This window comes from Vulpes lagopus, chromosome 2 (assembly GCF_018345385.1).
Source record: "Vulpes lagopus strain Blue_001 chromosome 2, ASM1834538v1, whole genome shotgun sequence".
NCBI classification, from domain to species: Eukaryota; Metazoa; Chordata; class Mammalia; order Carnivora; family Canidae; genus Vulpes; species Vulpes lagopus.
The window spans coordinates 118,296,809-118,440,987 of record NC_054825.1 but is presented as its reverse complement, the minus strand read 5'-3'; the positions used below and the strand labels follow the sequence as shown (position 1 = coordinate 118,440,987).

Genomic DNA, 144,179 nt, shown 5'->3' with positions numbered 1-144,179 from the left:
TCGTAGAATGAATTTTGAAGCTTTCTTTCATCTTGCATTTTTTTTAGAATAGTGTGAGAGGAATTGGTATTAAGTCTTCTTTAAATGTTTGTTAGAATTTACCTGTGAAGCTATCTGGTCCTGGACATTTGCTTGTTGGAAGACTTTTTATTACTGACTCAATTTCATTGCTGGTGATACTCTTATTCTAGGGCTATTTTCCAACTTTTTTTGTTTCCAAATTAGGAATTAAACCAAACTACTATTAGGCAGCTAATATGATACATACTGTACCATGACAAATAGTAATGATGAAACAGTAAGAGACACCAATGGTGCTAGTTGAAAGAGTATTTCTGGATCCTTTATTCATCCTTTCTATGTAATGGTAAATAAGTGTTCTGAGAAGAAAGTGTTGTTGGCATCAATAACAATTTTAATTATATATTTCTATCTCTATCTATCTCTTTATCTACCTAAACATCATTTATACTAAAAATATTTTATCAAATCCTTTGTCCTTTTCACAGATGAATATACATTCATGTAACTCCTGCTACATTTATCAGTTGATCTTTGTAAAAAACCTTTTTGAACTTGAAATTGATTTCTCATCAAAGAATCTCAGAAGTCATCCAACCCAGTCCCTTCTCCAGTATAATAATCCTGTTATAGTTTTTAACCTGACCCATTGGTAAAACAGACGCTAACTCAATAATGAAAGAAGGAATAAACAGATATAGAAAAATAAGATAAATAATACAGAACTATTAGAAAGACCAGCTTTAGCAGAAAAAAACATGCGTTTCAAAAGTGATGATGTTTAAGATTCTCAGATCATCTTTGGTTTTTGTGAAATGCCCTAAAAGTAAAATTTGACTTAGATTTAGCTCCACAAATATCTGTAACATATCCCAAAATAGGATAGGTGGTAACACATAACTTCTTGACTATTTATTCTAAACAATGCTTCACAAAGTTGCAACTTTACTAGTAAATTAGATACTGATTATCTTCAGGCCTTAAAATTCCCTTAAATACTAAGTAAGCAAAAATCCATTTTTTTCTCGATAATGAAAGTTAAGATTAAACTGTTCCTTGGATTTCATATCATGATTACAAAAATTCTTAAAGTACCTTTAACATACATGCTTTTAAGTGATTTTATTTTTAACACTAAAGGTCTATTATAGCCTTTGAATCTGATTTGCTTTTTGCTTTTCCCTTCCTCAAATATTGATCTTTTTAATTTTTTATAAACTATAGCATAGCAACTAATGAGTGGGGATATTTTGAAACAACCTTTACCATCCATCTTAATAAAATATAAAGACTGGTGATAAATACATCAATTTATTTCTCCATATTGAAAGAACAACCAAAGAGTGAATGGTAGCAAAAAGAAAGGCGGATTTTTATAAAATATAGAAGATGATCAGATGCGCTTCGTTTTGGTATATACTGACCTACTTTTAAAAATAATCAAAGATATATCACTTATGGCTATGATAAAGTGAATGGTTCCTGACTTGTCCTCCCCTCAAAAATAACTAAAAACTGGACAAAATTTATGAATCAACTATTTTCAGGCACTGAACAACAGAAGTTCAGTACTCTGAAATTGGAGGTAAGGGAAACCTAAAAGTGAGTCCTATGTTCACTTAGGTGTTCTGCCTGGCTTTTTGGGATATGCAGAGAGATGGAGCCAAAGCTAAACAGTGGTATTGTTAACCCAAGGAAGTAGAGAGCGAAGTCCTAAACTATTGAAGTAGTTAAATATTTTTGCTGTGTACTAAACAAGAGAGAACTAAACCAGAGGCCAGAACTATAAATTATCTTAAAAAACAATGGAATTCAGACAACAATTGAATAATATCTTTAGAGTGCTGAAAAGAAAAAAATATATTGTCAACTTAAGTGTCTATATTCGGCAAAAATTACAATAAAAAATTAGGCTGAAATGAAAGCATACACAAATGAAAGCTGAAAGAATCCATCAAAAAACAGACCTGCCCACCTAAAAAATATATAAAAAGCAAAGCAAAACAAACAAACAAACAAACCCAAAAACCAAAACAAACAAAACAAAAAAACTAAATGAAAATTCTCAGCCTGAAGTCAAATAACATGAGAAGGAAATCTGGATATACTGAAACGAAGAATACCAGAAATGGCAAATAAACAGATAAGTATAAGTAATTATCTTTTGTCTTCTCTTAGTTTCTTTATAAGACAAATTAATTATTTTAAGTAAAAAGAACTCTGCATTAAAGAATCTGTTATGCATGTAAATATAAAATATTTGACAGTAGGATGAAGAATGAGAATACTGGTTGGAAAATTCTATGTGAATACATGCAGAATACACTTTAAGGAGACTGTGATAAATAAAAATAAAAAGCATACTATAATTTCTAAACCACCTACTAAGCAATAATACTTGATTAACCCCCCCCAAAAAAGGCAAAAAATAATTTTAAAAACCAGTGGCTACAACTAGAAAAGACAGATTTTTAACGTTGTTAAAAATCTAGAAAATTTTAAAAATCAAGGTAATAAACACCCTACTTAAAATGCAGAAATCAGACCAGATAAAAAGAAAAACTCATCTCCTAGTCATGTATAAGAGTCCCAGTTTAATAAAACAACACACACATATTGAAAGTAAAGAAGTACAAATAGATATACATAAAGTGTTTACAGAAATTAGAGGGGACATTCTTTACCTCATTATTACTATGCCAGCAAAACCTTGATACTAAAGCCTAAATATGCCAAAGAAAATTAAGATCAACATCCATTGTTGATACAGTCACAAAAATAATATAAAATAATAACAGATTGAATTTAGCAATATATAAAAGAACACCACACAGGATAATGTTGGAGTAATCCCAGGTTGCAAAATGTATTTAATGTTCAAAATTTAATCAAAATTAAAATTCACCACATTAACAGATCAGCTCAACAGATGGAGGAAAAGCATTTGACAAAATTCAACCTGCATTCATGATGACTGTGATAAATCTAGGAATATAAAAGGACTCTCAATCTGAAAAAGGGAAATTATTTTCAGATATGTCAATGAAAAACCACAACTATATGATACTTAATGATCATTTACTAGGTTATTTTCACTTAAGTTTAGGAAGAAGACAAGGATTAAACATAATTTCTATTTACCTAAACATAAATTTTTAAAAATGTTTTTAAAGATTTATAATATCTTTGAGAGAGAGAGAGAAAAATAGAGAGAAAGCACAAGCAGGAGGATAGAAGGAGAGCGAGGGAGAATCCCAAGCAGACTCCATGCTAAGCACGGAGCCTGGTGTGCAGCTTGTTGTCACAACCCTGAGATCACAACCTAAGCTTAAACTAAGAATCTGAGCTTAACCAACTGCACCCAAGGTGCCCCCAAAACATGAATTTTATTAATCATGATATTGGAAGTGCTAGCCAGTGCTGTAAGGCAAGATAAAAAAATAATTAAAAGGAAAAAATAAAAGAATGGGAAAGTTAAAAATGATTTTTATTCACAGACAACAGTTATTTTATTTAGAAAATATTAAAAACTCGACAAAACCCCACAAAACTAACAAGTTAATTTAGCAAAGTTGCAAAATACAAGGTCCATACACAAAAATTAATTAATTGTATTTCTATATACTAACAGCAAACAATTGGAAAAATTAAATCTAAAATTTATTTGCAGGGCACCTGGGTGGCTCAGTGGTTGAGTGTCTGCCTTTGGCCCAGGTCATGATCCCGGGGTCCTGAGATGAAGCCCCATATCAGGCTCCCACAGGGAGCCTGCCTCTTCCTCTGCCTATGTCTCTGCCTCTCTCTCTCTCTCTCTCTCTCTCTCTCTCTCTCATGGATAAATGAATAATATCTTTAAAAATTAAAAAATATTTGCAGAACAATATACACAAAATTGTTTATAACATATCCTTAACTTTAAAAAACTAACAAAAATGAGCAAGAACTTTACACTAAAAATATAAAATATACTGAAATAAAATAAAGAACTCCTAAATAAATGAATACATATCATGTCAATGGATTAGAAGACTCACTATTGCTAGTGTCAATTGTTCACAAATTGATCAATAGATTCAACTTATTCTGAATAAAATCATATTGACCCTTTTTTAATAGAAAATAATGATGAGATTCTAAAGTTAATATGAAAATGCAGAAGTGCTGCAGTCGCCAAAACAACCTTGAAGAAGGAAATGAAGTTCAGAAGAGTTATGTTATCTGATTTCAAGCCAAATAATAAAACTATAGTAACCTAGACCACTAGATCAGTAAAACAGAATAAATCAGTGGAACAAAATAGATCAGTAGAACAGAAATAGGCCCACACATACATGGTCAATTGATCTTTGACAAAGGTGCCGGTCATTCAGTGGTGAAAGGGATGTCTTTCAAGAAATGGTGTGGAATAACTGGATAAATATGTTGGAGGGAGAATTCTTGTGTATGAACACTAAAATTGCTATTTGGGATATGCACAATGGTCTGAGATGCATTTGGCTACATGGAACAGTGCTGCTGAATTCATTATTCCCTCCCTACTACCTTCTTGTGTTACTTCTTTGCACTCACAGGAAATTAAAAGTTACCAGAAAAGAGAAAAAAAATCAATGACTGTCAGATATATGCTATAGAATAAATATTATAGTATATGTTTGTAGCAAAAAAAAAATGAGTTTTTTCATGTTTACTTGGAAAAAGATCAATCATATTAAATACCTGGAGAAAGAATACAAACATTAGAACATGGTGGATGAAGGTTGTAAACTTCTAACATATGATGGGTTCATCATTTTTAAAGCAGCTCATAAACTACAATCAAGAGTGTAATTAGCACTTTTTAAGCTCTAAATCCATCCACATGAAGGAAAACAGTTTGAAATGTTTGCCGTCAAAGACTTCATTGCTTTCAATATCAGAATATTGCTATTGTACTTTACTGAAGGAGGGACTTAAATGGACAAAGTAAGATTGAGTTCCCAGCCCCATTGAGAGTGACCTCTTGGGCATAGAGCCCCCATTCAAAATGACTGGGACAGGGCACGGTACAGGGTGAGAGTGGGCAAAGGCCCTGATCCAGGGTTAACCTGAGGCCATAGCTGCGCTGTTCACTTGTAAAGGCCCTGTTTTGGGGTTGTTTGTTCTAATTTATTTTAAGCTAGGTAAGTCTGAGGGGTGTGGGGCCATGGTCCCCTCGGCCTCTATGGGGGAGGGAAGAAGGGAGAGTTCTTTTTTTATGTTGACTTTTTTTTCTACGGTTTTCCCTTTTCCTTCTGCTCCATTTGGGGCCCCTGGGGGTTTCAGTCATCTCCCCATTTAGTGTCCTGGATTGTCTTTCTTTGTCTGTTGATTCTAACTTGTAAATAAAGAAAATATTATTCAAAAACTTAGGGTATTTGCATGAACTTAGGGTAGGTGCATTATTACAACTGATGCCTGGACAAGCTGTAACCATAATACAGACCCCCTTGGAAAACTATGAATTAAAACAAGAATGTTTATAATTAATACCTGAAGGTGTTATCATGAGAAATCTTTCTAATACTTATAAACATTGACAATCAAACTTGAGAGGTAACTGAGTTCCTGCCATAGAGTTTGGCCAAAGCAGGCACTCAATAAATCTGTTCACTAATAAGTGTTTAGGTAAATGAATTTAATAAAATAATACTAAAGGGAAATCACATCATTCCTACAAGATTTTATTTCTTCATATGTAAATTAAGAATGATAATACCTTACCTATCTCACAAGGCTGCTATAAATATCTGAAGAAATATCAGATGAGAAAACAGTCTAAAACTGAGATAGAAATATAAACGAATCCTTGTGAAGCTAATAGGAAAAAGCCATATTTTTGACTACTTACAATGAGTCAATAGCAACGTCATTTAGTAGAAATATCAAGAGGTCCAGAGGAAATTGGTGTTTGTAAAAAGTTCTTACTTTGTAGAACTGAATGAGTTTCTCAACTCTAGGAAACAAACTGAGGATCCCTGGAAGGGTAGGTGGCTGTGGCGATGGGGTAATTGGGTGATGGGCATTAGGAGGGCACGTGATGTGATGAGCATGGAGTGTTACATGAAACTGATGAATTATTGAACTCTACATCTGAAACTAATAATGTACTATATGTTGGTTGATTTTAAATTTAAAAATATTTAAACAACAAAAAAAGAATGTAATGAATACACTTCTGGAGTATGACCTTCACACAGACCTTTGTTCTCAACCTCACAAAATAGTGACAAAAGTTCCTTTTTTCTTAGATTTATTCCACCGACTTAAACAGGGTTGTTTTCTGCATCTGGAGAAGGAAGGGATTCTGCAAGAATTATGTTTTAACCAAATGATAGAATGATCCTTGGTGTTTTTATCCAAACAAACAAAAAACCCAAAGCAATTGTGAAAGGAAACCAAAGAAAATAGCTCCTCTATTATCTTTATTTTCGGGCAAGCTATTTGGAAGCAAGTCCCTGCATTTTGGCTCAAGTCTAGTAATATCGCCCACTGAGTTTACCAGAATGGGAAATGCTAAGGTTTGCATTCTAAATATCCACATTTGCTTTTCTTTTATATGACCAATGATCCCTGACCTAGACCATAATCTGGTAGTAAAAGGGATGGAAATGAGCCTGGTTCACAAATCGACTGATACCAATGAAGTGACTAATACATTATTGATGTCAGCTTCTCAAAATCCTGGAGATTCTTAAATGAAAAAGATTCTAATTTCTGTTACTTATATTATTAAATTTTTTCTGGAACAAACAGAGTAGTAGTGTTTATACCTAAATAAAGAGAACCATTTCCAAGTACAACAGACTCAGATTTTTCCTGAGTTGTATGTATCCCTTCGTTGGTCAGAAGAAATTTAATCCAAGGGCTGCCTCATCAATTCTGTATTAACCAAGATTACTACAAAACTCTCTTTTCTCGGCTGCGCCTGGTGGGCCGCGGAGGCCGGGAGCGGGCCTGGGAGCGGCTGGTGAGCGCGCGGAGGGCGGTGCAGAGCGGGCGCCGGGGGCCTGCGCGCAGCCGCCCTGTCTCTGGTGGCGGAAGCCTTCATCTCGCAGATTGCAGCTGCAGAACCTTGGCCTGAAAATGCTACCTTGTATCAACAACTGAAAGGGGAGCAAATTTTGCTTTCTGACAATGCAGCTTCTCTTGCTGTGCAGGCCTTTTTGCAAATGTGTAATCTGCCTATCAAAGTGGTTTGTAGGGCAAATGCAGAATATATGTCTCCATCTGGTAAAGTACCTTTTATTCATGTAGGAAATCAAGTAGTATCAGAACTTGGTCCAATAGTCCAATTCGTTAAAGCCAAGGGGCCATTCTCTTAGTGATGGGCTTGATGAAGTCCAAAAAGCAGAAATGAAAGCCCACATGGAATTGGTCAACAATATGCTGTTGACTGCAGAGTTGTATCTCCAGTGGTGTGATGAAGCTACAGTAGGGGAGATCACTCATGCTAGATATGGATCTCCTTACCCTTGGCCTTTGAATCATATTTTGGCCTATCAGAAACAGTGGGAAGTCAAGCGTAAGATGAAAGCTATTGGATGGGGTAACAAGACTCTGGACCAGGTCTTAGAAGATGTAGACCAGGGCTGTCAAGCCCTTTCTCAAAGACTGGGAACACAACCATATTTCTTCAATAAGCAGCCTACTGAACTAGATGCACTAGTATTTGGCCATTTGTATACCATTCTTACCACACAATTGACCAATGATGAACTTTCTGAGAAGGTGAAAAACTACAGCAACCTCCTTGCTTTCTGTAGAAGAATTGAACAGCACTATTTTGAAGATCCTGGTAAAGGCAGCTCATCTATCAGATCATCGTAGAGATATGTCTTTATTTAGTTATTATTTTAAAAAACAACTTGAAATATGTTACTTGAACGTTATAGTAAATAATGGTATCAGAATTTTAAAACCAAAAACACTGTTTTTTGAAACCTCAGAATAAATTCTATAATGTATCCTATACTTTATACTGGTACTTCAAATAATTCTGAATGATTTCATTTGATATGCTGTACTCTGTATCTTGAAATTTCTGTTTTCTTGAAACATGTATGCATATAAAAATAAAGTGCAAAAGAACTGAAAAAAAAAGAAACTCTCTTTTCTCTGTGTTCCCCACCAATTCAGCACTGAGCATATTAAAGTATACTATACAAATGCATGTGCATGATAGGGACTCAAAATTATTAATTGAATGAATGCATGAGTGAATGAGTAATTTTAGAAGGAAATTCTAAAACAAATACTATAGTCTTTCCCCAGAATATATTTAATCTCCAGTGAATCTAATTTTGTTACTTTTGTTGATTGCCTTTCTCAGCATTACAAAGCACACATCTTGAATTTTGCACTTGCAAACACACCTTTGTCATTTTGCTTCTGTCTTTGCATTTCTTTCCATTTAGGTTTATCAGTAGTTTTTAAATTATCCCCAAAAGTTAAAAAAAAAAAAAAAACCTTGTGGTTTTTTTTTGTGTTTTTTTTGTGTGTTTTTATTATGTTTATTTCTTTTTTCTAATTTCTTATTCCTTGTATAAAAGGAACTATTAATTTTCATACACTGGTTTTTGATATAATCACAAGACAATATTCTTTTTAAGTTTTGAGAGCCTCTTTATAAAAACTTAGGCTTATCCATACAATTAATCATATGCTAACAGTTTTATTCCTTCTTCTTCAATTTTTATTCTTTGCATTTCAGTATTTGTCTATACTTTCCAGTATAGTGTTGAAGTATCAAAATGTTTTTGTCTTCCTAACGTTAATGAAATGTTACACTACCATATGTATTATTTCCTGCTGAGTTTCTTATAAAAACTCCTAATCAGGTTTAGGAATTTATTTTTTGCTTTATGTTGTTGGCTTGTCTTTTTAAGGACTGAATGCTAAATTTCATTAAATGCTTCTATATCTATTAAGACAATATTCTTTTTCTAATTTAATCAGTGGTGCATTTCATTGTTAGATATTTTTTATTTTGGAAACCATTTTCCTCTGCCCCTCCCTGACTGTGCTCTCTCTAATAAATAAATAAAACCTTTAAAAATAATAAATTAAATTAAATATTAGCATATAGAATTCAGCAATACAACAATAACAAAAGTATTAGATACCATGGCCAAATGGGATTTATTCCAGGCATGTGAGACTGGGTGAATATTTGAAAAGCAATAATTTTTATCCACCATAGTAATAGGCTAAATAGAAAAGTCTTGTAATCATTTCAACTGATCAGTCAACAGCATTTGACAAAATTTAACACCCATTCACATAAAAACTCTCAGAAAAATAGAAATAGATGGGGACTTCCTCAACTTGGTAGAGATCATCTAGAAAAACCTACAGCTAACATACTTATGGGTGAAAAATTGAATGCTTTTACCCAAAGATTGGGAAAATGCAAGGATTTCTGGTCTCACCACCTTTAATCAATGCAGTGTACTGGAAGTTTTACCCAATGCAATAATGCAGGAAGAAATAAAAGGCACAGAGTTTGAAAAGTAAGATAAAAAAACTGTCTCTATTTGGAAATGACATAATTTTCTATAATGAAAATCTCAAAGAATCTACAAAAAAATCTTTGATAATAAGTTCAGGAGGGTCACAGGACACAAGGTAAGCATACAAAAATCAATTATATTTCTATATACTACCAATGAGCATGTGGACATCAGAATTTAAAATACAATATCATTTGTAATGAAATACTTAAGTGCAAATCAATAAAACATGCATAAAACTTGTATGCTGAGAACTACAAAATGCTGATAAAAGAAATCAAAATTCTAAATAAGTGCGGAGAGATACTGTATACATGGATTAGAAGACAGCATAGTAAAGATCCCAATTATCCTTAAATAAATATTTCAGTTTAATATAGTTCCTGTGAAAAACCCAGGAAGATTTGTGGTAGCTAGATCATTTAGAGCAAGCAAGTTTATTCTAAAATTTCTATGGAAGACAAAGGAACTAGGATTATTATTAGGTGAATCTCCAGAGAATTACAAGAGGAAAAAACCCCACTATGCCAAATGGTAACAAACCATATGATTCTATTTATCTAACTTCTTAAAATGACACAATTATGGAAATGTAAAACATATTAGTGGTTCATAGGAGTTAAGATGAGGAGGGGAGCGAGGTCGATGTGGCTATAAAAGAGTAATATGAGACAAGTGATGAGTGGTCTTTATGGTAGTGACAATGGTCTGTATCTTGACTGTAGGAATGCCAATAAACTAGTTGTGATATTGAACTATATTTTGTAAGATGGTACCAGTGGGAAAACTGCATAAGTAGTTCATGGGATCTCTGTATATCATTTACAACTTCATGTGAACCTATAATTACCTCAAAAATTAAAAGTATATATATATATATATATATATATATATATATACTACAAAAGTACAATACAAAAGTCTACTACAAAAGAAGAAAACAGATACAGATTATTCCATTTAAGGGTCCTACTTCATCTTTTTTTTCCAAACATTTTATTTATTTATTCATGAAAGACACAGAGAGAGAGGCAGAGACACAGGCAGAGGGAGAAGCAGGCTCCCTGCAAGGAACCCGATGTGGGACCCGATCTTAGAATCCTGGGATCATGCCCTGAGCCAAAGGCCGACCCTCAACCACTGAGCCACCCAGGCACTCCCTACCTCATCTTATAAGTAGAAATAATCCTTATATTGGTGCTATTTAAATTTTTCTTCTGAATCATAGAGTTAAACGGAGAGTTCCAATTTATTTTTTGAAGCTAGCATAAACTTGCTGCCAAAACCTGAGAGAGATCACAGAGAAAAAAGAAAACCAAAGAACATTATCACTTATAAATAATACCAAGATCTTGAAAAAAATATCAGGAAGTAATTATTTTTAACTACTTCCAAGAATGCTAAGATGATTTAACATTACAGAATTGATTCATTAAATTTCTCCTATTAATAGATCAAAGAAGAAGAAAAATGGTCATCTTCATTAACCAGAAAAAGGAATTCCTTGTAAAAATCCATAGGAAAATGTGAGCAAATATTCTTTATTAGTACATTAAACAATATCTTCCTGAAACCACGGGCCAACATCACATTGTAGAGTAAAATGCCAGAAATACTCCTATTCAGGCAAAATAACCACTTTTGCTATTATTGTAACCATATTATCCTTCATAATTTCAATTAAAAAATCAAAATTCCTCAAATATACTTGAAGAACATGAAAACTAGCACTGTGAAATATAAAAGGTATATATAAATGGAAAAGTATTTTTTGTTGTTTGAATGCAAAGCTCACTGTAGTAAATATGCGTTTCTTTACCAAATGGATCTAAGCAAGTAAAATAATTCCAGTAAGAATCCTGATTTTTAATAAACTTAATCAAATATTTCCAAAAGAATTTTCCTTTGCTTGTTATTAGGACCCAATTATTCATTTACTCACTCACTAAAATATTTATTACACATCTACTATAGGCCATGGATTGTGCTAGGTAAAGGAATTGCCACATTACATAGTGTCTATTTGGATCCCATTTTTATCAAACATACATTCATATACAAGTAGCATTAGATCACCTAATTGTTAGGAGTAGTTATCTGAGGGTGCCAGGAATTGTAGTAGTACTTTCCTCAGTATTGCTTATCTGTAATTTCCTTTTTTAAGCTGAAAAAATTACCTATGGAATTTTTCTTAACAAAGCAAATAAACACTTAAGAAAGTAAAGATACTCACTGTTTTTTATATAACCTAGATAATTTATTATACGAATACTAGGTATAAGAAAGATATGAAATGCAAGATATGAAAATTACTAAAATTCCATTTACAATTTGCATTGTCTACGGCGTTTAATGCAAATATTCTTTTTTTTGTACCTTCTTGCCACAAAGGTATTCTTAAAGAAGGGAGCACAGATACCCATGCAACAAACATAACAGAAATATTTGTCAGTATGTATAAAATGGATCAAACATGAGTTTTCTTCTTTCCTAGACTTGTAACACATGTAAATTGCAAGTCTCAAGGCACTAAATTTTTTTTAACAATACTAATTTGTTTTAAAATGTAATTAATAGTTCTTTATCACAATAATGCTTTTTTTGTTTGTTTGTTTTTTTCTGTCTTAGCTCTTCTTTTGGATGCTTAGTTTCCTTAAAGGCTGTAATTCCCTCTCTAATTAGTATAATTTAGGCCAAGTATTAGTATTGCTCCCTTTTACCAAATAAGAAAATTAAAACTCAGAAAGTTCATTCAATTTTCCCAAGACCACACAACTAGTAAGTTTTAGAGCTGAGATTTGAACTCAAATATTCTGATTCCAGAATTCAGTTGATAACCATCACTTAGTTTTCTTGAGTCTCTGATTATTAAGCATTATGATAGATAATTAGTATGTTAACTACTTACTCATATTACACAAAAGAGAAAGCTATTTCCCATATGGCCTATGGCCATATTCAGGATGACCTGGAGACTCAAAATAAATATTTTAAATAATCCAAGTTAGAAAAAAAAGGGAAGGAAGAAAGACATAAAGTGAGAAGGTCAATCAGATTTATACTGGAAAGATTATTCATTGAAGGGAAAAAACGTAGTTTGGAGAAACAATGACTCATGATGTCCATGATGTAGGTAGGAAATAGACCAGGAAATAAATCACAGTACTGAAATGAGAAACCTTTGAGATTACTATAAAGTTTTCTCAACTTAAGTCCCACATTTTCTATGTAACGTACTTATATTTATTAATTGAAAACTCCTTAGTTTGTGGGTAAAAGACACTTCTGAAAATGAAAAATCATTGGTAATAAAAGTGAATCTAATGATAAAATCTAAACCCTTCAAGGATAATTTCAATTCCTCTTTTCTAATTTGATTCAATTGTGTGCTGTTCTTCTCATTAAGAGTTTATATTGTTCTTGTCATTTTGTTTAATTTAATGAGATCTTTCCCTCTAATTGTATGTGTATACTTTGTATAGTGTGTTTAAGTTAATTTTGGCCCCTTAGCCAAGTATTAAACTCAACTTCCGTTTGAATTTAGTTAAATGTAATCTGTGATATTTTTACCAATCGGTTAGCTCTTCCGATAGTTTAGGTGGATAAACTACAAAGTAATTGTATTATGAAATAAAATTGACTGCATTAAGACTTGATTATCCTACTTTAAAAGAGAGAAGTAATGCATAAAACTGAGTATTTGGGGACAATAGAAATTGAAAACATTTTGTTCAGTGTATTGTCCACCTCCACAAATCCTACAGATATCATTTATTAATCCTAACAGGTTTTTTTTTTTTTTAGTAGGCCAGTGATTGATTGTAAAGAAGGACAGCCTACTCACAAAAAAAAAAATGGAAAATACTTTTAAAAAATGTTTTCTTCTCCATGAGTAGATATTGGAATCTAATAATACTCTAGTTTCCTGATGTAAGCTTAATTGGTTTTTTCCTATGGATCCCTTTAGAAGAAACTACATTATGTTTGCTCATACTTTTGAAAGAGGGAACGAGGCATGGTGTCACTAAGTCCTCAAAATATCTTTTCATTGGATATGAGGGCAGAAGATCATTTGTTAGTCCCTAAAGGATGGTATGAAAACATTTGGTTCACAGTGAGAGTTAAACTGTGTCTGGCTCCTATCAGTAAAGGAAATTGAGTGAGAAATAGGTACATACCTGTGCTAGTCACTAACAGTCCTAAGGTTTGTGTAAGAGTGCCAGTTTGCCCTACATAATACTTCATAATTGTATCACATCATGTATTTCCAGGTGCCAAGCAACTGTTGCTGGTTTTATTATAGATTCACTCTCTGCCAGTTTATTGTGTTTTAAACAATAGGTGTTGCAGACCATGGGAACCTCAGTGAAAATGTATTCCCTAACAGTGTCCGGATGTCATACATATATTTCTGGTGGGAAAACAAGGTAGATAAAGTCATGTCATTGACCACAACAAATAATATTTAAAGTTGCTTAATTAGCATGAGGAAGTTCATGCTAAATTAGGAAGCATGTTTATTTAGAGTAGGAAATGCTCTATATTTTCAACATGGAAAAAAAATTTCTTGTCTGGAAATTTATTAAACAAAATGCTTCTTCAGTTCTCCAGGTGTTTGTCGGAGTTAAACTCATTTTCCCCTTAGTTTCCATCCTTTTATTCTAATAGTACTCATTTACTTTGTCTCATTCTAAAGGATGAGACTATAAAACTTTTTTTTTTTTTGCTTTCTGCTTCCCCCTCCAAAAAAATCTTCATTTTTAAATTTAACTTTCTGACAGTACTTGTGCTTCAAATCTTTCACAGCAATTTTCTGCTCGTCAATGAGGAAAGCACTCTTGACCTTGGCACAGACACATTTAGCACACATGGAACCACCAAGCACCCTGCTGACATGTTTTTTCAGACAACCTCAGGAGACCTTTAGATCTCACAGCATGAACTCCACTAAGTTGGCCTGGGCACAGGCCACATGAGGATTTTGATGCCTTCAGAACCTTCTTGGTATAAAGGTAAACAATTCTATTCCTAGGGATTCAAGACAGCCTGCTTTGTTTTGTTTTGTTTTTCTTACAGAAAGAACAAGAATTTTCTATTTTCCTCCCATAAATCCAAAACTAACAAAAAATCCAACACTTAGACTCTAAACTCTAGTGGAAGATGACCTCTGACTGCAACATTAAGTTCTTGAAATCATCTTTCTCAGCTGTCCACTGCCTTGTGCTCTCTGCCCACACTTGTCCTGAGGCCAGCTGGCCAGAGCATCCCAGCTGATGTCAAATGACAGTGAAAGCACTGCAGTGCCCCAGGGGGCAGCCAGTCTGCTGGGGCCACACAGACAGGGGGATGATCTGCTTGAAAAGGCAACAGCAACCAAAGGCTGTGGTCTTCCTGACCTGGAACTTCATGGGAAGTTTGCTGACAAAGGTTTTGGTTGATATTGGGGAACAAGAAGGCTGGGTTTGGCAAGCTGTTTCCCAGGTGTTCTGGGCACACAGGGGTATATCAGGAACACTGACACCCTGCCCTATAGGTGCCACAATGTACACGCAGATACTCTGGAGAAGCCAGTCCACCCCTGTTCCCATTGGACTCCACAGATGTTGCTAAGGAATCTTATTTGTGAGGACACCTTGTCATGTTCCTCAGAACCATCTTCTACCAACACCTTGGAAAACACAGCAGCCTAGGAACCAAATTCTCCAGAAAGGCCCTTGGCTGAGCATAGATGGCAGTGATGGGAGTGTGGACAGGGACCTGGCACTCAGCCCTAAGGACACCATGACTGGCCCTGGTCCTAACAGCCTGGTTTTGTTAGACTATGTTGTAAGACAGTCTGTGATGGTATGTCAAACACTGGACTATTCTGAATGCCTCTAGACACCATCCATGGAAGAAAAAAATATTTTTTTTAAAGATCTTATGTATTTACTCATGAGTGACATAGAGAGAGAGGCAGAGACACAGGCAATGGGAGAAGCAGGCTTCCTACAGGGAGTTCGAGGTGGGACTTGATCCCAGAACCCTGGGATCATGACCTGAACCAAAGGCAGATGCTCAACCACAAGTCACCCAGGTACACCCCCTCTTTTTTTAAAAAAAAATTGTTTTTAATGAACAGTTTTTTTTAATGTTACAGGAGGTACTGGCTAAACTTACCTATATTTTTACCCCACAATATCTTTCAAAGACACACCGAAGTAAGTTTTAGTCCAAACCTATTAAATCCTGTTAAATACCAAAAGGAGGACTTTCCAAATGGACCGTCAAATTTATCAAGAGTAAATACATCTAATTTTTCAGTTTGATAGTTATTGTTACAGAAAGAATACTGGGCAGGTGTACTTGGCTAACATAATTCAAGGAATTAAAATTCCCATTTAGATTTAAGGAAAAAGGTAAACAATTTCATGTCAGATTAAAATGTCTATATAAAAGGTGACTAAAGTAAGTATTTTCATAATTTATTCATGCAAGGAAAACCTTCATGAGGTAACATTTAGCTTTAAGAGTATTGCGTGCTTCTTAAGATGACCACTCTTTTATATATATATATATATATATATATATATATATATATATATATATATATATATATCTCGCTTGTTGCCTCAATTCCTCATGACAGATAAAACTATATCCACTTTACATCGGTCACTTTACACCAGTATACTCTGCATATTCAAAATAAATGCATGCCAACTGGGCTGAGTCACATGGTCACTTTGCTGAATGTTGAGAAAGCAGCTTCTTAATCCACATTGAGCAAACCAAATGAAAGATCACTCAGTCTCCAGTAGGTCATATGACCTTTTGTTTCTTTTTTTTTTTTTTTTTATGTTTTCCATTAGGTTAGACAGGCTTGATTATATGATAGAGGCAGAGGTCCCTAAAGATGAGGCAGGGTGGCATCTCTGCCCATTCTATTTGGTTTTGCAGGTATAGACCCTGCTTAAGATTCTCTCTCTCTCTCCCACTCCCTTGCACTCTCTCTCTCTCTTAAAAAAAAAAAAAAAGCCAGAACACTATTCTCAATGTTGGTCTCCATTATAAGCTACATGACTCTATGCATAAAGTTAATTTCTGAGAGCCTCAGTTTCCTCACTTATAATATTGAAATAATGATACCTGCCCTGCCTTCCTAACTGGGTTTTGCAAATCTCAGAGCAGATGATGTGGTGGGTGGTGTTTTGTAAACTGTAAAGCACTAGACAGATGTCAGGAATGACTGATAATGGCAATGTGACATGTGTTGCACTGACCACGAGTTAAGGAAGCTTATAAATAGTCCTTCAAAATGTGCGCTCAATCTGTTTCTTATTTAGACAATGCTCTATCATTTATATGCTAATAAGGTAGAGGAATAGATCAAAACATTTATATTATTAGAAGTTAATAAAAAAATAAAGCTCCCATCTGTCTGGGGCTGTGCTATACAAATGAAACAGTTTTGAATGATGATAAGTAAAAAAAAAAAATCGTAAGAATAACTGCCAATTTTTCTATCCTTCTGCAACAATTCAAGGATGAAACATCATGGCAGATTTTATGATCTTCTAAGCAAGGTAGGAAGGACATCAGCAATTTGATTCAAGAAAAGCAGGGAATGCAACTTAAGCCTGGGAGGAGCAGTCACATCTATAGTTTCAGAGATCTCACTCAGTAGATGGGAATTTGAGTTTTAGCTAAGAAGAAGTAGTCTATCACACATGATATATCACTAGTGGCTATTGTGTATTGAGCATTTTCACTGTATCACTTCTTTACATATACTGTCTTGTTTTTGCTTAACATCAGCATGGAGTATAAGAAAACCAACTTAAAAAAAAAAAAAACAACTTACAAAGATGATATATTCTAACCAATGCCACATGACTATTCAGCAGCAGGCTCAGTCCTCAAACCCCTAGTTATTGCACGGGAGAGTGAGAAAACATCTGAGGTTCTGGTCACATTGCTTATTTGGAACCTTCTTATATATTTATTTTTTTAACTAATTTACCCTGATGTTACAAAGACCTATATTTCACATAGGTCAGTGAGAAGAAAGCCTTACTCCGCTTAGAGAAGCTAATTACTTGTGAGCAGAATAAAAAATGTAAAGTGTTGGGACGCTTGGGTGGCTCAGTGGTTGAGTGTCTGCCTTCAGCTTCAGATCCCCAGTATCACAGAATCGAGTCCCATATCAGGCTCCTGGCTCCATGGGAGCCTGCTTCTCCCTCTGCCTATGTCTCCGCCTCTCTCTCTGTGTTTCTCGTGAATAAATAAATAAAATCTTTAAACAAAAGTAAAGTGTTGAGGGCTGTTTCATAACCTTGTTCAGTTTGCACAGAATTGGCAATACATTCAAAGATGTGCTTAAGCCCCTGGCAGTTCCTTCACTAGGTACTACGGAGAATAGAAAAATGAATGTTACGAATTACCAGTTCCGGAGGAACTTATAGCTTCTTGGCAAGAAGATGCACAATAATAACAATGCAAAAATTAATAAATATTTTTAAAATAACAATTTTAAATAGAAAATAACTTTAAAATAGTAGCAATAACAAAATATTTGATTTAATAAAAGTCAAGGAAAAGGGGCACCTGGGAAGCTCAGTCAGTTAAGCATCCAACTCTTGATTTCGGCTCAGGTCAGGATGTCAGGGTCATGAGATCTAGCTCCCAGGGCTCCATGCTCAGTAAGGAGTCTGATTCTCTCCTCTTCGCTCTTCCTCTGCCCCTTTCCCTGCTTGTAGTCTCTCTCTCTCTTTCAAATAAATAAATCTTTTTAAAAAAAAAAAAAGTCAAGAAAAAGAAAAGACACATCCTGGGAGATAGGTAGTGAAGAGATTCTGAAGGTTGGGATGCTTTAGCAACTTTATAATGAATAATGAATAATGGGAGATTATTCCAGGTGTAAGGATTTGTATGGACTGGGGAGGCACTGAATGGTGAAGTATCGTCAATCCTCAGATTGAGGAATAGCAATCCTCAGGTTGAGGCACTGAATGGTGAAGTATCCTCACTCCTCAGGTTGAGGAATAGCAAGCAGTAAAGCTGAAAAGGTAGTAAAGGTGATTAAAAGTTGTGCTAGAAAATTGTGATTGTATTCATTTACAATGGTAGAGTTTGAATGAAGGTCTGAAAAGTACAGAGCTATGCTTTAACAAGATTGACCTATCCATGTCCATGAAAAATGAGAGACTAGACATAAGGGGCCTAGGGAAGAAATTCTTGCAAGAAATCGGTCAAGTGGTAATTAAGATTTGTTGCAGGGATCCCTGGGTGGCGCAGCGGTTTGGCGCCTGCCTTTGGCCCAGGGCCCGATCCTGGAGACCCGGGATCGAATCCCACATCAGGCTCCCGGTGCATGGAGCCTGCTTCTCCCTCCGCCTGTGTCTCTGCCTCTCTCTCTCTCTCTGTGACTATCATAAATAAATAAAAAAATTAAAAAAAAAAAAAAAGATTTGTTGCAGAATTGTAGGAAAGGAATAGAAAGAAAAGCCTGAATGTGTAGTAGAGAGAATTTGCTGATTGAATGGATGTTGGCTTCAAAAGAATAAGCAGTCTAACTAAATACTAACTCCAAGTTGTCCGGTCTAAGAAGGAAGTTCTTATTTAGGGTGAAAGAAAATGGGATCTGTTAAAGTTGAACTAATGAGGAGGCTTTTAAATGGACATGTTAAGCAGGTGTTAAATGTTTGGATTTGGCTCTCTGCATAGTAATTGGAGCTGACGAACATGGATTTTGAAGTTAAGTTACACTTGAAGTTGACTTTTGAGATCTTGGAAGCAGATAATGAGCAAAAAAGAAAAGGAAATAAAGATTAAGGACAGAACAATGTGAAATGCCTGCATTTGGGGTCTGAGGAAAAAAAAGCAAAGCCAAGGATTCTGCATTCTAATTGTTAGAGCAAAAGATTGCATTGAGAAATAAAGGCACTGTTGGAAAGCCCAGTAGAAATGGTATAAAAAATAAAATTAGAGACTGAATTCCACGTTTAGAATTGGTAATCCTGGATATAAAGTGTAGTATCAGAACAAAATTCATATTTTTAGATATTCAAGAGTGAATAAAGAGATAAAAGATAAACTCTACCTAGAAGAGCCATTCCAGATAATTTGGCCCACTAATTCAACATTTTGGAAAGTTTGAACTATTAGGCCAGATTTTCACTTTGATAAAATCAAATGAACTCTTCCCAAGACTTTTTTTCCCTTTAAACCATCTGTATACAGCCTAAGACTTCAAGCCTGGCACAAGACAATCAGATTTGAAATAACAAAAGTGCTTATTCTGTGAAAAACTAGATGCAAACTCTCAGTCTTTCAAAATAAAAACAGAATGAAAAATAACTCAAAGTGTTCCTAAAATTGACCTGTTAAAATGGTGTACCACAGGGAAAGAACAAAACAAAGAGCCAGCCTTCTAAAGGAGAAATAAATGTGGAAGAGGACTTGCCTGGTAGGGGAGGATGTCATAGGAAATCCAACATAGGTATGGTAGGATTTATTGCAGGAGATGATAGATTATAACTTAGAGTTTTTATGTAATATAAGTATAGCATTCATCTAAAATAATTTTTGAAGAAATTCCTCATTGCTCATTTGAAGTGCAAAGGCCAGAGGAAATTATAGAAAATTGAGGAAATTGCAGGCAGCTGCCATCTGTAGTCTTTAGCAGACATTGTTGACCCTCTATTAAGGAGTACCCAAATGTGAACAAAGAAAAGCAATATGCCAATATTTCTTTTTAAAAGGTTAAAAACATCCAGGGAGTTTTTGAGCACCATGCCTTAAGCCTCTAAAATAGGCTTTTCACGGTATCCAAGAAATTCACAGCATAAAGCATTTAAGTGTGACATCCGAAAAAAAGAAAAAAGAAAAGAAAAGAAAGCATTGACCTCCAAAATGGCATTTCCCCTCTGGTCTAAAGTTGAGATTGGAACGAAGTGTTACAAGGTTCACACCCCAGCCCAGCGTGACTCTGTTTGTGCTTCCCAATCACACAGAATCACCCCACTGACTGAAAACACATACACTAAATTTTGTGATAAATTTCTCTGATGGTCCGATATGTATATAAATAAAGAAAATTATTCTCTTTAGTAAATGAGCATTCACTTCTTTATCAGTTGAGTAACATTTCTTTGGCTGTGTTATTACCAAGTGACAGAAACTCTAAAGTAAATAGAACTTAAATGTAAATTAAATCTACTCATTGATAATTAAAAGGTCCATATAAACATTTAATTTCCGATGAGTTTTTCCCCTCCCCCGGGGCTCAAATGGCATGACCAAAGGCCTACTCTTCTCCATCTCTCTGCTCTGCCTTCCATGGTAGTAACTTTGTCCTGAGGTTTCAAAATTGGTTCTTTTGGCAGTTTTAGGTTCTCCCCTTACAGTAGATAGATAGCACGGCTTCTACAGATCTTGACTTCACTTCCTCACATCATGCCCCTCAGGGTGAAAAAAAAAAGCCATCTTCCTCCCACCAGCCTCAGCAAATGTTCTCTCCCTCCCATAAAGGATGACTGGATTATTCTTCAATCATTGTGGCTGAACATCAGGAAAAGCCAATGACTTAACCAAGTCCTACTCCTAAAATATACAATTGAGTGAAGAAGTATAGAGTCAATCTCTCCACCGTCACTTATGGAGATAATAGAAAGAATGATTCCCTAGAACGATGTTGTAGTGCTATCTTGCTCCTCTCTCTTCCAGATAAAAAGAAAAAAAGGGGGGATGAGAAATAATGCTGAGTGACAAAAAACCAGGTGTTCATTAAAATCTCTCCTAGACTCATTAGTTGAGAGAAGGTCTAAAGAGGACAGATTATCCCTGAGCAGAAACTATTAATAGCTCCATCATATTGTACAAAGTAGAGATCAGAGCCAACTGCAGATTCATTTAATCTACCAATCAAATATAAATACTAAATAAGAAGAAAAAGAGACAATTTGGAAAACAGAGAACTATTTATTTTGTTGGTATTCACCTAAAAAGAAATTCCTACCAGCCATGATAAGGCTGTACTATGCTTATCTCTAGGCAGACATATTTTCTCTAATTCTATTTACTTCCCAGAACATCTGCATCAGTATATTTAGTACCTCGGTACATTTTTCAAGTTCTGTTGAATCTTCATTTTTCCAAGATAGATATTCCTAATAGAAAGAAAGAATTTTTTTTTTCAGCATGGGTTGTTCCCTGGAATAAGTCAGTCTCTGGAAAGGCTGACTGGCATAGGTTTTCACAGACCAAATCATCCTTAATCAATAAGTAAACAGAAGGTATTACTAAATACTTGCTATGGCTTTAGCTGCCAATCAGATTTTGAGATGTGTACGGCTGAGAGGCCAAACTCTTACGGAACTCAGATGAAAAAGAAAACATGAGGCCTTTTCTGACTTTTAATCTGTATGCAGCACTCCCACAAGAGGTTTTCCACCTCTACAACAAGAAATATGACAGGAATTTCAGGAAACAGAAGAGCTTAAATTTCTAAGCCAAATTTTTTTACCCACTTGTGAATTCGACAAATACTCATGAAGAGAAGGAAAGGATATTTGATGAGAAAAATAACATCATTCCAAAGTAAAAGAAATCTTTAAATATTGATTTTAATTTTAAATATTGCTGGAGGAAGACTGGGGAGGGGAAACATCTTTCTACTATTATGATAACCTGAGCAGAACATTTTACTTTGAAAACCTGTTAATGTAAATGTTGGGTCTCATTAAATCTTGGTTCTAGAGTCCATGGAGAATTACAGAGATGTTTTATGCTTTCATTGGTTGAAAAAATTATTTATAATTCTAATACCGGTTACCTTCCTTTGATGATGCTATAGTAATAAAAAAAAGTACTGATAGATGTATAAAATTTAACCACTATAACCACTTTTAAATTGAGGGTTTTTTAATTATTATTATATAAGTTCTTTGTATTTTCTGGTTACCAGTGCCTTATTAGATATACGATTTATAGGGGCACCCAGGTGGCTCAGTTGGTTAAGCATTTGCATATATATATATGCATATATATATATATATATATATATATATATAGAGAGAGAGAGAGAGAGAGAGAGGGGGAGGGGAGAGAATAATAATGATTAATGATATTCCAAGGTAATTTTTTAAGATTTCAAAGAAATATTAATAATTTTAGGGTCTATTGTTTCCAACTTAGGTAGTATTTAATATAGTACCAGTGAAAGATGAGAGTGTTGGCTGTATTTTGATAAAGTCTTTGTAGAAAAGACCTTGACAAAAAAAAAAAACTTTTTCTATCATGACAAAAAAAAGGGTCATATATAATTGCCCAAATTCCCATGTTTTAGTAACAGTGATTTTTTGTTTTGTTTATAAAACTTGTTTATTAACCGTAATTCCCATTATTTTTTTATTTTATTTAAATTCAATGAATTAACATGTAATGTATTACTGGTTTCAGAGGTAGAAATCAGTGTTTTATCAGTCTTATGTAACACCCAATGCCTATTACATCACATGCCCTCCTTAATGTTCATCACTCAATTATTTTTAACTGCCTACTCCATATATTTCCAGGATATGCTTCATTTTAAATTAATTTTAACATCCTTCCCAAATCATGGTCTTATTTCTCCCATACTTTATGAATAATGACATCATATAGAATCTCACCCACATTTTATTTTTTCCCTTGATCTGTATAAACACACAAAAATCAACATTGTTTTAATTTTTAAAAATCTACTTAAAAGTAAATTTTCCCATAATCATGTTTTTCTTTTAGAATAAAACTTCATTGCAGCAAAGGATAGAATGTCCTCTTTGGTCTAAAGATGGAATAAAAAGTAAAGAATAGGGATGCCTGGGTGGCTCAGTGGTTGAGCGTCTGCCTTCCATTCAGGGCGTGATTCCAGGATCCTGGGAACGAGTCCTGCATTCTGCTCCCTGTGAAGAGCCTGCTTCTTCCTTTGCCTGTGTCTCTGCCTCTCTCTTTGTGTCTCTCATGAATAAATAAATAAAATCTTGAAGCAATAAAAAATAAACTATAGAATAAAATTCAAATAATGGGAATTTTATATATCTTTTATCTACCTACCATCTTTCTATCATCAATCTATTTATGTATCCAGAGAGATAGAGATTGAGAGAATTTATATTCCTTATCATAAGACTTGGACATTTTCAATATAACTAAATGCAAACACAAAATGAGCAATAAGGGATCCCTGGGTGGCGCAGCGGTTTAGCGCCTGCCTTTGGCCCGGGGCGCGATCCTGGAGACCCGGGATCAAATCCCACGTGGGGCTCCTAGTGCATGGAGCCTGCTTCTCCCTCTGCCTATGTCTCTGCTTCTCTCTCTCTCACTGTGTGCCTATCATAAATAAATAAAATTAAAAAAAACAAAAAAACAAAGAAAACAAAATGAGCAATAAGTTTAAAGTATGGGCACACATAAGGAATCCTGTTAGACTTTTGAAATGTTGAATATTGTTTCACCAGATCTCTCTAGATTTCTCTTATTTGTATCTCCTAGTGAAAATATTTGCATTTCCCTAATGAGTAATGTTAAATGTCTTTTCATCTGTGCATGTTTTATGGGGCAAATGTCTATTCAAATCCTTTGCCAATTTTTTAAATTGAGCTTTTTAAAATTATTATTATATAATAATTTTACGGTTTGAGTTCTTACATTTTGGTCTATGATTGATTTTTAGTTAATTTTTTTGTGTTCTGTAAGGAAGGAGGTCCAACTTCATTCTTTTGGTGTGGATATTCAGTTGTCCCAGCACCATTTGTTATAAAGACTGATCTTCCCCCAGTCAAACCAGTCAAATGTCTTGATAACTTTGTTGAAAATAAATTAACCATAAATTTAAGAGTTTATGGCTGGACTCTCAATTATATTCTATTTATTTATAAGTCTATCCCTAATGCTAGTATTACCTCATCTTGATTACTGCAGCTATGTATTAAGTTTAGAAATTGGCAAATGTGAGTCTTCCAACTTTGTTCTTTTTCAAAATTGTTTTGGCTATTCTGGGTCCCTTGTATTTCAATATGAATTTTAGGATCATCTTGTCAGTTTCTGCAAAGAAGCTGGTATTGAGCTAGAGAATGTGTTGCATCTGTCCATCCATTTTGGCAGTACTGCCGTGTTAATAATATTATGTCCTCTAACCCATAAATGTGGGATGCCTTTCCATTTATTTAGGTTTTGTTTTTCTTTTAACAATATTGTATAGTTTTCGATCGTGTAAGTATTGTACTTCATTGTTTATTATTATTAGAATTTTATACTTTTTGATGCTAATGTGAGTGAAATTACATTCAAATTAGCTAAATTCATTTATTGATTCCAATGGTTTTTAGTAGATTCAATTTTTCATAGACAAGATCAAATCTATACAGATAGTTTTACTATACAGAGAGTTTTAACTTTCCTTTCCAATCTGGGTGTGTTTTACTTATTTATCTATTTATTTATTTGTTTGTTTGTTTTTCACTGCCTAACTCACCTGGTTAGTACAATGTTAAATAGAAACCATGAGAGAATACATCATACCTTGTTCCTTAACTTTGGAGAAAAGCATTCAATCTTTTATCACTAAATAGCTTAGCTGTGCATTCTTTGCACAAGATATCCTTTACCAGGGATCCCTGGGTGGCTCAGTGGTTTAGCACTGCCTCAGTCCAGGGCATGATCCTGGAGACCTGGGATCAAGTCCCACATCAGGTTCCCTGCATGGAGCCAGCTTCTCCTTCTGCCTGTGTCTCTGCCTCTCTCTCTCTCTCTCTCTCTCTCTCTCTCTGTCTCTGTCTCTCCTGAATAAATAAATAAAATCTTTAATAAAAAAAAGATATCCTTTATCAGATCGAGGAAGTTTCCTTCTATTCCTAGTTTATTGAGTGTGTATTATCACAAAAGAGTGTTAGATTTTGTCAAATGTCTTTTCTATATCTACGGAGATGATCGTGTGCTTTTTGCCCTTTATTCTAATTTCAATATGGTGTAGTACAGTTATTGATTTCCATAATGCTAAACTAAGTCTGTATTTACTCCTCTGCCTAGTTCTATTATACAAAGTGTGAAATGGAAGTGTGCAACTGTTATTTTTGAATTATCTGTTTCTTCCTTCAATTTTATCACTTTGTTTTATGTATTTGGGGCTTCTGTTTTTATTTGTGTATGTATTTATAATTGTTGCATATTCCATCTTCCTGTATATTTAATCTTTTATTGCTAATAAATACCACTCTTTCTCTAATAACATTTTTTTGTTTTAAGGTTTATTTTGTCTGGGATGCCTGAGTGGCTGAGCGGTTGAATGTCTGCCTGTGGCTCAGGGTGTGATCCCAGGGTCCAGGATCAAGTCCCACATGGGTCTCGCTGAGAGGAGCCTGCTTCTCCTTCTGCCTATGTCTCTGCCTCTTTCTGTGTGTCTGTCATAAATAAATAAATAAATAAATAAATAAATAAATAAATAAATAAATAAAATCTTTTTTAAAAAAATAAAGTTTATTTGGCTGATATAGCCACTCCAGCTCCTTTATGTTTGCTCTTTACATGGTATATCTTTTTCTATTTTGTTATTTTCACCAATCTATATCTTTGAAGTAAAGTATGTTCCCTGGTGACAGCATATATTTGGATCTTGTTTTTTCATCCAATCTCTCATCCCTTTCTTTTCATTGGGTTGTTTAAATAACTTACATTTTTTCTCTGTTGGTGGTTTTTTGCTTAGCATTTCTAATATGCCATCCTCTGAGCTCATTCCTATGTTGTTTCTGATGAGACGCCATCTATTAACCTTACTGGGGTTTTCTTTCACTTGGCAAGATTTTTTCTTTTGCTGCTTTCAAGGAAGGTTCTCTTTGTCTTTAAATATTTTGTGTATGATTAGTACTAGTATGGATATCTTTGCCTTTATTCCATTTGAAATTGTTAGATGTATAGATTAATGCTTTCCATCAAATTTAAGAAGTTCTCAACCTTCTTTTATTTCATTATTTCATTTATTATTTCTGCCCTTTTCTCTTTTCTCCTTCTGATAATCTCATTATGCATATGGTGTCCTTAAGGGTAGTTAACATTTCTCTGAATTGTTCACTTTTCTTCATCTTTTTTTTCTCTTTGCATTCGAATTCCACGATGTCTAATGATTTGTCTTCAAATTTGCTATTTTTTTTTTCCTTGTCATCTCACATCTATTGTTGAGCCCCTCTAGTGAATTTTTATTTTGGTCATTTTAATTTTCAACTATAGAATTTCCATTTGGCTTTTTAAAAATAATGTCTATCTCTTTATTGCTATTTTCTATATGATCAGACATTGTTCTCACACCTTCCTTTAATTATTTATGCATGATTTCCTCTTGCCCTTTGCATGTCCTTACACAGAGTGCTTTGAGGTCTTTGCTAAGTTCCACATCTGGGCTCTTTCAAAAACAGTTCAGTGTTGCCTGCTTTTGTTTGTTTGTTTTCCTTGTGTATGGGTCACCCTTTCCTTTTTTTTTTTTTTTTTTGCATGTCTCATAATTTTTGACTAAAAATTAAAAAGTTAAATAATATAGCAACTTCTGGAGACTAATGCCCTCCCTCATGGGTTGATGTTGCAGCTGTTTGCTTAGCCATTTATTTATTTGTTTAGTGCATTGACTGATCTGATTCTGTGAAGTCTACTTCCCCTTGAAGTGCAGCCTCTGGGGTTCCTGTCAGGTATTCTTTCTTGTTTTTGTCTTTTAGCCTGTCTACCTCCACATTGCCTCTGGGACTGCATAGACCACTTATTGTTCAAAGGTTATACTTAAGTCTTGTTTAGTCACTTAGATTTTTACACTTTATCATTGCATGTATGAGTAGCTTAAAGGCTATTATCACAGTTTAAGAAATTTATGTTTTTACCCAATGCTCAACCAGGGACTAGTAGCTTCTATTTTGCCTCTCAGATAACTTCTGAAAAGGCACAGTCTTGAGCATGCATAGTCTGTCACACATCATATTCCAAGAATGCATATGATTTTATTTTTAAGACTCACTTCTTAGGAATTGCACTTGGTAAGAGTAGTTTATTATTCAGTCAATGATTGGTGAGAACCTGTGCTTGTGGTCCTGATGCTAGTGAACCTTCTGGTCTTTGTTGATTGATCTGCATGCGGCTTAGGGAATATCAAATTTATTCCACTCCCTGCTCTGATTACTCCTGAGTGATGCCTAGAGCTTATACTCAGTACTTCTTACCTGCAGGGCTAAATGTGATACCAGAAAATTCTTTTTGGCTATCTCTTTTTTGATTCTATTAAACTTCTGATACCAGTGTCATTTTGCTTATTTTGGCTTGTATCATAGAGTTATGAGAGCCCTTTTAATTACTTTACACCAAAATCTTCCTTCTTTTTAACAATGCCATTAGGCATAAAATTCTCCACATACTGTTCCACACAGAGTTGTTTCCTCAGGGAAAGCTATGGGGCCCTTTAAGACTTGTTTCTCCCCCAGGGTAGAGCTTTTGTGACATCACACTAGAGCTGGAGGTAGAGATAGTGACCTAGTTCTCATGGAGTAGCACTGTTTGAGGAGGGCTCACTGGGAACATCATATGGTGGTCCCTAGTTTTCCTGGTTTGCCTTCCTCAAAGTAAAATCTCTGCCTTATGAATGAGCTGAACAGGATCAACTGGGACCCTGCTTTGGATCAGCATGACATGCCTGGGGGGAGTTTCTAATTTATGAATGAGGCTCCTTGGGGAAGAGAGACCTGATCTCTCTGCTGCTCTTGCCTGGAATAAAGCTCCTACAACAAGGGACTGAGAGATGAGAAAAACCTGACAGCATGCTCTTCACAAGTTGGAAATGTAGCCCTACACTGATGCTATGAGGAAAGGGAGCCTCCATCTTCATCACTGTACTTACCAGAATGAGAGCTCCTGGAACATTTTCATAAGAAGTGATGTGGGGGAAGAAAAAGGACAGGAGTGAGTTGTGGCTCAAATGCCTCAGATTTTCACTGCTGTTACTGAGATTTAGTAGATTTTCTTGAATGAATGTTTCTCCATTTTCTGTATGCCCTTAGGGCAGTTTCCAGATTCTTTAAATGATTGTTTTAATACCTTTTTCCAGGAAAATGGTTGTTTCTTTTGGGAAAAGAATCTTCCATGCTACTCAGTCCTCGATTCTGAACAGGGCTCACAAAGCACTCAACTTTTTAAAGTCAAGAACATTAATATCCTAGTAAAAATATTTAAAAAATACATTGCTGAGACCCATTGGAATAATAATTTATCATAAGTCATAAACCAGAGTTAATTCTAGATGTCTGAGCAGAGTTGTGTCCTGTTTTTGAGTAGCATATGAAATGCTTCTAAAGGGTGCTTTTGGTCACTGAGAGTCAAGAGGAAGAGGGAATCAGGTAAATTTCATTTTTCCTGACATTACTGCTCTGTTCAGCACAGTGATTTTAGAGGCCTAAAGCAGTCTTACATCCCATTTCATCTGTAAGGAAGGATGCCATCTAGACTTGGTGAGGCTAGACATAGACTGCCATGTGACAAGGGTCTACTGAGTGTAAAAACACTCAAGCACTCTGAAAAAGCCCTGCTCACTCTCTGTGTACTTGCCGTTTCAAAAACAGGTAACCAGATGTCATCCAATCTGGAAATTTGGCCTCTATTTCAATGATATCAGGAATTAAACTATTCAGGTGATTGGCTGGAGGACTGGTTTGAAAGATCAATATCATATACAGTTAGTGGTTCAGAGATAGGTGGGAGTTCTGTGGGACACTAAGACCATGGCATGAGTTCTGATTTGCTCACCTCCCTGGGTCTTGTCTCATTTCTTTGCAACAGGTCTGGCTTAAGATGAGATTATCAATTCTATACATTACTCAATGCTCATCATGACAAGTGTACTACTTAATCCTTATCACCTATTTCACCCATCTCCCAATCTTCCTCCTCCTTAGTAATCATCAGTTTGTTCTCTATAGTTAAGAGTCTATTTCTTGGTTTCTCTCTCTCTCCCTTTCTTTTTTTCCTTTGCTCATTTGTTCCGTTTCTTAAATCCCACATATGAGTGAAATAATATGGTATTTGTGTTTCTCTGACTTATTTCACTAAGCATTATACTCTCTAGCTCCATCCATGTTGTTACAAATGGCAAGATTTCATTCTTTTGTATTGTATATATAAAATTAATATAATACTGTATGTTAACTACCCTGGAATTAAAATTTAAAAATGTTTTTAAAAATGAGATTGTCCCCCAAATCTCCACCAAGTCCAAAGAACATTAAAACTGAAAATGACTGTAAAGGAGATGGTAGACAAAATAATGGCCCTCAAAAGATGTGCATGTTTTAATCCCCAAACTTTATATATGTTATGTTACTGGCAAAGAAAAATGGGTTGTAGATTAATTAATATGATACTCATCTAATCTTAAAATAAGGCACTTATAAGGATTATCCAAGGGGGCTCCTGAGTGGCTCAGTTGGTTAAGCGTTGTACTCTTGGTTTCAGCTCAGGTCATGATCTCATGGGTTATGGGATGGAGCCCTGCATTGGGCTCTGTACTCAGTAGGGGGTCTGCTTGAAGATTCTTTCCCTTTGCCCCTCCCAGACTCATGCACACATGCACGCACTCTCATGCACTTTCTCTGAAATAGATAGATAAATCTTTAAAAAATAAGGATTATCCAGGTATGTCCACTGTAATCATAATGGTTCTTAAATGGGGAAGAGAAGGCAGTAAAGTGAGTGTCAGACTGGTGTGACGTAAAAAGACTTGATTCCTCATTGCTGGCCTTGAAGATGGAAGGTAACCAAGAGCCAAGCAATGTGGGTGGCCTCTAAAAGCTGGAAAAAAAAACAAGAAAAGTGATTCTTCCCCAGAACTTCCAGAAGAAACCAGCTCTGCTGACACCTTGACTTAACCCAATGAGTTCTATTTTAGACTTCTGCCCCCTAGAACCCAAAGATAATCAATTTATGTTGTTTTAAACCACTGTTTGTTTTTTGTTGTTGTTGCTATAGCAGCAATAGAAAACAAAAACAAAGGCACTGGGCTTTACACTCTGATTTTATAAATGAGATATTAAGGCTCAGAGATGTGAGGTGATTAGCTGCAAATCGCACAGGTAGTAGAAGTAGAGCTTGCTGATTCTAATTCAGTAGACAACTCAGACACCAACCCACACATTCATCTCTCATTGATAAAATGGGAATGATAACTCATAGCTTCCAGGGTAAACTGTGGGTTAAAAGATCTAGTCCCATGACTAGCAAAGACCTCATCATCATCAAATGCTAGCCTGAGCATCCACTGCCCTCATCTCTCCTTTTCTACCAGTACTGTTCTAATAAAACACTTCCTTACATCAAACCATGTCACCCATAGCTTGTACCCATTATTCTTAACTCTACCCTTCACGTCATAAAGGACATCTCTATACCTGAAAATATTTGATACTAACAATAAGCCTCCAGAATCCCCTTCTTCAGGCTAAGTATCCTGGATTTTATTCTTCATCTTGCATGGATCAGAACTCTTGCCTCCTTGTTCCTGTTCCACATGTAATGAGCACTACTTCACTCAGAGGTAGTGAAAGTGGCATCTAGATTTATATGAAACATCTATTTACTGCCCTACTGACAGGGGCAGAGCTGAATAGGGCAATTTTCTACATAGTTCTATTAATGGTTTCTAGATCTCACACTGAGCTGCATCTCCCATGAAATAACTATATATTTGGCTTGGGGCCCTCAATTCCTCAAAACATCATGTAGCACTCGCTTATATTTAAAAGGCATAAAGTGTGACCCATCTTTCCAAATTATTAAGTCTTTTGCAGATGCTCATTTTGTCATGCTATGGATCTCCGTCTACCTACCATCTTAGATGTAACACAGTCGCATCCAAACACATGAAAATGAGAGAAAAATGAGCATTAGGAATTTTAAAGAGCCCCAATACAGTGGCTCCCAGAATTTTATATTTCTTGGATCAAGCAAAATTTAAAATAAAATTTGGGGGACAGATTAGAAGTAATGGTCTTTTATCTTAACAAAAGAGATCTTCAAGAAAATAGAAAAACATTAACATATGCTATTACTATATCATAATTTTAATATTCAAAAAGTAGAAAAAACAGAAATCTCAAAATGAAAATTAGTATCTTTTTTTAAAAAAGGACAAAAGAGAAAAAAAAAGGACAAAAGACATCTATGTGCACATACACACACACACAAATAAATATATATACTCCATACACTATAATTGTCCGTATTTCATTTACCCATAGATCAGTGGTCTTCAAGGCTGGCACATGTCCTTGGAACCACCTAGTAATCACTCTCTAATTTGTCTAATTATATCTAGGATTCCAAATATATTTATTTCATTCATTCACCTATTCAAATATTTATTAAGTAATGTGATGAGTTTTTAATGTTTTCTCCATATTCTGGGATGTGATATGGACAAGTAGGAGAACTGGAAATTTTGTAGGGCCAATATTTCTGTATAGTTTCATCTATATTGCACTTCAATTTTCTCTTTCTAATATCTATTGTATCCTATTTAATGCAAAAGTTTTTTAATTGATTGAGAAAGTGTAGGCAAAATACTACCAAGTGGACACCTCTCTTATATATCACCTGCATGTCTATAAACTATACAGGCCTTTAATTCAGTAAAATAATATATGAGAGAGGAAGAACATATTGATCTACTATATAAGAGCACTACTTGAAATTGAAAAATAAAGCATTCGGTTTTTACCCTTGAATATCTTACAGATTGTGCCCATAAAAACACTTAAAAATTAAGTAATTTCACATTATACAGTTCCTTTTTAGAATGTGGAAGATCTATTATCACCAGGACTCACTCAACAACAATCAAGTAGAGCTAAGTGACTGCCACACCCTCAGATGGGGCAAACTTTCTTCATTTTGTTCCAGTCCCTGCCATTCCTGATGGTTAACTGTACAAGGAGGTTAAGTGCTTGTTGCATCACTCATGCAGTACACCCATGTCTTTAACAGAAGTGGGGGAAAATAATACTAACTGTTGTTAAAGTGAAGTGGCCTCACTTCACTCACTTATATTATTAGTCTAGAGGGTAAACAGACAAGCCAAAAGGAGATTACAGTATTAGGACAATATGTGCAGTAATCAAAGTAAGCATCACACCATATACATGATAAACACCAAACAAAAGCAACCACATCTTATAAGCTAGTTAGTGTAGCTACAGTGAAGAGTTCAAACAATGCTGTGAATTGTAAAGTCCTGGTAAACTGTTTCTTGGTCATGGCTACAGTGCCAGCTAAACTGTGGCCCTTTCCTGGCACAAACTCCATGAAACAGGGTTTATTTTGTCCCACTCAGGAACTGAAGATTTTCATGGTCATGGATTTGCTTCTCACAGGTGCTAGTTTCAAGCCCAGTGGTGTGTGTCATATTCTGGCAGGAGGCTCTGCGTGAAAATTTTCAAGGCTGAAAATAAAGCCTAGAAAAACATGCAAACAATGTGCTGTTGTGGATTTGGATTCCTTCTTCTTCTGGAAAGAATCCTAACATTTCTACCATGTTCCCAGCAGGAAAGACTTTTTTTTTGTCGTTCTTTCTACTTACTAACGTGGAATGTCAAGCATGTAGGGGAACTAATTGTATCAGTCTGCCAACCTCAGAACCATAGTAATTTGTAGTTTCCCTGGTTAGTAAAACAAGATTGACTAGTATTGGCAAAAGAGAAAATAATTCTCTTAGGAGTTTTCATTTTTTCAATGTGCTTTAAGAAAGCACAGGTGCAGAGCTTTTGCAGTCAAGAAAAACAACAAAATTTATACATACTTGAAGCTAATACCAACTTCTAATGAAGTAAGATAATCTTATCTGCAGTAAAAATGAATTTGTATGCTGTTAGAACAAATCTGAGATCCTTGTAACTTTTGTGATTCATAGCTGTCAAATGTTGTCTCTCAGTCCCAACCTTTCCCTAAGTTCTGTGCTGATAACTGAAATATTCAATACCTAGGAAATGTCTCTAAATATATGCCCAGCAAGTAAGCAGAAGAGAGGGTCTCTCTCCTCTTTGCAGCTCTCTGTTTGGAAAGTTTAGATCTTTCATTCAAATGAAACTGACAATTTTTTTTTTTTTTTTTTTTATTTATGATAGTCACAGAGAGAGAGAGAGAGAGGCAGAGACACAGGCAGAGGGAGAAGCAGGCTCCATGCACCGGGAGCCCGACGTGGGATTCGATCCCGGGTCTCCAGGATCGCGCCCTGGGCCAAAGGCAGGCGCCAAACCACTGCGCCACCCAGGGATCCCTGAAACTGACAATTTAATAAGATAACCAGGCATGTGGAAAGACTGAGTTTGACCAATCTTGGATTTTTCTACTAATCTCCACTTTAGCACAATGTACTCTCTGTTTCTTTCCAGGTTCTAGTTTTGAATGGTCACACACCAACTCTGATCTGCTCATCTAGATTAAGAATGATCAAGTAAGTGTGTCCCAGACTACAGTTAAGAGGTTATTGTTTTATTCTCTTCTGGCCATCCTTACTGGATAGAGATGTAGGTTTCCAAAATCATCTCATTTTCATCAAAATGTCAGTTGCACTCGTTTTCTTAGGACATCTGGACCTATTCTTCCAGCATGGTCTTTAATCTCTATACCTCATACCCAACCTCTAACTGTGCTACCTCAAATTGGAAAGCAACACACACTGCAGAGTTTTCAATTTCTCTCTCTTTCTTCCTCAAAACAAGCTGCAAATCTGTAAAATCTTCTAAGTTTTAATATTTAGTAATTTCTCATCCAATTCCAATCGACCTACGTATGTTGAATAGCAAGTGTAGCAAAACCAAGAACTCATTTGCTGAAGATTTACTAGCTTCACATTGGATAGAACCTTGCATAAGGAGAATTTCATAAAATTACACTAGTTTTAACCACTTTTTACTAAGTTTCTGAACACTGATGTTACTTTCTGATTTACTTTTAAATCCAGTTGTCTTTTAATAATTGTACAGCAGACAAGACATATGTATGACTACTGAATCAAGTACCTGGAGAGAGAAAATAAATCATTAAAAGGAGAGGTGGCATCAGCAAGACAGCGAAACAGAAAGCTTTAAGCCTTCCTTTCCTCACAGACACACATTTCCACAGTTCATGGACCAAATGCATCTGTGAGAAATCCAGAAGCCAGTTGAGAAGCACCCACATCCCAGGTGCATGCAAAACCAGCCACACTGAAGCCAGTAGGAAAATCTGAGATACCCTTTCACCATAATCCCTTCCCTGGTATCGCACCATATGATTGGGAGGAAACCTCCAGCTCCCACCTTCTCTGTGGGGACAGAAAGAAAGAACTGGATCATACAATCAACATTCTGATTTTCCTGGGGGCCACCTAAGGGACTGGTTTCCATCTTGCCTAAATTTGAGTGCTAACACAAAAGGATTCAAGATTGAGAGCCAATGAGAACAAAAATGGCAGTTTAGCATACAAACCTTTGCCATAGTCCTTCCCCTAGCTTAGAGCAGAATGAGCATGTAAAGATCTTCAAATTCCAAGCCTCACCTGGAGAAGGAAAGATTTGGACCATGTCTCCAGTGTCTCAACTTTTCTGGGAGCTCCCAAAGGATTAACTTCTGTCTCTCATGTCTCAGAGGGTTGATGGACCCAGGAATACTCTAGATCTACTAGATGTCTGAAGAAGGTTTAGACTAGCACATCTTACCCATCAGAGTTCATCTCCCAACTCTGTGCAACACAATGGGCAAGATTCCAGTACCTGGCTTATCTCTGGAAAAGGAAAGAGAAGACTGAAACATATGACTTTAGAGGAACATATGTTCCTCTAAGATCAGCAACAGGGCAGGGATACGCACTCTCTACTTCCATTCAATATAGTATTGGAAGCCCTAGCCAGAGAAATTAGACAATAAGAAGAAATAAAAGGCATCCAAATTAGAAATGAAGAAGCAAAATGATCTCTGGAGATAACTTGATCTTAATATGTAGGGAACCCTAAAGACTCCATACACACAAACACAAAAAAAGCCTGTTAGTACAAATAAATTCAGTAGAAGTGTGGGATACAAACTCAACATCAGTTATATTTCTATACACTAATAATAAATTATCTGAAAGAAAATGAAGAAAACAATCCCATTTAAAATTGCATCAAAAAGAATAAAATATTTAGGAATAAACAACCAAGGAAGTGAAACAACTATACACTGAAATCTACAAAAACTTTCCTGAAAGAAATTAAAGAAGACACAAATAAATGGAGAGACATCCTATGTTCATGGGTTGAAAAAATTAATATTATTAAAATGTCCATACTACTCAAAGTGACTTACAAATTTAATGCAATCGCTTTCAAAATGTCAGTGGCATTTTTAAAAACAACCCTAAAATTCATATGAAAGCCAAAGGACTCCAAATAGCCAAAACAATCTAGTGAAAGAAGAATGAAGCGAGGATCATCATAAGTCTTCACTTAAAAATATAACACAAAGTTGCAGTAATTAAAACAGTATGGTACTGGCATAAAGACAGACATCTAGACCAATGGAAGAGAATAGAAAGGGCAGAAATAAACCTATGCACATGCAGTAAGCTGGTCCTTAACTAGGTTGCCAAGAATACACAATGAGGAAACTGGAAATCTACACACAAAAGAATGAAATTGGAACTTTATCTTACACCATACAGGAAAATCTACTCAGAACAGATTAAAGACATAAGCATAAGATCTGAAATTGTAAACCCCTAAAAGAAAATGTAGGGGGAAAACTTCTTGATATTTACTTTGGCTATAACACCAGAAGTACAGGAAACAAAAGCAAAAACAAACAAGTAGGCTACATCAAACTAAAAAGCTTATGCACAGCAAAGGAAACAATCAATAGGGTAAAAAGACAACCTAAACTATGCGAAAAATATATATACAAAACATATATCTGATAGAGGTTTATATTCAAAATACATAAGGAACTCTTACAAGGAATAAAGAAAGAGAAGGAGGAAAAGAAAGAAAAAGAAAGAAAGAAGAAAGAAAGAAAGAAGAAAGAAAGAAAGAAAGAAAAAGAAAGAAAAGAAAGAAGAAAGAAAGAGAAAAAGACAAAACCCCAAAACACCACCACCAGCAACAATAACAAAAAAATCTCGATTTAAAAACTGGCAAAGAACTGGGATGGATATTTCTCTAAAGTAGACATGCAAAGAGCCAACAGGTATGTAAAAAAAGATGCTCAACATCACTATTCATTTAAAAAATATAAAATCAAAACCGCAATGATACCACATCACACCTATTGGTGTGGCTATTATAAGAAAATATAAAAAAATAACAAGTGGTGGCAAGGATCTAGAGAAAGTGGAACCTTCATGCACTCTTGATGGGAATGTAAAATGATGCAGCTGCTATGGAAAACATTAGAGAGATTCCTGGAAAGATTAAAAATATAACTACTAAATAATCTAGCAATCTCACTTTGGATATTTATCCAAAAGAATTGACAACAGGACCCCCAAAGGATATTTTCATTCTGATGTTCATTGTAGCATTAGTCACAACAGCCAAGAGGTAGAAACAACCTAAATGTCCATTGACAGGTAAGTGGATAGAGAAATTACAGCATATGCATTTAATGGAATATTAAACAGCCTTAAAAAAGAAGGAAATCCTGCCATAAGTGAGAGCATGGTTAAACCTTGAGAACATTGTGTTAAGTGAAATAAGCCAATCACAGAAGGACAAGTACAACATGATTCTACTTATGTGAGGTATCTAAATAATCAAGTAAAAGCAGTTTCATGGTTGTTGCCAGAGGCTGCAATAGAGAAAGTTGGAGTTGTTGTTCAAAAAGCATAAAGTTTCCATTATGCAAGATGAGTAAGTTCTATAGTCTACAGCATTGTACCTATACTTAACAATACTGCACTGTACATTTAAAATTTGTTAAGAGGGTACATCTCATGTTAAGCAGTTTTTAAAAGAAATAATTAAAGTGTATGGAACTCAATTTTGAACTAAAAGATTGGTTAGCATAAGCTTGTAAGATAACATAATGTACGTTATTTTCATGCAAACTGTATTTATAATTTTGGAATATTCTCCCTGAGAGATTTTGTAGAGATATTAAACAAAAGTGTAAACATCTCTCCTGCACAGTAGGTATTATAATTTGCACATATACATTGATAGGATATAGGAATGGATATAAAGATAAAAAGAAAATTTGTCAGCAGCGCTAATCATCAGGGAAATGCAAATCAAAACCACAATGAGATGTCACCTTCCACCTGTTAGAATGACTAAAAGCAAAACACAAGAAACAACAAGAGTTGACAAGGATGCCGAGAAAAAGGAACCCTTGTGCACTGTTGGCAAAAATGAAAACTGGCACAGCCACTGTGGAAAACAGTATGGAGGTTCCTCAAAAAATTAAAAATAGAATTACCATATGATACAGTAATTCCACTACTGGGTATTTACTGAAAAAAAAAAAAAAAACAACCCACTCATTCAGAAGGTATGCACACCCCTATGTTATTGTAGCATTGTTTATAATATCCAAGATATGGAAGGACCCAAGTGCCCTCCTGTAGATGAATGGATAAAAAAGACAGATACATATCATGAAATATGGTATCTGTATAAATATATAGATACAGATGGATATATATAAATATGGATTATATACAATGGAATATTACTCAACAATATAAAAGAATGAGATCTTGCCATTTGCAACAACATGGAAAAACCTAGAGGGTATAATGCTAAGAGAAATAAGTCAGTCAGAGAAGGATGAATAACATATGATTTTATTCATATGTGGAATTTAAGAAACAAAGCAAATGAACAAAGAAAAGGAGACAAAAATCCAGACTCTTAAGTAGAGAAAAATTGGTTGTTGCCAGAGGGAAAGTGGAGGGATGGGTGAAATAGATGAAGACATTTGAGTAAACTTATTGTGATGGGTGCTGCATAATGTATAAAATGGTTGAGTCGTTACATTGTACACCCGAAACTAATATAACACTGTATGTCAATTATACTTCAGATAGATCTATCTATCAGAAATTTTATAAATTTCTGACATGAAGAAACAACTGGAAGGGAGTGCAGGATGCCAAGAAGTATGGAAATAATTTTCTCTTGCACTTTCTTTGTATCAAGGACTGTCCCAGTTATATGACCCCTATAATAAAGGTGAGGACTCCAACAGAAAATTTTCATCAAATTAAAAAGAGTAGAATTCACTACTCTTGGTGTTTTGAAAAAGTGAAGTAAACATTTATGGACATGAAAACTATTTTTTAAGAGAAGAAACATTTAACTAAAGTAAGCAGCAGTCTGTTTCCTCTCTCTTTTCTTCTCCCTCTACCCTGCCCCTTCTTTCCTACCCACCCTAACACACACACACACACACACACACACACGCATCTAACTATGTGTGGAATGGCTGTTTAGAGTTCTTTGCCTCAAAACATTATGCAATCTCAGGCTAGGGTCTTAAAAATATCAAAAGTTGTTGTCTTATTTCTCGTAGCTTTGCAATTGGATTCTTTGCAGCTTATCTTAAGAATTCTAAGACCTTGATAAAATTTAGAATAAAGAATGATGTTGCCTAGGGAATGTCCATGAGCAAGCTAGGTATCTCATTTCAGCTACTTTGATAACAAAGTAAACAGTATGGAATGTGGATTATGATTTGGTCTGTTTTCATTCTCTTATCTCTGTGATAATGGCAATCCGCTATGCATATACACAAAGCAGCATTTTTCTTTTCTTTTTTTTTTTTTTTAACAAAAGCAATAAGGTCCATCTTAAGGTGTAGAGTGCATGCAATTTTGGAGTTCTTTAGATACTCAACCAAATTTTGAATATTCTTTATGTGGCATAAGGAATAATACTGTATCACATTTGTGGGCACTTTAAGGCAAATACAGAGACAGAACTATTTATTTTGTTTTCAATAGATGACTACAACATTTAGAATGAAATGCTTGGAATATGTACTAATTTTTCTGTTTAGGGTTTTTCACACTCAAGTTACTAACCTTCAGTCGCAGGACTGCAAATGTAACCATCCCTTATGCCACAAAATGTAATTCTATGTGTTTTTTTTTTTTTTTTACTATTTGAATATTCTAATCTAAATTTGAGATCATCCTTCCTAGACCATATTTCTGCAGCTCTTAGTGTATAGAAAGGCACGAATACTGAGTTCAATGATCTTTTATTCTGATGATAAAGTTGTTAAAGCCTTGTGTATTATGCCCTTTCCTTTTTTTACTTTCTGCTCATGGTTCAGATATCCACAATCATATGCTCTAGATATTTGCACTCACGTGAAGATGGTCTGTGGAATGTGAAATCATCTTCTACCCAAATCTGAAACTTCTTTACCTTGCTCTATCAAGAGTTATCTTTAATTTAACCTGAGACTGGGATTATTTTTCCTCTTCAAGGAATATGTGAGAATCACAAAAAAAAAAAACACTTAGTTGATTCACTCCTGTTTATCTTGCCAAACAAAGGTTCCTTATCAGCTCCACAGGAATGACTACCCTGGCATCATAACCTGATGCAGACAGTCATTAATACCCTCGGAAAGCATTTGATGAAAAAGCCATCCTTCCTCCCTGGTACCTGTTTTTCCTCTAGGTCAACTTCCTAGGAGCCCTAGAGCCATTTTCTATCCATTGTTTAGAGTTCCTATCAATCATTACAAAATAATTTTAAATTTAAGTTCAGATTACTCATGTGTTTGTGTAAGACATTTAAACAACCTTGAGTTAACATATAGGAAAACAAACTATTTTTTTAATCTGCTCCTGTCAGCAGAAGGCTTAGTATCATCAACCATAATATACTGACACTTTCCACAATTAGGGAACAGAGAATACTAAGAAATATAAGACATGGTCACAATGGAAACCAAAGACCTAGTTTAGTAGAAAAAACACATATAGATTTTTGTGTCTGTACTATAAAAGTTGAGGAAATAGCAGGATTACAGGCTCTTGGGGCGACAGTAACAGGATTGACAGTGGCACCAGTAAATCTCACACTAAGCTCGAGATAAATTGGTTCTGCCACTATTTGAATTTTATTTACACATTACATCCAATTTTGGTTATTTCCAATGAATCCTGATATAATTTTGTTCCAATTTTAAAAAAATCTTCCTAGACATATTTAGCAAAAGGAAACTGTAATTGTAAATATCCCAGCTCAGGAATTGTTAAACAATTTGCCCAAAAAGAGACAAAATCAAAATCAATGACAAAACAGGAAATATATATTATATATATATATATATATAACTTAGGAAGAAATAAAATACTTTAGGACTTACAATAAGTGTCTGTTTTCACTGTCTTTTAGGTGAAAATAAATGTTTCCAGAAGAAAAATGAGTCCAGTGGGAATGTGTCAAACGTTTTAATCAACAGCCTAAATCTTTGGAGGAGAAATGATAAGTTCTTCTCAGGCAAATTCAATTTTGAATTCTCGTACATAGTTTTAAAGACCTAATTTTGTTTTTTCCCAACACGTTGCAAATGTCGTAGATATTCATTGGCTGGATTAAAGCACAAAACAAAACAAAAATGTGTAAAATGTGCTTTGAAATAGTAGCATCAAAGAAAAAAAGTTCTCTTCCTGTTGGCTCGCCTCCCCCCCACATTTTCATCTGTCATACTGAAATAAATAAGAGGGCCAAGGGTTTCTTTCTCCCACAGTGCTGTTTGTGGTTAAGGAAACAATAAAGGATATTGTTACAAATAGGTAGGCAATATAATGAGAGAAAGAAATGGCCTGTGGTCATAGTTGCAGCTGTGCAGGCAAGACGTAAAGTTTTCAAGGGTGTAAGAAAGCAGCTAGAAACACCCATTAAAGAATAAAGAGGTTTTTGACTGCTGTGTACAATAAGATTATTTGGAACACATTAGCTACTACTGAGCTTAAAGTTCTGGTCATAGACTTTAAAGTTTATGAGTGACTTTTTTATTTACCTTTTCTGGAGTGCTCTTGCTTTACTATGTTTCCTTTCTCTGAATATGTTTTTTTCAGTTATTTTCAGAAACTATGTATTTTTTATAAATAGTTTGACACAGGAGGCACAGAAGTGTGATCCTTAGACTGACTTGCCCCACACGGATGGATGGGTGGTGGTGGAACATGAACCAGTCCAGGGAGCTAGGACAATGGCTTTCCTCACAAATCGTAGATGACCACAGAGTGCAACATTTCAGTGTGGGATTAATGAAGTTAAGGCATAACCATGAAAACCAGTTAAAATGCACCCAATTTGGAATTTGCAGTGTTGGTAGTGGGTAGTGGTTGATTGTGCAGCATTCTGAAATCAGGGAATGACCAGCACCAGAAGATTATCAATTGAACTGTGGTTTACATCCACTACTGACTTCTTGATCGCTTGAATCAAGAGATAAGGAAAAGTATACGGGATAAGAGGATACAACCTAGAGTGAGATGCCCATATTTGACTCCTGGTAGCAGCTGTTGACCCTGTAGAAATAACCTCTCTGAATTTCAGATTCTTACTTCTAAAATGAGGTTAGTAACAGTACATGTATCATAGGCTTGTTTTAAGGATTAAAACATATCTAATACATATTTTTAAATAAATTGTGTATTTTGGAATAATTTTGGGTATACAGAAAAGTAAAGATGGGACACTTGTGTGGCTCAGTCGGTTAAGCATCTGCCTTCAGCTCAGGTTATGATCCCAGGGTCCTGGGGATCAAGCCCTGCAATGGGCTCCATGCTCGGAGAAGAGTCCACTGCTCCCTCTCCCTCCCTCCCACCTTGCTCGTTTTCTCTGTCTCTCAAATAAATAAATATTTTTTTAAAAAAAAGAAAAAAGGGAGAAAGAGAAAAGATAGTACAGAAAGTTCCTGTAAAACCTCACCCAGTATCCTCTAAAGTTATTTTCTTACATTCCCACAGTACATTTGTCAAAACCTAAGAAACCAACATTGGTACATTGCAATTAACCAAACTCCAAACTTTATTCAGATTTCACCAGTTTTTCCACTAATGTCTTTTTTCCATTCCAAGATTCAATCCAGGATACCACATTACACTGAGGAAAATACATATTTTATATTTTCAAAACATTTAGAGTAGTGTCTGGCACATAGTAAGCACCTGCTTAATGTTATTTAGTCCTATTAGATGGTTGTCATGTAGGTGAGATGGAATGTTTCAGCACTATTATACATTAACAAGACTTTACTCCCAATTTCGTATACTACAATTTCATGAAGAGAAATAAATAGAATTATTTCACCAGGATATTGCAAAGAAGCTATTAATACAAAACAAAGGGTAATTTGTGTTTGTACTAAAAACTGTAGGTTAATTGCTCTCAAAAGGCGGTAGGGTATCTTCTAAAGGTCAGAAAAACAAATCATGTCTCAGTCATATCACTCCATTAACTGACTCATTCATTCAACAAATGTTTTTTGAGTGTCTATAGTACACAAAGCAGGGTGCCATGGCCTGAGGCACAGTGATAAATAAATCAGACTCAACCCCTTTTTCATATGAAGCTTATGTTTTATGAAACTAACATACCATAGCCTTGAATAAGCAATTGATAGGGAATCTGATTCACCCCACAATGAAATGGAAAGGCATTAGAGTCCCCCATCTAAACACAACCAATGAATATTTACTGGAAGTGGTGATAGGTAGGCCAAAGAGGGAAATGGGCATAGTTCACCTTAGTTCCGGTTACCCAGACATGGCAGGATCCAAGAGGGACTTAGACAAAGATATAAGTGCAAGGAAAATCTGGAATGGCCCCCAGATGTGTCCATTCCAACCACTCTGGTGTGCTTCCTGAAAGGAGCAGCCTTGCTTGTGACTGATAATAATATTAGCTAAATGCTATCAAGCTCTTACTCTATGCCAGACATCGCTCCTGGTGTTTTACATGGATCAATTCAAGTAAATCTCACAACCACCGTATGAAGTAGACATTATCATTCCCCAATTTATAGATGAGAAAATGAAGCAATCTAATTCGAGAAATATATAAAGGAAAACCAGAAAAATCTTGTATTTTCACAACTTTCTGAATACAAAAGCATAAATTGCCCCAGGCATAAACAGTAAAATCAGCTTTATTTGCTCTTTATTAAAATAAAAATTGAAATGAATGATCTGGACTTGTAGATTCTGAAAGACAATATTCCTTAGAGGAATAAAATCTTGGAATGTTTCTCAAGATGTCTCAAATAGCTGCCGCGCAAACTCACACATAAATGTGCAGTGTACTAAATGCCATTTGTGTCTTCTTTTCACAATTCAGTAAATCCAGTAGTAATTAAAGCCTCTGCTACTGCCTAGGACCTGCTGTGTGCTCTAGCAAAGACAAATATGAATGAAGCACCCCCTTTCCACAGAGACTTTACACTGTAATGGATGCATTTTATTTTATTTCACATATGAGTGACCAAAAAATGCATTAAGCTGAAATAAACATATCCTGAAATAGCTAACGGGTAAATTAGAATAAGATCGGACCCAGCAGAATGGCACAAACACAATGCAATGTGAGGGAAAAGAGAGCAGAAACAGAAGGACTTGCACTTGGCTAGAGGACATGACTAGAACATGTGAAGACTAAGTGGAATTTTAACAAGTGGACACACATGAATGACAAGGTAAGATAGTCTTCATGAAAAGAAGAACATTGATGAAGGCAAAAAGGTGGAGAACCACAGTTGTCCCAGGACTACTACCCACCCCTGTTTGGCTGAGGCGCAGATGGCAGTGAGAGGGAAGAGTGGGTAGGACTGTGTTTGCATGGACTTGAGTGGCGGAATGAAGGTTTTGTACCTGATAGAGCGGAAAATGGTCAGCTCTTAAGGATTTTTCGTAGAGCATTGACATAATTGAAACTGTACTTCAGGAAGATGAATCTCTAAGTGTATAGGCTAGATGGATTTCAGACTGGAGAGAGACAGGAGCCAGAGGTACCAATTACATTTTGTTGTTCTGTCCAGGGGAGAACTAATGACTACCTGAAACCAGGGTAGGGCAGAAGAAATGAGAGAGGGTGGACATGGCAGTAGGGTGACTGATGTAGAAACTTAAAGAAAATAAGAGACATCTGAGATGCTCGCAGAGACCGGATGACTGAGGAAATGGAGCTGTTCTGAACGATCTGGAAAGTCACCAGGAAAGGTCAGGATGCTTTTAAAGAAAACGTGATGAGTTTGTTTTTTGAACATCTTAGGTTTATGGTACTTGTGGAAGAGCTAAATGAAGAGTTTTAAGCAAACGGGAAGAAATTAAAAAGAGACTGGAACTAGACACATAAGCTCTGAAGTCATCTCAGTAAAGATGGTAATTGAAGATGTTGGAGTGAAGAGAGACTGAAAACAGAGAAGAATTGGTGCTGGGAGAACACCTGGATTTAGAAATTAAGAAGAGGATGGCGGCAAAAGAGAGAGAAAGAAAAAAAAAAAGATGCAGAGCAGAGGTAGCAGGAGAATCAAGGAAATGCTGTTTGGTGCTGTACTGTGGAAAATTAATTATGAAGAAATTTCCAGAAAAATAAATTATACTATGGGAAACTTCATGAATACAAAAGCCAGTTTCCTTATTTAAAATATCAATTTATTTTATTCTCCAGCACTTCATGGGTACTGGTTCATCTAAAGAATTTTCAAACAAGAACTTCAGAAGAAAAATTCACTCCTGAAAATCTAAAATATTCTTTAAAAGACTTTTAGCAAATCTGCAAAATCTATTAAGCAGCAATTAGATAAAGACACATAGGTCACACATGCATTTGAAAGCTTCTGCTCATGATCAGATATTCTGTTGGAAAAGCCACTTAGTCTTTTCAGGTTTTGGAGAAAATATGTTTGCAATTATTGCATTGCAATGCCTAACTGCAATTTGTCTTCATCCTAGGGGCTGGAAAGAATAATTTTTGAATTAGAACTTAGTTCATTTTCAGTATGGTTCTTTGTTTGGTAGCTTTCTATCCATTTCCCCCCTTTTAAATTTTTTTTAAATGGAAGAGGTTGCCAAATACATCTTAGGCCTTCTTGAAACCAAAACTATAAGAGTCAAAAGAAATTTTAAATTACTCCGAGGGTGAACTGACATTTCTTTGAATGATTCACTATCTAAATACAAACAATATAAAGTTCAAAAAAATAAATGGATGGACGGTGGATGGATGGCAAGAGATTGAGAATAATCAACTTAAATTTTTTTATATTGTCTTACAGTTTACTTGCAAATGCCAGTCATTCCAATTTAGAATACCTAAGGAGGAATTTGGCTGGCAATTTCCTTTTTGTTATGCACATAGAAATGGCACACACACACAGGAATTTCTTCATCCTCAGTGTTTGCCGACTTCCACCCCTCCCGAACTTTTGAGTTGTTGATACCACAGGCATAAGAGAATAAACAAAACCATCTTCCTACGTCTTAAGTTGAAACCAGGAATGCATTTTTCATAAAGCAGCTGTTGGTCAAAGAGCATTATTAATATTCCTCTTCATGGGCATTTTAGATCAAGTAAGATTCAGTGTACTAATATTTGAGTCAACTAGCAATCATAAAATTTCATCTATGGAAAAATACATCCTAAACTCAAAATGATAAATCTATAGGAAACCTTTTAAAATACACCATGTTCATTCATAAAGGATATTGGACATTTACAAACATATATAGGTATGCATCTGAAGATATGTAAAATTGATGGTTGTATTTATAATATAAAATTAGCATACTTAGATCTTTTGTATATAACTATTGAAGTTAGTATTTATTAAAAATACACTTTTGTGAAATTGACATTATATAATAAATTTTCTGAAGACTAATCTATAGTATCCAAAACTCTGAAGAAGTTAGGCATACTGTGTTTTGGAAGACTCTACATCCTGAAACACAATGTAGCCACTAAGGCAAATCCAGTAAATGCCTTTTTGTTTTACTGTCATTGAAACCAAGGAACAAGGCAAATTTAGTTTTATTTTGACAGTAACTTTAAAAACTTTTATTTATACAGTAACTTTAAAAAAAGAAAAGAAAAGAAACTTTTCCCAACATTCTGAAGCTTGCTATTTTCTGATATTTATGCCTCAGTGTTCCTTAAACCTATTTGACCCATGTTTTTGTCTAGTTACTATACTGATTCCCTTGGAGCTTTAAGTCTACACCTTTTTACTCAGACATTTTCCTGACTATGCCTAGCCCTGATATGTTTTATAAGAGAAAGCGCAAATGAGAAATGGAGAACCAGGTGCTTTCCGCACACTTCCTTGACACTTCGTGCTATTGTGATAGAACAAAAGACTACATACATGTAGTAAAGCAGATCTCATAAAGACTGCAAGCATACTGAAAGTGTTCTATAGAAACAATTATTTCCATATAGCACAACCAAAACCCTTATTCAGTGACCAACAAAGATTTAACTATAAACATTTATTTTAATGGCTTCCTGTTATTATTTACTACTCTAGCATTAAAGACAAGCAATGCAGAGATTCTGATCAGAGACCGGAATGCAATACAGCTAAAGCAGGTAGTTACCACAATCAGGGTATTTCCTTGATAGGGACGGATGGAATTCATTTGTAAGGGTTTTCTCAGATCACATAAATCATACTTCCTCAAACCACATGCCCTCAGACACCAAACACAAGCACACACACACACACACACACACAATTTTACTAAATAGCAGTGGTCTGTTTAAAATGAACTACAATTTAAAGCTGCATTATGTAATCTCTGCATTTATTTCACATGTTTTGACCATGCCCCCTGGTCTGTGATCCAAAGCAGGAGGGTGGCTGATGACTATGGAACCCATTAGCCTTTCTGATTCCATGTGCATACATTGCAGATTAGCTATGGTTCTAACTTCCAGGGTTAATGGAAACCACTGGGTGGTTTGGTTGTGCAGTACATGCGTGCATATGTGCATGTGTGTATGTATGGTACTACAGAAAAGTTCACCAATGCTTATAAGTTGATTAACAACAACAGTACTTTTCCATTTTTCTCTTTGTTCTTTATATTTTCCCATATTACAATCCCTCCTTCACTGCTGCTGGCCATTGCTCTTCCGCCATGACCTCTCTTACCGAGACCTCCAAATTCATGTACCCTTGGAAATTTAAGAAAGTTCTTCCTTTTATTCAGTTCCTCTGGTAACTTGTATTAAATAAAAAAGGAGATCAATTTAGGGGAATTAATCTGTACTACAGAGTGGTTTCTTTTTTTTATCATTGCCTAATTTTAGTTAAAAATAAAGGGAAGGGAAGTTTGTGACCAGTAACCATTAAACAGAGCTTCTAAGATTCACCTTTATTTCCCTAAATTATGTCTTCCCTAATTAAAAGGAGAACACCTTGGCCCATGATACATCTTTCCATAGGCTCTGATCCAAAATCAGTTCTAAAGTTGATTCAAGGTACTTTGAAGGGTAAGAGTGTAGTAAATTTATAAGCAATATATTACAATTTGTCTTATCTTCCTTCAAGTGCTCATCTTTACAGTGATTTGTGAGAGGGCTTAATAGTACACATTTCAGAGTAGATTTTCCCTGAGATGATGTTCTAATTGCCAAAGATTTAAGCTCCATTTTCCACTAAGTGGTTTGTCACCTTTGCAGTGAATCTATAATAAGAAATCTCCTGTTTTGGAAACCTATCCATATTCTCTTCCCAAAATTTAAACATATTCATCTTCATTTTAAGAATCAAGAAATATCTTATTTTTGAACACCCTTTGGGCTTCCTAAAATGTAAGCTCCTCCCCATCATTGGGTGCATTTCACTGTGAAATCCATCTTCCACACAGACTATATAGTTAAGTCCTGCATCCCGTCCATCACAGCAAAAGGATTGGACTTACACGAAATGCGGTTTTGTCAGAAGAGTAGATGGACAGATTGACACGAAAGTAATCAGTAAAAGTGTTAGTCCTCCTGTTTAAAAATGAAAGCCATAACATTTTACTTTGCAGTTTTGTACATTTGCCACATCAGCTATAAAGTAGAGGTGGAGCTGTTGGATTTAACTTTTTGAAAAGGAAACTAGACTAGGTGGGGTGTGTGGGTGGTGAGGAGGGCCAGAAAGGAATTATTCCTAGGGGGAATAACTTTCAAAAATCCTCTAAGACTGAAGTTTACGCGAAATCAATGATGTAAATTGAGAAACACGTTATGGTTTTATTTGTTCTGCAACTGTGTAAACCTCACAAATTTTCAAGTGGGTTTCCAAACAGTTTACACTTGAATCTTTCTTCTCTGCAAAAAAAAAAAAAAAAAAGTTTCCCCAGAAGTACAAAAACCAGAATGAATTACTACAGATAGGGCTGATTTCACACACCTAAATATGCTCTTGACTTTGTGTCAGCCCCCACAGGCTTCCTCAGACTCATAACTTTTGCTAGGAACATGGTGTCAATTCTGCTAAGATTCAAAGTAAAATCAGAGCAAGCCCTAGCTCTAGAAATCTAGTTCAGTGAAGCATGACATATCAATTGCACCATTTCAGAAGAACCCAATTACATCCCGGTGACTCACTTCACCCTAATATTTTAGCCATATCAAGACTGGGAACAAATACCCAAGGATGCAGGATGCTCACTAATTTTCACAATATTAACTCAATATTAAAAATAATATTTATTTAGCATTTACTTAGAGGAGAAGCTGTGAGCCACATGGCTTAAAGTCAGTGATGGGGCATGGCCTAGTTCTACACAACCTACACAACAAATTAAAGCTCCCTTTTAAATTGAACCAACCCTCCCAGGGAGTCAGTTTAATGACCATCTGTTTTTACTCAAAATACTCCTTGGGGGAAGGAGGCATCTCACCTCACACTCCATGCAGCTTATCAAAGTATTTCCTCCCAACCACAGACAAGTATGTTCTCTGAGAAGAGAGCTAGTAAATATTTTTTTTTCCTCCATCTAGTTAAAAGTCCTGGGATGGTTAGGCAACCTAATAATGTTTAATCATTCCTTATGGACCCTTCCCTCAGATCCAGCCTTGATCAAGATCTCGGGGAAGAGTACAGAGTTTTCTGATTGTTTCTGCAATACTTGAATTATTTAAACCTGAGGCTATTCTGCAAGAGAAATCATTCACCCTTTTCACAGATGAGAAAACTGGGTTTCAGAAGTTAAGATACCTAATTATAAAGTCTGGATTCAAAACCAGTATTCTGTGGGAAATACTGTACCAGACGATACAAGTCCCTGATTCAAATACATAAGAAACAAAGCCAGGGATTTGGTTTGTGTGAACAGAAGGACTTCACTTGGTTTGCTTCTCCTACAGGAGCAAGGGTGTATTGTGAAGAGCAAAGGAAGATGAAAACGGAGAGGAGAGAAATTAAAATGAGAGGATTTACTTTGGTTTTTGGAGAATTGAATAAATAAATAATTGAATAATTAATAATTGAATAAATAATTTTATTATTGTGACCTAACATATACTAAGCACTTACCACACACCCTACAAGCTGCCATGATTTTTGTCACCACTTCTAGGGCAACTGGAACTTTTTACATCAAGCATTCTTCCCTTGGATTCTCTAGACAAGTGAAAAGGAGCTTCAGCGGGGGGTGGAGGCGATCCATGAATACAGAGATTATATCCAGAGTTTTACCTGTGAATGAATTTCCCTGAGAAGAGGATCAATAGTTCTATCAGATTATTAAGAGGTTATTACTAATGGTTAAGGAAAACAAAACTATAACTTCACATGGTACCCCTGAGGAATTTCATCTATTTTCATGGTTTCGATGACTCAATACACTGTTCAACCTCAAGACTGTTCTCTTTTTAGAACTGCAGAGATAAATATTGAATCTCCTACCGAATATCAGCCTCCTCCAGCTTGTTCCATAGCAAATCAAATTCAGCATGCCCGGACGCACGCACACACATTCTCTTCCTGCGCTTCACATCTCATGTGGTGACAACACCACCCTCCTGTTACCCATCCTAGAAAGCTGCTAGTCATCCTATTATTCTCTCTCTCTGTTTTTTTCAATCAAGCACCAAAGCCTGGTAATTATACCTCATAAGGAACTACTGAGTCCATTCTCTATTTTATAGCCCTACCACATCTTACGTGTGCTTTACAACCTATCTGGTGTCTTTAAACTATCCACGTTACTTTCAGTAGCTCATTAAACATGTTAAGACTGCGTGAGACACAAGGTCTACAACAAATTGGCCTACAGCTTTCCCTCTTTCCCATCATTATTCCTGCATGTCCACATTTTCTATGCCGTCTTCAGAACGGCACCTTTGATGGAGTAAGTGCCTCTATACTTTTTCTTAAACTGTTCACTCTGTTGAACGCTCACGCCAAGTTCTTCCCCTGATGTATTTCTATCCAAGGTCATGACTCGTCATTCCAGAAGCCTTTGCCAATTGCAAGGGTGAATTAAATGCCCCTCCTCTGTGCTTCAGAGTCTAGAGCAGTGGTTCTCGAACTCCAGCATGTATGGGAATCACCTGCAGTGCTTGTTAACACACATATTGCTGATTCAGTCTTTGACTTAGCAGGTCAGAGGTGGGGCTGACAGGGTTGACCGGGTCAGAGAGTCACCACCAAGGATTTGCCCCATACCTACTGAACCAGCTCAACTTCTGGGACACTTCTAAGCACAAGTAAAACACCTGCCACACTTATGGGTAAGCATGCTACCAAGGAGCTGTCTACACGTAATGTCGTCCTGCATTACCCACTCTTCTCAGAAGGGCTTGTGGCACTGGCAGGCACATGGAGGCTCTTTCTGTTGAGAAATCAGCATTTCACATCTTGCAGCTAAGGTCACTGCTAATCACATAAACAATTTTACTGACTTGGTCTTCAAAATTTTCAACTGACTCACTCTTAGGAGACAATTATCAAGGCTATTAGAGTTATGACATCTTAGAACCGAAATGAACTTGAACCTTCCATTTCCCAATCTAAGAAGCAGTACAGAATCAAATGGTGTCATTCTGCATATAATGATGAGTGGCAGCAGTGGAAAAGTAGGTTTAGGGGCGCCTGGGAGGCTCAGTCGGTTAAGCACCTCCCTTCAGCTCAGGTCATGACCCCAGGGCCGTGGGATCGAGCCCCGCAGCAGGCTCCCTGCTCAGCAGGGGTTTGCTTCTCCCCCACCTTGTGCTCTCTTTCTCTCTTGCTCTCAAATAAACAATCTTTTAAAAAAGGCATTTTAGGATTATTTGCAAAACTATTACCTTTGCAAAGATAGAACAATCCTTTCAGTCAGCTTAAAAACATGTCTCTACAAAAAGAAATGATTCAAGATTTTCTTCCTCCATCATGGAATAAGTGTATCCAAGAACAGTCTGACAATTTACCTATTTGAAAGATAAATATGCAAGCAGGTTTCTTAACAAGGACCTCTTCTCTGGAGTGGTCTTTATGAGGGTCATAATGCAAGTTATGCTATAAAGCTGGATGCAAACAGCCACAGGAAGCCGCTTTATTTTAGTACCTAATTCTCTACTTTGAGACTCCCTGAAGATCATTTTACATCTCAGTTGAAGAAGTCACAGGAAAAAGTTACGTTGCATGCCTTCAAAAGATTACTTTTGTGTGACCCTGGAGAAACATAGGAACACAAAGAAACTTCTATCTTCTTTCTTGGCCCCTCCCCCATTTAACGATGCTCCTTTTTTGGTTGACATTTATTAAATTGGGCGGTCTTTTTGAAACTGTCTTCAACATGTTTCAAATTATGTAGCCTGTTTAAGACATTACTTACTCCATTCACGTGGATAAATCTACTTCTTGTACATGATCTGTTCAGTATCTGGCGCCTAATGAATGTTAAACACCCTGGACTCTGCTTCTCCCATCGTGTCAAAGGAGGTGCCTGTCATCTGCCCTCTCAGACATGGATTAGAAAAGAGCCCCAACAGCTCTTCCCCAGCAGTTGTTTCTGCCAGAACGCTTTTGATTGGCACCAGAGTCCCTAACTGGCAGCCATTCTGGACACCTGTAGTTCTCCTCACTTTAAAGGGTATGGGTCACGAACTTCCAGGGTCCCCTTCACACCCTAGGTGCACCCGAACTGGTAGACTTTTGGGAACTTACTACATTTATCAATGTCTTTATAAAAACAGTCCAGAATTATATACAGGTAGCAGGACATTTTTGTTTAGTTTTTTGGGTTTTGGTTTTGGTTTTTCTGTACAGTGCCACACACAGATGTTTACTCAATGCTTTCTAATGATCAGAACCCACCTGGTAATTAATTTATACTTTTTCAAACTATATTCATGCCAGCACAAATGATTTTAATGCTTTTTTTTTTTTTTCCATCTACTGGGATACTAACCCAGAATTCCCAACAGATTATCTTTTTCCTCATTTTTTAGGATTTTATTTATTTATTCATGAGAGACACAGAGACAGAGGGGGGCAGAGCCACAGGCAGAGGGAGAAGCAGGCTCCATACAGGGAGCCTGAGGTGGGACTCGATCCTGGGTCTCCAGGATCACGCCCTGGGCTGAAGGTGATGCTAAACTGCTGAGCCACCCGGGCTGCCCCAGCTTATCTTTTTTAAATAAATTCTTCTCATCACATCCATGCCCCACCTTCCTTTCCATGGTGGGATAGAACACAGCATCTTATTGCAACAATCAAGAGAGGAGGAGTGAAGAAAAAGTCTAATATCCCAGGGTAGGATACGTCCTTGGTTTCAACCCAGTTTCATCCTATGATTCTAATTATCAGGAGACTGATAATTAGTGGCAAGAACTTTAGCTTTTCACGTGTGATGAAAAAAGGAAATTTTCTCTCTCCTTTATGCACTGTTAAGGTATTTGTTGCCGGCAAACATCTTTATATTGATAATTCAGAGTCTAAAATGATCTATATTTACTATGTTTTCTTTATAAATAGAATCCCTCATTTTCTTTCTCACATTAATTTCTCTTTAATCATAATTTCCCCCTCAAAATTCATCTATTTTCAATTGTAAGGACTCTTAAATTAAAAGCAGGATCTAGGGGAACCTGGGTGGCTCAATGGTTGAGCGTCTGCCTTTGGCTCAGGTTGTGATCATGGGGTCCTGAGATCAAGTCTTACATCAGGCTCCCTGCAGGGAACCTGCTTCTCCCTCTGCCTATGTCTCTACCTCTTTTTTGTGTCTCTCATGAATAAATAAAATTTTTAAAAAGAATCAGGATCTAGGGTTATCTCCCAGATAAGTAAAGAAAGATACCTTATGGAAAGTTATTAAAGAGATCTGACTATGTGATTTGAACATAATGGAGATAAAGCATTAAGTGTTTCTACTAAATTATATCCTTGACAATCTGATGAATTAGAAACAAGACAAGGCAAGGCAACAGGACATTAGGCCTTTACGAGTCATTTTCTAACACTTAGGGGCATTGCCTACTACATCTCAAACAATATGCTTAATATTTTGATAATTAGTTTTTTAAGATTTTATTTATTTATTTGAGAGAGAGGGAAAGAGAGCATGTTCAGGGAGAGGGGCAGAGGAGAGGGAGAAGCAGACTCCCCACTGAGCTGGGAGTCCAATGTAGGGCTCAATCTCAGGACCTTGAGGTCATGACCTGAGCCAAAGGCAGATGCTTAACTGACTGAGCCACCCTGGCGCCCCTAATAATTATTATTTTATTTAATATCCACAATAACACTGAAATAGATCTAACTAATCCCAAGTTTCAGATACAAAACTAATGCTCAGAAATGTTGAGAGTATCTAAGGCTTCACAATAACCTTGCAAATAAGACGGATCACATAGGAATTAATTTCATAATAGTGATACTGTTGACATGAAATATTCTAGAAGGTGAGTTACATGTATCATGCTAATGCATGTAGGAACCTGAAAATAGGTTATTTTTATGATTAAATTTCTTATCTTCCTCTCTCTGCCTTCATAAATGTAAGGTCATCCTCCAAGCACTCATTTACTGGAGTCAAAAGTTTGACTCTTGGTAACACAAAGGAGCCAGTTTTTCTAAGTATGAATTTCCCATTGATATCTGTGCATAAGAAAAGAAGAGCACTGTTAGCGTTTAAGGGATATTTTTGAAAAGGAAAAAAAAAAAAAGATTATTCTTCACAGACCAGAGCATAGCAGACATAGTGTTTGAGACCATCATAAATTACCTCCTAGCAAGGAAGCACTTCCACTTTGTTCTTTCTGTGTTCTTTTTTTTTTTTTTTTTGTATAGTAAAAAAATAAATGTAAGCCCTGCTGAGTCATTTCATAAAGTTCTCTCATAGCCTAGTATTGACCACTGTAAAAATAATAGCGACTCCCAGCTGCTTTTTGTTGAGTATTTCTATGTGCCAGGTTTTTGTCTATTTAGCTGTTTGTGTAAGATGCTCTGCTTCTCAGAAAACTCTCATGAGGCAGGCATTATTAGCCACCCATTCTCAAAGCAATAATAATTAATGAGGTAACTGAAATGTGGAGAAATCCCCAGGAAGGGAGAAAGCTGAGATTTGAGCCCAAATTCAAAATCCATGATTTCCATTTTGCGATGGGAAATCTCAAAGTCTCCACCAGCTGACAGAACAGAAGACTTTCGTGCTATTATTTCACGTGCTTCGAGCCTTGAAAAGAAAAGAAAATCCTTGGCAATATTATTAAGAGTGGATTAGTTAGAAGTCATGGCCATTGGTTTGTAAGTCTTCACTTAAGCAGTTAGCGGCTGGATGTGTGTGTTGTTGACACCAACTCAGATTTCATACACCCACCCTTACCATCCAGCACACTTTTTTCACACTCCTATTCCTGGTTTCCTCATTAGCCTAGAACTTCACATGTCACCTATTCATTTTCCTCCAATTGTTGATTATGCTTTACCTTTTTTCTCCTTTCATAAAATAGACTTTTCTGTAGGTAGGCACATATTCACATGAATTCACAAATGAGTGAACGTGAGTTTAGATTGTGTCCAAGAGGGTGTGACACGTAATTTTTGTTTTGCTTTGCTTGATTTCAAAAGTAAAATGCTAGAAGGACACCTAGGTGGCTCAGTCAGTTAAGGCACTGCCTTCAGCTCAGGTCGTGATCTTGGAGTTCCCAGATCGAGCCCCATATCAGCGGGAAGTCTGCTTCTCCCTCTGACCCTCCTCCCTCTCCTGATCTCTCTCTCTCTCTCTCTCAAATAAATAAGTAAAATCTTTTCTTAAAAAAATAAAATGCCAGAATGGGTTGCCTTCCTTGTTATAGATGATGGAAAAAGGCCTCTTTTATGCAGCCTTAAGGGGAGCACAAGTAGTGACTGAATGACGAAGAGGGAAGGAGAGAAATGGAGTAGTCAGCAGGAGTAAAGTTTTAATAGGGGAGACTTCAAGAATCTAAAGTAGAAAAAGAGCAAGAGTGGAATCAGATTTTTCTGTAAACAACAAGTGTTTGACACCACCGTGCATATTCAGTATGATTGGACTCCTTTTTAAAAATTTCCTTCGGAGCTTGCTTCTGTCATTTTATTGGAAAGACCATCTTCTCACTGATGGCTGATGCTTACAGGTGCATTTTCTAGTGGGGAATCTTGCTGTTTCCATTGCTATTCTTTACACTACTTTCATTCTTCCCTTCAGGAAATCTACCATGATGCCTATACTAGTAAAGGAGCAATCACTCTCCCTCCCAACAGAGCTGGCATTCTTTCAGATTGTCCCTTCTGTGCTCCAAGTTCAGAACACTTTTTATTGATGTAGTATCTTTCAAATTCAACTGAAATGGGAAAATAGAATCACAATGAGATTTTACTATGTTGAAAAAAGGTAAACTTACAAATCTCATAGTAAACATTCTATGTAAAACAGTGAAAAGAACGTCAACTTCTGAATCACCCAAGTGACCTGGATTTGAATCCCACCAGGGAAACCAGAAAAAGCCATTGAATCTTCCTGACCTCATTTTGTTCAAAGGTAAAATGATAGTAGTAACAACTCCCCCAGGCTCTAAGGATTCAAGATAAATTGCTGAATACTCTACCATGCACAGATTACTGGCTTAATAGATAAAGACTATCATTATCGTATTACTTGAATCATACAGCAGTAGTATAAAGGGAAAAATAAAACAAGTTTTTATTTTTTAATTTTCTCTCATTGGGCACCTAACTCTCCTCCTCAAAGTTCAATGGAATTAAGCCCTCTTACCCTACTCTTTATTGCATTTATGATCTTGCATTGAAATTTTATGTTTACATGCTTGGCTCTCTTTTCTAGACTACAAACTTTTCAAGGACAGAGCACACATTGTTAGCATAGCATTTCCGATGACTAATGCTGTGCTAGACATATTTTTGGTGGTTAATGTCAACTTGACTGTGTCACAGCATATGCCACCATTTGGCCGCCATTATTCTGTGTATGTCTGTGAGCGTGTTTCTGGATAACATTAATATCTGAATCCATAAACTGAATAAAGCAGATTGCCCTCCCTAATGTAGGTCTCATCTCATCAGTTAAAGACATGACCAGGATAAAAATGTTCACTAGAGGGATCTCATCCTGTCTGACCGTTTGAGCTGGGGCATTGGGCTTTATCAGCCTTCAGCCTTGACTGAAGAAACATCAGCTCTACATGTGAGCCTGGAACTACACTATCAGCTCACGTGGTTCTCAGGCCTTCAGACTCAGATTGGAGCTACAGATTGGCTTTCCTGAGTCCCCAGCTTGTGAACTGCATATCCTGGAACTTCTTAGCCTCCCTAATTGTGTGAACCAATTGCTTCTGATAAATTTATTTATATATAATCACACATAACCTATTGGTTTTGTTTCTCTGGAGAAAACATAGTATACTGCTTAATTAATATTTGGTGAACTGACCTGATCTCTCAGAATGTAAAATTCTTATAACAACACCAGTTTTTCCTTGACCCTATTACCTTTTGAAAAACAGAAGATTTTTGACATTTCAAATGTCCCCAAATAAAAGTCCCAGATCCTATTGTTGAGCACTTAAAATGAGCAAAATCTGTCCCTAGCTTATGAATTCTCTGAGGGACAACTTTTTTGATGGATTTTAAACGTTCACCTCAGAAGAAGAGGTTTAGAGTTTCAAATTGAATTCCAGTCTTTGATGCTGAAATCAATTTCTGATGGAGAAGTGCAGCTCTGGTTTTGACTGGAGGAAGCAAAAATATCAAAATGGCTTTTTTGACATTAAACAGCTGTTTTTTAAAATTCCATGATTTCATTGTAAGTGAATAAGACACATGTGGATTAAATTTCCTTAAAATATACAAGGTTTGAAAAATTAAGGGAACCTGGTTTGGGTTTGATTGACTGAAAAGCATTTGCAACCCAGCGCTTATCTCCTCCTTCCATGTCTCTGCCTGAGAGTTTTCTTCTTGCAAACTGCTTTGAATTCAACATATAGAAGAGTGATCTAAGGAATTTGGAAGATGTTGAAAATCAGCCCTGGGAGTTGTTTCTGGAATTTAATGAACCCAAACCAGTCACTATGCACAACTCCTGAAAGTCTCCTTCTGAGAACCTCATTCCACCAGAAAAATATTAAGCTATTTTCAAATTATGTTAAAATTGCATTTTAAACATTATATCATTGCAGTTTGGATCTTTATTCCTAATCTAATATTATTTCTAGACTTATGAATTATTTCCTTTATTTTTGAGGGTAATTATTTCACAGTTAAAAAGAAATTTAGCAGTTTTCTTTCAAGCATAAGATATTTTCTAAGAGACAAAAACACAGTTGTTAAGTTTCAGATAAAGTTGTGAATGAGCATTCAAATGGCCTACTCCGAAATACTTACATTACTGAGAGAATTGTAAACTCTGGTTTTCAAAACAAACGGTTCACTTGGTCTCCAGTTCTGAGCCAAGATTCACCCTGCAAGCATAGTGCACACTTTTTCTTGTTGCTATTTACATTTTTTAATTGGATGTCTCTATAAGACTGTAATTGTTAAATAAGCAGGGGGTGCTGGGGGATGTCTATTGCATTCCTTTTAAAGGCTCAGAAACTAGGAAAAGCAAAGATTTTGCTTCACTGCTGATGAAGTGAGCAATGAGTTGGTGAAAGGTCACATGGGGTAAATGGTATATCTAGAGGGTCCCGGAGTACACATGTCCATGCAAGCTCACCCACCAGACCACTGTGGTCTTCTCTCTGCCCAGACATCCTGTGGTTTGGTGAATCAATAATTGAAGTTCCCAAAGCTTCTTCTCTAAAAAAGTAGTATAAGCCTTAATAAAGTTCTACTGACTTTCTTGTATAGAGAGTGAGACAGAAAAAAGAGAATAAATGAAAGAATCCATTGTTAGATTTATTATGGCACTGCCATCAACAACAAACAATTATGAAATACCTGCTATGTATAAGGCAGTACACTGACCCCTTTGGAGGCAGAGTATAAGATGTAAGCCATACCTGTACAGAATTTACAATTTAGTTTAGGAGATGGTAATATGTAGTCTTTCTATTGACACACACACACACACACACACACACACAAATACACGTGGGTATATAAAAACACATACATATTAAAAACTCGACAAATTAAGGCAGCCTGTAAGGAACATCCGGAAGGTGGTACAATGACAACCATTCCAGAATTTTAGAGAGAAATAGGTCTGTGTATGATTTTCTGGTTTGTTTTTGTTTTTGTTTTTCAGAGTGGATACAGAAGAGATATAGAAGATGTGAGGAGGAAGAAGGAAAGAAAGAATTTCCCCAGCAGCATATGTATTTACTGATGTCCATGTTGTGGGTGATTGGAGTTTGAACCACAGTGGTGACTATAAGCATCAGCATAGAAAGACACGAATTTTGGAGACATTTGGGAAGTCGGAGGCTGCAGTTCTTAGGCTTTTATTATTCCTTCCTTAAAGAGCTTTCTCTGACTATACCCATCTATAGGAATGCTTCTTAAGGGGCAAGGACTAGATTTATGTTTTTTCCTAGTCCACCTTGTACTAATACTTTTGTAAAAAGCAATAAAAATAAATTAGTAGAAAAATGAAATAGAAAATAAACACTCTCAAAATAAAGTCTTAGTATTTTATTATGAAATCCATCAAACATAAGATTACATTTTAGTTAACTTCGTAAGAACCAATCTAATGTAGAAAAATAACAAAATAAAATTAAAACTGTAAATGTTCATTAAAAATGTACAGATAGTCAATATATACAGAAAATTGCTACTATACTCATAACTTTTTATAGACTTACAATTATGACTAAAAAGAATTATTAGTGAAATAGTGACTCCCCACAATAAAAGCCTATTTGCATACTTTAAAAATAGTATGTATCAATATCTAAAGTTTTTAACATGGCGAGTGAGGTTGTTTATTGCTCATTAATTTATTTAATCTAGGTTGAATTGATGACAGTTCAACTTACAGAAGATAATAGATAAATTTAAACCTCTTCTATATTTTGTTTTAGTTATATTCACAGTAGAGACAACATCTCAGAGATATGCTGACAGGAATGAAAATACCACTTAGCACGTGCAAAAAAACTCCATGTTTAATTAATCCAAAATGAAACAAAGAGCATTGTAGTTTTAAAATTCACAATTATTCCTTCATCAGTAACCAGTTCCAATCATTGATCCTATAAAGTTCAATTTAAAATACCTTTCAATGAAAGAAATGACTTCTGGATTTTATACACATTTGAGTTGCAGTTGAAAAACTTGCCTTAAAATATCACAAGCTATAACTTGGTTTTATTGTACATAGGACTTCCACAGACCTCACACTACTTATGAGTGTGATGGTCTCTGTTTAAATAATCACTACTCAATCCATGTGATTATTGCAGCCATGTCAGGTTGCTATAAAAGTTTCTACACATTCTGAATGTCTGTACTTCTTGTCACAGACAGGGAATGGGCAATTCTACTATTTTACTACAAATCTACAATTTTACTATTCTACAGGTCACAGCGCAAGTAGCCCTGATAGAGAGTGCCCTCATTCGCAGCTCCAGTTCTCTATTTCAGCTTCCTATGTATTTCCTGCATGATCCTTACCATCATTTACCTTGTGATAATTATTTTTTTGTTTGCTTTTTTTCACATCAGCTTTCTCCATTAAAATGTACCTCCATTAGAGCAAGGACAATCTCTATCTTGTCACAATTGTGCTGACAGCACTTTGTATAGCACATGAGGGGATACATGAATATTTATTAAATGAGCTCATTAAGAATTAGTTTAAAGGCAACAAAGGATGATGATGGTGTGAAAGAAAGGGCAAAGGAAGGAAACTGACATTTATGCAGCCTTTATCATGTTCTAAGCCTTACACAGGGCACATTACTTCCTTCATTTCATTCCACCCTCACGCTAAACCTGTGAAACAGATGTTATCATTCCTGCTTTAAAAAGAAGGGGATTGAGGTTCAGAGAGGTTAGGAAACTTGCACAGGGTCACATAGCTAGTAAATGATAGAGGTGGGATTTGAAGAATTTGGCTCCAACACTGACAGGATTTGTTGAGTGATTACATGTGTGCAAGAGTCTGGGAAAGGAGGTAATTGATCATACACTAACACAAAGGAATACAAGCATAAAGGAGAAACATTCTGGGATTGGAGAAGGAGTAAATACAAGTTCAGTTTAGGCAAGTTGTGTTTTTGATGTAATTATTTGCATATGAGCCTAGGATTGACATGAAGATAGAGACCTGAGACTGGGGTTGCTGTGATATCCATAATTGACTGTCAAACACTTCCACAGGTACAGTGTGATACTCTATGTAGGGTACTTAGGTCACACTATAGGCCAGGTTCTGCTGAATAGTACAAGAGAAACAGCTGATCCTCTACTCAAGAACTCTAACACACTAAGAAAAATAAGCCAGACAGAGAAAGACAGTGTATGATCTCACTTAGATGTCAAAACTAAAAAAGTCAAACTCATAGAAACAGAGAGTAGCACAGTGGTTGTCAGGATTTGGGGAGTGGGGGCAATGGGGAGATACTGATCAGATAGGGCTTTCACCTATAAGTGGAATAAGTTCTGAGGATCCGATATACAGCATGGTAACTATAGTTGCTAACACTGTATTGTCTACTAGAAAGTGTTAAGAGAATAGATCTTAAGTGTTCTCACCACATACACACAAGATAACAACTATGATAACTACATAAGATAATGGATGTGTTCATTAACTTGATTGCAGTAATCATTTGACGATGTATATGAAATTAACATCTTGTACCATTTAAATATATGCAATTTTATTTATCAAATATAGCTCAATAAAGCCGGGGTTGGGGGTAGAACTCCATACTCCAGAGGCCTTTCCTATGAGAACACTCACTTCAGCCATCTGGATCTCTATCAAAACCAATGCTTTCCTTTCTCACAGAGCAATTGTCGGAAATGAGTTTGTATTGGTAAATGAATGACTTTTAAATTTTTTCAATGAAATGTGTTTTCAGTGAAATTATTAATAATATGTGGATCGGATAAAACATTTTCGAAGTACATCTTACCCAGCCTGATGCATGCAGAAACAGAGAATAAGAAACCAGAAAAGCCAGTAGCCTGCACTCTTAGTGATGCCATAGGTGAATGTCAGCGATGAACTTGGGAGGACTCAGATTATCAGACGCTGATAATAAAGGAGAATAGAATCTTGACATCCCCTCAGGTTTGCAGAACAGATTACACACAATTATTTCTTTGGTGATTACTTTCTGGTAAATACTTAGATAATAAATGTTTTATATATGTAGCAGAATGTGCTCTGAGACTTGTTTTCATTATGATCAGGTAATGATAGTGGAATAGAACGAACTCTCACCCTCCCTACCTTTTTTTTCCTGTGGCTACTGTTATCTACCAAAAAAAGAACCTAAAAGTTGTGTTCAGGTCAGCCTGCAATAAGAGTTGTCCACGTACAGTTGGTAGTTCAGATCATCCAGGAGGAGTATGAAAAATAAGAAGATCACAGGATAGATACCTGATGATTTTCAGTATTTAGAAATGCCAGAAAAAGGAAAGTCCATAAAGAAATTGAAAAGTAACAAAGTAAAGGGAGGAGAAGAGCCAAAACTAAGTTGTCATCCAAACCAGAGGATTTAAAAGTTTTAAGAGTGTTGAGCAGTTTCAAAGACTTTTAAAACATCTAATAACATCCAACCTGGGAAAAAAAGTGCTGATTTTAACTATTAGTACTTTACTGATGACCTCAGTGGGAACTGAACAAAGGTAAGAGCAGATGTGAGGACTGAAGTCAACTTTCAGTACACTGAGTGGTGAATGGGCAGTAAGGAAGTAGAAACAATAACGTAACTTGAGAAGTTTGGCTATGAAATGAAGAAGGAGTCAAGTGGATGGAGTATGCAAAATAGAAGTGGCTGTTACTTGTATTTTTCTTTTCAGATTAGAGAATCTTGAATACAAGTAGAAGATGCATTTAAATGAGCTGCTGATATATGGAGCAGGAACAAAAAAAAAAAAAAAAACAGAAAGAAGATTGACCAAGAGGACAAGGTGGGGGAATCAACTGAAAATACTAATGGAGTTGTAGGTAAGATTGGGCTGGGTGAAGTTCTTTCTGATTTCAGTTTCACTATGAGGAGGCAAGGAGAGGTATGTGTGTAATTTGGCAGAGCTGCAGGAAGTTTGCTGTGGCAAAATACAGAGAGGGAAGGAGGAAGCCTAAGGATAGTAATAATGATTTGGGGAGTTGGATAGGAGAAAGCATTTCTTTGGAAGGTTGGATTTCTTACTACTTTGCTTAGATTTATCACCCTATTTCTGCCTTTAAAAAGAATTTAGAGAGGGACACTAAGTAGTTGAGTGGGTTAAGCATCAGACTCTTGGCTTCAGCTCAGGTCATGATCTCATGGGTTGTGAGATCCAGCCCTGCTTCGGACTCTGCACTCAGTGGGGAATCTGCTTGAGTCTCTCCCTCTACTCCTTCCCATGCATGCACATGGGCTCTCTCTCTCTCTCTCTCTCTCTCTAGTAAATAAATTAATCTTTTAGAAAATTTTAAAGAAGAATTAAGAGAGACCACAATCGAGTACTAGCTATTAATAAGGATCTCGGAGAGACAACTCCTAAGAATACGTGTAAAGCCTAGAATGCCTTCCCTTGGCTTTCCCAGGCAGCAAGTCCCAACTAAAGACAATTTATTAATGGGTTGCTTACTTGCATCTTTCCAAAAGTGATGGAAAGGTCAATAATTATGAGCTCAATGGTGAGAGCTATAGAAACCCTACTAAATAATAAATGCTCGTGTCCTGCCATAATGATAAAACTGTAAAATTTCAGTAAAGTTAAAGCACAGATAAACTTTGTCTTTAAATCAGCCAAAAAGCTGTTTCTGTATACTGTATAGAATCGTTAAACTCTTACTATCTTTGCCCTGAAGAGAAATCAGGAATAACCAGATCAGACCTCTCTTTATGTTTTGTTTTTTATTATCATAAAATGAAGTGCTCCTTCAAAAAAAAAAAAAAAAGACTTACATAACTTACATATGTGCTATGCTTGGAATATTTGAAGGCCATTCTACAATTTTCTTAATGTCTATGGTCTAAAACAGGATTTTGTGTTTGGGACATATGCGGAGTATATACGGAATATTCGGTAAAGGATTTGAATGTATTCTTTATAGTTACTCCAGCGGCACTAAGATCTTGCAAACTTTTCTCTCTCCACAGAGAGAGGCACTGCGTCCATAGCTGTTAGTGAGCATCCTGTTTACAGCTGATATCCTTACAGACCTGAAGGCATTGTACTTCCCACATCACAGCAGCAGACGTGTGCATGCACTAACATCCTGTGTGGAAAGCATTTGAGTTTCTAACATCACAACACTGTGTTCTATGAATAATTGGGAGAATTCCTTCACAGGAGCTCAAACAATTGACCATCACAACTTTTTGAAGTCCTGGTTTTCAAAGGCTTTCCCAATCAAGGAACAATAGAGGCTAGAATTTTCACACAATCATTTAATGCTACGATGTGGACAAGCACAATAGCTGTTTTGTGGCAAATTAACATCCACACCATATAAGAGCCTTTGGTGGAGATTTGAAGGGAATGGAAAAAGAAGGAGAGGCAGTGATCTAACTTTACCGCTCCTCATTTTTTTTCAAACCTAGTGGTAGAAATCCCTACGTTCTTGTAGCAGAACAAGAGTAAAGGAGATGCATATGAATGTCTTTGAAAATGTTTTTCTAGGGTTTCCCCAGGTGGCTCAGTCAGTTGAGGGTCTGCCTTCAGCTCAGGTCATGATCCCAGGCTCCTGGGATCCAGCCCTACGTCAGGCTCCCTGCTCAGTGACAAGTCTGCTTCTCTCTCTCCCTCTGTGATCTCTCTCACTCTCTCTCAAATAAATAAATAAAATAAAAATCTTAAAAAAAAAAAAAAAAGAAGAAGAGGGATGCCTGCCTGGGTTGCTCACTGGTTGGGCATCTACTTTTGGCTCAGGTTGTGACCCCAGGGTCCTGGGATGGAGTCCCACATCAGGTTCCCTGCAGTGACCCTGCTTCTCCCTCTGCTTGTATCTCTGCCTCTTTCTGTGTGTGTCTCTCAATAATAAATAAATAAATAATAAATAAATAAATAAATAATATTTTTTAAAAAAGAAAATGTTTTTCTAATACAAATTTCAGAAATATCACCAACTGCTACCTCACTAGATACACAAACTTTCTCAGATTCTTTAAACTGACTTAAATGGGGACACCTGGGTGGCTCAGCAGTTAAGAGTCTGCCCTCAGCCCAGAATATGATCCTGGGATCCCAGGATCAAGTCCCCCATCAGGCTTCCTGCATGGACCTGCTTCTCTCTCTGCCTAGTCTCTGCCTCTCTCTCTCTCTCTCTCTCTCTCTCTCTCTCTCTCTCTCTGTGCCTCTCATAAATAAACGAATAAAATCTTTTTAAAAAAATCTTAACTCAAAAAAAATAAAAATAAAAATAAAATAAAAATAAACTGACTTAAATGGAAGAATCAGTTATTCCCAAAGCATACTTTTGGCACACAAATAAAGCAAGAAACTCCTTCAGTCAATTGCCACCTCACTAGAAAAAAGTTGGGGCTCCATTAGCCTGGAGACAAGGTGAGGTTCTGACTCAGATGAAAAGTATTACTGAATATCTTTCCCTAGCCTGTTCAAAGCTCAGTTGTAATGCCTTTCCGCCCAGCACTGGTCCTCGAGAAAAGAAACCAGGGACCTGCACTGAGAGGAAATAAGTCATCGTTACGCTATCTAAAATTAAAGTACCTATTCCTGCTTTACAGTTTATCAGATGTTTGGTCCGGATGCTGATTGTTTTAAAAGTCTGTCTAAACATAGTATATTTCCTAAAGGAATGTTAGCAAACTAAACACTTACTTCTAGTGACAACATCCTAAATTTTATTAACATAACCAAGATAAATGAGTAAACAGACACAGTGCTAGTCAGTATGTGTATTTCCCAGGAAAGCTAAACTCCTGACACAATATGATTTATGCTTTTTACTGTAAATTATTAATTATCAGCCCTAACAAAGATTTACCTAGTGCTAAATTCTTAGAAGTGAGAAACACCAACCTTCCCATTGTGAATGTGAAGTCATTAACTGCCTTTGTTCCTAGTTCCTGATAAAGTTATTTATGTAGCAGTAAACAAAAGCCAATGAATTTGATAGAACAAACAAATATCAGAACTCTATTCCCTATCACATCTTACACATATTTGTGGTTTGGGTTTTTTAGCGAAAAACAACTTTTAGTGATGGAAACTTGTGTAAGCCACGATGTTTATTTTCTCAAGGTTGTTTTTTTGCTGTAAATTGAAAAGGAATCCACTTTTCTGGATTGAAGTTTTTGCCGTTGGGGATTACAACAGCTTTGCTTAATTTTTTTCCCCTTTATTTTTAAGTTCACCACACTTTAAACCTCTTCCTGAATGAAGAATAATTATTTGGCTGAAATTCATTTTCAGCACATGACTAAAAAAAAAAACTTTTGAAGAAGCTCAAAATAACACAGGAAATACTGAAGGGTTAATGGCTCTGACTCCTCCCTAGTTAGACCTACAAAAAAATTAAATAGATCAATGTGTGTGGTGTGGTAAGAGCTCTTAAGACATTTTCAATGAAATAAAAAGTAGTCTATCCAGCAGGTAAACACACCATTCTGGAGTGTATTTGGGGAAACTGGGGAAGAATTATAATAACGTAGATCAGCAAAGCACCATTTAGTACTTTGGAGTTGTCTTAAGGAACTGGGTTTCTCAAGCAATGTTGTGTAATACCGCTGAGTCACTTAGGAAATTATGAGCCTGAGTCCTGTAAGATGCCACCGGGTCCAACAAATATTATGCTTTTCTTCTTCCATCTCTTTCAACACATCTGCATAGTCTTCTTGGTCTGAAGGTCATCCAGCTGCCATGTGAGTATCCATAGCCATCTTTCCTGTAACTGATTTTAGTTTTCCGCTTTTCACTTAATTAATAATCCATGCAGAATTTTGGTCTTTTGTTTATTCTATGATCTGATGAGGCAACAATCACACAACTTACAATTGAAGAGAGTTGCCTTTCATTCAATTAGCCTGGCTTCTAACATAAGCTACAAGTAGCGAAGAGTCACTGTAGTCAAAGACTCTTTTTCCTAGAAAGGTACTAAAGCATTTATGATATGACCTTCCAAGTGTTATTATAGTTGGCAAGAGCCATATAAATGGCATTATATACAAAAGCCAGAAGTTTTTTAGATATTTAAAAATAATTAGGACTAATGTTCTAATGTGAGAAAAAGAGCCCAAAATATTAGGCCAAAAAAAAAGAGAGTAAAATATCCATAGAAATGTTAATATATAACCCTTAAAACCCTAGGAAAATGCATGTGAGTAGTAGGTTATGTCTGAATAGTCTTTTTTTAAAATAAGTAGATTTTAGTTTAAAAAAAACCTCAAGAAGGTCAGTTCTTAATATTCCTATTTACTTTGATTTATTGATAATATTGGTATTTGATACTAGGTTCCTAAGGCCTTCATCTAGCCTTCAGAAATATTGTTAATCGGCAAAAGGTAGAGTCTAACACATGACATTAGGTCATCCACTCAGCAACCAATTATTACATACTTGTTGCATACACTGTACTTATGCCTTGGAAATTTGGTACAGAAATTAAAAGAAACACTGTTCTTAGAGGAATTTTTTTAAAGATGTTTTTATTTATTTATTTGAGAGAGAGCAAGGGGAAAGGGCAGAGGGAGAGGGAGAGAGAGAGAATTTCAAGCAGACTCGCTGCTGAGCAAAATGCCCAACAACTCAGGGCTTAATCTCACAACCCTGAGATCATGACCCAAACTGAAATCAAGAGTAGGATGCTTAAATAGCTGAGTCACCCGGATGCCCCTCTCTTAGAAGAATTTTTAAATTCTTCGGCATAAAAAAGAATGAGTAACTTTCATTGCCTTTTCCTCCTCTGACCATTTCCTAAATTCTGCTCACACTTTGTTCTCTTTTGCTTATAATCTTCCATGGACATCAGTAAACTTTCCCACCAATTCCAGGGCCCACTCTCCAACTTAACACCCATTAGGTAATGTGTCCAACATCTTTATTTTTTTTATCCCAAACTCTTGCTTAAGCTTCAGAGTTGTGTTTTTCTTTGCCTTCTAGATAGATCCATGTATGTGTCCCACAAGATCTTTAAAAATTGCAAGTTGATGTATATTCTCTATGTCCTCTGACTTGTTTCTCCTACTTTCCCTAGGTCTTAGTAGCTCACAAAATCAGGAATCCTTCACACTCATATCTCATCACTAAGATCATCTAAAGATTGAGCTGAGTTTCTTGAAGGGAGAAGATTTTATCATTTACCCTTTTATCTCAAGTCCCAAACATGGTAACAGGAAAATGGTTGCAACTTCATTAAATATTTGTACAGTTTAATTGAAAGGAAGGACACTGCATCAATTATAGTTTTGAGAGTTGAAGTGACATAGAATTAAAGCACAATCAGGGAGGAAATAATTCAGGAAAGACAAGAAATGCTAATGTGTTTAAAAAGTTGAGTTTGGATCCAAGTCTTAAAGGAAATGGTGTCAACTGGCATGGAGGAAATCTCTGTTCCACAGATACAGATAATCTTTTCTGACTTTGTGTAATTATCTCACAAATAAAAGATTTTGATCATAAAAGAGAACCTGAAAGATAAAGAAGTCTCAATTTCTGTCACCACTATTGAAAAGTTATTCAATATGATGCCACAAAGATAAAGAAATAGGGGCACCTGGTTAGCTTAGTGGTTGAGCCTCTGCCTTTGACTCAGGTTATGATCCTGGGGTCCTGGGATCAAGTTCTGTGTCGAGCTCCTTGCATGGAGCCTGTTTCTCTCTCTGCCTATGTCTCTGCCTCTCTTTGCGTCTCTCATGAATGAATTAATAAAATTTTTTTAAAAAGAAAAAAGAGAAAATAATGAACATCCTCATGGAGGAAAGGTGGCAACATTTTCAGAATATTTTGTACCAGACATACATAGAGCATAATCTCAAATTAAAATATATGATTAATTTTGGTTTTGTTTCCTTAACCGAGTTCTTTATGATATATATAACATTTACTTTCTTATATATATATATAAGTTTACTTTCTTTTGGTATTGTAGATTTTGCCGTGAACTGAGAGGATCTAGCTGTGGTCCTGTCTGCAGAAAGCTGGAAAAACCTGTTATCACTGTCCTGAGTCTTGTTTACTTCTTCTTTAAAATACAAAAGTTAAATTAAGATGTGTAGTTTATAAACTATGCTAGTAATAAAACCATTTTTACACTTTAATTTTTTATGGTTCATACTGTCAAGATTCAAAACACAAAGACAGAAGTGAAAAGTCCTGTCAATAATCCATTACCCAGACTGATGGCACTAAGCCTCCTGTTTCTTGTATATCTTTTCTGGGATATTTTAGGTATAATTATGAAATGTATTTACAAAACATATATGGATATATGTTACACAAAACAAATAGAAAATATATTTATATTTTCTTTTTTTTAAGATTTTATTTATTTATTCATGAGAGATACAGAGAGAGAGGCAGAGACACAAGCAGAGAGAGAGGCAGAGGGAGAAGCAGGCTCCATGCTGGGAACCTGACATGGGACTCGATCCTGGGTCTCCAGGATCACTCCCTGGGCCGAAGGCAGGCGCCAAACTGATGAGCCACCCAGGTGTCCCTATATTTTCTTTTCTTCTTTTTTTTATCAAAATGAGGCATATATTATTCATTTCATCTGGGCCCTGAATTTTACACTTAATCGTGTATCTTGGAAATCCTATCAGTATATAGATTACCAATCTTCTTTCACAGCTGCATGATAGTCCATTGTATGAATGTATAATCATTTATTTGACCACTGCCTATTAGATGACATTTAGGTTGTTTCAATCTTTTACAATTACAGAAAATACTTCAATGAATAAATCTGTATATAAATCATTTACACATTGTATTTGTAAAATACAGTCCCAGAAGTGGAAATGCTGGATCAAAGAATATGTGCATTTGTAATTTTTATAGATCTTGCCAAACAGAACCCCTCAAAATTTACATTCTCAGTGACAATGTGTTAAAAAAAAGTATGAGAGCTAATGTTTCTCCACCCTTATGCCCACAGAGTATATCATGAAAGATTTTATATTTAACATTTGATAAATAAAACATGAGATCTTAGTGTCATTTTAATTTTCATTTCACTTATAATAAATAAGTCTTTACATACACACATATTAAACATTTTTTATAAAGATTTTATTTATTTGAAAGAGAGCATGAGGGAGAAAGAGAGATCACAGCAGGGGGGAAGGGTAGAGGGAGAAACGGACTCTCCACTGAGATCCCTACTTGGGACTCAATCCCGGGACCATGGGATCATGACCTGAGCTGAAGGCAGATGTTTAACCAGCTGAGCCACCCAGGCACCCCATTTTGAACATTTTGTTGTTTTCTGTAAACCTTGTGTTCCTATCCTATGACTATACTTCTGTCAGGATATTGTTGACTTTTCAATTATTTTAGGTACTATTATATATATATATATCTATACTGTCTTGGCTTTGGTTTGTCATCTTCTGATGGCAGTAGTTCTTGTCAGTTACTAAATATATATATATATATATATTTAGAGACACTAATATATATATACATATATATATATGTATATATATATTTAGTAACTATATATAGCAACTATATATAGCAAGCAAATACCAGGCAACTCTGTGGAAGTATTCTCTGCTCCTATTCTCCCCAGAGGGAGCACACAAAGTGGATGCCAACTATTCTCCAAAATGCTGGGATTGCTGCCACCAGCCATAGACTAAGAGTCTTCCCCATCAGTATTTAAGCAGACATGAACTACTGCCATCAGAAGATGACAAACCATAGCCAAGACAGTATAGACAGCATACTGTTATTACAGAAGTTTGGGCCAACTGGTTTTGTATAGGCTTATTGCTGGTTAGGTCACTTCATTAATCTCATAGTAATATATATTAATCCCACATGTTAAATAACTGAATTTTGGTATATCACTTGTTTTATGGTGGGATCTTATTGTAGCATGTTATGATTTTTTTTAAACATTCCAAGCTATGAAACATCAGGAAATCATTTTAATGTAAAGAATGAAGTCTGCATAAATTTCCAGTGTCACTTATACTTCAAAAATAGTGTTTCCCTTCTGATACAAAATGTCACTTTTATAGCATACTATGTACTATATGTGATGTAAAAAAATGATAGATTTTTTTCTAGATTTGCTGTTCTCTTCATTGAAATGTCTAGTAAAGGGACTGTTATATTATTTTAGTTCTTATACTTTTATAACATGTTCTTGTAGAATTGTAGAATTATTAACCCCCACCACCATTAATTTCACTTTTCTCTTACTGTTTTCTGACTATTCTTACATATTTTCAGTGAACTTGAGAATCATCTTGTCTACTTTCAGCTATTTTTTATTTGAATAACACTAAATTTATGGATTATACCATAGTAAGAAGTGACATGTTTGATGTTAAGTTTTATTATCTAAGTATGTGATACGTTTTTCCTATTTTTTCATGTCTTTTTGGAGGGCATCCCTCAATATTGATTTAAAGTTTTCTTTGTATTGATCTTGTACCTATCACTTAAAGTTTATTCTAAGTATTTAATTGTTTTGATGGCATGGAGATAGAGTCTTCTTCAAATATTTTCTGATTGTTGCCTGAATGACAGTGACTGATTTTGTTCCAGAAAAATTAGTGAGTTGCCTTACTGTTTTTAAATTTGGAGTTTATTTGGTTTTATTTTTTTTTAAGATTTTTTATTTATTTATTCATGAGAGACACAGAGAGAGACGCGGAGACATAGGCAGAAGGAGAAGCAGTCTCCCTACAGGGAGCCTGATGCAGGATTCGATCCGGACCCCAGGATCACAACCTGAGCCAAAGGCAGACGTTCAACCACTGAGCCACCCAGGCATCCGTTTGTTTTTATTTTTAACAATTTTCTTGGGTTGTCCAGCTAGACAATCAAATTATCTACAAATATTGGTACCTTTATCTCTTCCTTTCTAATATTTGTAAGTCTAATTTCTTCCTTTTATCTTCTCATGAGATTAGGCATCCAGTTGAATATTAAATGTTAGAAACTACAGTGGTCATTCCCGACTTTAATGCAACTTCTTCTAGTGTTTCACCCCTTTTTTTTTTTAATTTTATTTATTTATTCATGAGAGACACAGAGCACGAGAGAGAGAGGCAGAGACACAGGCAGAGGGAGAAGCAGGCTCCATGCAGGGAGCCCGACGCGGGACTCAATCCCGGGTCTCCAGGATCACAACCTGGACTGAAGGCAGAGGCTACACCGCTGAGCCACCCGGGCTGCCCTAGTGTTTCACCCTTAAGCCTAATCCTAGCACTGGTGTTGAAACATATATTTTATTATATCACAAAAGCATCTATCCCTATTTTAAACTTTTATCAAGAATTGAATTTGCAAATTACAAAATATTTTTTAATTTTGTTTGAAACTATTGAAAATGTTTCTAACTCTTCTAGAATCAGTTTTAGTAAATTACATTTTCCCCCAGAATTATCCCTTTAAATTTAGATTTCCATATTTTTGTTTTTTTTCGCATGGAATTGAGAAATAAAGTAATCTCATAGAATTCCTTTCATTTCCTTTTTTATTTGTGATCATTTCTACATACTTATTTGCAGCTTAAGCATTCCCCTTCTTGATTGAATTAGATAGAAGTATATTGTTACCTTGTTCTTGTTTTTCTCCCAAAGAACTAGTCAATTGATTTATCAGTTCTACCATTTTCTGATTTCCAATCACAAATCAACCCTTCTCTTCTTACTTGTTTTACACTAACTTCTTCCTTATGCTTTCCATGGATTTAATTTTCTACTTTCCTTAGCCTATAATATCCCTTTGTCTCTGATAAAATTCTACTCATACTTCTCTAGCTAGGCTCAGATCATTCCTTCTCTAACCCTTTGATCAGAAGTAGTCATGCCTCATCTTTCTTACATGGCATCTGTACACATTTAATTTGTCATATCTTTTATATTTTATCTTAATTTTGTCTATAGCTACTTGAGGCCAGGGACTATATCTTAGTTCTCTAATACACTGCTTATAATATAATAGACGTCAAGTAATGTTCAATAATAAATTCATAATACAATGATTCAGTGGGCTTGCATGATGCTTACCTTTCTTATCCATCATCTTCAGCCACGTGTAGAATCTTTATTTGTTTAGCTTAAAATTCAATGAAATGTACTAAAGCCAACAGATAGTGAAAATAATTGTTCACAGAGAAGTTCTTCAGGTTATGGATCAGTGACTTCCCAATGCATCTTCATACTTTTGGGAAAAAAATGGAACTGAATGTGTTCAATTTTATAAGGAAAGATGTCAAACCATGCACCTGTTTATTCAAAGTGGACTGAATGTTATCAGACTATTTCTCAACAAATGAAGTACTTAGAATCATGAACTTTATTTGCACTAATCTTCTTCAACGATCTTTTTATATATAAGGTAATCCTTAGCCATAAGTGAAACAGAATCACCTTACCACACACAAACACACACACACATACACACAGAGTCTGATTTTAGATGTATCATAAAAATTTCTCTTTCCTTAGAATAACATTTTCATTCAGCTCATTGAAACCTCAAAACCTGATTTGAAATATGTTCCTTTGCCTAAAGATTACTTTCTTCTCTCAAAGTGGAAAGCTTTTAGAAGATAACATATATTATCAAACAATCGACAAAGTTATAGGTCATCTATTTTATGCAAATGCTTTAAAGATTAAATTTGTTGAACTCTACCCATGGAGTATGCCACTGTCTGGGTCCTAAGCAATGAAAATGAGCAGCATATTTAGTGAAAGGCATTGAGAAAAGACTGGAAACATGAAATTTTTTTACCCTACATATTTGCTCAGTCATCATCTTTATAGCCCCATGTGCCACACCCTGTATTAATGTATGTTTAAGATTATGTTGTTAAAAGGTCAAAAGCCAATATGGCATCTACTTATTCAAGTTAACAAATATTAAATGCCTACTGTGTGCCGAGTACTTTTCTAGGTGTGTGGGAGATAGCAATGAATGAAACGGATAAAAATTGCTTTCATATTGGAGCTTAGATACTACTGGGAAAAATTGAATAATAAACAATAATTGTAATAAATAAACAAATTAAGCAGTTTTTTTTTTTAAGAGAATGATGAATGCTGTGGAAGGATAGAGCAGTTTAAAGGGAAGAATAAGGATGCCAGAGGTGAGGCAGTTTGCAGTTTTAAATAAGATGATCAGGGTAAAGCACACTGAGTTTGTAATATAACACACCTCAAAAGTTTAAGTGTAAAGAAAGTCAGTCGTGAGAATATCTGGAGAAAAGAATGCTTTTAGAAGCAACCAGTGCAAAGGCATAAGTCAGGGACATGCTTGGCATGTTCAAGTAACACTGGGAGGCTAATGTGCTGAAAATGAGAGATCAAGGCAGGGATTAGAGAAAGAAATGAAGTCAAAGGAATACTAGGGTGAGGGGTGGGGTTGTGCTTGTAGGAGTTGGATTTACTCTGCATGAGATGTGAAGCCATTGGAAGGCTTTAAGCAGAGGACTGACGTGATATGACTTAGAGACTACTCTGACTCTGTATGAAGATGAAACTGCAGTGGGACAAAGGTAGTAGCAGGGAGACTCGCTGGGAAGCTATTGCAATAATCTAGGTGAAGATCATGGGTTTTGGACCAGGGTAGGACCACAAGTAGTGTTAAGAATTGATCATGTGTATTTTGAAGGTAGATCCAACAGCATTAGCTAATGGATTAAATGTGGGTTATGAGAGAAAGAGCAGGGAAAAGATTATTCCAGAACCATGGGGCTGGACTCATCATCAAATGACAGGGCAAGAGATGGCAGGCAGAAGAGATTGGAGGAGAAGACCAGAAGTTTCATTTTGGACATGTTAATTTTGAGATCTTCATTAGCCATTCAAATAGAGGTTTTTAGCAGGCAGTGTGATGTACAGGACAGAAATCTGGGCTAAAGATATAAATTTGGAGTCTATGGCACATACACAGAATTTAAATCGGCAAGATGGATTAGACGGCTAAGGGAGGGGATGTATATGGAGAAGAAAAGGAACTGAACTCTGAGGCACTTCAACATTTTTGGCCAGGGGGTGGGGGTGGGAGGACCAGTAAGATGAAAGCAAGAAGTAGCAACCAGTGGCAGAGGTGGAAAAACCAGGAAACTAAGATATCTTCAAAACTAAGGAAAAAATATATATCTAGAAGGAAAGATACTTTAACTCTGCCAAATGCAGCTGATACGTTAAGTAAGATGAGTCCTGAGAACTGGCCCTACATGCAGTTAGCACCATGGATGTTACTGGTGACCGCAACAAGAGTGGATGGCATGATGGGGGCAAGCCCTTGATGGGAGGGAGTTTAGGAGTTAGGATAGAAATAGACAACTATTTCAAAGAAGTAGATGCAACTATTAAGTCTGTTTTGCAGAGGCCCAAAGAGTGTTTGCACTTGTCCAAGTTCATGTAACGGTGACCAGTAGCTGGGACCTGAAACCAAGTTTGCTGGAATTCAAACTCTGTTCTCTTCACCACTACATTTTCTTGCCCGGGATCTGCCCTATTCACAGATATAGCAATTAAGCAAAGGAAGAAACATAGATTAGAAGCTCCTAATTATCTCTTATCTTTTGTGTTTTTCCACCAAGAATTCAGACCAACATTCCTACAACGTCTCACAGCATAAATTCCCTTGTCCCCTCTCAATGTCATCCTCTGTGTGGCCTTCTTATTTTTTGTTTGTTTATACATCTTAATCCCTTTCACCTATTTTGCCCATCCCCCACCCCCTCCTCTAGCAACCACAAGTCTTTTCTCTGTATTTATAAACCTGTTTCTGTTTTTGTTTGTTTGTTTGTGCCCTATGTGGCCTTCTTATTAAGTCACTTTTATAACCACTTATCCTCACTCATCTTAAAAAAAAAAAAAATTCTTGTTTACCTGTATGTCCAATTACTGTAATCAACTGTTTCCAGATCTCTGAACCCATACTTTATTTCCCATTTACCTAGGAACCCTATCCTTTGGTCCATTTCCTCTACCCAGTAGACTCTATCTATAAGATCTATTTAAAAAAATCCACCACAAAAAATAATAATAAATAAAATTAAATAAATAAATAAAAAATAAAAAACCCACCACTGATACTGGCTGAGAGGTTATCATAGCTCATGTAGTCAGAAAATAAAGAATCTTTGGGCACATGTATGTGGTTGAAGGGGGAGGAAATAGCAGATAAGCAACAAACCAAATTGGAGCTAAAACTCCAGAGTAAGTTAGATTTCTGGTAACATCCCTAGTAGTGTTGGCAAAAATGGACCCAAGGATGGCAAAAAGCAATACGGTCCATGGCATGATAAAGGGAGGAATTGGAAAATACAGTTTCATGCCAAAAGGCTGGCAAGGGAGGATGGAGAATGAGTCTGATATCCATAGACCTGGGCCAATCAGATGGCAGGCTAGATTGTCAAAGTTAGCCCATGAGCATGTAGATGACTTAGCATGAGTGTCTTGCTTTCACTTCTCTCCTCATCGCATGTCTTCAAGTGGCTGTGGCTTATTTGTTCCATAAAGTACTACCCAAACTCCTCCTCATGCTGGAAATTCATAGTCATAGTGACAAGTTCAGTATAAATAAAGCCTCTATTTTACAATACACTCTATTTTAGATTGCTTGAAATACTGATTTCTTCAGAGGGACAGCTAACCCTTATTGACATGACAGTCCTAATCATAATATGCATTTTTGCAACACTGTGATATATCCATGATGGATTTACACATTTTTCAGCCTGTTTTTGCATACACTAAGCTGTTCCATGTGTACGGCCGGCCCTATCTCAGTGAAAGCCCATGACTCATGATCTGGAGCTCTGAGTCACGCTCTGAAGTTATGTGAATTAGCTTTAATTTGGTGCTTTCCAGCTATCAGTATAAGCCTTGCCTGCTGAGAGCTTTGTTTTGTTTTCCTTCCTAGCACTTGGAACTTGCTTAATTGGTAGTTGATAACTTCCACAGTGTGCATTTGACATGATGGAGTGAAAGTTGGCTCAATGGCAAGCAAAAAGAACAAAACAAGCTGGCACTGAAGAGAAATTGTATTGTAAAAGACATTAGTATTGAGAAAAGCAGAGATTTGGGAGATAAAAAGTTTCTTGTTTGCTTCACTGTAAAGCAATTCACTTCATCCTCTAGTTGCAGATCATAAATGAACATGATAACCCTGGAGACTAGATAACGGAGCAGGAGATAGAAAGAGGAAGTCTTGTCTGTTCATGTAACTATACATGTGTCTCTGAGATTAAGTTACTGTACCAGAAAGGGAAAATTGGATTAAATAAGAGGATAACATGCAAGCACCCAGTGCTTCTACCATAGCCTAATGCCTCAGGGGAAAAAAAAAAAAAAGAAATCTGAAGTTGTAACATCATTTTATGCCCTGACACAGTCTGTTATTTGAAATGCTTTATGAACTAGCAACTGAGAAATGTGCCTAGGATTGAACTATCTGGTTTAGGAAACATGTAGGTGATGATCCGAGTAATTTACTTATATGTTAGAACAGAGAGGGAGGAAAACTTATCTAGTTGTTAAGATGTTTAGAAGGAGGATCTTCAAAGTGTGTCTATCATTTCCTTTATCTTCTTAATTTCTCTACTATTTAATCTTCACTGGTTTTCTTTGGTCATTTTTTCAGTAAAAACGTTTACTTTTTACTAATGCTTCACATAGATTACCAGACTTTTAAGTAAGGAATACTTTACATTCTGAGAATTCTACAGTCTCTTATTCATAATAGTTTTATACACAATCAATACTTTATTATTCACTCCCAGTGGATAATACAGAATTAATTTTTATTTCATGCTGAAACATATTATGTTTCTTTTCCAGAAAATTCATCGACTTTTGGTGTTTAATGAGATATTAATAAAACAAGGCCAAATGTCATTTCACATCCAGGATAAAGCAGTCTATGATTCCACACTTTTTATGTATTACAGATATGACTAATTCAGAAGCAGATTGATCTTGAATAGATATACATTGCACTCCACTTTTACAAAAATAGATCAGTTTCTTTTTCCTTTTTTCTTTTTTCCTTATTTTTTCCTTTGAAAAATATTCATGGAGTCCCAGGTACTGCATGGGTATTATGATAGATGTCATAGATGAGAAGGTAAACAAGAAGAGCAGACACATTCCTTGTTCTCATGGACCATAACATCTAGAGACATGGCTAGTTATTGAAGAAATCCCAATTGTCAACATAATATAAAAAAGTATAAGGAATAATATATTAATCTATGAGTCTGGCTTTCTGAGGAAATGACAGCCCTGGGACCTAAAATATAATAAGGATAAAGCCAGGTGTCAAGGAGATTTGGGGAAATGAGTACATTCCAAGCTGAAATTTGGTGTAGTGGTCAGGGTCAGATCATGAACAGTCATGGACTGTTTGGTCCTTCCCCTGAACCCAAATCTGTAGATGCCACAAAGTTAAAAAAGGAATTTGATGGATCCCAAAATCTAAATCAAAGACTATAAAAAGCCCTCAGAGAACCAGAACATAGGTCAGTTCCCACAGAACCTACAGGAAAGCTTTCTAGCTCTGTACTTTTCACATTATGTTGGCCAACTAAGTGCCTACTGTTCCCTACCAGGTTCAAGAAGTGGACAGAAAATGAAAGCTCCCATCCAGGGCCTGCCACGAGTGGCAGTTCATCTGGGCCTTGCTGGTACCAGGTGGGTAGGAAGTAGAGAATAACCACCTAGTGCTGAAAAACTAAGTAGCTTCCCATCATTGAATTCCCACTGGAAAACTACAAGAAGAGGCAGCCCCCAGAAAAAAAAACAGTGCTTGAGGCAAGGACAGGTTACAAAGTACAATATCAGAAATTCTTTATACCTTTGTGGCTATTCATTTTCACCAAAAGGTGTATCAGCTGCAATCTAAGTCGACATCCCTCCCTTCATGTACACATCACCAGCGAGAAAGATGCTGGTCCCACCATTCTGAACATGCAGGAAAAAACAAAAACAAAAAACCAGACATCTGAGGAGTGCATACAAGCTCTATGAAAGAAAAACTCTATACATAAGAAAGCAAAATTAATGGACCAGATTAAAATGTGCAAAATATCTTTATCGAGAATAAAGAAACAATATTATAAACATCAAGCAGTTAAGGTCATTAGAGATACTAAGCATGAAAAATATAATATTGAAATAAAGGACTTAATTTCTTAGACAGATTGAGAAAACAAAACATCAAAAATGATTTCAGAAAAGTTCACAACTGACTCCTTTGATTAATACTGAGATTCCTATACAAAGTGAAACAATTTTTCCTCTCTAATAATTGAATATATATTTTAAAATTCCTCATAGCTTTCTTTATTACTTGTCCTTTAGCAGAAGTAAAACAATCAGGTAATTCTCTGTAAAAAAAAAAATCACTTTTTCACAAATAACACAAATATTATATAAATACGTAACTATTGCATAAGCTTGAGGACAGAGTACCGAGAAGAAAAAGTGAACATCTCTTCAACATCACTCTCACCACAGTTTGCTTTTCTTTCTCTTGAACAGAAATAGGATATCATGTTATTCTATAACAGGCTTTTTCATATAAAATATATTTTTTGAATAATGTAATATGTGCATATATATATACATATATATATATATTGCCATGACCTTATTTATAACTCATCTACTCTTTTTTAGTCAAGTCTTTTTTAGTCAAGTTTTGTCTTGATCTTCTACTTTATTTCATAGTTACATGCTCATAAAAAAATCAAACAACACACAAGTGTATATAGGGCAAAGCCAAAAGCCCCTTTACCCTTTTATCCATTTATACATACACACATGAAAAAATATTTTATGTATTCCCAATGCTGTGGATTCAAAGCCTGGGGGAAAAAAAGATAGAAAAAGAGGCTTCTACTCAGATAGGTAATGAGAGAGGACTACATTGGTTTCCATTCCACACTGGTGTATACATTTAAACTCTTGTGTTGTAGTTTAAACACAAATGGAATCAGACTATATGACACCACAATTTATGTTTTCACCAGATAATCTTTCTTGGCAACCATCTCAAGTTAGCATATGGAACTAACTTATAGTATTGATGAATGAGAACTCTCAGTATTACCATTGCAGCCTAGATAGCATCTAGGTCTTTTACCAGAACTATTTGGAATTCTATTAGGTTGAACCTTACTCCAAAGATAAAACCACATGTTCGCCATCAAGAGTTTTCAGAATAAACAGTGGTAATACACAAACGTCTGTCTGGGACAAACAGTAGCAAACTATAGACAGTATTTGAGTTTTCCTTTCATTGCAGTTTATGCAGTTTAGTAATATTGCATATGCATCCCATCTTCTGGGCGGCTCTGTGTCTTTCCAAAAATTGCACTTTAAAAACTAGAATGAATTTTGATAAACATCAAGTAATTATTAGAAAATAATTTCTACAAAAAATTAGAAGAACATACTTAGGGAGTTTTCACAAACACAAGGGACACGTAGTTATAGTTACAACTTAATTTTATAGTCACTGCAATTCAGAAGTAGTCTCTTTTCTTCACATTGTGTTCATTAAAATAGCCCAACTTTTCTTTTGTGGTTATGTCACTAGTTTAGTTTAACTATATTAATAATAATTTATTGGTTAGTAGTAAAAATAAAATGCTATCTTTTTCAGAATTTTTACTATTATACTCATTATACAATGATGACATTATGTTCATGACATTTTATAGAATTACTGGGAAAATTAGAGATATAAAGTTACTTGGTTCTCCAAACAGGTCTGTATTCTCCTTTTTAATACTGGATACTAAACAAGCTAACATTTGTATTAGGCTTATTCAATATCATCTTGTTTAAAAAATTAAAAATTTTAAGAATCTTTTTCAATTATTATTTTTCTTCAATTACTTTATATTTGAAGAAATGAGAACAAAGAGAAGAAGAGCAAAAAAATACAAAGTTAGAGAGCAATAGAGAGTTTTACATATAGTTTAGTGAATAAAGTATGGTAAAAAATAAGAGTGCTAACAATTCACAAATGATTAAATAAACAGCAGTTAAATTAATCAAAGCTTCATGTTGCCCTTATTTAAAACAAAATAATTTTCCCTCCCTCCGGTTCCAATTGTACACTTTTGTGTTGTCTCTGCTGTTAAATCTGGATCCTTATGGAGAGAGTGATCTTAGTTCTCTTTGTCTCCCCACAAAAGGACACACAGGATACCTCTGTAAGTGTTCAACACATTACTTGTTGAATTAATGGAATAAGACATTCACAATTTTTTATGACCACTATCTTCAGGCTGGGACAAGAGAACAATCACAATTTTATTTCGCAACATTCCTCTCCAGGGGTAGTAAAAATTTCTTTTAATCTTTTGTGCATATCATGGCCCAGCTGACTTAAATTCATCCTCATCCTATCATTTGGAGCACCAATGTCTCTGTTTTAGGATCTCAGAAAACACACACACACACACACTAATTCTAACTTGACTCCTTTAAGTCAAGCTTGCCTTCAGAATATTTTGTAGTTATAGTAATACCCTAAAAAAATATCATTTTTGGTTTTGAAGATGGTGCCCAGGAATAAAATCCAAGTGGAAGTGGAAAGGTGATGAAGAAGAGTGTTGGTAAGAAGTTGCCTCTGGTGACAGTTGTCTCTTCAAATCCTCATGAAACTCTCCCCTTCACGTGATTCAGTAATGTGATCCAATAAATGCCTCTTTGTCAAAGCTAGTTTGTATGGGACTTAGGTCACTTGGATTCAAAGAGGTCTTGAGTAATAAAGCAGTGCCTTAGGTGATCTTCTCTGCCCCTGTGTAATATCCCATTACCCACTCACCTCTCAGCTCCTAAGAAAGCACTCTGTGATGAGGACTGGTTTCCTGACTCCACCCTCACCTCTGGGAATGGGCCCAGAATATTGTAAGCTGATCAGTACATCCTACCCCCTTGACTATGGTGATTGGTTCAGAGATAAGCTTATGATCCTGAGTTGATATGAGTCAGACTCAGGACTTTTGCTCAACTTTGAGAGCAATAAGATTTCCGGTGATGTGACTTGACCTCTGATCAAGCCAGTCTGAAGCCCGGTCCACTATCAAGGTTAGAATCCCAATCCTGCTACTCAACGTTACTGTGCCTCAGTTTCTGCTTCTCTAAAATGGAGATATAACAGTCTTCAGAAAAGTTTTGCAAGGATTAATGAATTAGTACATGCAAAGCAATTAGACCAGTGCCTGACATGTACTTAATGTCCAATAAATGCTACCTATTTACTATTATTAATCCTTAGATGGTCAAATAAATACTCTTATTTGAGCCAGTTTGTGTTGGAATTCCTGTCTCCCATAATCAATCAGTCAAACAAACAAACAAAAACCCTAAATTGTATGGATTACACAGAGAAGACTTCTTCTTCCTTCTAAGACTGCAAGCATATGTCCATCATGTCATGCTACCCAGAGGAAGGGCATGGCTCAGTTAAGGAAGAAGCAGAGTACAGCCATGTGTAATAAATCTATCATGTTCTGCATGGAGCTCTACTCCCTCCCCACATAACGGCCAGAGCTGTTCATTGGTCAGTGGCTCTCAAATTGCCCAGAGGTCCTGTTAAAATACAGTGACCTTACACTCTAGAGCGTTGATTCAGCAAGTCTACCTATATTTTTGGATTTCTAACAAGTTCACAGGTGATGCAGATGCTGCTAGCACCCAGAACACACTTTAAGAACCACTGTTCTAAACATGGAATCCTACCTGGGGAGTATGATAGGGGCATAAAGATGCCTGCTTCCTCTGGCTTTCTAGGTAAACCATAGAGTAGCTTCCTGAGGATGAAAAGATTGGCTGAATTAATAGCCCTTCCAGATCCTTGTGTATCAGATTTGCTCTGTTAGCATTTTGTTAAACCATTTTTTCTGGTTCTTCCTACTCATTTATGTCTTCCTTAAAGCAAATATTAAATCACTAAAACAAGTACATCTGCCCTTATAGTCCATGGAGTGAGTAGAGGTCCTGAAAGCTGTTAAGGTAGAGTAGGAAAATGATTGGGTAAAACAAGTTATATACTTGGATGGAAATGCACCATAACAAAGTCAAAATCGATCTATGTATATATACCAAACATGGAAGAAAACTATTAAGTAGGTTAAGATTTAGTTTCTGGCTTTTGTGAGTGACATTTATTTCCTTGCCAATTACTGCATAAGTGATATTTACAAAAGTTATACAAGTTATTCAGATATTTTAGGGGAGTGCTAGTGAGAGAATGTTTTGAAAACTTTTATAAAAATGAGCAGCAGTTTATAAATCATAGAAAAATGTACATAATGTTTCAAACACATTAATTTGAGATACTTGTGTTACTTAAATATCCTCATATTTTCTAACATTCCCTTTAGGATGCGTAAATTGGAAATCCACAGACCGTTGCAAAATTTTAAAAATAATGAAAGGCACCAGTCTGTAGACATCACACTGACTTAATAAACATATTCTATTGATCTTCTCCCAAAACATTTAAGTAGAAATCATTTTCAGTTTTAGCTATTCATTTTTTTAATTATTAGAATGCAAAGAATCACTAAAACCAAGCCATCTCTTTATCATATTCTTTATTTATTTGTTTTGGGTAATCTTCAGGATTACCCAGTCTTCAGACTTCAGGATATCCAGACAAATTCTCTTTAACTTAATTGAAAGAAGGAAAGAAGGAAGGAAGGGACAGAGACAGAGAGAGAGGAGGAGAGAGATAGGGAGGGAGGAGGAGATGCCATGCTAAAACCTTGAAACATGATTTATCCTCATAGAAAAATTTAATTAATGGCTTAGTGAATCTACCCTAAATTTATGAGTTCATTTAAATATAGAATAAGGCTAAGTGGAGTGGTACAAAAAGCACCATTATGACAAATAACAGAAAATTTATCTTGATATTATGCCCAACACATACTCATTCAGATTGAGAGCTCTTATAAAAGCAAAATGGATCCAGAGAGAGAAGCTTGAATAAAGGAGTAGAAAACTAGATGTTAGCATTTTCCCAGAATTCTTATTCCCATGCATTGGCTGCTGCCATCACTACATAGAAGTGAGAATATAACACTCTAAGAGCTTTCTTTTTCTTGCTAAAACCAAAATAAGATTTCAAGCTATATGACAAAGGAGTTTTGGGGTTTGGGGATAAGTTTGATTGTCTTAGTGCATTCATTCTATGTGCATGTTGCAAAAGACTTAGCCTAAATAATATTTTGAAGTATCATCAGACAATAACTTGTCTGGAATAAAACTCAATAGGTTTTGTATATTCCTGTAAAAACTAACAGAATACTTATGTGAAATAAAAACAGACTTATTTACAATAACTCCAAGAATAATGTAATACACAACCAAAGAAAAGGTGAGGTTGAAGGAACACATAGGGTCCAGAACATGAAGGACTTTACCTCCAGGCACTTGGAAGCTATGCCAAGGCTTAAATGGGGACATATCCCAGTTTGTGTTTTTTAAAAATCTACTTTGGCTGCTGAACAGAGAATGCTTTTTTTTGGAGCAAAAGTAGATGGGAAACCAGCTCTATGGGGGGGGGGGGAGTGACTGGGTGGCGGGGAATGAGGTGGGCACTTGACGGGATGAGCACTGGGTGTTATTCCGTATGCTGACAAATTGAACACCAATAAAAAATAAATTTATTTAAAAAAAACAGCTCTAAATCTAGGTGAGTGGAGATGGGGAATTGGATGTATGTAAAGTGCTTAGCACAGGTTCTTGTGCAAATGCTCATTAAAATGGTTAACACAATCCCATATTTATATTTAAATATTTCATAATTTTCCTTTGAATCCTGTCTCTCCTATACGTCAAATCCAGATATAGCCAGTTATCACGTCAAATCCAGATATAAGCTAGTTAAAGGCCTTCAGCTATTTAGGTTTACTTTATTTTTCCCAATTTGAAGAAAAAGTCATTCCAGGACTTTGTGATTAAGCAGAGAAAGTAGAAGCCATCAGGCCATAAATTCCTTGCCTTTCAAACACCAAATCTTCACATTTGCTTCACATCCTCACTAATTCTTTCCTTCTGGCAAACTCGCAGGAGGCATTTCTCCTGCCCAAGGTTAACCATTACCTCAACTCTAGATTCATCCCCTCCAGCCTTCCTGAACCACCTACCTCTCCATTTCCATTGATCATCACCGCTCAACCATTGTTTATCTACCTACCCCTCTCCCAGCACTCAGGAGTCTGAAAAGAATTCCCAACTTTCTTCTTCTTCATTTCAAAGTTCCAGAAGCTCTGAAATGTGTGGTTTCCTTTTCCTTACACTTGGGTCTCCATTCCCTTACGTCCCCCTCTTTCTTCAACCTCAGAGAATTTAACTTTTGGCAGGAACTATTCTTGCCAAGATCACCAATAACCTTTTTGCTACCCAAGAAAATGGGTTCTTCTCAGTCCTTTTACTGGGGTTCCCAGATGCCTTTACTACTATGGAGCAATCTTCCACTCTTCAAATGCTCTTTGCTTGAATTCCATGAAATTTCTCTGTTCATTCCCACAGGAAAATTCTTCCTGACCTCATGAACTATGTTAGGCCCCTTTAATTCTTCCAGGAAAGGATGTAAAATGAGAGTTTTAGCCAAATCCCTAAAAAGATTCCAAAGTGAGGTGTCAAACCAAGACAGAAACTTTCAGAGAAAAATATCAAAATTAGTTTAATGACTCTTCAACCTCCTATTCATATAGAAAGAAAGAATTTTTAAGGATTATTTCCTGAGAATAGCTGGGTTGTGAGCTCAATGTCCACCAGCGGACAAGGGCTCTCCATCTGCACCTCAAGCCTACTGAAAGGGACTTCAAAGAGACCTTTAAAAGGGCTCACCACTTGTCACCTCCAGTTAGGGAAGCATAAGAAATTGGCATCTGGCATGCTGTCCAAAAATTGAAGAAGAATGAGAGATGGTCCCCCTATTAAGAGATGAGCTGAAGGAGAGAGAGCTGCCTTGAAATCAGCCTACACTCCTAGAATCCATAAAGGTAAAGGCTGTGTAAGGGTCCTCAAATCCAGTTGTGGGTCATGCATAACAGAAAGCAGATGTGGAGTTCATTTAAGTCCTGCCTAAGAGAGTCATCTTGAGGAGGGGTTTAGGAGTAGGGGACTGGGAAGAGGTTCTTAGTGGAGATAAACTAAAGGTATCCCAAGATTCTTCGGGCATGAGGAAGCTACATACAACCTGCAAGAGAATATAGGTAAGAAACCCTACTAAGGACACACAAAGCACCCTCAAAAGAGTTAGAGATGTGCCTTAGAGATGGACCAGGCAGGCCCAAAGACAAGTCACTTTAGGATAATCCTAATCAAATAAAAAATTTTATTTTCCCCTTCCCTCCCCTGCTGCCTTATGCCTCCATCCTTCCCCCGCAGAAGAGTCAGAAAGAGCAACTAGCAAAAGGGTAAGGAGATGAATGACAGAGAAAAAGGCAACTACACCTCTCCCCCTGTAGACGCCTAAACAGAAGAAGGGGATAGCTTGTACATTGAATGGACTTGGACATTTTGACTATTACAAAGGACAAGCACTGTCATTTCTGATTTAGAAAGTACTTGCAATTTAAAGCCACCATAAGAGAAAAATGACACTACTAGAGTTTTCATAGCAGCAGAAGATCACCTCACACCAAATTTTAAAGGGGTCATGAGAAATGGCATAAAGGTATGCTGTCTCTATACTCATTTTCCCAATGTGTTTAACGTGCCAATTGCACTCCTATAAAACTTTATATTTGTACATTTCATCACAGTTATAACTACTTATTGACGTCATTATTCCATGACTGCTATCTTGTAGTTCTATACCTAAACTGAGAATTCAGGATACCATTTTCTGTTAGTCTTCCAATTTCATACTATTTTCCAGACATGTCATAGCCAGTATCTTCTCTCAACTTCTGCTCCTCCTAGTGTTCCCATCTATAACATCTCTACTTCTTTAATTCACTAAGCTAAAAAACTTAAATTCTACCCAGCTTTAAAGTCCGTATCATATCCTTCTTTCTCCATGAATTCTCTCTCATAGTTTCATGCCCCACTGGCTTCTTGAAATTTCTCTAATATTTTCACGTTCACCTTTCACATTTGTGAATATTGATTTATCTTCCCAAAAGTATTATACTATCTTTTGAGTACAAGCCAACTGTTAAATTATTTTCACCATCTAGTGCAGGTAAGAACATCATTGGCTTCAGGGCAGCTGGGTGATGCAGTAGGTTAAGCAGCCTACTCTTGGTTTTGGCTCAGGTCATCATCTCAGGGTCATGAGATGGAGCCTCACAATGGGCTCTGTGCTTAGTGCAGAGTCTGCTTAAGATCCTCTTTCCCTCTCCCTCGGCCCCTCTCCCTACCCTGCTCTCTCTCTATCTCTCTCTCAAATAAATACATAAACCTTTAAAAAATCATTTTTCCCCAAAAGAATATTTTTAAGAGTCTACCAAAGTAGCACTAAACATGGATTAAAAAATATGTATGGATTTTGACAAATCTGCACAGTATCTTATAGATAGGGTAGAACCAGTCAATGGTGTTACAAATGTGCATTTTAGGGCAGCCCAGGTGGCTCAGCAGTTTAGTGCTGCCTTCAGCCCGGGCATGATCCTGGAGACCCAGGATCGAGTCCCACGACGGGCTCCCTGCATGGAGCCTGCTTCTCCTTCTGCCTGTGTCTCTGCCTCTCTCTCTCTGTGTGTCTCTCATGAATAAATAAAATCTTTTTTTAAAAATGTGCATTTTAGTTTGTGAGGCTTATTTTATTTTATTTTATTCTATTTTTTTAAAGATTTTATTTAAATCTTTTTTAAATGAGCCAACCACTCAACCACTCAACCACTCAACCACCATGAGTGATGGTGGTTACCAGGCGTCCCTATTCTATTCTATTCTATTCTATTCTATTCTATTCTATTCTATTCTATATTCTATTCTATTCTATTCTATTCTATTCTATTCTATTGGAAAAGAAGTCCAAATAACAGTGTGCAGCACTTAAATTCTGTAGGATTTATTGTCCAGTTGTTTCATAGCTTCTGGGTCTATGAGTTCATTCAGTTTTCAAACTCTCATTAGAAAGCAAAGTTCATGGGGCTCCTGGATAGCTCAGCTGGTTAAGCATCTGACTCTTGATTTCAGCTCAGATCATGATCTCAGGGTCATGTTCTCAGGGTTGTGAGATGGAGCCTTGCATCAGACTCTGCATTCAGCAGGGAGACGGCTTGAGACTCTCTCCCTCTCCCTTTGCCCCTCCCCCTGCTCACTCTCTCACTCTCTAAAATAAATAGATAAATCTTAAAAAAAAAAAAAGGAAAAAAAGTATTTAGAAAGTACTTGGAACAAAATTTTATACTTACCTTTCCTGACAATTTTTCATGCTGTCTTCCTCCATTTTTCTTCTCTTTGTTATTTATCATAGTTAAAAGTTGTTCTTTTTAACCAACAGTGGTTTTACATATGTAACACCAACAATAAATGTATAAAAAAGAATGGTTTGAAGAAAATGTGCTGAAATGCTAAGAATGGTTGTGTGGCTGTATATTGCAACTATGAGCATTTTGTTCTTTTTGTTTATTCTTGGTAAATGTTCATTAATGAGCATATATACACGTATAATAAGATAATCATTAGGAGTCAACTTTATGAAATGTATACTATTCCCTTTCCTTTTACTGGACTTAAAACCTAAACAAATCCTAGCCTTCTTTTTATTTTACTATTATTGTGAATGTACATAAAAGTATGTCAAAGGGGACCTGGGAAACATTATTTCAGGACCTAGCTAATTGTATTCATGGTATTTAAAAAGATTATTTTTGAAATTTTCCAGTAATGTTTTATTCCTTTGATGAGCAAAACAGAGCTGAGCCAAACCATTTTTTAATCAAGCATGTTCAAGAGACAACCTGGCCACATGGTGATAACATCAAAAGTAAGTATTTCAGTTGCTTAAATGCATTTAAAAATCTTTTTGGACATCTCTAAAACTATTTCCATCAGTGAAAATACAAAAGTATTGTATCTGGCTCATGTCCATAGTTGTTTATTTTAAGTTTGGTGTATTTATTGTGTTTTCATCTCAACTTAAAAGGTCAGATAAATATTAAATTCTTTATACTGTTAAAGAGACATAAAGCTAACTTTGTTTTTTGAGACAATCACAAAGCATTAACATAACATGAGTAGTTGAATATCTGATGCTTCTTTCCAATGTGTTACTATTGTATTATTTTATTGACTTTCAAAGTTTTCCTGGTAAAATTTCTAAAAGCTAATCCTACATTTTTGGCTATGTCTTTTACCTCTCTGTGTTTTGTTTTTATTTCTTTTTTCTTTTTCTTTTTCTTTTTTTTTTTGTCTCCATTAAATTTCTATCTCTTTGAAGCCACTACCTACTTTGAAGTTTAGCCTGGGGTAGCATTTTGTTTTGTAAGCCAAGAACTAATCTGGGAGAGATAATCACAATTATATGAGAATGTGAAGGATTCTTCATTCTAGCAGAAATATTCCATGCATAGAAATCTTACCACTCACAGTTTTTTTGTTTATTTAAGTATGGAAAAATATATTCTAACTCCTGCCTCCTTTCTCTCACGAAGCTCTTCACAGTGAGGAGAAAAGCATGCACTATACATAAATTCTAAAAATGCACTAGAATTAGGACCTAAAAAGCAAAATTTTTGAAGATTAAAACACTTGGGCTAACAAAATTGCAATGAGAACTACAAAGAAAAGTAACAATATTCAAAGGCATTCTTTGAAATATTTAAGAAGTCACATTTTCACTAATGGCAGTAAAAGGATAATTAGTGGTGAGATACGATCTTTAAAATGTTTAGTTTTCACTTTCCTATAATGATAACATAATAACAATAGTAAGGCCAATGAACTAAAATATTTTACCATCTTACGCTAATGAAAATTATCTATGCATTTTAACATTCATTAATTTAACAAATATTTCCCAAGTGCCTCCTATATCTGAGGTTACTGAGCTGAGCACTGAGGATACAGTAATGACTGAGATGTGGCCTCTACTCTTGGTAAAATTTCAGGAAGACAAGCAAACCAGTAATTTCAATGTAATATGGTAAATGTTGTAGTGGTATTAAAGTTATATATGGCAATGAAACCCTTCCTGGTTTTAAAGGTTTGGGAAAGGTGTTTAGGAGAAAGTAGCAGACAAACTGAGACCACCTTTCTGTTAAAAAAAAAAAAGAAAAAAGAAAGAAAGCATTTATTTAGCAGTAAGCAGTAATCCTATATTGAGACAATATTTATTTTGTCAACAAATAGATGAAATAGGTATAAATAATGTAGCATTTAAGGTATGTAAAGAGAAAAGACTAAGAAACAGACAATATTAAGAGGGAATTGAAAAAGATGAAGAAGAAAGAAAAGTATTTAAAGTTGGATGGTTAAGTAAATAAAACTCCTCTTAGTTCTTCTTTTAACAAAACCCTCCAATAATCAAAGAGGACAAGAAACAGAAGCGCAAATTCTATCTTCACTTAAAGAAACAGAAGACATCTGCAACCTCATCCATAACAGATTATAAACTTAGAAAGCAGATGAAGAAATTGAATATAACTTAGCAGAAGGGAAAGAGTTCAAATCCATGTACTTATAACAAGGAATCCTGTTGCAAAATAATCTGGTTTGTTGTTCAGATCCCCTGAAAGTCTCAGTAATTGGAGATGCCAGGTATCTTTGAAGGTGGGCATGTCAAGGCCTTTAAATCTCCAAAAGAAGCAATAAGACTCTCAGTTTGTCCCTCTCTTTGCTTTTAAGCAACCACCCTTCAAGTACACTGAAGAAATGAATTTTTTTCCCCAAGAGAAATTGAACCTGAATTGTTTCAGACTTGGAATACAAGACCCAGAGTAAATCTGGAATACGGTATTAGACTTAATTCTGGGTGACGATATGGAGAGGGTAGGATAGAATTTAGCAAAAATCTCCATACTCAGTTGTGAGCTAAACAGCTCCTGCATCTATCCAGCCCCCAAATGTCAGCTATTAGATTTACAACTTCAGAGCAGGAGCCTAGAAGATCTTCCTCTAAAAACACTGAACCCTTGGGATCCTTGGGTGGCGCAGCGGTTTGGCGCCTGCCTTTGGCCCAGGGCGCGATCCTGGAGACCCGGGATCGAATCCCACGTCGGGCTCCCGGTGCATGGAGCCTGCTTCTCCTTCTGCCTGTGTCTCTGGCTCTGTCTCTCCTTCTATCTCTCAAGAATAAATAAATAAAATCTTAAAAAAAATAAAAAAAAATAAAAAAATAAAAAATAAAAACACTGAACCCCCAACAAAAATGACATAGGTCCACCAGTCCAATGGACAAATATGCCCCAATACAAAAAGCTTCCAACTCCTCTATTAATGCTTCATTTTGAATATATCTTGATCTGCAGAGAATGTTAAGGAACAGTCTGAAACATGAAAAACAATAACCAAACAAACTGTAAAATATACTTCAGAGAATCCTAACATGATACAGGAAAAAAAAAATATGTTGAAGGAACCATGATTCATACTCTCAAAAGATGAGATGATTTTACTTCTGAGAAATAATGCTAAGATTCTATAAAAATAGAAATAATCAGAAAACAAAAGAAAAGAGTGTTCCTGAAATTTTAAAATAATATCCAAACAAAATATTCAATAAATGGGTTAGAACATAAAGTCAAGAAAATCTCCTAGGAAATAGAATTTAAAAGCCAAAAATAATGGTAAATAGAAAAACAGAAAAAGAATATTGGAAAATTGATCCAAGATGTCCTACATTCGACAAATACCTATTCCAAAAAGAATTAATAAAGAAGAAAATGAGGAGAAAACTTTTCCCCCCTGAAAAGTAAAAGATGAAGAGGAATATTTCCCAGAATGAGGAAAATAATATCTATCTAGCCAATTGAGTGTTCAATAAATTAACAAGGGCAGAGGGACTTATACCAGCTCATTTTATTATGAAATCTCAAAAAAAAAAAAAAAAAAAAAGTTGAAAAAAAAATCCTAACAGCTTCCAGATTTTTTGAAAATAAAATTACATAAAAACACTGGGAATGGACTTCTCAACTACAAAATTAAATGCTAGAAGACAAAGACCATGCCTTTAAGATTCTTTGTGAAAAGTATTCTTAATACTAAATTCCATAGCCAACCAAAATATCAGTAAAGTAAAATAAGGTTAAAAAAAAAGAGAAACTTTACAAATATTCAAAGACTCAAAAAAAATTACTTCTTTTTTTATGCTTTTTCAAGAAGTTATTGGAGAAATTTCTCTTCTAAAATGTGTGATTATGCAAAGAAGAAAAAAATCATGAGTCCTGAGAAATTGAGGTCAAACAGAAATATTAGAAATACATTCCACAGTCAAGGGCAAGCCTAGATAGCAATTGATTCAGATTAGAGAGGGATGGATGGTTTCAAGAGAAAAATCTCCCATTAAAAAAGTAAATGAAAGATTATTTGATAGATTTTAAATTGTAGAAAAACTATTGAGAAACTTTGCAGAACTACTGGAAAGGGTAGAAAATTTAACTCCTGGTTCAAAGAAACCAAATAAATGAAAAATATAAAGCAATGATTAACTCCAGGAAAAATTTTAAAGTGCAGATAAAGAGAGGCTTACATCCATGTCATTTAGCTTAGCAATAAAAAAGTTTTGCCTAGTCATATTAATAATTTGAATTATGGATTTTAAAAATTGAGTTATAACTATACTGGATTGATATGGGGATGATAAGGGGAATGTAAAAGAATTAAAAGTTCTATCTACTTTAAGAGAAAGAACATGTAAAATCTCTAAAACAAATGCATCAAGAACCATCAATGCTTTGACAGTATTTAGGAATATGTAAGCAAACACCACAAAATAGTTTAAAAGTTCAAAATAGTTGCCTTACGTAGTAGTAAGAGCCCTTGCACTACGAAAGGAAGGGATGTCTGGTTTTGTTTGTTAAAACTTTAAAAAACTATGTGAATGTGTTACTTGGATAATATAAAAAAATGTTCCATATAATAAAAATGTTAAAAGATATTTAATATGGTTGACCATATAGCTCTACACGGAAAACAGAAAACAACACAGCTAACCCTCCTATTTCCTGGGTCCCTGCACTGCATTGCTGGCCTTTCAACCAGCACATCATCTGTTGGTGAATCACCTGCAACTTAATTTCATAAACACATTTTCTCATTGAGTCTCCAATCTCAACACAGGCATAAATCCAAATTGTTTAAGAGTCTCAATCTGGGAAATGTTGACAGAAGTCTCAGGAAATTTCTATAAGATATTTACAAGTAAAACAAGGAGGAAACATATGTCCATTTCATTGGAGGGTATTACATAACACGTGCCTTTCTGGTATATTTATAAATGATGAACCATCTATAAGACTGTTCATTTTTCTTATCAGAGATATTCCTACACTGCCAAGGGATCTCCTGATCAACCTGACGAACAAAATACTCCCAAATATTTTGTATTTATTTCCAGTTAAGTAGACTTTTAAAAGTTAGTATGTGCCAGGATGCCTGGGTGGCTCAGTCAGTTAAGTGTCTGATTTCTACTCAGGTCATGATCTCAGGGCCATAGGATCAAGCCACACATAGGCTCTGCACTTAATAGGGAGGTTCTCTCTCTCTCCCTCTGCGTTCCCCCCTACTCTGGCTCATGCTGTCTCCAAAATAATAAATAAATATTTTTTTTAAGTTTCTTTTAATTAAAAAAAAAAAGTAATGTGCCAAAACTCCAGTAAATTGATTACACATATTATTTCCTTTAATCACTATAATCTTGTGAGATAAACTTTCTATCAACACCAGAGACTCAAAGGTTGTATGAACATCCATGGTCACACAATGAGCATGGAACACAGCCTGGTCATTCTGCACTTACTCAGAAAATGAGAGAAATTTGTTTCTAGTCAATATTTAATGTTATAAGGTCTCCAAATATTTGTTGAGTAATCTAGATCTGTGCTTTAATGTCAACAGAGATTAAATGTTCCTTTTACTCAGAAAATTTATTAAATCCGATTTGATACATTTAATCTGTTTATGCCTCTGCTTACCAACACAAATCTAAAGATGCAAGAAAATGGCTAAAGGAATATGCACTTTAATAGAGTTCAAAACTAGTTTCTATATGCTAAAGTATGTAGAGGAACATACAGTGACATCTGCAACTTACTCTGAAATGCATCCAAAAAATCAGATGGATTTGTGAAAAATACAAAAAAAAAAAAAAAAGACAGATGGCTAAATACATGAAAAACAAGTATAGTAAAATGCTGGTTGTAGAAGATATATGTTTGCTGTAAAATTGTTTCAGCTTTTCTATTTTCTATTTGAAAACTGTCATGATAAAACATTGGAAGAAAACAACTAAATCATTTGGATCACACTAATAGAAATGTAATGAGAACTACAAATCGGAGTCAGAAATGTGATTTCACATTTCCTGTAGCCACACTAAAAAATGAGAAAAAGAAACAGGTAAAATTAAGGTTAATGATATATTTTATTTAACTCAATGCATTCAAATATTATTTTCATCATGTAATCAATAAAACATTATTAATGAGAAAATTTATATATTTTTTTCATAATAAGACTTCAAAATCTAGTGTATATTTTCCACTTAAAGCACATCTGAAGTCTGGCTAACCACATTTCACATGCTAAATAGCTACATGTGACTGCTGGCTACTTTATTGCTAGTGCTTATCTCCATATAAATACACTTGCTACCATGTTCATAAATTTAGGTGAAACAGCCACATAAAGCAAATATGGTAAAAGAAAAATAATTTCAAAGAGCATTATAATGTAATAAATTATGACCACTTTACAGGAAATCTCTTGGCTAAAAAAATATTTACCTAAAAGTTTTATATATTTCAAAATATATATTCTAATAAGATTCTTCTGCTTATTCTTGAGAGTGTGATATAATCTGTTTGGCAAGTGACTATGGAATAAGGACTTTTTTAAAGATTTTATTTATTTATTTGACAGAGAGATAGTGAGAGAGAGAGAGAGAGAGCACAGCAGGGGAGCAAGGGAGAAGCAGGTGCTGAAGGCAGACGCTTAACTCCCTGAGCCACCCAAGTGCCCTGGGAATAAGGACTTTTAAATCACAATTTTAAAAACTACAGTTCTTGCCTCCCTCTACTCATCTTTACTCTTCCACAGTTGCATACATAATAGTGCATACCAGAAACAAAACCAAAAAAACACCTTTTTTTCAAACCTTAAATATTTTGCCAGATTTGTGGCCATTTTCTCAGCATTTTCTTGGTTTTTCTCTTTTAAACCTCTGCTATGATAATATACTTATTTTTTAAGATAATATACTTCTTAATGCTAATTAACATTCAGTACACCTTGGAAATAAAAGTAGAAAGACAAATACTGACATTGTATTAATGATACCCTTTTCTCTATTGTTTTAAGACCAGTAGTCTTCAGGCAAAGTTGGAATTTCTAAGCTTAGAAATAACCGAATCATTGATCTTTCTCTAGAGATTGAGACTAGTATCCGAAATCTGAATGACCATAAAAATAAAGTATCTTCTGCAACATACCTAGTGGGAAAATTTTAATGAAGAGTTTTTGTCCTCTAATTCCCTAGTGGCTTAAAGCAAATATGACTATAATTTCCAAATGTCTCCAACTGAGAAGACAAATATCAACCTTGAAACAGATTAGATCAATATGACGTACTAAGATTAATATGATTTAACCAATTAAATGAGCTTTATAGATAGAAATACATTAGGGGACCAAGTATATCCCTGTTAAATTTAAAGCTAAAGGCAGCCTGCACCCACACGCCTGGCATGGGACAACTTTGAGGGGCCATCTCAGCTCCAGAGCTCTCTAAAACATCAATTCGTCTCTGTTTCAACTGCAGCACAGTGCAGGCTCTTGCTCTGTCCAAACCTGCTTTCTTCACTCTCTTGCAGGTATTTCTGAGAGCGCTTTCCAATAAACTTACAACATACACACATCCCTCTCAGACTAATTTTGCCCAGTGGGCTGTGAGCTTCGGTGAAAAGTCATTCCCACCCTAGCCATTGAATTGTATGTGTGAGTTTTCATGGTCTCTTTTCTCCTTCTGCCAACACCTCACATGTCACCTGTTCCAAGTGATACAGCTACAAGTGGTGAGACCTAGCTCACTGGTGACTATACAGGAAAGAACTCTCATCCTTGCCTCCAACTGACCTACATTATAGAAGTAGTGGCGAGAGACAAGCAAACCTTTATGTTACTCTGCAAAGCCTCGCCTCTCTTGGCTAATATAGTATCCATAAGCATATCTTTCTCTTTTGGCTGGTATATTTTCTTGGGAATAAGTGAAAGTCAGTTGCCTGGGTTGCATTTCCCCACACAAAATGAACCCAGAAATCCTGTGATATTCATTTTGGTGACTAAGAAAACATTTCCCCTCCGCCATGCTTACATTTCTTTTCTTACCTTTGGGTTCTTAAAATATTATAGTGAAAAATGTTTGGAGATTTTTTTTTTTTTGGTAAATTTGGCAACTCCAGATTTTACATCCTTCAGGGGGGAAAATGAAGATGACACCACCTTAGAGAGTGATTATGAGAATGAGATAATGCATTTGAAAACCTCTAGACCATAAACGCTAGTTTTCTTTTTGCCTTCCTTTCCTGCAATAAAAAATGTCAGTTAAATACAGCATCACTTTAGTCTTACCAACTTGATAGGGTGTTTCCACATGGATAATATCAAAAGAAAGATCCTCTGAAATTCATAGTAAATAAAGCAATTAGTCCCAGGCATCAAGCGTATGGTTTATTTCACAAGTGAATAAACAGTGTCCACAGGGTTTTGCTATTTATAAGTAGAAGTTCAGACTGAGATTTATAAGTAAAATTACTAGTAATTTTTCAGTTATTTCCTCCTCATTTTTTTTCTCTTATTGTAAAGTAATTCAGGTTCTTTACCTTTTACCCTGTTGTAGTATACTTCTGCATGTAGGACAGGACGTTGATGGCTTAGAATTGGTTTTGAGCAGGAGTTGCAAACTGAAATGCAAATGAGAGCCAGAAAGGCATGGTAACTAAGTAAAGTGAACCAGGCTTAAGAAAAAAAAGAAAATCAACACACAGTTCTCTAAGCTATCTTTAACTTTCTCAATTTGATAGAGCATGGCTCCCAATAGCCAGGTTGTTGTCTTTACTTTTTATTTTTTTTTAATTTATTTATTCATGAGAGACAGAGAGAGAGGCAGAGACACAGGCAGAGGGAGAAGCAGGCACCATGCAGGGAGCCTGATGTGGGACTCGATCCCAGGACTCCAGGGTCATCCTCTGGGCTGAAGGTGGGCACTAAACCGCTAAGCCACGCAGGTGTCCCAGGTTGTGGTCTTTAAATACCAGTCAGTTCTCACTCAAAGGAGCCAGGATTCCTGAAATAGTAGATTCTATGTCTGGGCTCAAAATGTACAAGATGAGGGATCCCTGGGTGGCGCAGCGGTTTGGCGCCTGCCTTTGGCCCAGGGCGCGATCCTGGAGACCCAGGATCGAATCCCACATCGGGCTCCCGGTGCATGGAGCCTGCTTCTCCCTCTGCCTGTGTCTCTGCCTCTCTCTCTCTCTCTCTGCGACTATCATAAATAAATAAAAAAATAAAAAATAAAAAAAAATGTACAAGATGAGATCAGGACAGTTTGTCCAAAAGGTAACAAAGGGATTGTCAAAGTTCATGAGGATGAAGTCAAATTAAGCAGAAGATAGAAAAATATAAGCATCAGTAAAGACAATACCTGCTATGAATTAAAACATAAGAAATATGTTTAAATACATGAGCTCATACTAAAAAAATACAAATTAGTCTCAAATGGAGGGTGCTAATTATTTTTGAGAAACTCATAAACAGAGGAAAAAAGCATTTGCTCAGCCTTTTCTATAAGAACTATACCACTATGTAAACAAATAACATACAAGACGATGTTTTTCTTAATAGGGGCAGCTCAGTTATTAAATAAAGACAGGATAGTTTTTAAAAAAAAAAAGACAAGATAGTTTAATTAGATTATAACATTTTGCAACCTTTAGTGAATTGATGGATCTAGGCATTGAACACAGATTAATGAGAGAAAAAGAGAGAAACCCTGAGATTATGGGCCTTCTGATGGAATACACCACTGCCAATGAAATATTATTTTCAAAAAATTCAAGCAAGTTTACAAGAAATATAGACAATAGAGGAACATGATAAATTTTACTATGGTAAATCAGAAAATTTGTGTCTCTGAGAAATTCTACAAAAACAATGAGCCAGGTTTATTAAACAATTTATAGCCAAAAGAAAGATACAAAGAGAGGGAGAGGGATTAAGAGAGAGAGAGAGAAAAACAGATACAGAGATGGAGAGAAGTTATAAATTAGAAGATACTTTAAAGACATCAATCAATTACCTCCTGTAGCCCTTATTTTAATCCTGACTTTTTTTTTTAAGATTTTATTTATTGATTCGTGAGAGACACACAGAGAGAGGCAGAGACACAGGCAGAGGGAGAAGCAGGCTCCATGCAGGGAGCCCAATGCGAGACTCGATCCCAGGACCCTGGGATCATGACCTGAACCAAAAGTAGATGCTGAACCACTGAGCCACCCAGGCATCCCTAATCCTGATTCAAACAAAGTGTAACATATATTTATGAAATGATTGGAAATTTTAACAAACTGGATAATTTATATATAAATGCTTTCTGCTAATGTTTTTCAGTGTGACTATACCATGAATATGTGACAGTTTTATTATATAAGTGTTCTTATCTTTTATTGTTACATACTGAAATACTTACAGGGAAAACCATAGGATGTCAGGGATTTTCTTTTAAATGATACAGTGAAGGGAAGGGAGTGGGGATATAGATGAAATAAGACTGGACTTAAGTAATCACAGTTAAAGCCATGAAATAGGGTCATGGGGGATTATTTAGTTTTACTGTCTATTTTCTGACATGTTTGAAATATTTTAAAATTGAAGCCTTTTAAAATTGAAAAAAATTATAAAATAAAGAACTGCAAAATGGATTTAAGAAATATCTCCATTTTGCCTTTAATTCTACTATAAGCAAAACACAAAATGAGTATGATGGCAAAAGGCAAGTGTCTCCCGTCCACAGGGGCAGGACAGTGGGGACTGGTGTGGACTGTGGCAGTTGGAAGAGAGCACGCCCATTGCAAGAGTAGTGGTCCAGCACAAGGTTTATCCATACTACATATGGCAGCAAGGTTGATAATACCAGATTTCTGATGTGTTCAGAAAAGCTGTAAGTTGACATATGTAGATAAAATTATCTTTAGTGTTAAGTGTTGGCAACTAATGTAAATTTATTTTACATCCTTAACTCTGGGAAACGAACTAGGGGTGGTGGAAGGGGAGGAGGGCGGGGTGTGGGGGTGAATGGGTGATGGGCACTGAGGGAGGCACTTGACGGGATGAGCACTGGGTGTTATTCTGTATGTTGGCAAATTGAACACCAATAAAAAATAAATTTATTATAAAATAAATAAATAAATAATGCTAGTTCATCCTTAAAAAAAATTTATTTTATATCATTCTGTGGGTAAGCGTTATATGGATCAAACAAAACATGACATTTTGCAACCTCTGATTTATAAGGAGCCGTCACAGTACCGTATGACTGGCTTCCCCATCACCAAAAGGGAGTCACAAGCTGTAGAACACCAGCACCTAAGTCTCATGGAATATTGCCAGAAACCCATTGTTTGATCTACCTTCCTTTCAGTCACCCCATTGTGCCATGTCCACTTTCTATTTCTGTGCCCAGTCTCTCCAGATTGAGCCTTTGGCTGGAAGGACTGCTTGACCTGCTTGACTTTTGACTCCAGACCCCCTCCTGCATACAGGATTAGATCTTCAGAATCTCAGGATGCAATCCAGCACCACTTTCAGCAAAACTTCCATAAATCCTCATCTCTGTCCAGTAACACAAGCACCCTGCTTGTCCAGAAGGCCTGTTTGGTAAGAGGTTAGTTTATAGTTATCCTAAATATTAATTAATGTGACTTTGCTAAATTCAAAACATGTTTTCCTCATTCACATTCAAGGCTAGCTTTCTCCTGGCCTTCACTAAACACTGCCCCCCGCCCCCCCGCCTTTAGATAGTTACATGCTATTTGTTTACAATCCATTCAGTTGGAAAATCACTATCTGGCTGAGTATAAACACATCTAATAATTGACCATCAAAATGACCTAGACACTTCCTCTGTGCCTGCATGTATGAATAGTGATGTAATAAGCTCTCAAATATCTTCTCATTAGTACTTACAACTCGTTGGCTGTTCTTGAGACTGGATACAGTCATATAAATGTTGATTTTAGTTAGATTTAATTTGTCTAAATGCTGCTCTTTGTAATAAAACTCAGTGTACAGATGTTAGATGCTTAAAATGTCACTAAGAAAAATAGATAAATTTGTAGTGGTAGAGATATTTACTAACAGGATTTTCTAAAATATAGAACAGTTTGTTTATGCAAAATTTGATAGAACTACTTTCCTACTTCCCTACAAGCTGCTTTTCCACCATTCCCCATTCTTCACCTTTACCATGTGTAGATCAAACACAAACCCACAATTTTATGTATTGGAGTAGTTGGGGAAAAAAAAAAGAGAGACAGAGAGAGAGAGAGAGAGAGAGAGAGAGAAAGATAATGAGTTTGATCAACATCTTTAGCATTTTAAATATTTTAATATCTAAATATATATAAATAAAATGAGTTGGAACATTGTATGTAAAATATCCTCTGCTTATGTTAAGAGGGGATTTAAATTATCTATTCTTGCCTCAATAGTAAAAGAAAATGTTTAAAATTACTTAAATCATAAATTACTTATTTATTAGTGGTCATTCTTCCCAATCTCCAGAGCCCAGCCGTGAGGCCTTGGTGCTCTCATACTGCCTGATGTTGGAGCAGATATGGCAGGTTCCAGCACACCCTAATCAAGAGTCTTAGTGCATGTCTCATTTAGAATTGGTTTTCAGAGGCCATTTTTTCTCTCCATTAAATGCTTTTTTTTTTTTTTTAACACTGTAGAAAGAAATAAATAGGTATTCTCCTATAAGAGATTCTTAAAACAACTACAGGACAAGATCAATGGAAGATCCATTAACAAAAGTTTTGGATGTATGGAGGGGTACGTGTGTGTGTGTGTGTGTGTGTGTGTGTGTGTGTGTTTGTGTGTGTGTTCTGGTATGATTATTTTGTAGTTGTGTTCTTTGTTTCCCTTTTTTTTTTTTATTCATTCGTTTGGGTTTTTTTTTTAAATATACATATATATTTTATTGGAGTTCGATTTGCCAACATATAGTATAACACCCAGCGCTCATCCAGTCAAGTGCCCATCACCCAGTCACCCCATCCCCTCGCCCACATCCCCTTCCACTACCCCTTGTTTGTTTCCTGGAGTTAGGAGTCTCTCATGTTTTGTCACCCTCTCTGATTTTTCCCATTTATTTTCTCTCCTTTCCCCTATAATCCCTCCCACTATTTTTTATATTCCCTGTATGAGTGAAACCATACAATGATTGTCCTTCTCTGATTGACTTACTTCACTCAGCATAATACCCTCCAGTTCCATCCACGTCGAAGCAAATGGTGGGTATTTATCATTTCTAATGGCTAATATTCCGTGGTATACATAGATCACATCTTCTCCTTATTTTGTTAGCTAAAGCTAGAAAAGTCTCTACTTAACAAAATCTCCAGAACTGTAGCAATTTAATTGTCCTTACAATTAAATTAAGCATTTATTGAATCATACACTCTAATTAGTAAAAAAAAAAAAAAAAAAAGGAGGGACAGAGTCATAATACAAAATAGAATGTGTTAGAAAAGAAAGATTTTAGACCCTATCAGGGAGTTCTAAAAAGATAGAGACTTAGTTATTATCTATGTATTAAAAAGACTGAAATACCTGTTGATTTATGATGGGAGTAGTTTAGGTAAGCTAATAGGCTTCTTTTGGCAGGAGTCTCATACTTTATTATGAAAGCATGATTTATCTCAAGCTGATTGAAAGTTATAAATGCCTTTAAGTAATTAATAAAAGGAAAATACATCATTATTACCTACATTTTACAACTTAACCAATTGACAAAACTTTTAGAGACTAGTCTAGACTTTTTCTAGACTAACTTTTTAGACTAGCTAAAAACTTTTAGCAGTCAAATTGTTAAGCATTACAGATAAAATCTAAAGGTCTTTTTTTTTAATTATTATTTTATAGATGAAAACTATGTTTGAGAGGCTTGGTGACTTATCCAATATATCACAGATGTTTTTCTTGTAGCCAAACTGATATTAAAACCCAGCTTTTGTAAATCATGCTACAGTAGCACACAAACTCCCTTACATCTCTGGATTATACCAACAAAGGTTTATTTCTCATTCAATTTGGCTGGCTGCTGTTTTACAATCTGTGTTTGCTCATTCTGAGACCAAGGTTGAAAAATCCTTATTTGGAGCATGCCATCTTTCAGGCAGAGATTAAAAAGAGGTTTTACAGAACTATATAATGCCTCTGAAGGCTTTTGCTCAGATGTGACATATGGCATTTACACTCACATTCTATTACTATATACTTTGCAACTTACCTGACAAAACCTGACTCAGTGGGTTAGAGGTTTAGTCTTCTTACAAAGAACTTAGCTGAGAAGTGGAAATAATTACATCGTTTACTACAATAGATCCTCAATCCCCAGAACTATATACACTCTCTCTCAATAAGCAGTGGGCCTCTCCGTTTCTTGAAGTCACGAATGCAGTGGCTCCTGAGGGCTCACCGGCTACCATGTCAGATCTGACTTCTAATTTTTCAGACACAGATCTTATTGAGTCACATTTTTAGTAAATATGTTTTATTAACTCCCTAGCATCCATTTCAACTCCTATCCATTGAGTAACAGTCATTCAGTGTGGGAAATTATTCTCAATTTCAAGAGATGGGTCTGTTCCAGTGAGAATAATCCCATCCACTTCCCTTGCCAAGTGACTATTTCAGAATGATCTGATTCCCGCCATTCAGGTATGTGGAGAAGGTCACCAGACACTTCTGGAAAATATCCTTTTTACTCTTAAAAGCAGTATAGTGAAAAACTGCTCTCTCTACCTTTCACAGAATGTGAACATGAAGCACCTTGTCCTAATGGCTATTAGTGTCCATCGTGAAAGCATGACAACTTGAGGACAAATCTGACATCAACAATGCTGAGAGAAAAGCAGAGAAATATTGCTAGAACCCTAATTAAACTATGCCTAAATCCTATCTCTGGATTTTTAGTTATGTGAGCCAATAAAATCATTTATTGGTTAGTCAGATTAAATTGATATTCACATACTTCAACCAAAAGTATCCTAAGAAGGCATCAGTTCTTCTCTCCTTCTTTATTTTACCCACACCCCACCAATAACCAAAGCTGCAAGATTAGTTTTGGTAGGAGTTACAAGCAAATATCTATCTCTCCTCTTGAGTTCTACAATGAAAACCGTTCTTTTTTATTTTGTTAAAAAAATCTTCTCGAATATAAGTATAGCTAACTACAAAGCATGAGACATCTTTTATATGTTATCTACTCAAATAGGAATTTTAAGCAAATAGCAATATGTATTCTACTAGAAAAGAAGGAACAACTAAAGATGACCAAACAGACCTTAAATAAGACATTTATATCGTTCTATGAGGCCAGCATCACCTTAATTCCGAAACCAGACAAAGACCCCACCAAAAAGGAGAATTACAGACCAATATCCCTGATGAACATGGATGCAAAAATTCTCAACAAGATACTAGCCAATAGGATCCAACAACACATTAAGAAAATTATTCACCATGACCAAGTAGGATTTATCCCCGGGACACAAGGCTGGTTCAACACTCGTAAAACCATCAATGTGATTCATCATATCAGCAAGAGAAAAACCAAGAACCATATGATACTCTCATTAGATGCAGAGAAAGCATTTGACAAAATACAGCATCCATTCCTGATCAAAACCCTTCAGAGTGTTGGGATAGAGGGAACATTCCTCAACATCTTAAAAGCCAACTACGAAAAGCCCACAGCAAATATCATTCTCAATGGGGAAGCACTGGGATCCTTTCCCCTAAGATCAGGAACAAGACAGGGATGTCCACTCTCACCACTGCTGTTCAACATAGTTCTGGAAGTCCTCGCCTCAGCAATCAGACAACAAAAAGACATTAAAGGCATTCAAATGGGCAAAGAAGAAGTCAAACTCTCCCTCTTTGCTGATGACATGAAACTCTACATAGAAAACCCAAAGCCTCCACCCCAAGATTGCTAGAACTCATACAGCAATTTGGTAGCGTGGCAGGATACAAAATCAATGCCCAGAAATCAATGGCATTTCTATACACTAACAATGAGACTGAAGAAAGAGAAATTAAGGAGTCAATCCCATTTACAATTGCACCCAAAAGCATAAGATACCTAGGAATAAACCTAACCAAAGACGTAAAAGATCTATACCCTAAAAACTATAGAACACTTCTGAAAGAAATTGAGGAACACACAAAGAGATGGAAAAATATTCCATGCTCATGGATTGGCAGAATTAATATTGTAAAAATGTCAATGTTACCCAGGGCAATTTACACGTTTAATGCAATCCCTATCAAAATACCATGGACTTTCTTCAGAGAGTTAGAACAAGTTATTTTAAAATTTGTGTGGAATCAGAAAAGACCCCGAATAGCCAGGGGAATTTTAAAAAAGAAAACCATAGCTGGGGGCATCACAATGCCAGATTTCAGGTTGTACTACAAATGTTGGAGAGGATGCGGAGAAAAGGGAACCCTCTTACACTGTTAGTGGGAATGTGAACTGGTGCAGCCACTCTGGAAAACTGTGTGGAGGTTCCTCAAAGAGTTAAAAATAGACCTGCCCTATGACCCAGCAATTGCACTGTTGGGGATTTACCCCAAAGATTCAGATGCAATGAAACGTCGGGACACCTGCACCCCGATGTTTCTATCAGCAATGGCCACAATAGCCAAACTGTGGAAGGAGCCTCGGTGTCCATCGAAAGATGAATGGATAAAGAAGATGTGGTTTATGTATACAATGGAATATTACTCAGCAATTAGAAACGACAAATACCCACCATTTGCTTCAACGTGGATGGAACTGGAGGGTATTATGCTGAGTGAAATAAGTCAATCAGAGAAGGACAAACAGTGTATGTTCTCATTCATTTGGGGAATATGAATAATAGTGAAAGGGAATATAAAGGAAGGGAAAAGAAATGTTGGGAAATATCAGGAAGGGAGACAGAACATAAAGACTCCTAACTCGGGGAAATGAACTAGGGGTGGTGGAAGGGGAGGAGGGCGGGGGGTGGGGGGGAATGGGTGATGGGCACTGAGGTGGACACTTGACGGGATGAGCACTGGGTGTTTTTCTGTATGTTGGTAAATTGAACACCAATAAAAATTAATTTAAAAAAAAGACATTTATAAAATGATCTTATCCTCAGTAGATTACCCATGGCCTATTATTGTCTTAGCAGTGGACATTGAAATCAATAGATACTCAGAAGACCCAGGAAGTTGTTGAATAAACAGAAACATGAGAGATTCTCACTAATAGTTCTCAGTGGGACACTAAAAGAACATGGGTGGTATTAAAAACCACTACGTAGTTCTCTACTTCTCTTATTTTAACTACCAAAATAATATGCCCTCCTCTTTCTACACAAATATGCCAAAACAATAAGATGGTACTGTTCCTATAAAATATTAGTCATACCAAATGTCACTCTTGACCACTCTCTATTTGTATCTCTCTTACGATGTGAGGGAATTAACCCATGGAAAGGATTAATTCCATTAAATTCCTGCTATGAGTTTAATGTGACATTCAGAATATCTCTCCAAGCAACATCAATCTTTTGTTCCTAGCTTATAGTTTTAAACTGCATATCTGCAAATATCCCAGAGGAGCAGAACTGAGAGAACACAGTAACAGAGAAATTTCAGTCTTAACAAGTTGCAAATTTTTATGTACGCTCTAAGCCAGCAAAATAAGATTTCAATATCAAGGGCTTGTCAAAAATGTATCATCTGGGCTAGGGATATATATATATATATATATATATATATATATATATATATAGGCATTAGAAAAGTCATAAGCAAAGTTTTCCAAAGTTTTTCGGAAATCAGAAACACTCCCAAAAGTAATATAATGATATTTATGAATTAAGAACAAATACAATAAGTTTCTGAAAAACAATGTCAAACGTTGAAATTTAAGAGGAAAAAAACTGAGACACCTGGGTGGCTCAGTGGTTGAGCATCTGCCTTCAGCTCCGAGCGTGATCCCAGGGTCCTGGGATCGACTTCTGCATCAAATCCCACATTGGGTTCCCACAGGGAGCCTGCTTCTCCCTCTGCCTGTGTCTCTGCCTCTCTCTCCGTGTCTCTCATGAATAAATAAACAAAATCTTTAAAAAAAAAAAAAAAGGAAAAGAGGTAAGAAACTCAAAACAAAATGCAGAAGATGCACTTGGCACCCCAGAAACACCACCATTTCGTGTGTTAGCAGGTACCTCGAGGGAAGCCACTCTGGGAAGGTGTAGCAGGAGCCTAAAGGTTTCCAGAAGTGTCACTAACAGCAACAGATGGTAAGGAGACATGCAGAAACTCCAGGGGAGTGTGTCTTAGAGAATGGATATGAAATGTGGTACAAAGGAGGGGCGGCTACCGGCACTAAAGGGTGTGCAGACTATGCCACTACACAGTTGCATCTTCGATTCAGGAAGGCCAGAGACACAAAATTCAAAAGAAGAACTGGAAATGAAAATTTTTCAGTATGCAAGATAGAAGAAGGAACTTCAGGTAAGTGTCTGGTGAATCAGGCTATCACCCAGTTTCCTAGGTGAGTCTAACTTTTCTCACAAACCACTCTAAAGATTTTATTTATTGATCTATCTGTCTGTCTGTCTGTCTGTCTGTCTATCTATCTATCGAGAAGGAGTGAGAGGCAAAGAGAGAGGGAGAGAGAGAATCCCAAACAGACTGCACTGAACACAGAGCCCAACTCAGGCTTGCTCCCACCACCCTGAGCTCATGACCTGAGCTGAAGTCCAAGAGTCAGAGGCTTAACCAACTAAAGCCACCCAGTTGTCCTTCTCAGAGACCACTTCTAAAAAAGATGGCAGTTGGGTCAGGGGATTGTTTCCTCATGACAAACAGAATGCCATACTAAACATCTTCTTGGGAAGTGTTTCCCTATCAAATTTCAAGTCACAGGTGGATGATTTTGAACAACTGGCATAAACTAACCAAGAATGAAAGTTAAGAAGGAAATCAAAAGGATTTTTCAATTTGTGATAGACTTGCTTTCACTTAGAAACTAGCGATTGTACCCACTGGGAATCCTTGAGTGTCTATAATGACATAACTATTTTACCAGTTATTGGATACCAGAGATTTGCTGATGTGTATGGGTGTTGGGCTGCAACTGTGATAGGCTTATGGGCCCTATTCACTATTCAGACTCTTTACAAAGAGAACACCTAGAAGTGTAAGCTAGATTGATGCAACTAATTTCAGCTAATGTACAGAACTATATACTTAGTGAAGGATGCTTGAGGTTTCAGCTACAAAAGGAACTCCAAGCATACATGTGCATCTGACTAAGACTTCTCTGGCTGAGACAGAGCAAAAAATAACCATGACCTTTAATTTCTGAAAGTTTGACTATAAATGATTAAAGGATTTAATTTGGGGTTTCAGTTTCTCCCTGAAAATACAATAATAGGAGGAGTTATATTGTTCAAACTCAAAGCAGATGTATATTGCTGGCATTGTCTTACTTATATAAATTTTATTCTATCATAGAGGTTCATTGCCTAGTCTCGGATAAATTATACTGGACAGCATGACTAGGCAAAGTTTAAGAAATCAAATAAATGGTGAGTGAATTCTTCAGCCTAGGGCAGGATTTCTCATCAGTACTATTGACATTTTGAGCAGATAATTCTTTTGCGGGGAATGTCCCATGCATTGTAAAATGCTTAGCAGGACCCCTGGCCTGTAGCCACTGGATTATCTGTAGCTCTGTCTTCCCCCTCTCCCCTAGCTGTGACTACTAAAAATGTCTCTACACATTGCTTAATATCCCCTAGAGAACAAAATCCCTCTGATGGAGAACCTCTGGCCTGAAATATAGCATGGCCTTTAGGTTAATTCAATTAATGCCAGGTTTTGACTCATTTCAGAGCCTTTTAACAAAAAGCTGAACCGTTTACCAATCTATACAAGAAAAGTGGTGCTTTTCAGTAAGTAGCCTCACGCAGATGCCAGATTGCCCTGAAATTTTATATTCTCCTTTTCCCAGGAAAACTACCACATGCATACTTAACCACAGGGGGAGTGATAAACCTAACAAGTCATGGGAACCAAACCAAGGACCATTTTTTGCTCCACCCCCTAAAATTTCTGCCCAGGATCCTGTAGAATAGGAACCAAGAAAAAAATGAGTGCCTCATTGCATTGGTGAAATCGGAACCAAGTAATGCCATTCCCTCCATCACCAGATTATATAGGGGTCAAGAGCCAATAAGTGGGAGTGGGAGGGACCCCTCTCACTATTACACTTAATAACCCACCTAAGGAATTTTTGGTATCTGTCCCCACCACCTTGGACTGGGTGATTTGAAGGCCCTAGTTACCAAGGGATAAATGCTTCCAATGAGGAAGGTAGTCATGTTCCATGTCATTGGAAGCTGAGATAGCGCTCTCCCAACTAACACTTTTCCTGTCACTGAACCAAGAGGCAGAGATGGAGGTTACTCTATTCATCAGGGATATTCATTCCTATTATCACGAGGATCAGAGTAATAATTCTCCTATTCTCTCACAGATTTGGAGCAAAGTTCTTGGCCATAACTGCATTCTTGATTCCCTATGACTATAGCTCCTATCAGGCAGTTACTCTTCGATGGGCTCCAGTAATACTGTTTCATCCCTTCGCCTTTTCAATTTTAGCTTTCCACAATTGCTAGTCTCTTCTGCTCTAAAGTTTCGAGAGTAAAAGCCAAGGCTGTTGCAATAAGCTGCAAGGACCTACTCGGCCTATCTGAACTCTCTATTTGCCCTATTATGTTTCTGATTCCATCCCCTACCAACTGCCCCCATTCCCTCCGTTCTACCTACATAGACCTCTGTAGTATTGCTCAAACATTCCAGGCACCCTCTGCCCTGGGGTTTTGTCCTTACTCTTCTCTCGACCTGAAATGCTGTTTCCTGATGACTGGAATTGGCATCCGTATCATCCAGTGGAGAAGGGAAGATGAGAACGTAGGCATTGAGCAAGTGGAACAGACGAAGGAAGATTGGCTGTGTGGTGATCTTAACTGAGTCTGAGGATGTGCAGGTGAGATATACTACAGTCTCTACTGTCGAATGTTTGGAATTTTCCATAATAAAAAGTTAAAAAGAACCTCTGGGATAGATTCTGAGGAGTTTGCATTTTAGCAGGCTACCTGTGTGGTATTCATGTTCCCTCCATCACCCCATGTATGAGGTTGTTTGGGAACCCTTGTTCCAGTGCCTGTGACTCTTCTTTCTGTTCCATCAAGTGGGAGGTTTCCACAGAGCTTTGGTTGCAGTTTCTCCCCACTCTTCTTGGTAATGTTCTGCTCACCAGCCTCTCCTGACAAGTCCCTGTCACATTCTTAGAATCTTTTCCTTTCTGATTTTCACCTTGGATGTCGGTCCAACATGCCAGCTCTTTATCCTCTTTATTAAAGCCTGATAGTTTTCCTCAAACTCTTTTGCCAGAAGATCAGTGGACATTCTGCTCTCACATAATTACAGGGTGCCTCGGGCAACAAGATAAACACAGAACATGCCCTTCGGGTCACTGGAAACACTCCCTCCGTGTTTACAGTTCTGAGTTTACAGATGATCTACAGCTTTTGAGCTGCCTCCTGCTAAATAGTCACAACAAAATGCCCGTTTGCCCTGAAATTTTTCTTTTAAACTTGCTGACACCTAGGAAGTTAGAAACTCCTGGGACCAAGAGGCTATAAACCTGTTGTACGTAGCAAACAGCTGTTAGTTTTCAAAGGGGTGGGTGATGAGCAATTTATATCAGCTAAGTGTCAGACAGGACACTTCATGGGCACCGTAAACACACAGAGGCTCTGGAGCCAAATTTTCCAAACTCTGGCACCTCTTCATGCCTGACTTCTCTGATGGGCTCCTTTTTTTTTTTTTTTTTTTTTTTGATGGGCTCCTTTTTAAAATCAATTAATTAATTTATTAACTTATTATTTCTTAGGCACTATTACAATGTAGTAGCCTGGAGTTGAAGAAAGACCAGCCAATAACCATAAATTCTTCTTAAATGTCAATTCCTTTCTCTATGAGATGAGGAGATCTGATGAGGCTTGATCTCTGAAGCCTTACTACTCACAGTGTGCTCCCCAGTCCAGACACGCTGACATCCCCTGGGAACTGGTCGGTAATCAAATTCTTAGGCCCCATCCCAGACCTACTGAATTGGTCTTCTAGACCTTCACCTACTTTTTCGGTTGCAACAAAGTACCATAAACTTAGTGACTTAAAACAGATGTATTAGGTTACAGTCCTGTGGGTCAGAAGTGTGATGCGGGTCTCACTGGGCTAAAATCAGGATGCTGACAAGGCTGGGTTCCTTCTCAAGGTTCTAGGAGAGAATCTATTTCTTTGCCTCTTCCAGCTTCTAAAAGTGCATTCCTTGGCTCCTGGCTTTCTTTATTTGTCTCCAAAACCAACGGTGTTGTATCTCTGACCTTTCTTCCAGAATCACATGTCCCTCTAACCCTAAACTCAGTGGGGAAAAGTTCTCCACTTTTAAGGGCCAATGTCATTAGATTAGGCCCATTCAGATTATCTAGGATGTTCCTGCCATCTCAGAGTCCCTAACTAAATCACGTCTGAAAATCCTTTTTGTCATATAAAGTGAAGTATTTCCATTTCCAGGTATTATGATGTAGGCACCTTTGTGGGCCATCATTTTGCTTACCACACTAAATTCTGAGAGGTTCTATTTGTTACAACATATTCAACTATAAGAAAATAAGTAGAATTCCTTTATTTGTCTGTTGTTGACTACATTCTTCCTGTTATAGGCTGAATTGTATCACAATACTCCTCTTCCCTGTCCCAAAATTCATATGTTGAAGTCATAACCCCTAGTACCTCTGAATATCACTTTTCTTGGAGTTGGGGCCTTTAAAGAGATAATTAAGGTAAAAAGAGGTAATGGGGGGGGGGTGGCACTAATGCAAAATGACTGGTGTCTTCATTAGAAGAGTGGATTAGGATGCAGACGAGCATAGAGGAAAAAAAATCATATGACAATGGAGAAGACAACCACCTATAATGCAAGGAGCAAGACCTCAGAAGAAACCAAACCTAGCAACACCTTAATATAGGACTTCTGGCCTCCAGGCTGTGAGAAGATAAACATCTGTTGATTAAGTCCTCCAGTCCATGGTGTTTTGTCATGGCAGCCCCAGCAAATTAATATATTCCCTGGTGCAATTTCAAAATATTTTAAGACAACTGTAACTACACTGTCATCTTTGCTGCTTTATTATTGAGCTACAGAAGTCCTCCTGAACTGAGTTTAACCACTTTTGTCATTATCTGATACTAACTTGATCTCTACCTCAGTGTTACACAGATTCATAACCCAGCCTATTTGCTTTCCCTGCTGACTCCATTTGTGGAAAATATGTGCATCCTTCTTAACAAACTGCATAAACTCAGCTCAGTTCCTCATAAAACCCTGGCTGCTTTACCCAAGATCATGTGTTTCTAATTATTCCCTCTCTTCCCAGGATTATCTGTCCTCTGCCAGTGAATCTTCTCTAACTACAAAAACACTTGGTTCCACCTGTTCAAAAGAACCGCCACCCCTCTAGTCCTGTGAAAGTGCTACTGGAAAAAGTAATCTGTACTCAATGTCTGCATTCTGATCACCAAGCCACTGGTCACACCTCACAATCTGACTTCTACCCAAACATTTGGCCAGAACTGCCACCTCTGGTATCACTCGTGACCATTTTTATGACTGCCAAATCTAGTAGTCTCTTCTCCCTTCAATTCTCTTTGATCTGTCTGTAATTTTGACAGTGTGGGCAGCACTCTTTTAGAATGCTTTACTATTTCTTTTCTCTTTTCCTTCTTCTCTAACCCCTCCTTCTTTGCCTCTTGTACTAATTCCATTTCTAAAACTATTCAGCGAGCCCTCATCATGTTTCAGAGCAGGCCTGATTCCTACCCTTAAAGAATTTGCTCTTTCTCTTCCCTACCTAAAATGGGCTTTTCCGATGTTTAAATGCAATTATTTTCCAAAGATCAACCCTTGAAAATCTCTTTTTTCTTTTCTTTTCTCTCCCCCCTCCCTTTTTTTTCTTTCTCATAGTAATGTCACTCCTAATGATTTTAACTAGGGCTTCAGGGCAAATGATTCCTAAAACTTCATTTCTTTTCTATCACTTTCACTAAACTTTTCTATCATCATGTTGCTCTACTATTTTATATTCAACAAATTAGCCAAAATTGTACTTACTGAAATTGTGCATTGAAAAAGAAAAAATATACAGTATTAAATACCTTGACAGACTTTAACATTAGGTTGATACTAATAATATAAATTATAATGTAAGTAAATGCAAAGACTACAAATATTACCCACACAGGTACAAAGATGAGAGACTCTTATAAAAGGATCTGTAAAAGGAGGCATGAGACTACATTAGAAAGCTAGTAAATCTTAGACTGCATTTAGAGACCATAGTTACTACAACAAGAAGGAAGGGCATTCCATTATTGTCTGGGCAGATAATACTAGAATCAAACTTTTGAAATAGTTGCTGGAACTTACCAATGGATAGCTAGCCAAAGAGCATGAGTAAAAACAATCAGAGGGAGGGAAACTGAAAATTGTTTCTATGACAAAACATTAAAAAACAAAAGGAAAATAATTTGGATTTTGGATTGGATTAAATCACTAGCTTCCTGAAGCAAAAAGAAGCTGAAAATCTACAAAACAAAGAGATGAAAAAATATGCTGAAGATAGCATTGTTTAAAGCAACAAAATGAAGTAGAAATACTTAGAGCACAACTGGCAGAGATAGTAACCTTTAAAAATGGTGAGTAGAATGGGATCAACCTGTTGCAGCTTTAGAGATACAGGTGAAGTATGATCTCCAGTGACATACAGAAAAATAATGACATTGAGCAATTAAAAAAGATCACCCTGGAGGCTTCTGAAACAGAAGAGCAAACTGTAGATATCAAGTCTTGACATATGAATTCAATGAAGCCTGTCAGAGTTGAAACTGAACCTTGTTTGAGGTTTCTAGTAGAAGTACTGAAATTCTAAAAAATGAAGTAGAGGGTGGCTCTGTAGTCCTTGACTCTTGAGAAGTGTCAACAGAAAATAATCAAACCACACAATTTCCAAAACCTGAGCTAGAGATTCATTTTACACCTTTATAGCTAAACCAAATGGCAGTGAAACACCTTGCTCGTATTTCACCAGTGATGGACCCTTAAGATTTCCAACTCCCAAAAGAGGAAGAATAATGAAATGGAGTAAAAGTGATATATTTCCAAAATGGTGGAAAAGTAGAAACTGTATTAACCATACTCCTGAGGCTCTCTGTCAGGACTGGGTGAAATGTGAAAATAAGAAGAATGCTATTCCCAGAACTTATTTAAAGTCCCCTTTTTCTGAACATAGGAATTATTCTGTCAAAAAGAAACAAAAGGCCTTCACACATTCGTCATCTAAGAAGCATACTCTTTATGGAGTCAAGCATCCATAGTTAGTATAAACTTGGCCTCTAAATAAAAAGAAAGAAAGAAACAGAAATGTGGAGACTTCTTACAACATTCTCCAACAATTCTTCAATCAAAAGCAAAGAAGATAATTGAAACAATGAGCTCTTCAGTGCTCTCAAATATAGAAGAAAATGTGTCTCAACCAAAATGGGCCAAATGGAAATTATACACAAATGAAATTTCATCTCCTATTACATATATCTGGCCAACTGATTTTGATTTGATGGACCATAAACTGAAGGAGAGTAATCATCAGATTCTCAATGACTTTGAACTAAAACAGCCAAATAAATCACTTTATGGAGAATGTTTTAATATAAATTTTATGTTTATAATCATTGTAACTTGCATTCTGACTTTTCAAAGATAATTATATATATTATGATTCATTAAATCCCTCTGTATATACACATTGCTATTTTATACAGGGCATGATTTAATTCAAAGAAAATAAGTCAACAATACCAAAAACATGGCTTCTTCAAGTGTTTGAAGAACTGACATGTGAGAATGTAGCTATAAAGGGCAAAACATGATAAAATCTGACTCATTATGGAAGACCTTTCTAACAAAGATGTTAAAAATTATATACAGTTGTCATATAAGGCCTCTACATCACCACAAATGTCCAAAAATTTAGGAACTGGGTCAAAGAAAAGCCATCTAACCTGATAGGGAAAAAAAAATGGACTTTGGAGTCAAAAAGTATTAAATCCAAATGTTGCTTCAGTGACTTCCACTAAGGTCATCCTGGAGAAGTTATTTGCCTCTCTGAGCCGCATCTACTCATATAAAATTGAATAATATTAACTTGGAATATTGAAAAGATTATACCTAGTATGTGCGAATCATTTGACCTTTATTATTATCATTTTTAACAATGTATAGGTGGAAATTTTGACTGAATTAGACCTAAGTTCTTTCCGAGTCTAAGATCTATGATTCCAGATTTGCTGAGAGTGCAGTTGAGATAACATAACATTGTCTAAATACAACTGACCTTTGAACATCATGGTTTTCAACTGCTAGGGTCCACATATATGTGGATTTTTTTTTCTATAAATACCATAGAGTAACTTTAAATGTATTTTCTCTTCATTATTATTTTAATACTATTTTCTTTTCTCTAGCCTATTTTGCTATAAGAATACAGTCTATGATACATATAACATACAAAATATGTGTTCATCAACTATTTATGTTACCGGTAAGGCTTCCAGTCAACAGTAGGCTATTAGTACTTAAGTTCAGGGTCATGGTACAGCTGTTTCTCTACATTACAAAAGAGTTATTTTATCCCTATCCAGAGGTCTCCAGGGAAACAAGATTATGAATATATATGGATAGATACAGATGATAGGGAGATGGAGATAGAGATTTTAAGAAATTGGCTCACACAATCACAGAGGCTGGCAAGTGCAAAATTGGTAGGGTAAGCTGGCAGGCTGGGGACCCAGGGAAGACGTGATGCTGCAGTCACCTCTGTCTTTGAATTGCCTGCCACCTGAAATGCCTCTGAAGGCAATTTAGGGGCAGAATGCTTTCTTTCTCAGGATATCCCAGTCTTTCTAATGAGGACTTCAACTGGTTGGATGAGACCTGTCCACACTATGGAGGATAATCAACTTTATTCAAGATTTACTGATTTAAATGTTAATCACATTTGGGGGAAAAAAAAAAAAAAAGCCTTCACAGCATCTAGACCAGTGTTTGATCAAACATCCCAGTGCCATAGCCAGGCCAAGCTGAGAGCTAAATTTAATAATTAAAATCTCCATTGTACCCCGAAGTGAGTGGCACTGTGTCAGATGATGGTGTCTTCCCATTGGGAGAAATAATCTCCCTGACTGCACAGGACAGCCTCAAAGGTTTCCTTTCAGGGTATCTCATCATTGTTCACTGACCAAATAGACCTACAACATCTCTGACTATATAAATGTATTCCTATTCTGTCCTATTTTCCTAAAATGATCATTTGATTCAGAAGTCTGATTTGGAAGGATTATGGCTTTGTTTGAGTTTGTTGCCAACGGTGACTTCCCCTTATTGTCCACAGACCTTCTGATGTCAGTTCCCAGTGCTGTGAGTCACCATTCACTCCTCCAACACAGGTGTGAATGTTCAATATGCTTGATCTCAGAAAAGCAAAATCATACACAAACTCCTTTAAAAAAAAAAAAATTTCATGTATTTATCCATGAGAGACACAGAAAGATGCAGAGAGAGAGGCAGAGACACAAGCAGAGGGAGAAGTAGGCTCCATGCAGGGAGCCTGACATGGGACGCAATCCTGGGTCTCCAGGATCAGGCCCTGGGCCGAAGGCAGTGCTAAACCGCTGAGCCACCGGGATGCCCACAAACTCTCATTTTTGACTCTTCAGTAACCTCAGTCATATACCTGGAGCCCTTAACAAGGCAGAAAACAAAATGACTGTCCTACTGGAGTGACAGGGATTTGTTTCTCTCTTGCAATGACACTGAGCCTAGGGAAAGAGCTGAGAGAATTGGGTTATTTCAGGATCATGTTTTTCTCTAAATTATAGATATTATTTCTCCCTGCCAAAAGAAGTGTCTCAAGTAAAGACACTTCAAATATTTCTACTTAAATTGTTTTTAAAGTTTCCAGTATGATAATGGTGGGTTTTTTTTTTCATCTGTATTTCAGAGCTACAGATCAAAATATCTACTGAGAAAATGGTAAAGTGTCTGACATAATGGTTGAAGATGGGTGATGAGTACATGGGGATTCCTTACACTATGCTATTTTATGGGTTTGAAATTTTCATAAGAAAAAGTCATAAAAAATGTCTATGGCATCCTGGCATTTTACTAGTATTTTTTAAATGAGACAGGCCAATGTTTTACTGAATACCTGTTCGTTAAAGCTACAATCAGTACACGTCAGTTTATATTTTTAAACTACATGACTATAATCACTAATCTTGCATTTGTCCCTATACTTGTACCTAGTTCTACAAGTTCCCAAGCTGCTCCCTCTGGGGAAGAGGGCAGCCATTTTCAATAGAAGCACAATTCTTAGCCTTTGGGGCTCAAGTTAGTATAAAAAAACGTTCAACGAAGCATCTGGTATAAATAATTTTCAACGCTCCTTAGAGGTTTCCTATGAGGATTACTGAAAGGCTGGCATGTAGTGGGAGACATTCTGGTATTTGGAAAGGATTGCTATTCACTACAACTACCATTTTTTTAGTAGTTGCCTCTACTACCCATCTCTGGCCTCACTTGTTCTCCACTGTGATCTCAGGAAACCTTAACTTGTATATAACAGTGTACAAGGAAGCCTTGTATACTGTAGAAAGTATACAAAAGAATAAAAAAGTCCTTATCTTTTCTCTCCATAATTAAAGCAGAAGGTTAAGGAAGGGTGAACTCCCTTTAGTGACTCCCTCTATGAACAATGACTTGAGGCAGAAGTCATAGATTTCTTCATGTAGACTAGTATGTAAAGAGCCTGACTTCTTAGAAATAGATCTGTCAACATAAAGGATAAACATAATGGGTTGCTTTCTCAGAATTCAAACTAAAGTCTTCACACTGCAGCTCACTCAAATTGCTTTGTTCTATTTGACATAGGTGACAAATCATATACCTACTGGATCCCTGCAGAAAAATTCTCATCTATAGTGTTAAAATTTTTCAAATAACATTTTTTTTAATAATAGTTTTCTTAAGCAAGCTAGATTTTTAATGTCATCTGTTGTATTTATGCAACTTCAGATCTTCTCTCCCAAATATACAGCTCCTGCTGAGCTAATAGTTTTCTATTTTCATCTTGCTATTTATAATACACTGATGTTTCTTACCAAGAACCTTTGGTTTAATCCACAAAACTCAAATCGACCATCAGAACCCATTGCCAGTGCTGAAATATTACTGTTTTAATGTCATTAGTCAATCATAGAAATGCTTTCTATGCACACATTCATTTCAAAATTATGTAAAATAAAATCCTCCATGGCTTTCAGATTGCAGCCCATAATCATTTTTTTGTACTTTAAAATACTCCAGACATATTGCTGAAGGAGTACACTATTTACAAAAATTATTCTTGGCTTCAGTTTTTTTTCAATGAGTTTAGAAAGCGTAATTTAGAAATTTATTACATTTGTTTTTCCTCCTTTACTGTGTCATCAACACGGGCTGCACATTCTTTGAATTGCAGTAAAGAATTTGGCTGTCTAGACACAACAAAATAAGAACACAAGGCTTACTTCAAGTAAATCACTAACTTGTGTTAGCCAACAATGAGCAGAAAGATTTTCCCAACACTTTCGCTCTGTTTCATTGGAGGAATCTAGGATCTAAGGATCGTATTCATTTTACATTTTCTCTTCTATCTTTTTTATTCTATAAATAAAAATTTTTAAAAAGAGAAACTACCAAAAAATGCAGAGCGTGGCTGGAGTTGTCCAATATTGATATATCCTTACTGAATAAATTTATGCCCAGTATACAATGTAAACTTTGTTTTACAAAGCTAGAAGCAGGAGATGTGTTCTCTTTCCCTACATTTGGCAAGTCTCAGTCCTGACCCTTGTTTATTACAATAATATCCCAGCCTATTTAAGGAAGAAAGCATTTGGAGATTTGTACATTGCCCCTTTCTTTTACAGAAGCCAAGGACTTATCAAAGGAGAAGTTTTCCAGAATCACTCATACAGAAGTGTTCTCTGGACTCTACCAAATTCTCACAGACTTTTTCCTTAAAAAAATTGAGTGGAAAAAAAAAATTGAGTGGACTGTAAAGCCTTCTGTCCTAGAGTTGAAAGAGCAGCTAAATTCACAGTAAGCTAATTGTATATGGAAGAAAAATGATTACTTTTATTATATGTGTATCCAAATCATTTGTCTAGTAAGGACTCCTTAAAAAACAAAGCCCTCAAAATTTAGGTCTCCATCTGTTCCTTTTGGTAAAAATTAAGAAACACATGCAGCCTTTGTAGTGGTTACCCATGACAGAAAACATAGAAGCATGCCTTATAGCTTCTCTAAGGGGATTTTTAAATCCTTATGGAGATTCCTTAAGCAGAATTACTCGTGCTAATTTTGTGATGCTCTATTGGTTTTACTTGTTTGTTAATACAATAACATTCAAAGCCTATTGTCTTAAATCTGGACTTACCAAGAGAGATTTCTAGCTCCATGTGGGACAGATTACTCCCATATTCCCATTACAAGCAATTCAATAAGTAAGGCAATGAAGCATCTATCTACGCACTAGCTGCTACTCTAAAAAACTTGATCTTTCTGTATTAAAACTGTTATGTCTTGATATTTGAAAGCCCAGAATTCAGAAGTAAACTGGATTGTTTACTACTAGCCCTGGTATATTAAACTTTGAGGAAATTTCACATTTTCTTTAATGTGGTGTGGTCTGTTTATTGTTTGTTGGCTTTTGTGTCAAAAATTTTTCCTGTAGAATCTTCATAAACAAATCTTCCTTAACACGTATGCCACACACTTACATGCTACATGCCTACAATTCTTTAGATTTAACACCTGAAGTTCAGTATCTCAGATAGAAGAGTGAAAAGCATATCCCCAGGATTATAAAAATTTAGCAGAGACTGGCCCATGCCATCATGAAATTTCTTTGAAGTTTCATGTTTTAAAATCTTATATTTTATTTTTTTTAATTACCACCAGTTTTGCATTTGGCTGAATACGTCTCTGATTTAACATAAATATTATGTCTCAAAAAAATTACATGAGTGGGGGCATCTGCATGGCTCAATGGTTGAGCATCAGCCTTTGGCTCAGGTCATGATCTGAGGTCCAGGGATTCACTCCCGAATCAGGCTCCCACAGGGAGCCTTCTCCCTCTGCCTATGTCTCTGCCTCTCTCTGTGTTTCTCATGAATAAATAAATAAAATCTTTATTAAAAAAAAAAGAGCTACGTGAGCAGAAGAGAGATTTAAACTGCAGATTTTCAGAGGTAGTCTTCAAAATATAAATAATGACAGAACCTATGACAAGGCATGAGGATTACTTAGGAACAATGGGTAGACTATGGAATGAAGGAAGCCAAGCCATAGTTCTTAGGGAAACCAGCTTTTCTGTGGTTGCATAAGAGAAGAAAGCCAACAAAGAAGACTGAAGAAAAGGGACACCTGGGTGGCTCAGCTGGTTAAGTGTCTGCTTTCAGTTTAGATCTTGACCCTGGAGTCCACAGATCTAGCCCTGAATAGAGCACCCTTCTCAGCAAGGAGCCTGCTTCTCCCTCTCCCTCTGCTGCTCTCTCTCTCTCTCTCTCAAATAAATAAATTAAAATTTAAAAAGGCTGAAGAAAAGTGGCTTGAGAACTAAGAGAAAGACCACAAGAATGCATTTTCTTAGAAACCAGTAAAAGAGTTTTTCAGAAAGAAGGAGTGATCAAATGTGTTGAATTCTTTTAAGGAATCAAACGAGTCAAGGGCCAATCTAAGGATGTGGATATTGTTTATGATGTTGATGAATACAGTTTCTGGGGCAGTCATAGAGAAGCAGTGATAAGAAGCAGATTGTGGGGCTTTAAGAGACCAGCAGGAGGTTAAGAAGCAAAGACAAAAGACATGGGTAACTTGTTCAAGCATTTGGGCAGTAAAAAGCAAAAGCGAGGTCAGTTGCCAAAAAGAGATGTGAGATCCAAGGAGAAGAACTGTTTATTTGTTATTCTTGCCTTCTTCCTTTCCTTTCTTTCTTTCTTTCTTTCTTTCTTTCTTTCTTTCTTTCTTTCTTTCTTCCTTCCTTCCTTCCTTCCTTCCTTCCTTCCTTCCTTCCTTCTTTAACATCATGTATTTGCATCCAGTAAGTGAGAAAGAGCAAGAAAGTGGGAGAAGTGGGAGACTGAACAGAAAAGAAAAGAATTTTCAGGTCATATGCAGGGATAGGAGAGATCCTCAGAGAGGAAGAGGCAGATCTTTTCCATTATGACTGGAGGAAAGGGAGAAAGGAAGGTGGGAGGAGCCTAGCAGTATATAGATGTGATGCTGGAACTTTTTTTTTTTGAGGTTTTATTTATTTTTAATAATAAATTTATTTTTTATTGGTGTTCAATTTGCCAACATACAGAATAACACCCAGTGCTCATCCCGTCAAGTGCCCCCCTCAGTGCCCATCACCCATTCACCCCCACCCCCCGCCCTCCTCCCTTTCCACCACTCCTAGTTCGTTTCCCAGAGTTAGGAGTCTTTATGTCCTGTCTCCCTTTCTGATGATGCTGGAACATTGAGACAGTGTTTATCTGATAGCTTCTATTTTCTCTATCATGATCCTCTGCAGAAAATGAGGTGAAAAGTGGAGAGAAATAGTTGAAGGTCAATGTTTGAAGGGATTAATTAGATTTGAAATCACTATAATGAAGAACAAAAGGACAAACTTGTTCAGGAAATAGACAATATTGCCTTTCAGTGTTCATGGCCAAGCAGAAGTGATTAACTATGAGGGTGCCTGAGTGGCTCAGTGGGTTAAGCATTGGGTTCTTGATTTTGGCCTAGGTCATGATCTCAGGGTCATATCCATAGGGGCTCAGCACTCAGCACAGAATCTACCTCAGATTCTCTTTCTTCCTCTCCTTCTGCCCCTCCCCCTCTGAATAAGTAAATACATTCATTTTTTAAAAGAAATTGTTAATTATGAATTTAATGAGGATTAGTCATCCTGGGGTTTTTCGTTTTGTTTTGTTTTAATGTCTATAGCAGTGCACAGAAGCTCAGAAAGAAATGTGAAGAATGTAAGTTCATTACTTTCTCCACCCTGATACCTAGATGTGAAGAGGTAATGTCTGGCTTATTTCAGCAAGCCCAATTCTAAAGCCATCTCATGAGTAACGTGATTTATTCCAACGGGGTACATTTTTGTTATTTTTAAGAACCCTTCTCGATTTCATCAAGTTGCTTCTCCCTAAAGGAAAGATCAGATCAGAGAGGTGAAGGAGGTGGTCTCAGGTATTGAATCGAGTAAGTGAACAAAACCTGATTGACCAAGTTACACAATATTAAGGGAACTGAGACACAACAGTGTGCACAGAGTTCACTAAGTGAAGCTCTTAGAAGGAATTTGTTCATAGGAATGATTATCTACTTAATATCTTGTACAAAATCGGAGAACAAGGAGCTAGGCTAACTTGATATATATCATTGGCCAAGTTCTCCTAAATTCTTACTACTTAAGGAAAAGTCTGAGAGGTCGAGTTGAATTCACAGGAATTAAATGGCCTCAATTGTGTGGATTGAAGGGTTGCAGAGTCAGGCAGATTACATAATAAGGCTTTGTAATCTTAGAAGATCTCCTTCCCCACCCTCTATTCCCTAATCATATACTCGGAGCATTTGTGTGGTATCACCAAAATGATGGGTGCTGTAACTACTACATGGGAATTGAGAGGATATGCTGTGATTGTGAGCAAATATATCATAATGAAATGAAGAAAGAGGAACACAGAAGAATGACAATAGAACCAGAGTGAAAGAGGGGTCAGAAGTTCAAGAAATATCAAAGGAACATTTCATATGTGAATAAAAACTGAGTGAAAGGGCAGAAGGATATAGAAATCCTAGGAGCCCTTCTTACTCTCTTCAAATATAAGGCAACAGAGGTATGTACACTATAAGAGGGTGAAAAATAAAAAGAAAGTGTAAATGATGAGAGTCCAACCAACATCTTCAGGAAGCAATCACAGAACCTATGGGATGCACTTCAGTGAAGCCACGTAAGCTTCTGGGAAACCAGTAGCAATCTACTAGATAGGGAAGCACAATAACAACAGGCTGAGATCTAGAGTTCTTAAATACTGTATGTCTTGCTACTGCTCTTAAAAATGTTTTCAAAAATTGCTCAAACTGAGATTTCTCATAACAATCCAATGAAAATAAAAGAACCATATATAATTTAAGAATAAGAAAAACTATGCACTTTTTAATATGATTGGCACAATGACTGTTTTGCTGCGGCTTTTATTTAGTAATGTCGAGAAACGCAAAGCTGTGAATATACATGTCATCGAATATATTTATATGCCTCTTGAGCTTTTGATGCTTTGGTTATAAGAGTGATAAAACCACTATCTCACACATAAATATGATTCCATCTCCTACATTGCCCTAAACCCTTTGGAAAGTGTGCTGCTTGTGCAACTCAAAAATTTTCAAACTTCGTTGCCTCAAATTATATTTGGATTAATAAATAAAATACTAAAAATTATTATTTTTTTCCCCATGGCTCAGCGTACCTTTATTGCCTCTTCTGAAGTCAGCCATCCTGTGCTAATCAGAGCTTTAGTTTTTAATCTTTATTCTGCTTTCTGATGAAGTGGTTTAGGACCTTCCAGTGAAGAATCTTTGAGGTAGACAAAGAGCTGCTGCTGAAGCAGCCTGGGAATCTGGAGTGTTGTTGGGAAGCTCTAACCCAGCTGATGGGGCATGTGGGGTGCCATATGAGATGAGGCACCGGCATTGAGAATAATGGTGAGAGTAGCCAGCATTTACGGAGGACCTTCTGTGCCCAGGCCTGCTGCCAGGGTCCTTGCCACTCTTACTCCATTCCATCTGCATTGTATGTCCAGGATATAAGACTTAGCATAGTTGTTTTGCCAATGGGTAAACTGAGTCACAAGGAGATCGATTGAGGTCCCCAACGTCCCACGGAATTTTTTGTAAAAACCCAGACAGTAAATATTTTAGGCTTAGTGGCCCGAAAGGACCTATTACAACCAAACTCCATAGTTTATAGCTCAAAAACAGTAGTAGACAATATGTAAACAAATGGGTGTGGCTGTGTTCCAATAAAACTGTATTTACTAAAACAAGTAGAAGGTCAGATTGTCCGTGGGCTGTAATTTGCAGAAGCTAATTAGATTATCTTCATGTAAATAGTATAGTTTATGTAATCTAGATTTATTATTTGTTAAGTATTTCTAGGACAGGGCTCAAACTATATTTTACTTAGGTCTTTATCTATTGTTTAAAAAAAAGATGAAGACAACAATTTAGGTGATACAAAAAAATTTTATTAAACACTTCATGAAACAGACTTCTTTTGGAGAACTGCAAAATGGGGCAGAAGACAGAAAGCTTCCATAAGATAAAGAAGAGAAAACAAAGAAGAGAACAAGAGAAATTGTCTGATTGGCTAGAGCCACACAGTCAATTTGGTTGGGAATGAGAAGGCACAAGGGAAAAAGTGTAGAGTTGACTTGGTTCTCAAGGATTGGCTAGCTTGGTGTTTAACGACTGGCGTCCACTGAGCATTCACAGAGACACAAAACCTATCTGAGTTTTGATTTGCTGATACAGCACCCTGCACAGGAGCTGCTCCATTTGGGGCTTGAAAATTTATTTCGACACTACTAACTCATTGAAACGTAAGTTTTATAAGGACAAAGGCTTTTTCTCCACTCATTGTTAACAACACTAGTACATAGTAATATACATAGTTAATAAATAAGCTAATAAATGAATTTGTTGTGTAAATCAGCTATACTTGCACAAAATAAAACTCAAAACTGCTTTACCTGGGAGTCTATATTTGAAACAGAACTTTCCTAAAGAAGTCTCTGGAAGTTACCATGTCTGTTCTATGTACATATTTAAATAAATGTCTACCCAAATATATTTTCAAAAGATAAGTTATCCATACTGCAAGTCACTGATTAAGTTGCTGGGGTGCCTGGCTGGCTCAGTCAGTGGAGCATCCGACTCTTGGTTTTGGTTCAGGTCATCATCTCAGATAGAAGGTCAGATTGTGGGTTGTGGGATCAAACCCCAGGTAGGGGCTCCTCGCTCTGGGGTGGGAAGGTTAGAGGAGTGGCGGGGGTTCTGTTTAAAAGCTTCTCTCCTTCTGCTCCTTCTTCAGCTCATGCATGCTCTGTCTCTAAAACAATAAATAAATATTTAAATAAACAAAGAAATAAATTGCTAATTTGTTACTCTTCAAAAGCAATATTTATTTCTCTTTGCATTTCCTACTCTGACAATCCTCTTTTCAATCCTACATGAATAACTCTGCTTATTAGAGAAAGGGTCAAAAGGAAAATTTTAATATTTTCATAATTCATAAGATTTTTTTTTAATTCCTTTTTTACATTCATAATTACCTTTAAAATAGAATAAACATCTGGCAATCAGGTAGCCAAGGGCTCTACCTTAATGAAGTATAACCAGGCTGTTCCCCCTGATGTCCAGCTTCTTTTTAACATTAGGCCTGAAGCCTTTCTTTCCAGACATCCAATGCGCCAACTTGCCCCCATCTCTTTGTTTGCAGAGTGCGAAGAGTAGTATTTTATAGGTCCTTGCGGGGATATACTCATGGTTATGTGGAGGAAGCTGTTGCTCAGCAAAATTTCAGAGCATACATGCCTGTCCTTCTACTTGGTGATCCCCCCAGCCCCCACTTCAGGCAGTAGGCAGCTTGGCTGGAAAACGAGTTGTACGTTCCCACAGACACTGGCTTGCACATGTCCTGCCAATGGCCACAAGTTACTCAGCCTCTCTACGCACTGCCTCTATTGAAACTTCCACTCTCCACAGGCATAGGGCCCAGCTCCACTTACCCTGCTCACCTCCCTTTCCCCACAGGGACAATCTATAAGGTCACGCCCCGCCACCTTCCGCCCCGCCACCTTCCTCCTTCTGGAGTCACCCAGCCCCTCCTGAGGTAGGGCAGGAACAGAGGGTCCGCAGTGTCTTTCTCTTTGTAGGCCTATTAAGAGCATAATCAGTGCTCTATAACCCTCAGGGGCTTTCCGTTTGATACCCAAGAGTCTCTCTGCAAGTGAAAAAAAAAAAAAAAAAAACCTCAATATTAACTTTCTTTCTCTTTGCATTCCTGCTTTATTGCCAGCTTGGAACATCTCCTACCTCCAAAAATAAATCAGGTACCGGGATAGATAAATACTAAGTACATGCATCCTGTTGTCCTCTCGTTGCATTCCTACTATAACAATCCAATCCTTTTTAAGGGTACATGAATAGTACTGCTATCAGAGAACAGGCCAAAAAGAAATGGAAAAATTTAGTATTTTCAAATGCATAATAAAAGCCAAAGTCTTTTCTATGGTCCGAGGGTCTTCAATGATCCGTCTTTTCTTATCTCTCTGACCTCATTAACTGTTACTCTGCCTTCTGCTCCCTACACTAGAGCCATACCGCCTTCTTCCTTTTTCTCAAAATTGCCAACCACATCCCCATCTGAGGACCTTTGCGCCTGTTGTGACCTCTTCTTGGGATTCCTTTTCCACAGACATATGCTAGCTCTTTTACTCCTTCATTCACATCTTCACTCAAACCTCATTTTCTCAGGGAAAGCTCCCCTTGTCACTTTATCCAAAATTACAACACCCTCTCCCAACATTGCATTCTTCCTCCTTTTTTTCTAACTGCTCCTTATCTTATTTATTTTATTTTATTTTATTTTTATTTTTATTTATTGCTATCATTAGTCTGCTCTTGCCAAAATGTAGTTTCCATGAGGGCCAGGTTTGCCCTGTTTTCAGGTTGCGTCACCAGTGCCTAGAAGAGTGCCTCCCAGGTGGTAGCACTAAATAAATATTTGTTAAATGAATGAATACTTGATTTATCTTAATGGAAAAGACAGACAATGTGCTCAGTATTACTTTTCACTGAAAGCAAGGAAGACGTAGTAGTTGAAAGCATAGCCTTGGATGAAGTTTCCTGTTCTCTCTGCAATGAACACCCTTCTGTTTGGCAGGTAATTTCAGAGTGGCAAGTGCACAATGTGGCAGCAGTGGTGGTCATGAAAACACAAGGTATTTCTTTGTTATACAGCCTTTTTTTTTCTTCCTGCCTTTTTTTCCCTCCCTAGCACAGAAGGGGCCCCATCACTACAGATGAATCTACAGCACATATAACAGACATTATCTTACACCTTGAAATGAAACTGACAAGACTGAACACACAGAAAATGTAATTCTTTGAACAAGAATCCTGCCCCGATTACTTTCTCTTTTATCTGCTATACAAACACTAAAATCTGACTACCTGAACGCCGACTGAGGTGTTTTAGAAGAATATTCCCTCTAAAAAGATTATCACAGTATCTTCTACAATTTGTTTAAGATACCCTGGCTCATCTCATGACTTCTAAACAGACCAAATCATTTAACAAATTAGTCTCATAAAGCTTCTATTGTGCATGATTTTTGCCATCCCAATGCCTGAAGTCTCACTAATTAACTAGCAACTGTGTTAGGCTTTTAACACAGAAATATGGAATGTAGTGGGTTTTGTGACAACTTCTTAAGAGACATGAAGCCAAATATCCTTGGGTTTTGCTCAGATCAAACTGTGCCCAAGTTATCAAGGTCAGGTCCATCTGCACCACTGCTTCAAGGACTTAGATAGCGTTGAAAATAGTTGCACAGTATACATTGTGACTATTTGATTTCTGCTATCTGTCCTTCTAGTGAAACTGAGATTAACACAGGGGACCTTCAATTGGAGCTTCTTCAGCATGGAAAAAAAAAAAAAAAAGGCAGATTTTGTTGTGGCAGTGAGTTAGAAACACACCTGGAGACAGACCAAATTCACATGGAACCATGAGGCTGCCATATTGCATCAGCTGCATCAACAAATATACCCATTCCCTTCAATTACAGATTGATGTAGGCCACTCCCCACTGCTCACATTGCTGCCACATAGAAGTTTTCAGGCACACACAGCTCACCAAAGTACATAACTCTCCCAGTGGTCATAGTGAATTCTCCACTAGCTAGCAAGAGAATATTGTGCAATCTGAGTTGACCAAAGGTGACCGGGGTACATTCGCGAGTTGGCCCTGGTGAATTTACTATGTCTATATGTAATTCACATAAAGAATATTTTACTTAAAATGTTATTTTAAAATAGCACCCTTATAGCTCTCATCTTCTTAGGCGTTGTGTATCTATCTCTGGTCCTCTCAACAACCCTAGAAGATAGAATTTTTATCCCTTTTCTCACAAATGAATAAACTTAAACTCAGAGATAGCAAGTGACATGTCCAAGACCACATGGCTAATAACTGCTAGAGAAGATTTATTCCAAGTCGACCTGGATTTCTCAGAGAGGAGACTGGACTGGAGTCAGTGAAAGAAATCACGGGCAAGATCATATTGTTGAAAGATTAGGGATCATTCTTCCTATTCCCAGATACTATGAAAGAAGTATTTACTCCCCGTGGTTCCATTAGTACAGCTTTTTTTTTTTTTTCACAATTATGGAAAAACTCTCACTAGTCCTCAATCTTCATTATTTTTCTGCCCTTCCTCCTGTCCTCCTAAATCTGAATTGTAAATGCATTTCCATCAGACTTGACCAGTAATAACAAACCTTCTTCTCCAGTTTGGAGCAGTGTTTCTCAATACTTTTTTCACTATCTCCTAAGCAAACTTGTAAGTCCCCTTTTCCCCAAAATTGTCCCTGCCATGAAATTCTAATTCCACAGATATATTGCATATCTGCTTTTGTGCTGTTACCCTTTGGAGGGCCATGAGCCATTGTTATAACTAAAATATGCCCTCACAACATATTTTTGCTTCCTTGGGGGCAATATCAACCTTGGTGAGAATGCATGGTTTAGAGCAGTGTTTCTCAACCTCAGCATTATTGACATTTTTGGCCATATAAATCTTTGTTGTGGGGTATTGTCTTGTGCATTTTGGAATATTTAGCAGCATTCCTGTTTCTACCCAATAGATGCTACTAGCAATCCCAGTTATGACAACTAAAAATGTCTCTAGACATTGCCAAATGTCTCCAAGGGGGTAAAATTACCTTTGATTAGAACCCCTATTTTAGGGGGAAGGAGAGCTGAAGGTCCAAATGGCCAAGTGTAGAGAGAGAACACTTTGAATATTTACAACATAAAAATCTGCAACCTGGAAGAAGATTTTTACTTGAACCCAACCATGCTGGCATCCTGCTCTTGGATTTCCAGAACCATAAGCAATAAATGTCTGCGGTTTATAAGCCACCCAATCTGTGGTATTTAGTTATAGCAGCCCAAATGGACTGAGATTTAAGGCAACTAATGCCAACTGGAGAAGCCCAGAGGCTCCAGGTCAGAGGTCTTAGAGATGAGAGTGATGAATGATCTTAGGAATCTGAACACCTTAGACAACTCACAGAGACTCTTAGTATTGATTAATGGTAAAGACATGGAAAACCAAGTAAACAAACAAATAATAAGACAATTATTAACTCTTGAAAGGAAGTTGTAGGCAGCACTTAAACTGTCATAATAGCATAAACAATGATCTAACAAATTTTCATTGAAATGAAAGTATCATATAATTAAATAGGGTGAAGGAACAGGACGAGTGCACACATGAGTGTTGGCATAAGGAAAACCATCAGGTGGTAAAAGAGAGTTCAATCTTTACCTTGATAAAAGTTAAGAGTAATGCCTAAAACTGACATAATCAGGAAGAAGCAAATTAAGAATTTAATTTAGAGACCTGGAAGCCAACCGGCAAAGAATCAGATAAACAAATTAAAAACTTCTTTTCCAGGGCAGCCCGGTGGCTCAGCGGTTTAGTGCCTCCTTCAGCCCAAGGTGTGATCCTGGAGACCCAGGATGGAGTCCCACGTCAGGCTCTCTGCATGGAGCCTGCTTCTCCTTCTGCCTGTGTCTCTGCCTCTGTGTGTGTTGTGTCTCTCATGAATACATAAATAAAATCTTTAAAAAAATAAAAATAAAAATTTATTTTCCAGAGTGGAGAAAAATGAGGAGGAAAGAGAGAAGTAGATAGTAATATTTAAATAGCTTTATGAAACTATGACTTTTCAAACAATCTGCATGTGTAAAAAGAAAAAAAAATATTTTTAAAAAATAAGGGAAGGAGGAAAGAAAGAAAAAGTACAAGTAAAAGATGGTATGAGATTGTATGAGTTTTTAAAATCTTTTTATAAAAGATTGTAAAAATGAAATTTTTAAGTATTTTTTGGTTTTAATATTTAAAGTTATCATCTATTCTCAACTCAATGACTTTAAAAAAAATCAAACACACTGACTTCAATTTAGGAAATATTCAGGCAGGAGGTGTTATTACTTAATAATTAAATGATACATAGAGATATATCTTAGTTATATGGAAAATATGATGCAATCTGAAATTTTTTACAGTTAAATTATAAGAGATTCTTAGAAGTTGATGGTGACAGTTGATGATATAGTTTTTTAATGTTCCTGGATCCCCTCTCACAGACAGAGCAATTATATAGCAAAACCAAAAACCCACAGAAAACATTTGATATAAAACTATGTGACAAGGTGTTCCCACAAACTCAAGAACAAGAGGACAAAAAGCCAATAGCCACAAGACCTGCATGCTGCTGGCATCTGGGAGAGAGAAAGAAAATGGCCAAAATAGCCAATAGGTATTCATTGGAAAATGTTGCATGCCCATTAGAGACAAATAGTTAAAACTGGAAATTTTGAACAATCCAAAAGCAAATGAGTGGAGACATCTGAATGGCTCAGTCAGTTAAGCATCCAACTCTTGGTTTCAGCTCAGGTCACAATCTCATGGGTCATGAGATCCAGCCCCACCTCAGGTTTCATGCTTTGAGATCATTCAGGAGTCTGCCTAAAGATTCTCTCGCTCTGCCCCTTCCCCCCACTCAAGTGCCACCTGCTCTTTCTCTCTCTCTCAAATAAAGAAATGTATCTTTTGAAAAACCAAGTGAGTATAAGAGATTCACAGTGAGGCCTGACAAGGCTGTAGCAGGCCAGCTCCATGAACTCTCAAAATCGAGTAGCCAAGGCTCAATTAAAATTGAACAAAATATAAAAGGAAAGATCAAAATAAAAGTCACGTAATCTCAGAAATTAAACTGCTTTATCTGCGAACACTTACATATACATGCACATACACCTAACAGAAACAGGAGTTCTGTGCTGTTAGAAAAGCCACTCTTAACCATGGTTACTTCTAAAATTTCTGGAAAAGGAATTTCACATTAAAAAAGGCCAACAGGAAAGCATTCTACTTTCTTCCCAGGACTCCTCTAACAAATCACCAGAAACTTGGTGATTTAAAAAGAAATTTATTCTCTCACAGTTTGGGACACCAGAATTCTAAAACCAAAATGTCAATAGGATTGGTTCATTTTTTGGAGGCTTTGGGGGAGAAATAATTCTTTGCCTTTCTCCTAGCTTTTGGAAGTTGCTAGCAGACCTTCATGTTTCTCAGCTTGTAGACACATCACTCCAATATGTCTCCATCTTCACACTGCTTTCTTCTTTTTGTGTTTCCTTCTTTATCATCTTCTCTTATGAGATTCCAGTCCCTAAATCCAGGATGATTTCATCTTGAAGTCTTTCACTAATTACAAACTAATTACATCTGCAGAGACTCCATTTTTAAAGAAGGTCGTACCCAAGGGTTCCATATGGACATAAATTTGGGGGAGACACTATTCAACCTACCACCATGATCAGGGTGAAATTCCATTTAAAAGTAATATGTGAAAAAAAGAGGAAAGGGGGCAGAATAATGTCTACAGAAAATGAAAGCACCCAGATTGAGACATGCCCATAAAATATACCAAAACTATAGCTTTCTACTTCAAAACAAACTAAAAGATTTGAAGCCACTACTATAAGACTTGAAAGAACAACATTCTGATTTGAATTAGAAACACCCAGGAGTGATATGGCAAAGCCCAGGAAAGAATTAAAAATTAAATAAATAGTTTCAGAAATAAAGGCTAACCTAATACAGTGTAAAAGCAATTTTTAAAAAGTGATTGAATATAAGCAAGTGAATAAAAGAAATAGAAGTTTAAAAAAGAGAAAAATATTAGAAATAAAAAATAAAAGAAGGGAGCAGATTTAAGATAAAGTGATATATAGGGAAGATAGAGAAAGGTCTAACATATAGATCACAGGGGTCTCTAGATAGGAAATCAAAGCAAGAAAAGGGAAAAAATGAAACTATAATTTAAAAACACTTTCCTAGAAAAAAATGAAATGTTGAATTTAAAAAGCATATTTCATAAATAAGAATATCTACCTAGAAAAACCAACACTAAGATTTTATCTAGTCATATACTGCATTTAAAAACTTTTGTGCATCTAGGCAAAAGTAACAAGGGATTTATAAGGAAAAGAAATGTAGACTTTCATCAGACTGTGCAGCTGACATTAATGCTGGAAGAAGTAAAATACGTATTTAAAATAGTCATGGAAAACAAGCGGGAGTCAAGGATTTTATATCCTGCAAAACTGACTTGCAAGTCCCATGCAAGCTGTGGTCGCCATGCAAGATCTCAGAGAACAGTGTTCCCACACTTGCTGAAAAATCTATTAGACAATGAGTTTCAGGTAACCACATGACTAAAGAGACATTGACACCCTAAAACTAAGGAATAAAAAACTAAGAGAATACACTTAGTATTGACTTACATGTGCTAGCAATATACATGTACTACACATATTTTTTAAACCGTGGTGGGGATAGAAGATGAAAATAATCCAATGTTCCGACTGTAACTAGAGGTGATAGGAATTCTAACAAATCTCTGATATGGATTTTCCCTGATTGTTCTTTGTTTAGGATTCCAAAAATACAGGAACATCTTAATTCTTCATGGAAATAAACAGTAAGAGATTATCAGATATGTGACATACTGCAATTCTTCTATACATAAAATTTCCCAAACATATCAGACCTGGCTCCTGAGCAACAGAACATTAAAAAGAGGTCTGCATTAAAGATCATGGAATCATTGATTTCAAATGAAATTATTGAAAAGAATGTTTTTCATTAAAATGCAGGCTTCTACAATGGCTTAAATTAAGTTTTAATAAGCATCAAAGATTGTTTTATATCAAAACAGAATCCAATAAAATTTCTGAAGAATGTTTTCAGAAAACAGCACTTTGGTTCTGTTAGCAATATTGACAAATAAGGAGCTGCTTAAATTGTTGGCATACTAACCATTTATTTCTTTGTTTTATTACATCTGTTAATTTCCTTACTAATACATTATAATAGTCCCTAGTGTACATAAAACAAATGAGTTAGAATCTATCCCAACACTGTTCCATATGCTTCTCTGAGTCAGTTTTGTCTAAGGCAAACTGACCCACTAGGACTTTGTTGATATGTGCATCAAGACACGTTCACAGCCTACTTGGAGTTGCTCAGAGTACATGATTCACACAATATTTAAATTTTTGGCTCTTTAAATCTTGTCGAGCTTGTTTTTTTGTTGAGTCCAAATTTCCCCTCCCACATAGATATTAAATAGGTGGAAAGGAGGGCTTTTGCCCAGTACAGCATTTGAATGAAATTCTGAGCCAAAGCTGTGTGTCATTCTAACTTCCAACATCAACCATTTTAGTCGACTTCTTATTTCCACACGTCCCAATTTGACATTCATCTACAGCTATTTCTAAATGGCCTCAAGGGACAAACGTGCATTTCTCCAATACTTTTGCATGTTAGAAGATCTCTGCTTCCTCCAGAAGGGAAAGTCCCTCAGTGAGATACTTGCTCTCCATTGCACTGCTTCTTGTGCTAAAAATTTGAAAAATTATGGTAAGGCTATCAGGTTGACAGTCTGAAGATTACCTCCTATAGCTTCTTATGGAGGCATGAAAAGTGGTATTCATTAGAGACAGAATTTATGGGTGTGCAGTATTCCTAAGATTATTGGAAATCTGTCTTGACAATGTGCAAGTAGTTATTCTATGGAGAAAAAGGAATCTATCCTAATTGGTTAAAAATAAATAACTAATAAATGTGCCCAGAATTAGGATAGCCAAATTTCTCAACCCAACCTTGTATGATCAAAATATAAGAAATTAAAAAGTATATAAAAGAAAACCTGGTAAGAAATGAACTATACATCAAAAACTCAAGGACATGTGAATAAGGAAAAGACTCCCTCCTGAGCAAGTTAAGAACTGAAACAGATGATGCATTGTAACCAAGTTACAGGAAATATCTCTCTTGAACAATATAAAAAAGAAATATTTAATGCCAAGTGATGTGCAGAGTTAGAAAAAAATAGTACTTTCTTTTTTAAATTTATTTAAAGAAATATAAAAACAGATCCTTATAGGTTAAATATAGCAGATTTGTAGAGCAAGGTAAGATTTAGCTAACATAGCAATTTAACTCACTCTGCTCTCTTTAAATGTTATAATTTTCAGGAGTTAAAAGCCAAAAAAGCTTTCCTATTTTTAGCGTTAGTGTTCCACATGAAAATATTTTCTGTGTTTTTGGAAAGGAATTTGGGTCTGATACTGCAGTCACCTGCAAATTAAGAGTCTTAAGAAGCAAGAAAGGTATTCCCTATGCTGAAGGAAAAGATATCTCTAGGAATACTTTGCAATATGGAATTCCCAAATTCATGTAAGTGATGGAGTTTTTAATATTTACTACAAATGATTCATCTAATTGAGAACAAGAAGGTCTGTGTAAATTTTACAATATGCCATTATTTTTCCAATTTTAGAAACTTACAAAATCAGGCTTCGTTTGAACATATTCTAAGTATTTTGGCATTTGTTTGGGCCAGATTTTAAGGGGAAACAGTGAGGTTTCCTCCATGACACATTTGAATGGCCACTCCCAAGTAATTCCAGCTTTCAAAAACTGTAGGATTTCCAGCCACAGAGAGCAAATGGGTTTCATTCACGGATGTTATTCACAACTATGAGTGGTTTAAAAAATTCACAGCAGTAACTAGAACTAACAGAGCTGTATTTTGCCAGGACTTTTTTTTTTTTTTTTTTTTTTAAGGGATTGTAAAGTTTCTTTAAAGTGAAGGTTAGTGAAGAAAATCAGTATGTACCACTTAAAGAATCTCCCATGATGGTCTTATAATGGGTATTCTGAGAAAAAGCTTCACAAAAGTTGAATTTTCTCATTCAGTTTAAATGGAAATTGATATTTGCATAAACATTTGACATTAGGGCATCAACTATTCCATAATTTAAAAATAAACATTAATATTAAAACAGATGACATTTGTTGTTAGTGCAATGGTATCTCACCTATATCTCTCCCTTACTGGCCCTCAGTCCCAAATTCCTTGCCATCTTACCCATGCTCCACACAACTGGAAGAGTTTTCTTTATAGAATGGAATTCCCTAAAGTATGCCACAGGAAAGAGAAGGCAAAAGGTTAAAAAAAAAGAGTCCTGGGATCATTCAAGTTGAGGAGACAGCAGGTTAAAAAACATTAACAGGCCTAATGCAGTTTTTCTGAGCCTTTAATCCGTTAATCTGCACAGTGAATCTCCAAAGAGGAACTCAGGAGAGCTGCCGACTCTGTATTCGTTTAACCACAAGTCTTAACTTGTGGGATTAGTCTCCCTCTAAGTCTAGAAGCAATTTTCAAATTGGTATTCTAAAATAAAGATGCAAACCTTCTCAAAGACTTATACGGTCCCATTTCATACTGAATAAAGTCCCCACTCTTTAGTATGACACTCTGTATTATTTATAATGTGCCCCAGTCTACTTTTTATACATCTTTGGTGAAATCACCCCACTTTCCCACATGTCTTTACCATTTTGACCCGTTTGAAATTCTAGTAGTTTCACATCTCTGCCTTCCATCATTGACTCCCTTTCCACCTAAAATATGATACTTTTCATCAGCCTTTAAAGTCTTGCACCAGTTTTATTTCCTTCATAAATCCCTACTACCCTTTTCCCATCTATGCTCGTAGAGCACCTTAGTCTCACCTCTCCTGGAGAATTTAACAAAAACTGTTACTATGGAGCTGTATTTTTGCCCTTCTAGATTGTAAGGATAGCCTGGAGGCAGACTAAGCAATTACTTATATTTATACTACCAATACCTGAAACGTGATCGTTGATTTATTCAATTGTAGCTGAGAACAGACAAATATATATACATATTTTTTTCTTTTAATGAAGTCTCTAGTACTATTTTAGTCTTTAAAAATAGAGAATTGAGCCTAGTTCTAGGCAATTAACATCCAACTACTAATTTCCTAAGTATCCGATGATTTGGATTTGTGGTATAAACTCAGTCAGAAATAGATAGTAGTATTAATCCATCACTGAGTTTTAGCATGTTAAAAAAAAAAAAAAAAAAAACAACTCATGCCCAAACACCAATTAAGATCTTTAATTGCCAAAATTCTCATTAGTACCATCAAAAACAAGTTTACCTTATAGAGGAAAATACTCTAGTAAAGTTTTAATCCTTAACACAAATGACTCATAGCTTAGTTAATTCTTCAAGCACATCATGGCTTCAAGAGGATCAAGTAGCATGCCATGATCTAGGTGAAGAAATTTCAATTTTGTTGTTGTTGTTGTTGTTAACTTCTTAGAAAAAGAACTTTCTAAAGTGAGGTTGTCATATACATCCAGGAGCATTGTAATTCTTCAATTGAGAAGTTACATCATCTGTTGGATGCCCACCCAAGATACCTCTGAGGATAGTGTAATAACATACCAAGCTAGTGAGAATATCTACTAATGAGGACAGTTACAAGTATGAATTTAGTCTGATAAAAATAACTAGTGCTGTCATGATTTAACCACAAATTTTGTTTGTGTGTGTGTGTTTTTTTAATTTTGGAGATTAATTAATCATTTAATAGGCCACAGATGTGTCAAATAGCTATTTTCTGAAAATTAACTTTCCTTTTTGAATTAGCAAAGTGAATTAAAAAGCAACTATGTTTAAAAGAAAACTCTGGGTACTGAAATGATTTAATTTTATGTTTCTATATTCTGCATAGAACTTGATTTAGGACTCTGTTATCTTGTTCTTGTACAGAGGATTTTTACAAGGCTATTTGAGTAGATAAAGTATTATAACACTCTGCTAAATATGCTATGCTCTGAGCTAACCTAAGAGAAAAGTCAAAGAATCAGATGTGAGCTGGACTGAATCAAAAGCTACTCTTTAGAAATGGTGGGCAAAAAAACAAAATTGTTCATTTCTCCCCAAATCTCTTTTTCTCTAAATTTCTAAAGTCAGTTACTTGAGTGGCATAGAAAATGCTTTTAGAAAAGTTGAGGGTTGTTTCAATGATATCCTTGTTCAAACTATCAGAGTATGGTCTAGTGAGAGAGGGGGAAAAAGAAAGAAACCAGATTAGAAGTTTGGTCAGGAGGTGGGTAAACTCAAGATGTGACATAATGTAGTAGAAAAAAGTGGGCAAAGATGAATTTTCATCAACATTAGAAAAGGGACATGTAATTTTAAAAGCAGGAAACTATTGAGGAAACTAAAGCTGCCTGATGCTTATGTGTGTGAATCTACATGTCAGTAAATCAGCCTATTCAGCAGAATCTATCAATGATTTTTTTTGCCTATAATATTATTCCTACTGGGCATCCCGGGTAGCTCACTAAACTGTGCCACCTTCAGCCCAGGGTGTGATCCTGGAGACTCAGGATCGAGTCCCATGTCGGGCTCCATGCATGGAGTCTGCTTCTCCCTCTACTTCTCTTTCTCTCTCTGTGTGTGTCTCTCATGAATAAATAAATAAAATTTAAAAATATGTATTATTCCTACTATGATGGCTATGCCTCCTTCACTAAAGAGAACTACAGGGGGAAGTAGAGAACCTACCATGAAGTGAAATACTGCCAACATGTAGACACAAGGCTGCATATATTTTATTCCATGCATTCCATGCTTTTAAATTTCATGCCAAACAAATTTACTTGGGATTTTTTTTTTAAATGACCAGAGAATACCTAAATTAGGTAAAAACGAATAGATTGGACTATTAGCTAGCTGAATCATTTCCATTTGCTGATTCTTTGACTCTTAACACATTTAAATAATAATGGAAAGTCAACTGGCCTTGCTTGATTACACATTGGGCTATCAGGAACACCACTGTCCATTGTCAGTTTGCTTGCCATGGTTGCAATAGGTGGAACAATAAGCATTTAAAACACACACACACACACACACACACACATTGAACTTGACAGTAATCATAATCACATGAAAATAGCTGTTGCTACTAATAACATCTTCTCCCAAAGTGTCATGACAGTTACATAAAGCACTCTCAATGTCAGAACCTTTATTTTTTTTTTTTTTAAGATTTTATTTATTTATTCATGAAAGACACAGAGAGAGGCAGAGACATAGGCAGAGGGAGAAGCAGGCTCCCTGCAAGGAGCCGGATGTGGGACTTGATTCTGGATCCCAGGATCACCCGGATCCTAGGATCATGCCCTGAACCGAAGGCAGACACTCAACCACTGAGCCACCCAGGTGCCCCAATGTCAGAACCTGTAGAAAAATAAAGCAGATTATTTTCTTGACACCAATCCTACATTATTTAAATTCCTTTCTTAAAGATGTGTCCAAGAGAAGAAACCTGATATTCGGAATGAGGTATGATAATTAATTTTCCAAGTATCTTTTTTCCTATGAATTAACCATACCAACCTTTGCCATACAGTATGTTAGAGGCCATGTAGGACTTAAATTCTAACGATGTGTTTGTTTTGTTTTCCTGGCTCTGCACAGGCAACTAGAAATTCTTCATAACAAAAGACATTGGACTAAATATACCTTCCAATTCTAAAATTCTGTGTTGGAATTATTGTTACATGAGTCTTCTTTTGCTATTTAAGCTCCAAATACCAAAAGCATTTAGATTATCTGGCACCTTCTGAAATCTAGCATCATAGTAAATCATTGACTAAACAACACAGCCACAATCTAAAATACTTCATTTCTGTTTTGAATTTGTAAAAATACATCTAGTTTTTCATACTCTTTTGCAGCCATATCCCAAATGTCCTTAATAGAGAGCTATTTTTAAATTTGCAATTGGTAAAATATCACACAGTATAATATTCAAAAGGAACAAAAAGTTGTACCAAAAAAGAAAAAAAGTTGTACAAAGAAAAGTAGGTCTTTTTCTCACTCTGCCACTCAGCTCTGCTCCCCAAATACAATGATTTTTAACCAGTTTTTTGTGTATATTCTTTTAAAGATAACCTATGTGTTTACAAGACAGAGACATACACAAATGCTGTGGAGATGTGTACGTAGAAAAGTCAGTGTGGCAGTGCAATGCAACATTCTCCTTCCTAGAACAACAAACAACAAACAACACAGCCCAACACACATATGAGCTAAAAATAGGTAAAAGGTGATATGAAAAACTTAGCAATTGATGAAGCTGTCAGAACAGAAAACAAAAAGATAAAGATTGTTGAGGTTGATTTTATGTGGAGCATGAGGCTTAGAAGAAAGCTTGCTTTGCCTTCGCAATGTGGTGTAGACATAATACTGACTTCATTGTCAGACAGATCTGGGTTTAAATCCTGTTTGCCCCTTAATAGCTATATGGCCTTGGGCAAAATAATTAGTTCTCCGGGCCCATTTCCAACTTCTAAAATCTGATGATGAGTTACAGCTCATAATCTAATACTGAAGATCTTATAAAATAGTGTTTACATGAGATTTTGGATATAGAATTCTATTTTTCACTGCTTTGAAAATCATAAACTTAAACATCTTCCACATGCTTTTAAAAAAAAAAAAAAGAAAAATTAGGGGCATCTGGGCAGCTCAGTCAGTTAAGCCTCTGCCATTGGCTCAGGTCATGATCCCAGGGTCCTGGAATCAAACCCCACATGGGGCTCCCTGCTCAGTGGGGAGCTGCTTCACTCTTTCCCTCTTCCCTTGCTTGCTCACTCTTTCTCTGTCTCTCAATAAAAGAAATTAATACCACTACAACAAAAACCTAGTACATAGAATAAAACTGCATAATAACACTCTCTAACAGTCCAGTAAAATCCTCTTTCAAAAACAATAGGATGTCATCTCCTAGGCTCCCAGAACTCTTGGCACCCAGCCCACTGCCCAGGCTCACCACTGTCATCCCAGCAGCCTCACAATAACCTGGGTCTTTCTTTTCCTGATTGATTTTTTTTAACCTCGCTTATTATTTACCTAATGGGGCTCTCCTATACAAGAAAATCAAGATAATTTTTCTTTTACGAATAGAATCATTCCATATCTTCAATAAAAAATTAAATCACCTTCAATGATGGGGGAACAGGGCTAGCAGAGGACAAAGCACAGCTGATATCCTGGAAAAACAACCCCGCCCAGGGTGGGATTTGTGTGGCATTCCTCAGGAGGCTTCCAGTTGTCTCAATGTTAATACCTTGCTGGAGGGGAAAACAATCTTGACAAAGGCAAGGCCTCCGGTGTCTTATAGGTCCTCCTTAGATTATGAAAATCCTTTGGGAAGCTTCCTTTTGTTTACCTCCCCCAACTCCTGGGTATATAACCAGCCACTCCTTACAGGCCCAGGACAGCAGCTCTTCCTGCCCACAGGTCCTGTTCTTGTGCTTTAATAAAACCACCATTTTGCACCAAAGACGTCTAAAGAATTCTTTCGTGGTCGTCAACTCCAGATCTCACCTATATTCCAAAAATTCATCATTCAATATATTCTGTTTACCAATGCAGATGCCCTGAAAATATATTTTAGAACGTACCTTCCAAAACAAAAACTTTGTAATGGCTAACTTAGAAATACCCAGAAGAAAACAGCTACCTGGAATAATACAATACCAATTTTACCAGAAGACTGCAGGGTTAGCATATATATGCGAAGAAGTCCAGTTGGAAAAGTGGGCTGTTTGTAGACATGTGTATCTGAATTAGCCTTGCCTTAATCAGTTTTTTGACCTAGAAGCCCATTGGACTTGCTCATCAAGGACTACACCCTACTCTAATAATTTTATCTCATTGAAATGTATTACATCATTCCCCTGGTACAAATTTTTAAGGGATCTTTAATCCTCTCAGCATACTCTATTAAATCAAAAAGAAATGAACAAAAATCAAACAAATACAGAGAAATCTCCAGTGTTGTGGGTAACAAGAATTTATTAAAAGTTGTTCTTTGTCTCACTGGAAACACCAGAAGAAAAGCAGGGAAAGATCCATGACAAGCTCAGGCCTTGGATTAAGCTGCGCACCCTCTCCCAGATACCCTTGAAATAAGTATAAATATGAGTGATTCTAGCAGGGCCCCTTGAATATATCAGTTAGATAACTGTTTTCATAAATTCCACAAATCTGTGGCAGTAAACAACATTAATGTAGAAACAAGGGCAAAGAAAGTATCATTTTTATGAAACCATAAATACTAAGTGTTGTAAATAAGGTCACGATATACTGTGCTTAATCAGAATTAAACACGAAGGTCTGGTTCAGGGTCAAAGAAGCATAAGTATTCTGCAGAACACAGTCTGTCATTTTCTGTGACTTTGTTCACTGCCAGAAATATACCCTTGAATCACCTCTGGTACATACATACTTAGAAATCAGAAGGAAACTTGAGTTAAGGATTTCTGTAAAGGTAAGATTTTTTTAAGAGACGTTTTAAAATCTTGAATAATTACCACATTTTTAAAATGGTGTGAATTTTCAATAGCATAGATGAGTGTGTATGGTGTTTAATAATTTTCAGAATAATTAATATGAGCACAGGCCCTATGAAGGATTAATAACAAAGATAGCATTAACAAGAAGATTAGTCATCAATGACATAAAAAAATAAATACAACTCTTTGTATCTAGGCTCCTCTCTATCCTCAATTTTCTTTTTTCTTTCTTTTTTTTTTTTTTTTTTTTATTCTCTCTAGATGTCCCTCTCACTCCAACAATATTGCTTGCATTTCCTTACAAGTTTAGCTAAGGAGAAGAGTAATTTCTATGAGATATCAAATACCTCACTTAAAACAATTAGGACTTTAGTTTTTTTTTCTTTTAGTTATTTTTACACTCTCCTCTGCCTCAAAGTAATGGCCAGTCATGTTTTGTTCATTAACAAAATTGGGAAAATAAAATTTCTGATAATCTAACCCACACACAACTAAACATACTTTAACAAAGAGTTTGTCTTAAAGGAGACCAAAAATTAACTAAAAGGCATTTTACCGGCATTGTTTTTTTTTTTCTTTAAGATTTTATTTATTTATTCATGAGAGACACAGAGAGAGGCAGAGACACAGGCAGAGGGAGAAGCAGGCTCCCTGTGGGGAGCCCGATGTGGGACCCCATCCCAGGACCCCAGGTTCACAACCTGAGCTGAATGCAGACGCTCAACCACTGAGCCACCCAGGTACCCCCATCCAGCATTTTAAATATTGTTTGAAATGTTACATGTTTAATTATCTCCTAAATTTTGACAATAACAAAATAAAATAAAATAAAACCTAATGGTAGCTATTATTACAAATAATAAAAAGAAAAAAAGATTTAAATTAGGCAAAATTATTTATAATTACAATAATTGTAAATTAGACTAAATTGTATTAAGTTATAATTTTAAAAATTACAGTATATTTAAACTGAAATTATTAAGGATGGGACTGTTTTTTACAAGTAAATTTTATAGGAAATTTATCTATTTTAAGGAATGCCATGTGTTTTCAAGAGATCTTGAATATCATTCCTTGGGAGATATCTGTCACCTGATGTCTAAGAACAGAGCTTCCATATGTCTGCTCCTTCATGAGCAACAAGTGAGGCCCAGAGACCTTTTCCCACCGAGAGACAGAAGCTGCTCTTTCTTCCAAATTTTGGTCACTGTCACTCTTCTCTGTTGACAGGTGTTGCTTGTTTTGTATCATCTCTACCATTGCCTGCTTCTGCTCAGCACTACACCCTGCTTTTAATCTCCATCACATACTTTCTCTGCTTTTCCATTTTTCTTTGTTCTTCTATCTTCAATTGTCTCACCTGCTCTTCATGGCTTTCACCCCACAAGTGTAATGTTTTGTGAACTTCACCCCAGCTTCCCATAGGAAATCTTTCTTTTTCATTGATGAAGCAGGTAGGAAGAAATTCTTATGTGAGCTTTCTACTCTGCAGATATCTTCATTGTTTTAGAGATGTAGAGGAGGTCTCTTACTCTCAAAGTTTTTAGTTGTATCTTCACTTGAGATCAAAGCTATTCTGCTGTGATGAGTTTTTGTTGTATAAATTTAGCTAAACTGGAACTACACTTCCCAGAGTTTCCTCCCCTGTGTATTCTCACCAGGGTCCACAGGAAACATTTCCACAGAAAGTCAGAAGTGAAAAATGTACCATATTCCTTTATATTTAGGAGTCAACCCAAGGTCTCAGACATATCTGGGCTTATCTTAGATATATCTGTGTCTATCTACCTGTTTGCAGGGTGTCAACCTTCAATGGGGCAGCAACTGAGCCAATAGCCTGCTGAATTTCCTACTAAAGCTCTTCTGAATCCTAGGCCAGGTACATATCAAAGGGCACCAGCTTCTCCTGCAGGATGCCCTATTAATGAAAGCTGGAAGTCTGGAGGTAATGACAGGATCATTAATACACCACCACTGTCTTAACTCAGGGCTATAGCAGCTCCTCAGCCATATGCCAGGTACCTTTATCACCTCCCATTTCACTCTGGTGCATTTCATTGATGGTATCATACTGACCGGATCAAGTGAGCAGGAAGTAGTGATGATCCCAGGCACATGGGTAAGACAATTGTATGCCAGCAGGTGAGAAATAAATCCTACACAAAATCAGCAAAATTCCTGTGAGTCGATTGTCTGGGGCATATTCCTTCCAGAATGAATTACACGTTGCTGTGTCTGGCTCCCCTGACTATTAAGAAAGAGACATAATGCTACCAGACCTCTTCAAATTTTGAACACAACATCTACTTCATTTGAGGGTGCCATTACAACCCATTTACAGAGCTACCTGGAAAGCTGCCAGTCTATAGTGGGGCCCAGAACATAAGAAAGCTTTGCAACAGGTAATCTTTAATGTCACTGGGACCGTGTGACCTTACAGATCTGAAGGTGCATAGTATGGGGCCTTCGATGGTCCCTTGGAGGTGAATTACAGCACAAACCATCAGGATTTTGGAACAAAGCTATACCTTCTTCAGT

At 36.3% G+C, this 144,179-nt stretch overlaps 1 protein-coding gene and 2 long non-coding RNA genes across 4 annotated transcripts; all 3 read left to right on the top strand.

Annotated features, from left to right (window-relative positions):
- The first annotated feature begins 6,038 nt into the window (after positions 1-6,038).
- LOC121478051 (metaxin-2-like) lies at positions 6,039-7,994 on the top strand. Its single transcript, XM_041732824.1, is given in 3 exon segments — positions 6,039-6,043; positions 7,031-7,346; positions 7,348-7,994. Coding segments are annotated over 3 exon segments (840 nt in total). The 3' UTR covers positions 7,867-7,994.
- Positions 7,995-66,896: 58,902 nt separating this feature from the next.
- Positions 66,897-104,125, top strand: LOC121485540. 2 transcript variants are annotated; one of them, XR_005986310.1, is made up of 3 exons: positions 66,897-67,009; positions 89,154-89,255; positions 103,517-104,125. It is a non-coding gene; the product is annotated as an uncharacterized LOC121485540 (long non-coding RNA). The 2 variants fall into 2 exon arrangements; XR_005986309.1 differs by lacking the exon at positions 103,517-104,125 and adding an exon at positions 100,164-100,340.
- A 5,408-nt stretch (positions 104,126-109,533) lies between these two features.
- On the top strand, positions 109,534-129,822 carry LOC121485539. Its single transcript, XR_005986308.1, has 3 exons — positions 109,534-109,799; positions 126,973-127,030; positions 129,774-129,822. It is a non-coding gene; the product is annotated as an uncharacterized LOC121485539 (long non-coding RNA).
- Positions 129,823-144,179: the final 14,357 nt, after the last annotated feature.